The sequence below is a fragment of the Mauremys mutica genome, chromosome 8 (genome assembly GCF_020497125.1).
Source record: "Mauremys mutica isolate MM-2020 ecotype Southern chromosome 8, ASM2049712v1, whole genome shotgun sequence".
NCBI classification, from domain to species: Eukaryota; Metazoa; Chordata; order Testudines; family Geoemydidae; genus Mauremys; species Mauremys mutica.
The window spans coordinates 31,151,551-31,295,729 of NC_059079.1; the positions used below are offsets into that span (position 1 = coordinate 31,151,551).

Below are 144,179 nucleotides of genomic sequence, written 5' to 3' on the forward strand. Positions count from 1 at the left end.
AAACATAGATGAAGAGACAGAGTCCTTGCCACAGACAGTGAACAAAGACAAGCCACAATCTCTCAGCTAATTGGACTCAGGCATAGATCTGTGCCCACACATAGCTTCAACAGCACAGCAACCTATCCCCACACTAACAGCTGCAGGATCAGGGCCAAATTAATGAAAAAATAATAAAAATTGAGATAAGAATGCCTAAGTAGTGTTATTAGCTAAAGGACTGCATTTGAGATGGGACACAACTAGCGGCTGACATGTTTTAAAAAAAGGAACAATAGTAAACCACTAAAAAGCTCTTTGATTTTTCTGTCCCCTCTCATCCCATCCCCTCTCTTCTCATCATGGATATTTCCCTGCTCATGTCTAGTCACAACAAGATCTGGTTGTGCTACATCTCCAAGCATCTTGCATACATGAGCAGTTCAGCTCAACACGTTTTCTTCCCTGATACACATAGTAGAGATTTTTCATTTCAGAACCTAGTGGAATGATATTGTTAAATAATTATTCAATTGTTAAATATGGGTGGTATGCCTATTTTTTATTTTCCATTTCTTATGTTGGCCTTAAAGGTTTTATATTGAAAAAATAGACTAGACCTGTTCAGAATGGAATACTTGGTTACATTACACTAGTCCATTTTCTGGATAAAATATGTTTGTCTTTCTCTCTTTACCCTTTTATCTTAGCTCTGAAGTCCTGGTCTATGTGTGCTACCATCTTCAGACCCATAATGACATGGCACGTTCCTTGGGGAATTCTGTTGCCAATGTCTATCGAATATATTCAAAAAACATCTCCTCTGATTCTCTACCAAAACAAGCATAAAGGTGTATTCAAGTAGGGCTTATAAAAGCCCATCTTAAAATATGATGGATTTTCCCTCATCTTGCTGTAAGTACAAAAATCACAAATCTGTCATACAAGTAACATCACAGCTAAAGAGGACATCCTGACAAAGTGAGAAGGGAGGGCCCTTTATGCTATAAGAAACTGTTTCTGCAACAGAACTGCAGAGCACACAAAAGCAAGATACAAAGGCATGGGTATTCATTTGCAGGGAAAAATCATTTTTTAATCTAGTATGATGTACCTGTGATCCTGTTGCATGTTCTATCTGATAGTCTTTCACTGTAAGGAACTCAACACTATCCTGGCATAGAGATGGACAAAAAGAGTTTTAGTACGAAAGGATTTTCCCTCTCCTTTTTTACATTAGATACAAGAAATGCAAGTCACGCCCTCACATACGCTCCCTGAGAGGTGTAGGAAGTATGTTTGTAGAATTGTTCCTCAGGCTTGACATCTTGTTTAAAAGTATTCCAAAAAACTACAGAGGCCCGTTTATATGGTCTCCTTTCTATCGCTGCATTACATCTGGATGCCCAATATGAGCGAAGTGTGGGAGAAGTTCAGTATACAAAGCTTGATTCTCTGTAGTCCTGCAGCTTGTGTGGTCATTTTCACAAGTGCAACATCAATACAAAGTGGGTGTAAAACATCATCACTTTGATTTGGTTTAGCACTCACTTTACACTGGTGTAAATGGTTACACAAGGTGCAGCATAATAGACAATCAGGCCCACTATCTCAGTTGCATGATCTTTTCCTCCATCCTCTTCACAAACATTAGGCGTAACATTCACGTTCTGCATAAGAAAGTCTATCATGTAAATCTTTCTTGTAGACTAACCCAGGAATCTTTAAGTAAGCTCTACTATATTTTCCTACTAAGGAAGGGAAAGTAAGGGAATAGGGTGAGTCATGAAAGTATATATCCATTTGGACTTGATTTTGGTGCATGATCTGGATTTTTGTTTTGTGGACATTTCATGATCCAGACATTTATTTTTTTTAAACAATATACCTATGAAATGTCCATTATCCACATTAAAAAAATAAATATTTTCAATACAATCTGATTTGTGTCTAAAAGAAATTTTGAACTTCAACATTTTGAAAATTTCAGTTTTGACTCAAAAAATTATTATGACATGAAATGGTCCCATTTCTGAGAGAAATACCAAGGAATTTCACAGGTTTTTCACTAACTCAGTCCATCTTCAAAAACTGAAAGTGACATGCAGACAACCTGTTTTTTATATTTAAACAAAAAAGTCATTTTGAATCTTATACACTTCTAATAGACATTATAACTAATGTCGCTGAGCTGCGCCAGTCATTAAAATAGATGTGAAAATACTTCTGCGTTCTGCAGCTGTGTAACTCCATCTACCTTCAAAACTTGTGCTGCATCCTGATGAGTTTAGCCAATCAGACAGAGCATGACAGACAACTTGGTATTTCAACCCTGAAGCAGCACCTGGAGGGTCAGGGCCTTTCACAGTTTAATAGTGGACAGAGTCATGGTAGTAGTGATCGGGGTCATGTGGTGGGTGAGGCAGCCACTCATACTGAAACAGCAGATGTCACAATGACAGCTGTAATATCAAAGACTTACTTTACTTCAGCTGCAAAAAACACACATTGTGCAGCAGATACAAGGCTGCAGCATGTGACTCCTCTTCCTTTATCTCATGCTATGACTGTGTTAACCCCACACAGTTACAGTGCAAGAGCTGGAGTAACCAATCAGAATATTATGCATACACATGGTTTGTAGGGAATTCAACAGAAAAGTTGTATTTGCCTATTATTGAAATTCCACTCCCATGAATAAACCCCATGGTGATAAAATAACTCAGTTACTAAAGAGTCCAAAGAATGATGAGCAAAACAGCCCTCAATCCACAGCAAGTGTAGGTCACAATACAGAAGTACTCTATTGGTTTTAAACGTAACCTTAAACTAGTTAGTATACACAAAGGCAGCTTGATCAAAACACCACAACAGAGGTTTAAAATCTCAAGTGGGAGGCAAGTTTCAGTCTTCAGGGTAGGGTGACCAGACAGCAAATGTGAAAAATCAGGATGGAGGTGGTGGGTAATAGGAGCCTATATAAGAAAAAGACCCAAAAATCAGGACTGTCCCTATAAAATCGGGACTTCTGGTCACCCTCCTTCAGGGTTCCATTCATAAGGAGCATAACTTTATATGAGTTATCAGAACTGGATGCAGTGTGTCACAGTGTAATATATGAGCTCCTGAAATGTAGCAAAAGATGCATTTTCAGAAAAATAATGATGTGACTAAAAGCAAATTTTAAGTTTTCCAATTTAAAAAAGAATTAGTAGCAACACTTTTTTTTAAACGTGTTCTGCTTCTACCTCCAGCAGCATAGAGGGAATTTAATTTGGGCAGCTCCCATTCATGTTAATGAATGATATTCAGAGAATTTTTATGCAAAGCAAAGAAAGGAACAGACTCCTAAAAATTCAGTCACATGACAACTCTCATGGTGTATCGTGAGGAGACGTAACAGCTAATATCAGGCACTTACGTTTTGGTATGGCATGTACTTTAGGAACTGGCACATGTCTAGCTGAAACACAATGTCACTTTTCTTTATAGCTGACCTGGAATTTCATAATAATGGCTCCAATACAACCATAGTTTAATGAACTACTCAGGATTTATTTCATAACAGGATGTGTGTCCTATAGCTGTATAAAATCTCTGGGAAGAGGTTTAAGCAGGGCCCCAAAAGAGCAAGATCTTTATCTGTTTTCTCCTCAATGTATTCTCAGACACACTGAGAGCTCAGCATAGACCTGCCAGTATTTTATACAGCTTTTTTTAAATCTTCCAGAAAGCATAAAAGAAAAAACCCTGAATAAAAGAATGAGGCAGTGCCAAACATCACAAGAAAGGCTTAATAAATAGAGCTTGAGGTCACAATGTAGCTCATATTTGCACCGAAATATATCACTGAACTTCTATATATTCATATTTGTTTACATTACAAATGTACTAAATGAGCTAATTATAGTGATCATAATTTACAATTAAAAACAAACAATTAGAAATTTCAGAGGCTTTCAATATCTTTTCTTTAATCATTCACCCAGGCTCAAAAATACGCATTTGTAGATTAAAGCATTAAAGTTGCTAATTATATTCTCAGAACTAACAATTATTTCTTTACCCTTTTACTACCTTCTTCTGGCAACAAAAAAATGTCAGCACTGATTTAATTTTTTGTTATTATAGGATTAAAAGAAGTTTCTAAAATGCAATTAAATGTGCCCTATAGCTATAGTAACTTTCCTATCAGCGTCCAAAACCTCTTCGCTAAAACAACAGCATAAAAAAAAATCAGACTTTCTAGATGTGCTTGTTTTCCCTTTATAACACATTCCTTTGGTGATTATCTCCAATGAGAACTCAACCATCTTAATGAGACTCTGTGCACATCTAGATCTTGGTGAAGGTAGTAGATTAATAGGAGGAAATGAAAGTTAAAGAGGCTGTTAAGAATGCAAAACCCTGCACATGTCAAGCACTGGTTCTTCACCTCTGGGAGCCTGGTTCAAGTTCAGCCTGAGGCCCTAAGTGAAAAGTTCAATAGTCTCAAGTACATTCCGACTTGATATATCACAAAATCAATTATTTTATGGTGGTACATTTGGTAACCTATACTCAGACAGAATCAAGTTTTGTTCCCATTGGGGATTCACCAATTATCTACTCAGTGAATTATTCTCCGATAAAACAGAAACACCTGCTGTCAGCTGAAGGAGTTTCTCATTACAGTGCATCTCGCTTTAGTAGCTGATCCTTTTTGGAACATGTTGCTGTGGCATTTAGCCTATGCACCATTAACCTCTATCCTATCACACCATTGCACGACGACAGGACACCAAAGCATGATTCAGTACTAAAAATTAGAGTGCTTAAGAAAAGAAAAATACTCATTGCATGGAACCAAAATTATGTCACAGAAAAATTGCAACAGGGCATTCCATTGTAAATGCAGCAGTTTGCTATAGTTAACTGATTTCAGGTAATTCAATACAATAAGGAAAACAGTTTAATTTGCTTAGCTATGAACACCATTTTCTGAAAACCAGGCCATCAATAGCATGCTTGGCATCCACCAAGAGAGCAGCTAGATAATTCTCAGTCACACCCTCAAATCTTTCTCTGTTAGTTATTGTGATATGCTTGTTACTGAAGTTAATGTATTTATGTTGAGTACTTCAAATTGCCTACAATTTATCAATACAGAGAATTCACAGAAGCCACTATCAAGTTACAAATATAAAGGCAGGTCACCGGATGGCTCAGGTATGAAATATGGAACCTTTTATCTGTTTTATATCAGTTCAAACCCAGCCTAGGACACTATTATCTAAAAGTTGTTACCATCTGATCACTCTTTGCTGGTCTATGTGAAAAGAGTTTGATGGCTGTAGTCCAATTCCCAGTGGTCAAGTACCCACGTTAGAAAACCACTATCACCACAATTAACATTAACTGGTATCCTTTTTGACAGGCTCAGTAGCGGGGCCAAGGCACCTCCACTTCCAGCAGCTCCCATTGTCCCGGAGCAGCGAGCCGCGGCCAGTGGGAGCCGCGATCGGCCGGACCTGCGGATGGGCCAGGTAAACACACTGGCCCAGCCCGCCAGGGGCTTTCCCTACACAAGTGGTGGCCCCTGTTTGAGAAACCCTGCTGTAAGAGGAGAAATTTAAAAGATAAACTGCCTGGGGGGTGGGGGTGGGAAGAAATTAGATGTGATATGATAGAAGTATACAGGATAATGAATGATCTAGAGAGGTAGGTCAGGTGCTCCTATTTAACCTCTCATGTAACCAACAACAAAGGGACAATCAACAAAATTGAAAGGCAACACATTTTAAAATACAAGGAAATGCTTCATTTATCCTGGATTTACTAGGATGATTGGTGTCGTCTCCTTTCTCTATCCGTAAAATGGGGATAATAATATTCTCATGTCCCAGCAAACTTGTGAGGATTAATGAATTTATGTTTTGAGGCACTCAGATAATGTACTACAATGAGGAATATCATAAGAAAGACCATGAAGAAATAAACGAGTCTGTGGTCATTGCAAGATTTGGATAGTGTGCCATTAATAAAGCATAGGTACATTGAGTAATGAGGGTAAAAAGAAGCGTGAACAGCTACCTGACTGTGTGAGTACAATCCATCCTGTGCAGTGAAGGGAGCAGGTGTCCTGTAGAAAAAATATTATGTGATCATGTAATTAAATGCTATAACATAATGTGTATGCACAGAAGAGCTGAATTAAGATCGTATGGGCAATCTTAATTCTTGCATCGTCTAACTTTTGAGTACTTGACCTTGCAACCTAAATAACTTTCTTTTTATATAGGGTTTTTTATGTAATTATAATCAGTTATTATATATACTGAAGAATTGGTTTTATGATGTCCAAAATAAATGTGAAATGTTTTCATTGTTTCTCAAGACACATGCAATAAGGTTTAATTTGTAGCCTTGGGTATTGTGAACATTTAGCCAATTTCTCATGGTAAAAGTGTAACTTTAGGAACATTTCAGTGCTTCTATAAATGCTTCATTCCTGAAGTGAACTCTGGCAACAAGCCCCTCAAAGCTCCTGCTTAGTTTACTGCTGCTTGCCAGGCAGGCTCTTTCTTCATCATGACCAGGAACATGCCATTAGAACTGCAATGAAGAATGATGGGACAATTTAACATTTCACAGGCGCAGGACCTAATGTACCTGTTATAATTTAAGAAGGCCTCTGGATGGCCATTAGGCCAAAATCTTGATAGAAGGAATTTGAAGACTGAATAAATCATCTAAAATAAAACAAAGGAATAAATGTGCCAAAGTTGTATTACAGATTTTATTTAATGTGCAGTACTGAACAAAAAGGACGTACAGCTTGTTACAAAAGCTGATTTTAAGAGTCTTACACAATACACTTGCCTCATAACAATCCAATGGGCATATATACTGCTATGTAGATGTATTAAAACATAAAACCTCAAGATGAAGTTCTGGATGATATCGCTGCATCATGATCTTCCCTGGAACACAATTTATGTTGATAGGTGTGAGGTGAGCCCAGGGATGAACTGATGTGTGTGTCAGAGAGACTGAATCAGTAACAACAGAGGTTGGGCACTGAACACCAGAATAGAGTTCTATTGTTTGTGTTCAGCTATATAGCCCCCAGGCATCACCACTCAATTCCCTGCCACTGGCAGTACTTTTAAATGAAAGCATCTTAAAGAGGATGACGGGGCATTTTCTTGCCTTGTGAGATGTTAGGGTAAAGTAACCAGATTATCATCATGAAAATATATGGAACACTTGTCACATCCTACTCAGTGGGGAACCTGTTCCCTGGGCTCACCCGTTTCTGTTACCTCTTGCCTTGGTGAAGCCATGAGTTTCTGCTCCTGCCAGCCTGCCTAGTGATGGTACAAACCACCAGGCATCGAGGGTGGTGGTCAAATAGTGGGGAGGCTTTGGTATAGCTACCAACCTATGCCTGGAAGTGCTGCTGCAGCTGTTCTCCCCAAACGGCTGAGGAAAATGGCTTTCTAGAGCCCACAGTGGCACACTGAAGTGAGGGGAGCTGCTGAAATAAATACAGGGTACTTATTTGTCCCATTTTAAGGGTCTAAAATACAAGATAGACTGTTGACAAATGGGACTGTTGTGGGAAAAGCCATATATTTAGTCACTTTAAGTTTGAATGAAGAGACTTATGAACTTAAAAGTGAAACAGAATTTATTGTTATTTTCAAGTGATTTCTTCTTGGAGACTTTTTTAAATTAAATTTAGAGAATGGTATGAGATACAAAATTCAGCCTGAGATCTGAACTTCTCCATAGTTCAGGGGTGTTATAATCCAAGGCTTTGGCTTGACTAAAACTGTGATTTCATATCTCAGATCAGTCAGATGAGAACAAAAAAGACATTGAGAAAAACTTTTATAAATCTTTCCTATTTTTAAAGTGTTAGTGCTTAATTCAAGTTGTTGTAGTGATATCCCTAGTCTTCATGGCTAATATTTTTCAAAAATTAAAATGAGAGTCTAAAGCCTGTATGTTGTATAATTTAGTACTTTTGAAAATCTGGCTACATATTTAAGTGACTAAAAATCGATTTAGGAGCCTCATTCCAGGTGTCTAGTTTTTGAAAATTCCAGCCTGGAATCCTTTAGGTTTCTACTTAACAGGAGCATCCTGGAGTGCCTCTGTAAGAGCTTCTCCTCAAGTCCCACCAATACTCCTCCCCACTGCTCTGAAGAGCCCACCTTTGTGAGAGACAAAGCAATATAGTCTTCATAGCCTTTCAAAATTTGGCCTCTCCACCGAGACTACAATGGCACCCTTGCTGGCAATGTGGACAATGGTCCCCATGGAGTCAGACTGAGACCAACACCAGATGGTAAATTAGTATTTACTGAAACTGTTGCTTTGAGTATTCACCATTGTTAATTCACTCTGCAGGCTGAGTTTGGTCACCCAAATAACAGGGTACAAAATTCTTCTCCTTGACTGAATGATACCCAAAAGAGTTAACATGATGCCCATGCAAAAAAAAAATGTGTAATGCATATTCACATAAGTACTCACTTGAAGATGTATATTGGCAACTTTCTGCAAACAAATTTTGTTTTGCCCAGCTGTTGGCAATAAGCAATTAAATGAATTGCAGATACAATCAAAGTGGTCTTGGGATTTCTATTTGAATGAATGACAACAAATACTCTTTGCAGGAATTTCCCAGTTCTTCTGTTTAACGCGCCGTATGTCAGTTGCTTTATTCAGGGTAAAAAAAGGAGGGAAATCCATTACAGAGCAAATCCACAGAATAATTAGGAAACAATCAACACGTTTTTCTTGGTGTCCTAATTTTTCTTCACTTTAAACTGCTTCATTGACTTTAATTAAACATGCCCTAGGCTTTAAGCCTAGCAAACTGCAGAAACATTTTTTAAAATAAAACTAGTTTTCTTGTCAGAAGGATTTCCTCAAGCTTTCGCTACTGAACTTTAGCTTTTGGGGACTTAAACATTACTATAAGATTTCTCCTAATAGTACAATATCATTTTATTTCTTAGTTTTGCTCCTAATTTAAAATGATTTTCTATTGTCAGATTAAGAATCACCAGTATAGTTGGCCAGATCTCCAATGATCCAGAATCATTGCCTAGGGAGGTTGTGGAATCTCCATCTCTGCAGATATTTAAGAGTAGGTTAGATAAATGTCTATCAGGGATGGTCTAGACAGTATTTGGTCCTGCCATGAGGGCTGGGGACTGGACTCGATGACCTCTCGAGGTCCCTTCCAGTCCTAGAATCTATGAATTTATGAATCTTTGAGTTACTCAGGAAGTGCAAAGGGGCCAGATACTGGCCACATCAGGCCAGCTGAGAATTCCCTCAGTGGCGTGGAAGAAGTCCTAGCATAGGCCGCTTTTATACAGTACCAGCCCCATCCTGGACTTGGCATAAGCAGAAGATGAAAGGGGCATACCCAGAACACTGCTGCATTCTGGCAATTTTCAGCTGGGGCCAGAATCGGAGCTGTATAGGGCAAAATGTCAAGGAACCATACCCGGTTCCCTGATGGACCATCTCCTTTTCTAAGCTAATTTTGGCACAGGAAAAAAAATGTGGCCCAAAGTTATTAAGAGGAGCTTGATGGAAGATTTCATGAGGCAGCATCAGAAAGAGAAATAATAGGAGACTAGAACAATCTGAAAGTACAAATGCCTTTTGAAGGTGTAAAGCTGTTTGCCTATTTGGTGAAGGACATTCATTCTGACTTACTTTAAGATTCCAAACCAAACTTGACTTGTGTCAATTGATTATATATTACCATTGGTAGTACATCAACTCATCTCTGTTTATTTGCTAACTCATTGTATGGAGACATACATAAAAGCTACTTGAAATCACTTTTCGTGTAGCTGTACTGGAGAAAGCTACAGTATGTCTAGATTAGATCAGGTAGGGCAAAGATCATTTGGGAGAAGACAAAACAAGCTGAATTGCAAATATTTAGCTCTTATTCTTTCAGTAAACACTGTTTTCTCTTGTCTTCATACTTCATCCAATTGCACTTTGTAATAGCTTGTGTTTCTAGCTTTTCCCCTAATCTCGCCCCTCCTCCCACATCCACTTCAATCCACTTTAGTTTTGTCTTGCTTGTTCCCTCTCTGCATTTGTCTGAATGCATAAAAGTAGGTTTGTGTGCGGCAGGTATAGGAAACAGCGACACTACCAGAAACTCCAGCTGGACAGCAAAGCTATGAATTTTGAGACTACAATGAACACCCTCCAGTTTGGACTCATCTAGCTTTGTTAGAAAGACAATGAGCAATTTTTCCTTGCTGTAATAAACAGTATGTTTATGTTACAGATAGGCCTAAACCACTGGCTTGAGCTTGAAGACCCTGGTGTAGTGGGAAAGTTCAGATTCAGATCTGAGTTTTGCAGCTTGCCTCATCTGTTTTGCATGGTTTAATGAGACACACATTCTTTTCACCCCCCTTACAGGGACTTCTAAGAGACAGAGGAGAGATCAAACTGTTCACTTCTTGAAATATCATGAAAGTAAAATATTTTTTGAGAAATTTGTTTGTTGAGCACGTAGCAGCAATTACTTGCTTCTATATGACATTTTTTCCTAGATAAAGCACCAGCTGGAAGGATGCACTGGTTAATGCACTGGACTGGGACTCAGGAGACCTTGATTCAATTCTTGGGCAAATCAGAGTCTCTATTGTTCATCCATAAAATGGGGACAATAGTTTTTCCCCCACTTCAAATATGCTTGATGAGGCTACATCCAATAAGGTGCAATCCAAAAAATTCCATTTAAATCAACAGAAAGACTGTCATTGAATTCAATCAGGTTTGGATAAGGCCCCTTATATTGATGAGGGCAGCAGGTACTACAGTAAAGTATGACATAGAAAAAGATACAAATGAGACAATAAATATGTACTATTACAATTACTAATCCTTATTTATTGCATATACATAGTGCATTTAATCCTGATGCATCCTGAAGAATTTTACAAACTTTAACTGATAAGCATACTATATGCAGTGATCAATTTATAATGTTCTCTTGTGTGACCTTGTGTATCGTAGGTTTAACAACACAGAAATACTACATCAGAGTGTATGGTCATGCATCACTGAAGTCTTAGGGAGTTTTGACTTCAACAGGCCTGAGAGCAGGAAGTAAACAGTACTGTATCCAGTTGAAACTCATAAGGGGAATTTAGGTAGGTAATTACCCAAGTTGGAATTCTACTAATACAAAAGAAGTTAATATCCCATTTCATGCAAAAGTGTCATGGGACTTTTAATGACCATTGGTAATCAGGAAATTCATTTCACATGTCATCCATAAGATAACATTTAAAGAAGAACAAAACCCCTAACTATCACTCTGGGCATTGGTTTGCTTTGAGTAAAAGGAAAAAGTGCCACTTACTGAATCACCTATGCCACTTTCCCAAGAAAAAAGTTTATTAATAAATAATCACCTTACTCATACCTAGGACAACAGTACAGCGGTCACTGCTTCCCTGCTGATTGTGAAAGAAAGGGAGATTTTAACAATGAGGTCAAGTTTTCACTAAGAAAAGTACATTTTGCTATTTCAAAAAGCTGTGAACATTTCTGGTGAAATGAAAAAAAAAATTCACCAGTTAGAAATGCACAAGTCCACACTGGCTGGGTTTATCCTCAGTCTTCAAAATGTGTGCACACCTCTAGGGAATGATCTCTGTAAGTGTAAAAGCAAGTGCAAAGTATGTTATCATTGTAATATATTAATACAGATGAGTAGGCCTAGAGAAGCATTGAAAAAATAATAACTTCATTTTACATTTTTATAGAACTTTTTATCTCAAAGTACTTTAAAAACTTTTCAAACTACATATTGGAACCACTTCACACTCCCCTGAAATGCATCCCTTTCTGGGGTGGAACATGACAACTTTTTAACAGCATGCAGCAATGCTGCAACAGTTTATGACAGGAAGAATGCCATATCTAATTGATACCGCAGGGGGAATTTATGTCAACAGAATGTAATTATATAAATTGGATTTTGGAAAAGAGACTGTTAATAATCTTATGAAAAATGCCATGGGATGTTTAATAACCCCAGGTGGTTAGGACTTGTTCTTCAAAATTATTATTATCTTAAGACTGATTGCATTTAAAGTATACACTACATTTCGTTCATTTTTCATTTAGCTGTTTAGTTCAAAGCTTCTATGAAGTACAAGTATTTGAGGTGTAATTGGATATCCCAAAACAGACAAAATAAAGTCACCAACTCTCAACCAAAATTGCAGAATAACAGAATATTGAACTAAGTATATGCCAAGTGGCACCCTTTGAAGAGTCACAAGACCAACATCTGTCTCAGTCACTTACTTAAACCACTTCTAACATGTCTCACTGGAGTTCATAATGTTCTATTCATAAGAAAAAAAGAGAAGAGAAGAAAGCAGGAGACAGATTGTGGAAACCACGCTATTTCCTCCCAAAATTCCTCTCCCATATTCACTTTATAATCTATTTCCCATGCATTATCATTCCAATTTTTTCCAGTTAGAGTTATCATTGTTCTCCCCTCTCCCCTAGATTTTACACATTAAACTATGAGTGGTAATTCGGAGTGGGGAGAGGAAAGGAGAACTGTAGAGGAGGTGATCTGTATGATTTCAGGACTTGTTCCATAGTCTATGGAAATTAGTGGAAAAGATTCTGTTTGATTTCCACAGGCTTTGGATCAGACCCTTAGTTTACAGAGTAGAATACATTTTCTCAATGTTTACATCAGTATTTTGAAGGAAGTCTTTCAACTACATGTATCTGAAGTCTTGGTCTGATGTGCAAATACACAGAAAAGAGGAACATAATCCCATTCATTATACCCAACATGTTTTGGAACCTTATAGTCATCCAATTCAACCAGCTTATGCAAGGTTTCTTCATCATGACCTACTGTGTTTTCATTCTATATTTTTCCTTCCTTCTTCTTTATAACTCAAAATCCATTTAACTGTTGTTTTCAGCACTGGATGTAGATTAAAAAAATCATATTCAGTTCACCATTATTAAGGAGAATACATGAAAGAATGAAGTTTGTGCTTTATGGCTATCCAACTGGGCTCAGATCCATTTATACAGTATCCATTTCATTCCTTGGCTTCACAAAAAACTAGTATTTTTGTAACGCTGGAAAAGTTGCTCCACCTAAAGGTTTGGCTAACAATAGTAGTTTCATCCTAGGTTTTGGGTTTCCCATAATGCCATAAAAATGTTTGTTAACAAACCCACGAATTCTTTTAAGAATTATTCCTCAGAAGGTAAAGAGTAACATATTTAATATGTACAGTAAATCAATTTTGGTTCTAATGTCATTCTTATGGCTGTCAGCCTTCTCTGCCACATAATACAGTATGGCAGAGACTATCCTGGAATTAAAATGTTCACTTATTTCACATAACCTCTTTGTTACGTTTAGTTGTCATCTTCAACTCCATAAGGTAAAATACTCACAGATACTTAATATCTTGTGGATTTCAATCTATATTTCAACTTTATCTTATCCACTGATCATACAATATGTTCAGAGACAAACTACATCCTACCCCAGATTATTCTGCATTCAGATATACTTGCAAAACTCTTAGCTAGCTTTCACAGATTTTTTATAATTCCAGGGTCTGAAATAAAAAGAGCTTTGAGAAAGCATGACAATTTATTAGAGCTAACTAACTAAATAATTCATAACAAATCACTTGAGTAACTTTTTCTGTTTGCAGAATATCTATGAGCAGATCGTGATTTCTTCAGATTTATTTAACATTTGTTGTTATTTTTTTAATTCTGTGGTTTGATTGTGAACATTGGTTTTCAAGTGTTCAATATTTGTCATCTAACCTATGTGGCTTAGTTTTGATTGGTCAGATAAATCACATGGTATTATTTCTCTTGTGACAAATATGTCTGGTGGAAATGACGTGTTTGGTTTTTTTAAAAATACTGCTTCACGTGATTTTGAAACTTATTTTTGTTCCCATGAAACTTGATCACTTGATTGTTGTTGACACTGAGGGTTGACACAAAACTCATCACATATTTAGGAGACACAAACAGCCAAAAAGGCCAGCTTTGAGCTTAGTTCTTTCGAGACCAGTAGGTGTGGAATTAATGAGCATCTATTATTGCAAATGACACATCCAGAAACGGGACAAAATAATGGACTTCATTTTCTGGCATCTCCTGTGATGCTCGGGAAACAGAGAGAGGCAATAAATCAAAAGGCAGAAAATAGTTTGGTCATGCCATAGGTACAGGAACTTTACTCTTCCCGGCTGTAACTGCAAGAAGTTAATGATGTCCTAAACTGTTTGTTCTTTCATTAGACAACATTTGGAGCTATAATACTCAGTCAGTCAGTCCTTGAAACGGATTACAGGAAAGTTCCATGTGTTTTTCAGGAGTCTGTCTCCTCTTATGTAAACCTGCAAGATATAATGAACTCTTCTTGTGATAGGAGTACACACAGTTTAACAAAATGAACAGTAATTAGTACAACACTTAATAAAATTCATCTAAACAAGCTACATACTGTATGTGTCAACTCTTGGATTCCTTTTTATATCTGCATTAGCACTGGGCACTCTATGCACAGAGAAGGCCATTAGTTGATTTATTAATGCACGTGTGTGTCAACAGGTGTGATCAAATGCAAAAAGACAAGTGTTGCCAATGCATTTGTGCTCTAACAGAAGAAAGACTTCCTACAGAAGCCTTAAAAGTAAAGTTAAAATTGAAAAGTTGCTGAAACCCTCAATCAGCTGCCACCTTACAAGTATTCAATGTCTGATTTAAGGCTGGCGATCTGCCAAAAACGTTTAAAAAAACGCTAAAAGTGAGTGGGTACTGAAATACCTGCACTTAATTCTGAAACATAGAATCATAGAAATGTAGGACTGGAAGGAAAATCAATAGGTCATCTAGTCCAGTCCCCTGCACTGAGGCAGGACTAAGTATTCTCTGGACTATCCCTGACAGATGTTTGTCTAACCTGTACTTAAAATCCTCCAATGATAGAGATTCCACAACCTCCCTTGGTAATTTGTTCCAGTGCTTAACTATACTTACAGTGAGAGAGTTTTTCCTAATGTCTAACCTAAATCTCCCTTGCTGTAGTTTAAGTCCATTGCTTCTTGTCCTGTCCTCAATGGATAAGGAGAACAATTTATCACCCTCCTCTTCATAAAGTACTTGAAGACTGCTATCATGTGCCCTCTCAGCCTTCTCCAGACTAAATAAACATAGGTTTTTCAATCCTTCCTTGTAGGTAATGTTTTCTAGACTTTTAATCACTTTTGTTGCTCTCCTTTGGACTTTCTCCAATTTGTCCACATCTTTCCCAGAACTGGACATAGTACTATAGATGAGTTCTTCTTATGTCTTGCTTGCAACACTCCTGCTAATACATCCCAGAATGATGTTTGCTTTTTTTTTTTTGCAACGGTGTTACATTGTTGACTCATATTTAGTTTGTGATTCACTATAATCCCAAGATCTTTCTCTGCATTACTTCTTCCCATTTTGTGAATTTGTGTAATTGATTATTCCTTCCTAAGTGTAGTATTGTGAATTTGTCTTTATTGAATTTCACTATTTATTTCAGACCATTTCTAATCCCACCCTCCAAAACATTTGCAACCCCTCCTGTCTTGGTATCATCCACAAACTTTATAAGTGTGCACTTTATGCCATTATCCAAATCATTTATGAGGATAGTGAAGACCCAGGACAGATATCTGCAGGATCCCATTCAATATGCCCTTCCACCTTGACTGTGAACCATTGATAAGTACTTTAAGTATAAGCAGCAAAGAGTCCTGTGGCACCTTATAGACTAACAGACGTATTGGAGCATGAGCTTTCATGGGTGATGTAGATGGGTTGACTCACCCCCGCAGCGCCTCCTGCTGGTGACTCTGGGGAATTAGCTCTTTCCAGCCCTGGAGTGCCCTCTGCAGGCCGGTGATCCACCTGTTTAGTATTGGCCCCCGTGTCCCTCCCAGGACCCCAGTGCCCTTTTACATGGGGTGCTGCCCCTTGGCAGTAACCCCTTTTTCTCTGGGTCTCCCCTCCTCAGGGAACCCTCACCCTACTATCCCCACCTCGCCTCAGTAGTGGCTACTGCCCAGTCTCTATCTAGCCCCCGGTCACTGGGGCAGACTGCAGTATCCAGTACTCATCATCGGCAAAGGGGGTTTGGACTGCTGCCTTGGCCTACCCCTAGGTTGCCCCCTGCAACCCCCAGTACCTTTTGCCCTATACTAGGCCGCAGCCTGGGGTTTTCTAGGCTGGAGCTTCCCCAGCTCCTCAGCCTTTCCCCAGCCCTGCTTCACCCTAGGTACCTTGTCTCAATTCCCTGCAGCCAGGCCCTTCTCTCTCTAGAAACAGAGAGAGACTGACTGGGCTCCTGGCTCACAGCCTTTTATAGGGGCCAGCTGTGGTCTGATTGGGGTGTGGCCCAGCTGCGGCTACTTCCCCAATCAGCCCAGCTTTGACAGCAGCAGCTCTCAAGCCCTGCCAAGCCCCTTTTAAACTCCTTCAAACCAGGAGCAGGGATCCACCCTGCTACAGGTGAATACCCACTTCGTCAGATGCAAGTACCCACTTTGAGTATAGTTTTCTGACTAGGTGTGTATCCACCTTATAGTAGATTCATCTAGGCTATATTTCCCTAGTTTGCTTAGAAAGGCCATGTGAGACAATATCAAAAGCCTTACTAAAGTCAAGATATATCACACATACTGCTTTCTGCCCCATCTGAAGACCTTTTACCCTGTCAAAGAAGGGTATGAGGTTGGTATGACAAGATTTATTCTTGACAAATCCACATTGACTCTTATGTACCACCTTATTATCTTCTAGGTGCTTACAAACTGACTTTTTGAATATTTGCTTCATTATCTTTTTGGGTACCTATATTAAGGTGACTGACATCTAATTCCCTAGGTTCTCTTTTTTTTTTTTCCTTTTTGCAGATAGGTACTATATTTGCCCTTTTCGAGTCCTCTGAGGACTCTCCTGTCCTCCATGAGTTCTCAAAGATAATCACTAATGGCCCAGAGAACATGAACATTTAGACTTGAATATTCCATGAAAATTTCCTTTTTGGGAGAGGCATCTGACCCCATTTCAACCCTCTTGGTGCCCTCTCCAAATTTTCAGTTGTGGAGCACAGTTAGACACAACACTGTCAGATGCCTGTCTATCTTAAATATTTCTATGATGCCCTTCAAAATGGTATCAAAGCAGTGAATGATACAGCAACATTTTTAAAAACTAGACAAAAATCTCTTTATTTGTGAAGCTGTAAATCTATAACTTAATGAGGGAGAACATACAATATGGAGAGTGAAATAAAGAAAAACATAATTTAGAACAGGCCTCTCAAAGCAAGTGTCTGGAATTTTAAAGAAGCAGCAAAGAATCCTGTGGCACCTTATAGACTAACAGACGTTTTGCAGCATGAGCTTTCGTGGGTGAATACCCACTTCTTCGGATGCAAGTAGGTATTCACTTGCATCCGAAGAAGTGGGTATTCACCCACGAAAGCTCATGCTGCAAAACGTCTGTTAGTCTATAAGGTGCCACAGGATTCTTTGCTGCTTCTACAGAACCAGACTAACACGGCTACCCCTCTGATACTGGAATTTTAAAAAAAGGTGCTATTTTTATACTAAAATATTTAACCTGATTAGTTTTTAATTGAAGTAACATATAAAACTTTAAAATACTCATTTCATTTTTTTTCTTTTCCTGAACACTTTTTATTGCTTGTGAAAAGGAGAGGCTGGTAATATTAGCCAGGGGAAAGCACACTGCAGCTTGGCACCATGCAAGTGTTTCCATACAGCGGTGCTCTTTTACTGTACCTCAGGCCTAATCTGCAACATCCCTTTTCTGCTAGTTCTCACCAATTTACAGAAGGATAAAATATTAGGTTGTCTAATCCAGACCCTGGGCACCAGTGTCAGTTAGATCCTTATAGTTGTAGCACATTTTCTAGTGTTTTGTCCACTGTAAATTAAGTCTTTCTAGTTATGAGACTGTGACGTGTTGGATCACAGAAACCCTCTTTGGAGCTGCCACTTCTACCCCTGGTTTCCCTGCCAGCTTGGGACCCCAGCACCTTGTCTTGCTGAGCCAGACACTCCCATCTGCTCCACCAAAGACCCAGGGTCTGAATTACTTGCCCCAAAGCTGTAGGTTTACCTGAAAGCAGCTAACAGAAGTGTGCTTGTCTTTAACACTCAGATGCCCAACTCCCAATGGGGTCTAAACCCAAATAAATCCATTTTACCCTGGTAAACCTTATGCAGGGTAAACTCATAAATTGTTCACCCTCTATAACACTGATAGAGAGATATGCACAGCTGTTTGCTCCGCCAGGTATTAATACATACTCTGAGTTAATTAATAAGTAAAAAGTGATTTTATTAAATATAGAAAGTAGGATTTAAGTGGTTCTAAGTAGTAACAGACAGAACAGAGTAAGTCACCAAGCAAAATAAAATAGAATGCACAAATCTATGTCTAATCAAACTGAATACAGATAAGATCCTCACCAGTTCCAGAATGCTCCCTTTTACAGACTAATCTCCTTTTAGCCTGGGTCCAGCAATCACTCACACCCCTTGCACACTGTCCTTTGTTCCAGTTTCTTTCAAGTATCCTGGAGGGTAGAGAGGTTCTCTCCTTAGCCAGCTGAAGACAAAATGGAGGGGTCTCCCCTGGGCTTAAATAGACTTTCTTTTTGTGGGTGGAGACCCCCTCCCCTCTCCTATGCAAAGTCCAGCTCCAAGGTGGAGTTTTGGAGTCACCTGGGCAAGTCACAAGTCCATGCATGACTGAGTTCCTTCCCAGCCAAGCCACATTCCTGGGAAAGCCCAGATGTGGATTGGTGTCTCCAAGTTCATTGTTGGCTTAAGTGTTTCCGGATTGGGCACTTACCGAGAATAGTCTGTTCTCAGGGAGCTGACCAGCTGCTTCATTACAGCCTACTTATAGATTCAATAGATCATAACATTTACAGAGATATGTTACATGGCATATGTTATAAAAACACATTCTAGTTATGTTATGTACATACATTAATACGCATATTTCCATAAAGCCTTATGGGAGGTACTGTCAGAGAGCCTTCCACCATTTCCCTTAGGAGACGGTTGCACTGTGTAGTAGTCATCTCCTTAGGAAACTTTTCTCCTATTAAGCCTTTTAAAAATACATTCATTTTATTACTCCAGGCGACCTGGTTTTACCAGACCTGGTGGGCAGCGATGGCCAGTTATGTTCAACTGTCTCAAATTATGTGGTAATATTATGATAGAAGCCAGTCAATTGATTTCCATGTGTTCACTATTTCAAATTCAAAAGAAATTCACCAGAGAAGAAAAGCTATTGCATGTGGTAAGCAAGCCAGAGTGGCACTATCTAGGTAATGAAATACGCACAGTTATGATGGAATTCAACTACCAGCTGAAGTTTAGTCACAATGTGTGAAATTCACCCCAGTGCAGAGGGCCAGCACAAAATCTATGCATTACCAGATCCCACTTAATCCCTCACGGAGGGTTTAAGTGCAATTCGAACGATGATGTCTTGTGCTAGCCCTCTTCACAAGGACAAATTTGACCCAAAAAGTCAAGAACAAAAGAATGTCCTGGCTCTTTAAGGCACCTTAACCCAAACCACAGAAGTAAAAGAATTTCCTGAGCGGTTATCCAAACCTAAATGAAAATGTATTTCAACGGAGACAGCACAAACAGGACAACCTGGTTTCCTGCTCTCCCTGAACTCCCTCACTGCTCTGATTTATGGTCATAGCATGCTCTTTGCTGAGCTGGTTTGTGCTCCACTATATAGATCGTGCTGAGTCACTAACTCTCCTTGAAAGAAATGGGACTACTCATTGAATAAGAGCCTATACATGACTGAGGGCATCGGAAGCCAGCCCTGGCTACTGTATGATAATAATCAGCATCTTCTACATCAAACAGGATCATTCAGTCTTTATGATAAAATTAATTACTGGCAATATTTAAACATTGTTTTATTAAAAACTAAAACAAACATCACCTAAAACACACCACTTAACAAAAACCCACACCACTTAATATACATACTCCAGATGGTACACACGACACAATCATCTTACTGTTACCTTGTACGCCCCCGTCTGTTGACTCATCTTCTACTTAGATTGTAAGCTTTTTGGAGAAGGGACCATCTTTTTGTTATGAGTTTGTACAGTGTGAAGCACAATGGGGCTGGGCCCTCTAGGCACTACTGCAATAAAACAAAATATGTAGCTAAAATAATTGCAATTCACAACTAAAATAATCCTTCTTTTTTCCACTTTGCATTGTAGAATTAACCTTTTCAATCTTTTCTTGTCACATGTAAAAAACCAAACCTAGAAGTAGTTTAGATACATTTATTACCCTTAATAGGCTAATATTAAAATTAATAGGCAGCAGATTTAAAACAAACAAAAGGAAGTATTTCTTCACACAATGCACAGTCAACCTGTGAAACTCTTTTTCAGAGGATATTGAAGGCTAAGACTATAACAGGTTCAAAAAAGAACTAGAAAAATTCATGGAAGATAGGTCCATCAAAGGCTATTAACCAGGATGGGCAGGGATGGTGTCTCTAACCTCTGTTTGCCAGAAGCTGGGAATGGGTGACGGGGAGTGGATCACTTGCTGATTACCTGTTCTGTTCATTCCACCTGGGGCACCTGGCATTGGCCACTGTCGGAAGACAGGATACTGGGCTAGATTGACCTTTGGCCGTTCTTATGTTCTTAATAGAGAGAAAAAGTAACAAAGTGCAGATCAGACTTGTTTTAAATAAATTATTTCACTCTTGGAAATGGATATTATTTAAGAGGGAGGATAGCTCAGTGGTTTGAGCATTGGCCTGCTAAACCCAGGGTTGTAACTTTGATCCTTGAGGGGGCCACTTAGGGGTAAAATCGGTACTTGGTCCTGCTAGTGAAGGCAGGGGGCTGGACTCGATGACCTTTCGGGGTCCCTTCCAGTTCTATGAGATAGGTATATCTTGATTTTTTTTTTTTAAGTTTTCAAGCTATTTTGGAGCACGGACCTTGTTCTCTTATTTGTCTCTAAAGTGCCTCATCACTCAGTCTAGGCAACGTACCAATGGTGGGCAACCTGAGGCCTACGGGCTGCACGTGGCCCATCAGGGTAATCCACTGGTGGCCTGCGAGACAGTTTGTTTACATTGACCGTCCACAGGCATGGCCGCTCGCAGCTCCCAATGGCTGTGACTCGCCATTCCCAGCCAATGGGAGCTGCAGAAAGCGGCGCGGGCTGCAGGGATGTGCTGACTGCTGCTTCCCGCAGCTCCCATTGGCTGGGAATGGCTAGCCATGGGCCCTGGGAGCTGCGGGCAGCTGTGCCTGTGGATGGTCAATGTAAACAGTCTCGCAGCCCGCCAGCGGATTACCCTGATGGGCTGCGTGCGGGCCACAGGTCGCCCACCACTGCATTATACACTTTTAATACAATTCATGACCACAAATTACTTTGCAAGTGCCCCGGTTCCTGTAACATGTGGGTCATGCCATTAAGAGTGTAGATAACTGAATTAGGTGTCCCAGGTTAGTAGCTTGTGTCATACATAATTCAAGAGCTAATGCTTCGTTGTGATAGACTTTTGGTGGGGGGGCTAACAAAGTCTCACTGCCACAAATATTCAGTGACAGCACATCACTGGGTTTGCCCCCTTCTTAATATTTATTTAATTCTCAGCAATTTGGGCGTCATCCTCGCGTAACTGAAAGATGACCCCAGGTCTGGTTGCTATGCAAACATCACCACTGCAGCAAAAATGTACAGTAGAAATGAATATTTTGTGCTTGAGAACAGATAAGTGACATGGATTGGAATTATGGTAAATTTAAATTGATGGCCTAATTAGTATTATCTCTTTTTTGTATTCATTGTAAGAAATGTTATCCAGGAGGAACTCGTTTTGCATTAATGTTGATATAAAGTGTAAGTCTGTAGGATTTTCATTGTAATTTGGCATTAATTAATGCATCATTATTTTAAAGTGTTAATTAAATTATTACAGAAAGGGACATCTGCATCAGCTCAGAAAAAAAACCACACTGCATGAACAATTAGGCTTGCAAAGGTCTGTGACACAGTAGATGGGTTCCCAGATCATTGGCAAAGACACAAAAAAGAGTGGGATATAGTTATGATGAGCTTCTTCTCTGACAAGCCACAATACAATGTCAGCTCTTTGCTGCTCATTGATGATGCAACTTGATATCTCAGTCTCAGAGCTAAATAATGGGGTCATTGAAAATCTAAAGAGGTAAATATTAATTATTTCCATATTTAAACACTGTACATCGGACTATCATTAATCAGTCATGATGAACTCAAGGGAAGAAATTATGGATACAATATATTCATAGGTTCTTCAGACTCTCACAAATATTACATTTAAATAAGCAAGGATGCCAGCAATGTTATGGCACTCATGGAATATTAGGGCATTATCAGGATTAATTATAAGCAATTCTAAAATGCTCTTCCTCGGGCATCTATTCCATTCAGCTTCTGATTATGGGGTGAAATCCTGGCTCCATTGGTGTCACTGGCAAAACTCCCTATGACTTCAGTGGGGCCAGGATTTCAACCATTATTGTTGTTGTTGTTATTCGTTGAGTGCAGACTCTGATCAAAACCAGACAGGCATAGGCACAATCCTTTCACCAAGGAAGTTAGTGAGAGGCTTTCCACTGCCCTCAATGAGAGTTGAAGCCCCTAACAACCCGTAAGACTCAAGCTCTGAGCCTGCAAAGAGTGTTGCGCTGGTTGACCTCTGCATCCTCTTGGAGTACCACTGAACCAATGGGGCTATGCACAGTGGTCAACCTCTGCAGTTCTCTTTGGAGAATTGAGATTTACATGAAATATTAAACAAGAATAATGGAAGAAAACATTAGTCCAAAGAACCAAGTCAAATCCTCTGTGATGGGATGCACCTACAAGCAATGTGCTAGAGCTCACAGATAAAGTTGTGTAGGATACTTCCTAGATGTGGCTTCCAGGATATTCAACATTGTCCAGCCTTGCCTCTTCCAACAATTACCACTTTCTTTTATTATGGTTGGGTCTGTATTTAAGGATCTTTAAAATGTAAAAAATGAAGGCTCTTACTAAGAAGTGTTTTGGGTGCTGTATACTAAAAGAAAATGTCAAAGAAGCTCACTAAAACTTTCAGGCTAAGTATTATGGACTGGGATGTAGGCAGACTTGCCTAGTAGTCAGAGCAGGAGCATGGTGGGAACAGGAGCAAAGGCAGAGGTGAGGTAGGAGCCAGGAGCAGGAATAGGGTTGGGTGTAAGAGGCAGGCACAAGCAGGGACTGAGGCAGGCACAACAGGAAATCATCTTGTTGCTAGACAAACTTCCTGTGCCTCCTTCTGACTTACATAGTATTGATAGTGTTGGACCAATCGGTCGAGCTGGGCGATCCTCCAGTCAGGGCTCCTGTGGGTGGTGCATTAGCTGAAGCTATAGTCCTACTAGCTTTTTGGCCCACAAGGTTTAAACTGACCTCTGGTGGAGGTCAGGACATAGCAGCTGTCTGGGGACTTCCAGGCCTACATTTAGGACTTGGGACATACACTAAGATACAAAAATTTAAATAAGAACAAAAGACTGTTGCATTTTTATGCATTAATTGTTCCACTCAGGATGTAAAGTTAAAGCAGTAGCTTTCAATTAAAAGTATATGGTACCTAGTAATATAGTTCATGAAATATTCTAAGGTCCTACAGAATAATTTTTTCTTAGATGTCATGGTAAGGGTGAAGGCCAAATTATAACGTATTTTTGTAAACGCATGTTTACAATAATTGTGGTAACTGAATCCATCCCATCAACATAAAATTGATTGAAGCAATATATTGGAACAAATCAATGTTTGTAACATTTAATAAACTTTCTGTTAACAATGTCTGAAATATCTATAAATGAACTAGCCTTAAGGAGGAGTTTTACATACTGCTTTTTATAGTATATATTGAGTAGATCAGTGGTGCCTTGGGCCAAGTTAGACATACAGAACTGCTATTTACTATCTATAAACAGAACCAAATTTTATGGGGTACAGAGGTATTTCCCTGGAAATTCCAAGCACTGGAACTTTGATTATGCTTTCATATATGTATAAAATTATTTTTACAGGTGCCATATTTGTGGCAAAATTTATGGCCAAAGTATAGAACAAATCTTCTTACTATTATTTTTTTTTACAAGAAGACATACAACTTACCTCTGATCTACCTGACACTGTACACATATCAGTATGTGACTAAATGACATCTATACCAAATCAATCATAATACTTTGCAGTTATATTGTATCTTTTATATGAAAATTTAAAAGCATTTTACAAAAAGGTGAACAAGTATAATGGTAGCTATTGGAATCAATGGGATGGGTCTAACCTTCCTTAATTCTGACCCATGTCAATTGACCAGCCAAAAAATAAAAAGCCATTTCTTACCAGGACCTGCCACGTGTCAAACACTTACAATAAGTACTGTTATCCCCCGTTTTATACAGTAGGTAGAGTGAGTGAGGCACAGAGAGATTAACCCACACATTTTTCAAAACCGCCTGATTTGGATTTTTTCAATTTCCACCTTGGAATAACATTGGCCTGATTTCAGATGTGCTGAGCATCTTTCATTGGTTTTGGTTTGAGTTGTGCATAGTCTCATAGACATAAAGAGCTGGAAGAGACCTTGGGAGGTCATGTAGTCCATCCTGCCCACTCTGAGGCAGGATGAAGTATATCCTGGACCATCCCTGACAGATGTTTGTCCAACCTGTTCTTAAAATCCTCCCTTAGAAGCCAGTTCCAGAGCTTCACTATTGCTAGAAAGTTTTCCTAATATCTACCCTAAATCTCCATTGCTGCAGATTAAGCCCATTGCTTCTTGTCCTACCTTCAGATGACACAGAAAACAATTGATCACCATTCTCCTTATAATGGCCCTTAACATATATGAAGACTGTTCTCAGCAGGGTGACCGGATGTCCCATTTTTAAAGGGACAGTCCCGTTTTTGGGGGACTTTTTCTCATATAGGTGCCTATTACCCCCCACCCCATCCCGTTTTTTCACCATTGCTCTCTGGTAACCCTAGTTCTCAGGTTCCTCCCTCAGTCATCTTTTCTCAAGACTAAACACACCCAGTTTTTAACCTTTCCTTAGAGATCAGGTTTTCTAAACCTGTTATCATATTTGTTGTTCTCCTCTGAACTCGCTGCAATTTCCATACGTTTCTTAAAGTGTGATGTCCAGAACTGGACACAGTACTCTAACTGAGGCCTCAACAGTTCCAAGCAGAGCAAGACACCTATCCCCTGTGTCTTACATACAACACTCCTGTTAACATACTCCAGAATAATAGCAGCCTTTTTTGCAACTGCATCACATTGCTGTCTCATATTCAATTTGTGATCCACTCTGACCCCCCCGGCCCTTTTACCACAGTACTACCACCTAGTCAGGTATTCCCCTTTTGTATGTGTACATTTGATTATTCCTTCTTAAGTGTAGTATTTTGCACTTGTCTTTATTGAATTTCATCATGCTGATTTTGGACCAATTCTCCAGTTTATCAAGGTCATTTTGAATTCTAAACCTGTCTTCAAAGTGCTTGCAATCCCACTCTCCTTAATGTCAACAGCAAATTTTATAAGCATACTCTCCATTAACCAAGTCATTAATGAAAGTAGTGAATAATACCACGTGACTCAGCATTTCTGAAAATCAGGCCCACACTTGTGGACACCTAAAAATTGAGGAAGCCAGGCTTAGAGGCCACTGTTGAAGAATTTGGTCTAAGTGTTTTTCTAGAGTTCCCACCTGCCCTGCTTTTCCCAGGATCATTCCCTTTTTTGGGTAGCTGTCCCAGGAAATCTCCAAGTCATCCTGGGACATTCAAATTCCCAGGTATTGTCAGTTATGCCCCACTTGCTCCCCCAGCTCCTAGCGGCTGCAGCAGAGGGAGCCATGGGGCAGTGGCACCTGCAGAAGGAGGAGCGCTGGCTCTGGAGCGTCTGACACCCACAGGGACAGGGTGAGTCAGGAGCAGTGAGTGGGAATGGGGAAGTTTGGGGCTAGTAGTGCCTAGTCACTGCCACACAGACACTAGCTGTAGGAGTCGCTGCTGGGTGAGAATGGAGTGGATCTGACAGTGCTGTGTCCTGCATGGTGAAGTTGGTGCCTGGGACAACCCATAACAAGATCCCATAGGGGCTGCTGCCCTGTCTCAGGGTTGGAATGGGATGACAGTGCCCTGGAGGAGGGTGGGGGGAAGAAGCAGATCCTAGGTGTGTAGGTGGTGAGGTGTGGAGGGATGTCCCAGTTTTTTGTGCCTCAGAGATGGCAAACTTAGAATTGGCCAAAGGCACATACAAGGAGCCTGTGGCAGACATGAAAACCCTGGGCTTACTGAAAGGGTGAAATCCTGGCCTCACTGAAGTCTAAAATCAAACTTTCATTGACTTCACTGGGGGAAGTGTGTCACACCTCATCTCCCCTTAATCTCATACTCTAAACACTAGACCAGGACTCAGCAACCTTTCAGAAGTGGTGTGCCGAGTCTTCATTTATTCACTCTAATTTAAAGTTCCGCGTGCCAGTAATACATTTTAATGTTTTTAGAAGGTCTCTTTCTATAAGTCTATAATATATAACTAAACTATTGTTGTATGTAAAGTAAATAAGGTTTTTAAAATGTTTAAGAAGCTTCATTTAAAATTAAATTAAAATGCAGATCTCCCCGGACCGGTAGCCAGGACCCGGGCAGTGTGAGTGCCACTGAAAATCAGCTTGTGTGCCGCCTTCGGCACATGTGCCATAGGTTGCCTACCCCTGCACTAGACCAAGGCTACACAAAATGACACGCTAGTGGTGCATGTAATCCCCTCTCATCCCCCTTTACTGACAATCAACATTCTTCCCTCAGGACTTGTAATTAACAGGAAAAGATATTAAATGTATATTATGAAAATGTGTGTGTACATATAAAATACACTATGTGATTTCCAGAGTGGCAGGTAAGAGAATTTTTGTGTGTTGGACAAATACAGAAGATTCAATCATAACTGTGAATTAGAATATACCATTAGCCAAGTTAATGGAAAACAATGTGTCTCACACCAAAAGTTTACTGCTGTCTTAAAGGAAGCTAACTTGCAGCAGCATCATGAAGCCCATCCCCAGATTTTAGTACATTTTTACAGTGAACAGTGGTAAAAATGCATGTTTTATTATATATATAAATTATTGTGCTTGTCAGCTTTCTTGCCAGATGTTAAAATGGCCCACAAAAACCTCCAGAGATGACTAACTTTGATCTACATGTATGCAAAAAATTAATTAAAAAGTAACATATTATAGATTATGTTTATCCTTTAAGAAAGTGACTAGATTTTTTTTCATTATTTGCTGAGTACTTATAATAAATTAAGTTATAATATAATCAATCAATATAATGATCCATTTGACCCAGAAATACTAATAAAATGTATGCAGAATTTCTAATAAAACTACAATCCCAACAGAATTTGAACTCATTACTTTTGAAATATTAGGCAGACAGTTTCCTTCACTAACATGCATTTGAATTTACAGGCAGAAAATGATTGAAGGGGCCCATATAGAGTGTGCACACACACGTGTGCACAGACACACACACAGCAATAGAAATGTATTAAGAATTACCAGTAAAAAAATTAAGTGCTCCAGAGTTCAAAGTCCTTAGGGAGGCAACATGGTCTAGATCTTGGCATGAACTTGGGAACATATTTGTCTGAAATGTATATCCTTTACATTTAATTGATTATTAATACTTCAGCCAAGCTTAAAAGCTCAGCAAGTGTCACACTGCCAGCTCATGAAATGCCTCAGATTCTGTGGCTGGACATTCTCATAGTGGTGGTTTCAATACCATCAGCTATTCGGAGTATGCACGTAGCCACTAAGTGGTGATTACGCCCCCTGTGTGCATGCTGAACACTAGTCAATAAGCTACTGGTACTGTACATTTAAATCTTGCACCCTGGTGTTAACATGGTGACCTAATTTGATTATTGGGGAGGAGTTAGCTGCTGCCATGTTGTCCCTGTTTGGTAATCCACAAAGCCCATCATCAATAATCAGACATCCTAGCCCTAACAACAAAAATAGTCACTGCAGATCAAACCCACGCAGCCCTTGCCCATTAATCTACTTTCTTGCTGAATGCTCACTGTTACGGTTCAGAGATTGTACCTTTTCCCTCTCTTGGTCTCTCTCTGTGGGCACTCTTTCCCAGTGACAGGCCCACAATCTCACTTCTCACATTGGAGTCTTGTGATTCACCCCACTTTTAGACTAGACTGATCAGGCTGCTGCATCCCTGTTACCAACTGTGTTACCTCCAACAAGTCCACCTGGGTTTGGCCCCTGCTAGAAACTTCTCTCTGGGAGCTTTTGACTAGTATGAAATTGCAGTGACCCAGGAGTGGTCACCTGGTTGAAAACATAGTAGGATTTATTTATCCAAAAGAGCATCACAAGCACAAAGAAAAGGGTTAAAAATAACAAATGCCTAAACGCATATTTTCTTACCTAAACTTAGCATTTCCCTCATGCAAGTAGGTAGGCCAAACTTAGCCTTGGTACTCCCATCCTCTTATTCTGGGGACAAAATTTCCACATGCTTCTCTGTGGATTTTCTGTCTCCCTGACTCAGAGATTCAGCATTTTAATTGCTTTCAAGTTTTTTGTTTGTAAGTTCCTGCCTTGAAACCCCAAGACGTCTCAAGCTTGGGTCTTCCCCACTCTTCCCTCATGGGGCGGAGGGATGGAGCCAGTCTCTGATGCCACATTACTGGAGGTAAACCTCCAAGGAATTATTAGCCCCATTGTCCAATTAAGTACTGGCCATTGGGGAGCATCTTTTCTTGATTCCTGCAGCTCCAAGTTAACAAAAGCCAATTTAACTCTTAGTTACCCTTTAGCCAGCAACACAAACTCCAAACCCACAAATATGATATATAGGTATATAAAATTAATACATATAAATCCCACATTCTTTACACTTACCCCAAAGATGGACTTTGCAGTGTTAAATTCAGACTCCGATGGCTCAAGTCTGAGGACCACTCATGCAGTACATTCTGCAGGAAGCCTTCTTCTCTCTCTAACCAAAGTGACTCAAGCATGAGTATTTTTGCCAAATGTAACCACCGCAGTGTTTCATACAGAGATGCTCTCTGAGATAATCAAGTCCCAAGCCATTCTTGACTCTGGGGTATCTTTATTCTACTGTATTGAAAGCAGACCTGGGTTTTTTTCCCCACACTTGTAAGTCTATTTTATTTTACTGCTCATCATCCTAAGGTATCAAGAATGCCCTGGAGTCTAAAACCTGTCCTTTCTGCTCTCCTGTAGAGTCCCTGTTCTGGTGTGAAAGATGTCCTCTTTCTCTTTGAGCATCCCTAGCATTGCCCCACCGGCCAAAGAGTTAAATCCCCAAGTGAAAGGGATGGGACCAAACATGAATATCACCATGAATATTAATAGCCTGGCTGTGGGTACAGGAGCTATTGCAGCTGGGCAGCTGCCAGATGTAAGCATTCAAAATGTGGCTTCTGTACCAGAGAATGAGATTTTCAGAAAACCTGGTGGAATGTAGGTTTTGTTGCTGTTAAAAGAATTTATTTCTGCTGAAACCTATAACTCCTAGGTTAATAAAGTGAACTTTGATGGGAGTAGTGGGAAATATGGGCTTCCCAGGAAAGTTAGGGAAAACGTAGATGCATTTCTAGAACACTGATTTATGGAAGAGATTGAAACTGATAATATCAAAGCCCTAATTAACACTTTCTTTTGCTTCCCTATCAGGTGCTAAATCGAGCTGTAGTGAAGCTGGCCTGCTACCAATATAACTCATGCCATCTGTATGCAAAACATTCCATAAAATCATCTAACTCACTCAGTTTAGTACTTCGAGTAATTTTTCTTTAAACTTTGAGGGCTTTCATGGAACCAATTACTATAGCAGGATTGACTGACCACAGGAAGAGCCAATGGTTTGCCAGGATCTGCTACTACTTCACAAGGCTCATGCAAAACAGCCATGAAGAATCTGAACATCTCTGACCATCTCTATACATCAGAGGCCAATATACTGAAAAGAGCTGGTCCACAGTCAGGTGATGGGCCCAGGCAAGATTAACTGTGCATCCAGCCCTAGAAAAATATGTAAATAGGTATTATTAGAGAGGCATTGTAGTAGCTAAGGATTTGGGTACAGCCAACCAACATTCCCCTATATTTGGAAAGGTTAGATTTTTCTGAGTGGTATCCAAGGTGAGGAGGGAAAAGTCAAACACTATTCAGTATAGGGTATTTGTACAGTACTCAACAACATTCACATGCAGAAATGTATTCTTGATTCTTTTCTATCCAGGTTCTTATACCACCTTCATCACCGTAGTATCTGAGCACCTTCTAGAAGAAATGTACTAAGTGCACTAAGAAATGTAACTAGCATTTGCCAAGTATGGTTCTCAAGTGTAGCAATGGCTAGAGGAATGTAGGACCATCAGAAGCTCTGAACATGTTTAGCACAGTTTCTGGCCATGTTAGAAAATGGATAGCTATTTACATGGTCAAGCTAAACAAGACACAATTAAAACTAACTTGCTCTCCTGGTTCTCCCTCAATTCAGAGCCCTGCCAGGTTTATGAAACCAAGGAGGGAGGCCAAGCTATGTCTTTTATAATTTAACTATTAAAATTGCTAAACCCTTTTCTGACTTGGCTGATTTTTACTAGGTCCTACCCCTTACATAGCTGACTTTTGTACTTGTTTATTTTACATATGAAAATTTTTGAATCAGATCTCATTACTAGTTCACTACCAAGTAGAGAATATTTGTCTCTACTGTTCTTTTAATGCTTGGTCCATTTTGCAGACGGTCTTTCAGATGTTTGAAAGATACGCCACGTTACGGTATATACCTAAACCATTTTAACAGATGAAAAAATAGCTTCACAGGTTCGAATAAATTTAAACTTTGCAAGAATTTTTCTTCTGCCTTATCCCACAGACCAACCTGCTGCACTCATACTTCCAAAATATCCATTGTAAAGACTTCTGCTGCCTTCTCTGGTTTGTTCATCCTGTTCTCAATACAACCCACATATAAGTTATGTATGTACCAATCTCAGGGGGGACATGTTTTAAACTTCCCAATTGACTTACTCCTTTAAGTGAATTCTAAATCCAAACACTGCACTACAGTGTGTAAGTATTATTTTCTGAGAGTTTTGCCAGAAATTTCAACTATCTTGTGGACTGAAAATAGTATTTAATATAGATATGGCATTACTCTATTACAGTTTGCCTCTGAAATCCTTGTTTATGCCAACTTGCAAATATCTCTCAGTAATAGTTGCACAGTTATCTTCAATTAGCTATTAACTTCTTATTGAGTAAAAAATTCCAAAAAATTGGTCATACTTATGTCACAATGGCTTTTCATAGGCAAAAATCTTTTGGCGCCTTCTCTTTATTTAGCCAATTGCCACTTAAGTGTAATACCAAATCATTTTAGTGAATGGAAATGTTATTAATAAATTTTCAGAAGAAAATATATTGAAAAGCTCATGTAGCCATTAGCTCAGCTAACTAGCTTCATAGTGGCCATCACATTATTTGAATGTTTTGCACTGAGTCCTACTGCAGTTCAGGGACAAAACAAGGGATAATACAGTTGTTTTTCAGTGTATTTGGAATAATTTCATTTTAAAAGTGCAGAAATCCAATCACTTTGTTTATAGTGGACTGAGCACCATCCTTTGCTATTGATAATGACTTTTTTAATCAATGCTACCTTCTTGAAGGCACTTAATGGATTCGGCATGCTTGTGCAGTAGTAGGGGTAATGCACATGGAATTGCCTTTATGCACTTGTGCCAATCAAAATATATAGTAGTAACCGAAAAAGACGTTTATTGGGCAGCATCGGTGGTGTCAGCGGATTCACTAATAGTCAGTACATAAAAGTCTACAAGTTTCACTTACCTGATAAGCCTGATTGCTACAACTAATGCCAACAACTCATTCATGCCAAACAAAGGAATCCTTCCAGGTTCTCAGCGCACTGCAGTTTTCATGTCTCCAGTGTGTCATGGCCAGGATCCTTTTTACCACTCCATAGTTGGCAATGGGACTTTGGTGTCAAGTCTATATCCTTGAGATGCACACAAAGGCTACAAACTGCAGACTTCATATAAGCATCTGATTTGATCAGGTATAATAGGAATTCACCAGAACAACTTTATCAGTTCATTCTTGAGGTGGACTGTAAAACAGTCTATTTTGCAGAAAAATTGGTCTGCACCATTTGCTAATGATGTTTTACTCCTAGTAAGAGCAAGTGTTTGTGTGAGTAATCTATTTGGTGAATGCAGCCGAACAAAGTGTGAAAAGGAAAGGCTGTGGGCAATGGCAATTTTAGAATTCTGAATTTACTACATTTTATGTAGTGAATTAAAGCTTTCCCTGACTTCTCCAGAATTTACTATAACCCGCTAATACATAATTTACAAATCATTGCACAGCTTACAATATTAAACACTTATATGGACCTGTCAACATTTGAAAAACTATCACTAATCATGTATTTCAGGTGCAAAATAAGGTCTTAAAATATTTTCTCCATCAACAGTTTTGACCTATGGCTGAAATTCTCTCACTCCCCAATACTGCCACTTTTACCCATAGGCCAGATCTGACCTATTATTGTAGAGTTCTCGCTTATTGGTTGACAGCAGAGAAATCTGCCACAAGCCAACCAATAGTAAGAGCCAACATGAATATTGAGGTCATCCTATCTAAATTAAATGTAAAGAAATTTCCTAAGAAGTAGATTTAAAAAAAAATACACAAAACCATTATGATATTAGAAAATATTACTATTTCAATGGTGCTATTAGTGTGCATGATTCTTTGCAGAAATTCAAGATATAGAAAACAAAGATGCAAAATCAAAATTTTATACCAGGGATTGGCAACCTTTGGCATGCATCCGCATGTTTGGCTGATTGCGGCTCCCACTGGCTGCAGTTCGCCGGTCCAAGCCAATGGTGGCTGCGGGAAGCAGCGCGGGCCAAGGGATGTGATGGCCGCCGCTTCTCACAGCCCCCATTGGCCTGGAGTGGCGAACCGCAGCCAGTGGGAGCCGAGATCGGCCAAACCTGCAGACGCGGCAGGTAAACAAACTGGCCAGGCCTGCCAGGGTGCTTATCCTGGCGAGCTACGTGCCAAAGGTTGCCGATCCCTGTTTTATACTAAAAAAAATAATCAATATCTTATAGATTAATATTTTTACCCAACGCAGATTTTATTAACTGTACTGGAAATTTCAATGATTGACTATGCTGTACCTAAGGTCAACAACACACAGCATTCTATTTTGTAAACCATCCTGTATAAGCAAACATCCTATCTGAGTAAGAACTTATATATTTAGAACTACAATATGCTAGTGATACAGTAAGATCTTGTTTACTGAGATATACAGTAGAACCTGAGGAACTGATATTACAGTGGAAAGAAATCTAAATTACCTTCACAGATTTTCTACTACTTTCAAGTAATAAAAATGTTACATTCTGTACTCTAAATAAAATCTTAGTTGCTATTGACAGTTAGTATGAGATCCAGTCAGAAATACCAAGCTGTGAAAATAAGACCCAACTTTTGTTGTTGTTGTTGATACATCTGGCATCCAATCATGAAAAACAATGTCCATGTCACTAAAGTGGCCTCCAGGCATTCAGTATATCTACATCGGGGTTAAACATCTATGTGAAGATGTGACAGCACACCTTATAAAAGATATTATTGAGTAATATAGACTTTCTGTAATAACCAAACAGTAAAGAATATAGCTTTTTAAAGGTCTCCCCATGGCTGATCTCATGACTGAAAGATGAGACACTGTGCTGCAAGCTAAGTAATAAAATCTGGTGGATACTGTGGGCTAGCTTGTGACAAATCATATCAAAGTATTATTAAAGAAGGAACTTGAGACCCAACACTATTATTGATTCTTGACAGAATTTCTTATAAATAAATGTTGCAATCTGATCCTGTACTTTCCAAGGTCCTGATAGAATTCTACCCAGTATAGGGCAGGTTGCAAAACTATAACATTATATTAGTGAAAGTTGAAAGAAGCATATTCAGTGTCAAACAGGTAGCATGGTCTAAAGGAGGCCAGCAAGAAACTGAATTTCAGAGGCCTAACATGCCTAGAGCTGCAGATTACTATTTAAAATGTGCAAAGCAATTTCTGATTTTATAACTGTGCTGTGAACGTGTTAGTGGAATGAATCTGTGACCCTTTAGCGCACTAAGGACACACCTCCATTAGTGTCCATATTCCTGCACTGAAGAGGCTGATACAGTCAACTGAAATGACAGGGTGATAAATATAAAACCACTATCATCAATAAGACTGGAATGTAAAAGCACTTAGTTTCAGCCTAAGTAACTCACAGAAAGTTTGGTTTCAAGAACCAATGCATCATCCATCAGTACTCTACCTGCTGTTGACAAAGTAATTGTAAGATACCTAGAATGGAGGTTCAATATGAACTGACATTTTTGAAAGGAGGAATTGTGTGCTGCACTTACTCATTAAATGTATTTTCTTCCACTAAAGATGTTTCCTTTTTTAGTTTATGTATGAATAACTTTAGTTAAAGTTCCCTTGACACACTGACTTTGCTTTGAATAGCACCTATGTTCATTAACATAAAACCTGAAAGAAAATAATTTTAATGTAGCTTTTTTAACACTTCAAAAGCCTTTAACAAATGGATAGAGCACAATTATGTATTCTAAAGGGAATTATAAAGAGATCACACAAGGTTGAAAAGTTCTGGTTAATAAAAAACCTAAGTAAAAACAGGCACTCTGTGTGGAACTTTAATGCATACTAGATTAAAGTAATAAAATTATTTTAAAAATCTCAGTTTAATGTGGAAGTGTAATTATTTTGCACATACCACATTAGCCTGATGATAAAATAAAGGGTGAAGAGCAAGATAGTCAGAAATTAACTAGCAGTTAAATTGCAAGAGCACCTTTAAATCAAACTATTGAGTCATGGCAGAACTGGACAAATGTTTAGTATAGAACACATGTATGGGAGCCAACAGTAATACATAGCTACAATAATTTCGGTGTGAGTAGATGTACTAATTATTAATATCCTCGTATTAACTGAAGATATATTAATGATGTTACTTTAAAGGACTACTTGATAGCATGCCCCTCTAAGAACCTTATAGAGCAGTAATGGAAAAACCCAACACTGCTGATAGGATCAGGCAGTAGAGAAAGAGTTGTTACCAAATGGGGAATAGGTTAAAACACAGATCTGAATGTAATATAGGGTTGGACTTCTTTCTGTGAATATGGGCCTGAATTTATATCCCACAAGATAGCATAGACTGTATGGTAAAAGTCTCCTCTACTGTTCCGGTTATTTTTCATTTATGGCCAAGTGTTGTTTGTGTTTTAAACCTACATTTGAGATTGTCCTAACTCCACCTACTTATGGCAAACATTCTGCTCAAATTCACTGCTGTTCATCCACTCAGGATATGAAAATTGTGCCTAAAACCATCAAAAGCTGGTGGCAAGTATAAGCCCTGTGACAAGAGCTCTAGAAGGTAAGGAGCTCTCTGCTCCACCTGTTGCTGAAAAGGAAGAAGAATGTCCACAGACTTGCTCATCTGTATAATTATTATTTGTACTAATGTAGCACCTAGGAGTCCTCGTCATGGACCAGGATCCAATTGTGCTAGGTGCTGGACAAACACACACCAAAAAAGACAGTCCTTGCCCCCAAAAGCTCACAATCTAAGTAAGACAAGAGACAACAGATACAGACACTCAGGGTAGTACAAGAAAATACAGAAGCAATATTGGTTAGTATGCTATCTTATGCTGATTCCACAGCCTATTTACCCAGAAGGACAGAAGCTCCAGGGGGGAGGCACAGCTACAGAGATCTTCATTTGCATAAATTTTCTTCTCACATTTTGAAAGCTACCATAACTGTACCCAAACTCATTTGGTCCGTTAGTAGAACTGAACTGAGAGAAGAGAGGGGTTACTACCTTATTGCATGGACTTTGCTCAAGGGTCCAATGTGCTACTAGCTCCCCTCCAGTGAGGATGAGGAGAGTTGATGCAGACTGAAGATGTCAGGATGGGAGATGATACACAGGTGGTTCCTCGATGAGGTGCAATGCAGAAAGGGGTCTTCATGGAACCTGCAGAGGACAGCAACAGAGCTAAGTGAATTCTGGTGATGGTCTCTCCTTCCCAGCCACCAACTAAAGCTGAAATTGCTATACGTGGGTAAGGTGGCAGAGCCTCAGAGCAGGAGCAGGCAGCACTGCCCAAGGACCTGGAGACTGCCCTGCCTGAGTGCACCTCAGGACTCTGGGACTATACTACCCACTGAAACAAACCACGAGTGGGGTTTAGCAGAGGGGGAAAGGGAAAATGTCATGTGGTAAAGGACATTTGCCTATTGGATGTTCACGTTGAGGGGTAGGGAACCGCGTTAAGAGACTACTACGAAAGTTACTGTAGAGGAGCATATTATTTATCATTCATATATCTATATAGTTCCGTTTTCCCAAGTGGATGCTGTGTTCCCTTCCCCCTAGGAAAGTTCTCTTCATTTCATATACAGACTCATTGCTTGAGGGTGGGGAAGTATTGTCTATTAAGAGCCTCCAGGCAAGGTATTTAGTGATCCCAGAAATTTGGGGTGGAGGCTCACTCCGGTGATGCTTCTTAGTTTTAAGACAAACCCATGGCTATTTGCTATTTGTAGCCTTTGTTGTTACTGACCACATCTGGCAGAAGGGTTATACAAGAAAGATCCTTTGGAAAAATGTAGTTTTTATATGGATTAAGATCAGTGTCATCATTCTGAGTAAGAATTGCATTTTGCTCAGGAAAGGAGAGTCTGGGAACAGACAAGTGAGTGTACCAACAGCAGGAGAGAAGGAGGGAAGGGTGAAAGCATGACACAGGGCCCTTTGAAGAGTGCAATCTTTAAAGCAGCAATGAAAAGCTGAGGCCGCAGGAAAGTGGACACTGCAGCCCCATACCACGTTTAAGTGCTTACTTCTTGTTTCAAAGAGCTTGTCCAAAAGGAACAGAGTAAAGAGAAACTCCTACACCATCACTTAAGTGCCATTCCAGCCTTTCTAGAGCATCAGGTAGATTGAGACGGGAGCTTGGATAGATTGATGCAATGCACACCAAGAAAAACAAAAAAGATAAGCATTTGAATATTTCATAATTTTGCATGTTATTGATTTTAAAAAAGTCCTTACAATATTTCATGTAAATTGCACCAGAATCCATTGCTTCATGTTGATGGGAAAAAGCCTGAAAATGTGACCCATATTTAATTGATGCAAAAACATCTCCTGAGTCAGCAGACAGCCTGAAATAATAGCTCTGAGAAGCATGAATTGCCATATGCATCCCACTGTAAATGGGTGTTGGGAGTGAAACCATGGCATCAGGACAGGGTCACAGATTCCTATTGTACCTAGGGATCTGCTCTCATTTTTACTATTTTGCATTGACTTCAGTGGATTTATACCACTGCAGATAAGAAGGAAATCTCACTCTTCATTTAGAGAGACGAGAATCCAGAAAGTACTGATCTCTGATGAAATATGGCTTTAGATTATTCTGGAGAAAAATCAGGACCTTTGACAACATAACATGAAAAGTATCAATACAGTCTCTCTTTCATATTTTTAATGATAAATGAATTATATCTTTCTAACCTCTGTTGTGTTGCTGGTTCATTTGTGTGTGTCTTTCTGCTCTCTCTCTCTTTTGTCCCAGTTTTACACATCTGGTGTTCTTTACTTTCTTTCTCTGTGTAGGTCTCTCTCTCAGGTCTCCATCTCTTGCTTTTCTCCATGCATTCCAAAGCATTCAGATCTTTTCCTTTTGTTCTGTGCTCATTTTTCCTCCTTTACCATTTCTTCCTTATCTTCTCTCATTTCCTTTCTTTATGCCTAGATCATGCCCACTAGATCCACACTTGGAGGGTGCACTCCAAATGCAGATCTCAGCCCACTGTGCAAGACTGTCCTCCCAATCACTCCTATGCAGTTCCCTCTTCCACCATGACCCTGCAGACACAACTCCAACACAGAATAGGGTTTTCAGTGGGGACTGGGATGGAGACTGGGCCCTCCAGGGAGGTGTACGTTTGCCTCCAGGCCCACAGACATTAGACATACAGCCAGGATTGTATAATCTCTTCCATGGATTCCGTCTCCCTTCCTCTCAAGGTCACCAGGTAAAGTAAGGACCACGGATGATATTAGTATCCTGGTTCCTATGAAGGTCCCCTCCCAGGGAGGTGGATGTGAAGAAGGTGACCTTTGATGGCCTTAACTGGTGTGGAGGCATAGGACCTAGGGTGACCAGAGGACAAGTGTGAAAAATTGGGACGGGGGTGAGGGTAATAGGAGCCTATATAAGAAAAAGCCCCCAAAATTGGGACTGTCTCTATAAAATCAGGACATCTGGTCACCCTATAGGACCTCCAGACAGATAGCCTTGGCTGTCCATGGGTCACTGGGGATCTGCCAATTTAGAGGCAGGCCCTGCAGCCTTTGTTCCATCGCTTGAGGGAAGTGGAACTGGGGGGAGGGGAGAGGAGAGGAGAGAGAGAGAGAATTTGCCCCATAGAAATGTGGGGCAGGTGGGATTTTCCACTCTGTAATCCATGCAGAGATTTCCTCCCCCTGAGAGCCATAGGAGAGGATGATCTGGTCCTTGAGTTAATTTTCTACCTCTTTCAACATTCCCTTGTATTTTGTTGCTTCTGTTGCATACCTTTGTGACCTTTTCTGTTCCTTCCTAACCCAACTACATTTTTTTTTCCTTCTTGCATTTCTCTCTCTTTCTTTGCTTCCTTTCTTCTCACCTAGAAAATGCTTTGCCAGCAATTGGGGATGTGTCAGGGACGTGAGCAGTGGTGCCTCGTGGTCAGAGCAGGAGTCAGGGGCCAGATGCCAGAGCCAAGGGTCAGGGTCAGTCAGGGGTCAGAAATTGGAGCCAAGGGTCAGAATCGGGTTACCTGGAGCGAGGCAATGCAGGGGCAAGGCTGGAACAGGGCAGGAGCAAGGCAAGAACAAATAAGCGTAAGAGCTATTAAAGCCGCAGGCAAATGCTTTGAGCAGCCAGTGGCCTGCTGCTGTGGATCTTAAGAGCGGGTCCATTATTCCCATCAGTCAGGCAGGCATTTGGCCAATCGGGGCCCAGCTGTGCTTGTTAGATTGCCTAGGAGTTAAGGTAGCAGATGAGAAGGCTGGCTGCAGGTCCATACCCCTGATAGGATGTTACAGAAAACTCACTCCCATGTTATTCCAATAAAATTATTAAAACAACTAATACTTAGTTTTGATTTAAAAATCCTAGCAGAATAGGCACGTTTCTAGAATCAGGTTATAGAAAGGTTCAGGAAATTGGTATTGGTCTACAAAGCCTTTTACCTCTGTATTGTTGGTGTTCATGTAGCTCAGTTTTGCGGCAACCAGACATCTTTGTCATTCAGTGGCAGGAGACTATTAGTGGCCTCAGTCCAGTTTTGAGGCTGCACATCTCTCTCTCTCTCACACACACAATGGCTAATTAGCATGCTTTCTTCTTCTTCTTCTTCTTATTCACTCCCTGTGGAGCATAAGGCGCCAACCACTCTCCTCCATTCATTTTGTTCTTGAGCGAGACAGCAGAGTTCATCCCACTTCATTCCCATACCTTTCATTCCTCTTCAATGGTCCTTCGCCACGTCCCCAATGGTCTACCTCTCCTCCTTCTTCCTTGTGGTGTCCATCGTAGGGCAATACGAGGGTGTCTATCAGCATCCATTCTCAACACATGCTCCAGCCACCTCCATCTTCGTTGTTTGGCTTCATCCACTATATTGTTGATGCTTTCACCTAGTATAAAATCTTAAATAATTTATTTTTGCATTTCTTGCATCATCCATGTTTGTTTCTTCCAGAGATCATCAGCCAAGATACCTAGAGCTGAATAAACATGGAAAATGAACTCTCCCACCTGTAAAAGTGGTCTCTCCAAGGCAGACGGGGAGGACATAGAATGGGGTGTATGGGTAAGCCTCCCTACCTCAGGATATGCTCTATCCTTCCTTGGTTAATTAGAAAACGTTAGTTTCTTGTTGTATCAAGCTGACATCCATCATGAACACTAGATTCACTTACTAATTAAAGCATACTACAATATTTAGCTGATATCCAAAGGTCTGGAGATGCACCACTCTCTCACGACACAACCATCTCATTTAACTTTCCCTCTGAAAGTCACCTCCCTATCATCACGTAATTTATAGGAGCACTGAAACCTGTTGTGATTTATTTTGATAAAAATAAGTCTCTCCATATTTTCAGGCAGTAAAGCAGCTGTATTGTCAGTACCTAAATCACACGCAGTATTGAAAATGTAGTCTGAACACATTCTCGTTAGTGGAAAGCTCAAGTAATAAAAGGTTATCCTTGCTAGTGGTAGTCACATCTTTGACTTCCAATGTGAGATAGTGTGTCATCTTTCATCAGCAGATGGCTCAGGCAAACTCTATAGTTGGGATTTCCAAAAGGGTTAGTAGCCCAAACCCAGTGAAACTGAATGGGTTTTAGGCGCCAAACTCCATTAGGATCCTTTGAAAATCCCAGCCCATAGCAACAGATAAAGACTTACATGATTGTCGTCTAGATGCACTGCTTAGGGGGTTCAGGAGCAAGTACAATAATCTATATGTGGGTTTCAGTTACAAAAGAGGCCTGTTGTCGTTCTTCTGAAGCCTAGACTCTGACACTGTGAAGTGGAGGCAGAATAATAATAATGTGAAGTGGGGTAGGAACTACCAAAAGAATCAGCATTAACTCTAGCTTGAATACATCATACTTGATTTTGATCCTTGTTAGGCCAATTGGTAGTTGAAAAGCCATGTCGGAGGGCAACAATGGTGTGACTGCACCTCTCTCATAAACTTCTTATCTTTCTGGGAACTTATTCCAGAGTTTGCCATAGCAGAAAATAAAATAGTTATCTTGATCATTTTTTAAGATCAGTCTCTTAGCAGGTATGGAAGGTGCTCTGATGTGGCATTACAGCTCCTTAAGGCAAATTCCCTGCAGCAGGACTTTTGAAAAAATTTGTGTATCTCTCCCCTCATACTTTTTGTTTCTTGTCTCTTAGGTATAAGTGGGTGAGTAAGAAATTCAGCAAATAATGAGTTAAAAATCTCTTGAATTTAACTGCTTAATTATCTAATGTCAAGATTTAGGCCTCATTTTGGTACGTTGACTGTGATAAAACTTGATGGTAAACAATTGTAGGATAGAATGTAATTAAAGGAACACTCCAGTGATTTTTAAGTGACCAATTGGTTTCAAGTGTATGGTGCATAAATAGATACATATTTAATATTTTTAAATAAAGAATACTTAACTTAAATTCCCAAATATTTTTGAGAAATATATTTGAAGCAATGTCGATATTTGTGTAGCAGCCAATGGGTCAGACTCTACTCCTGAATTAGTGGGACAAAAGGGATATAGTAAGCCTAAGGAGATACACTATTGTGGGAGGAGAAGGATGACATAACCAAGATGTTTCTGAAAAGAACAATTTCCCTGTAGTGACTTACAGGTCCTGCAAACAGAAGAGGATGAGTCTGTGAAGGCCTGTAGGGGAATTTCATGACAATATGTGGTCTGCTGCAGGTCCTGCCTTACAGGAGCCAGAGAAAATCAACTTCTATGGACTTTGGGCTTTGCTCTCTTCAAATTAGACAGGAAAATAAAAAAAGAAACTAGAGCAGCATGGAAGCAGAGGGGCAATGTACTGTGTCCTTCCAGGTACCTTTCTGTACTTCAGGGTTTCCTCTCCTATTCAGCCCACTCCAACCCATCATTATTTACTCATGGGAACACACCACTACCTCTCCCCGGCTAACGTTATTCACCTGTAATAGGTATCCCATTACAGCAACAGTCAGTATACATGCAGCCCTATGACCCTGTGTCCAATTTTTTTCCCCTTGTTGCCATTATTTTGTATGTTCAGTCAGACCAGTCAATGTACATGTATGGCTTTCAGTAGCTCCTAAAGGGCTCAATCTTGCCTCCTCTGATATATGATGCCCCAAATCTTGCTGAAGGTCATTACTGAACGTATTTCCTTTTCTCCCTTCCGGGCCCTTTGTCAGTCTTTTGTCCAGCTCTCTGGGTCATATTACTGCAAACGTCATATCACCTTACGCTTATAAAATCTCAGTTACAAAAACCAGACAACCATGACTATGTAATACAATACCGTATTTTTTTAAATACTCCAACAATTTTATATATATAAAATGTCTGAATGAGCTTTCCTGATTGAGAAGGGTTACCCGAAACTAACCCTCACTTGCTAAGCAGGAGTTAGGGGTGCCGAATCCCAGTGAAGAGGAGAGTGTGTGGGAACAGCGGTTTCTATCTGGTGATGGTATGGACTCTGCCTAAAGAGTCCTAGATGTCATTTGACCTGCCCCTTTCCAGCCAGAGCTGATTAGACTCAATGGAGAGCCCTTGTTTCCAGTTGGTGATTTCTAGAGCTGACATCACTGCTGAGTAGGTCCAGGCGCTAAGCCTTAGACCACTGGTCCCCAACCTTTTCGTCTGGCGGGCGCCAGACGAAGGACCGTGGCGGCAGTGGAGCATCTGCCGAAATACCGCCGAATTTCTGCGGCGTTTTGGGGGTGACACCTCTCAATGACGTCTCTTGTCGGTGGAAAGTGGCATCATTGAGAGGCGTCGGCGCCGAATTTCAGTGGCATTTCGGTGGCAACGCCTCTCGATGACGCCACTTGCTGCCGACAAGTGATGTCATCGAGAGGCATCGCCACCGAAACACCGCAGAAATTCGGCGGATGCTCCACTGGTGGCCAGAATGTGGGCACATTTAGATGCCCCCATGGGTGCCATGGCACCCGCGGGCACCGCGTTGGGGACCCCTGCCTTAGACCTTGTATAGGAACAGTGAAAGACCACACAGAGACTGCACTGGCTGCAAGGTCCCTGCCTGCTAAGATCACTAAGAGCTGGGTTAAGTGGCAGAACCTCAGAACGTGACATTGCAGGAGCAGTGGCAGAGAAGCAGCAAAAGAGTTACATACACAAACACACACACACACCCCGCACACTTTTTAATGGTACTTTGACCAGTTTTATAGGTATTTTCCCCATTTCCATGATTAAAATTAACAACTGTAAAAGGGCTACACCTTTCCTTTTAAAGTACTGCTTTCCTTCTTGACTCATATGTGGAATGTGCCTTCTGACTCGATCTTGTGTAAATAACATGTAAAATAATCTATGCACTATCATGACCTGACAGCTGAAGCCTTTTGAGGAATAGGGCCTTACGTTGGATTATCATATGACATTTCCAAGCTCAATTATAGTTACAAGTCATATACTATAGCATTAAATTCTTCTATCACACTGATAACCTGCTAAGTGTACAAATCCAGTGTTATCCTTCATGGTCAGGTATATACAACAATTTCAAATCAAGGCAAAAAAGCAAAGCATAGCATAACAAGGGGAAGCTACAAATGAAACATCTGCCTCTGTTCTTGTTATTTTACTTATTCATCTGTTTAGCACCAATGATGTACTTGGATTTGTTCAGTGCACAAAAACAAATACAGTCCCTGAATATTTTATAATCTAGAACACAGACACAGCACGTGGGATATGGTGGGAAAGACAGTGGTGGAGATGACACAAGTAACTATACATCAGCCTTTCTGGAAAAGTTATTTTTCAATAAATAAGTGGGTTTTCCCCTTATTAATGAAAGCCAAGGCCTCTTTATCCTCCATGGCATTGTGTTCACTGGGGAAAAGTGTATTCTTGACACAAGTTAGCTACCTCAGGTTAAGAGCACACTTTTCCCCAGTGAAAACAAGGCCTGTCTGTGCAGTCTTAAGGATTTTAGTGGAGATTTGGGGCCATCTGTGTATACTACAGCCATGTGAGATCTATAAAGCCAGTAGACATATTTTCTGTGGCCTAACCTGTGGTCCTACTGTTTTCATCTTAAAGAGCAGGCAGTTTAGCAAGGAGGCAGCAGGTCTCACACAAAGGTAGCCTGAGAATGCTCCTCTGTGCTGCAGCATTCTCCAGGCACAAGAGGAAGCTCTTCAGGCCTGCTCAGTAGTGGCAGGGGAGAAGCGGAATTAGCATGAGTGGGGAAGGAAAGCTGAAGGGGGGGAAGGGGAAGGAGGAGGAGAAGAACAGGGAAGGGAAATAGAAATGAAGAAAGAAAGGAGGGCAAAGGAAAGGGAAGAGATAAAGCAGTGGAACCAGTATAGGCTGCCTTTCAAAGCCATTTCAAGCCAGGCCAGGCTAGCTCTAAGTGGGAAGGAGACAGAACGGATTGAGAAAGTCAGACATAGAAATGAGAAACTCTTACAGAGAGCAGGGGAGCAGCGGGAAGAATGGCAGGATGTAGAGGGAGAAAATTCACTAAACAGCAATCTGGAAACATTTGACTAAAGGCAGAGGGAGGAGAGAAGAAGAAAGAGCTGGTGGTAGAGTTGGGAGGAGAAACACTTGTATAGAAGGGAGCCATGAATGTAGAATTCTGTCTCTTATAGACTCCGTTTCCCACTCCGGACTCGGCTGAACTATCCCTCCTCACAGCTGATTTTTTCCCTTCCTCACAAAGATGCTTTTGAAAAGCAAACTCTTTGCCATTGGAACGCACCAGATTGCACCAAATGGCAGGTATTTAGAAACAAATTTCCTTGGGGGGGAGAAACAAAGTATTCCAGGGCTTTAATCTCGTCTGGAAAAGCTAATCAGTTTAAACACTGGAGCGGAAGAGAAGCAGAAAAGATGGAGAGAGGAATGACAGCACATCCCACATGACAGAGACTAATGCGGGCCCCAACAGTGCCTCCAAGGCCAGAATTTGGTCCCCAGCCAAAAGTTAGCAATTGCCACTGTTACCACCAAAAGTATACTATGCATCATGAATCGCTAGTACAGCACAGGAACACTCTTCAGCTAACAAACTCGCCATGCAAATAACTCCCTCAGCAATTTAAAATCCTTGAGAATATTAACCTCTCCACATGATTTGGCTCCTCCATCCAAAATATCACATACAGCTTCCTAGGTTGAGCAATAGGCATTACCTTCTGTACACTGAAGTGATAGTGTATGCTACTGATGTAGAGAGAAAAAAGATATATTTTTTTAAAAAATCAATAGCTTTATTACTTAACTGTATTCCTTTACCATTTCTCTATCAGAGAACAAAGTCAACAGAGAATAATGGCCACTGATGGAGCCTCATTTCCCACCATAGTCTACTCTCCGATGAAAATAATAGGATTTGTAAAATTATATGGTTTTATCAATATCAGTGCGGGCTATGGCACTTAAGAGGTTAAAACGCTTTCTTCAGCTACTGAAATAACTTAATACTCTAAATTATATCCAGTCTCTTTACACAGTAATAACTGGTAATTTATGAAGTGCTAAATTTCTTTTGAATTAATCCAGATTATTGCAGTTCATTTTGGAACACACTGTTCTTATAATCATCTCTCCTAACCAGGATTTTTGGAGGGGAGAAGAAGGTTTCTGTGCTGCAATAGGCTTTTGGAAGGCAATGTAATAAAAGACACTTCATACACTGTGCAACTGAAGCAAAGAGATTCTCCCATCTGTAATTGTGAACTGCTGCAAATATTTCCAGTTCAAATGAGTATAACTGTGCTTTGGTTTTGTATAGTTCAGTGTTGCAAGTGGTAAGGAAGATGTTTAGATGAACACAGTAACGAAGAGGTTAAATCTGATTGTAATTAGATTGCAGTATGCATGGTCATGTGGTTAATAGTAAATTTTCCTTGATTAACTAGTCCTGTTTGTTAAGAGCTCCTATTAACATTAGCACTCTCTGTGTTGGCTGTGGAGACACACCATGGACCAGTGCAAGATTAATGAAAGCAGGTACGCATGCTGATTAGAATGTGGCAGTTTAATAAACTCCTCTAACATTAAATTATTTAATGCATTCATGCTCATGTAGGCTATTCAATGGTCAGCTTGACCACCTATGTGTTAATATTGGGAATTGAAATGCAGAGGATGGAAGAAATATAGCAGTGTATGAGGTAATTAGCTCTCATGTCTGATAAATGGGGCAATACCTATGTGTATACATGTTTTAGCACACCACATGGTTCTTTCATTAACTGGAATCTTTTGCTGAAAATTTTGTAAACGTTTAGTCTGAATTTGATTCCTTAAACAATTCAGCTAACTACCATGAGCTATTGTCTGTTTAATATTTGAAACAAATTTACCGTCAGCTAGAGAGATAAGACACCTAGTTAAAGTTAATGTAACACAAAAAATTATGTTTGAAGCTATAAAATAATTTGGACACATTTTCAGTGGATACATTGTTTTGAAATAGGGATGTGTTTATAAAATAGTATTTGAAAAGCTAGATTTTATCAACTGATGGTTGCTAGTATTCTAGTGCTCACCTTCCCCTCTATCCTGGGAACACTGGCAAATGTTTCACATTTCATGAAAGTTCCTGAACATCAGGCAGAAAAGTTGCTCTTCAAATCAATACTGACATAATCTGAACATGCACTTGAAATGTGCAGTGAATCACATTCCACCTTGTCATGGGGGCAACACGAGTCCTATGTCAAATACCATGTCAATTCATATTAAAAGGAACATAGCACAAATGTCATGTGCTGATAAAACACAATGTGCACATTATCTGATGCATTTCATCTCATCTTAAATGACATCCAAAACTCCAAAGTGGGTGTACTTCTAACTAAACTGCTGCCTGTTAGCACCCCCTGCCCAACTCTTTGTGTTGGTGTTTGATTTTTTTTCAGATCACTTAGCAAATCTAAATAAATGATACAAACAGCTGATGGGCTTCAATTCAACTCTATGTCCAGCACAAAAATCTTTCACAAAATATAACCTTCCTAAAGCACTTCAGTGAATGAATAGTTCAGTTATTGACTGTGGTCTTTGTCCATTTATTTACAGTAAGATACTCATCTTAAATAGCTTTTATATCATTTTAAAGTAGGGCTGTTGATTAATCGCGGTTAACTCAAGTGATTAACTCAAAAAATTAATTGTGATTAATCGCCCTGTTAAACAATAGAATACCAATTGAAATTTATTAAATATTTTGGATGTTTTTCTACATTTTCAAATATATTGATTTCTATTACAACACAGAATACAAAGTGTACAGTGCACACTTGATATTATTTTTATTACAAATATTTGCACTGTAAAAATGATCAACAAAAGAAATAGTATTTTTCAATTTACCTCATACAAGTACTGTAGTGCAATCTCTTTATCATGAAAGTGTAACTTACAAATGTAGGGTTTTTTTTTGTTACATAACTGCACTAAAAAACGAAACAATTAAAACTTTAGAACTTACAAGTCCACTCAGTCCTACTTCTTGTTCAGCCAATCGCTAAGACAAACAAGCTTGTTTACATTTATGGGAGATGATACTGCATGCTTCTTACTTACAATGTCACCTGAAAGTGAGAACAAGCATTCGCATGGCACTTTTGTAGCCAGTGGTACAAGGTATTTATGTGTCAGATATGCTAAACATTCGTATACCCCTTCATGTTTCGGCCACCATTCCAGAGGACATGTTTCCATGATGCTGATGCTCACTAAAAAAATGTGTTAATTAAATTTGTGACTAAACTCCTTGGGGGAGAATTGTGTGTCTCCTGTTGTTTTACCCGCATTCTGCCATATATTTCATGTTATAGCAGTCTTGGATGATGACCTAGCACATGTTTGTTTTAAGAACACTTTCACAGCAGATTTCATAAAATGCAAATAAGGTACTAATGAGAGATTTCTAAAAATAACTACGGCACTTGACCCAAGGTTTAAGAATCTGATGTGCTGTCCAAAATCTGAGAGGGATGAGGTGTGGAGCATGCTTTCAGAAGTCTTAAAAGAGCAACACTCTGATACAGAAACTACAGAACCTGAACCAGCAAAAAGGAAAATCAACCTTCTGCTGGTGGCATCTGACTCGGATGATGAAAATGAACATGTGTCGGTCCACACTGCTTTGGATTGTTATCAAGCAGAACCCTCATCAGCATGGACGCATGACCTCTGGAATGGTGGTTGAAGCATAAAGGAACACATGAATCTTTAGCACATCTGGCACATAAATGCCTTGCAACACTGGCTATAACAGTGCCATGCGAACACCTGTTCTCACTTTCAGGTGCATTGTGAACAAAAAGCAGGAAGCATTATCTCTCGCAAATATAAACAAACTTGTTTGTCTGAGCGATTGGCTGAACAAGAAATAGGACTGAGTGGACTGGTAGGCTCTAAAGTTTCACATTGCATTACAAAATAAAACAGTTATTTTTTTAACATAATTCTACATTTGTAAGTTCAACTTCCATGATAAAGAGATTGCACTACAGTACTTGTATTAGGTGAATTGAAAAATACTATTTCTTTTGTTTTTACAGTGCAAGTATTTGTAAACAAAAATAAATATAAAGTGAGCACTGTACACTTTGTATTCTGTGTTGTAATTGAAATCAATATATTTGAAAATGTAGAAAACATCCAAAATATTTAAATAAATGGTATTCTATTATTAACAGCGTGATTAATTGCTTGACAGACCTATTTTAAAGATTAAAAAGATGTGAAATTCATAGCTTGTACAGCCAGGTAAATGTACAGAACTAGAACTTAATCTGCCTTAACTGTTGCATCATTGCCAACAATGCTATTATATATCTTTATGAAAACATGCACAGGGGGAGAGAGAATACTTCCAAGGTAGGAACTAAATTACCAGAATTACATTATACTAAATTACAGTTCATAACCAATAAAGAGAAAAACAAATGTTCTTCTTTAATGAAGGGCAAGAACAACAATGAGGGTAATTTTTCTTGCTAGGGTGATTTTGACTATGCCAAAAACCACCATGCCACAGAAAATGTCCACACAACCAGGGTGGGACCACATGCCTCAAACCATAAGAATCAACAATGAAAAAAAAGATTTAGGAGCAGAATTGTAAATAATATTGCACCTTATTGTTTTTCTTCTTTAGGAAAAAGTTTTCTGATTCATTCTGGAAGTGGAAAAGTATTTCTAGAATGAACTTCTATAGGTTCTCAACACAATTAGGGAAGAGTGTCCAAATTGTCAGGAACTTTCAACATGTATTTTTTCAGAACCAATTCCTTCTGGTGTCAGCAGGATCAGCAGTTACATAGGGAGGAAGGATGATACTGGAGTTAAAACACTGCACTGTTACTCAGGAGATGGTGGCTCAAAATCTGGTTCCCCACAGACTTGCTTTGTCAGTTTGGGTAAATCTCAATCCCTCTGCGCGTCAATTCCCCATCTATAAAATGGAAATAACACCACTTTCCTACCTCACAGGGGTGTTGAGAGGATAAATCCATTCAGTAATACACGAGGCACTGAGACAGTATAAAGATGGGGCCCGTATAAATACCTAGATACTGATACATAGATCCAATAGTAATAGTAAGATCACAAAAAGAAAAGGTTACTCACCTTGTGCAGTAACTGTGGTTCTTCAAGATGTGTGTCCCTAAGGATGCTTCACTCCAGGTGGGCATGCATCTCTCAAGCCCTCGATCAGAGATTTTCCGTTAATGTTCATTCAGCCCACACGTGCTCTATACAACCTCATGCCACTCACCAAGAGTTTTTAGGGCTGCGTGGACAAACTGCCCTCAGTTCCTTCTCTATCCAAATGTCCTACAAAGAACAATCCAAAGCAGAGGGGAAGGAGGGCAGATAGTAGAGCACGCATAGGGGACCCATCTCGAAGAACCAGAGTTACTGCACAGGGTGAGTAACCGCTCCTTCTTCTGTGAGATCTGAATCAGATGCCCTAGATGCCAACAAATCCAAATGTGTCCTATGAATTGTATTCTCTGTATAGGGGCTAACATGGATTTTTTTACATTTAGCTGAGACCCAATTCAAATTAAGAGATGGAGCATAAGCAAAGGAGAAAGCTATTTGGGGTCCTAATGAAGACTGCAAAAGGAGACTACAGATCGTAACGACACTAAGTCCTGAAAACAGTTATATATAACAAGTAGTTATTTTATACCAGATATGCACTGTCCCTCTTGTGGAGTCCTGAAGATACCTCAATTTCCCCCATTTGAAACCTACGTTATCCTCAAGATCCCATTAGTGTCATCATCCTCTCAGCTGATGATTGGACATGAATCTCTTTGGAAGCCATCAATGTTTCTTTTTAATCAATCAATCAGAGGGATCACTGCTGAGCTTCATGAGACACTCCTCCTCTCCCTGGGGCTGAATGGCAATCTCCGCTTTTGGCCAGCCTGGATGTTGTGATTAAATTCCTCACATTGTCTTCAGTTTCTGGCTAGCTTCACTGGGTACTATGGTTATACATTATTGTTGTTCTCCTGATTGCTAACTTCTGCAGCTTCTGTTCGGTGACCTTGGTGACTGCCTGCTTTTGATCATGTGCCTGATTTTTGCATGCATGCAAGATGTTTGATCCATTTCCGTGCTAGTTACCTCTTTGATACTGACATCTTGTTGATGGATACCCATCTATCACTATCAAAATCCACACACACCTTACATTTGTATTTATCTTTTATCTCGTCGTTGAGCTACTATTCAACAGGCGCAGAGAAGAAAGAAACAAAATTATGAAAGTGAAAACAATGTCATGCTGAGGCTATAGGCGAATGACTCTGCAACCTCCTTCCAGCTGGGGGTGTGCCTGGGATAGAGCTGTGACTACAAAACCCATCACCCACCAGCTTTGTCAGTTAACCCCATTTCAGATGCAGTCTCATTCAATTATTACTGTTATTAATTTTGATGACTGTAGCACCAATCAGAATCCAGGCCTACACACACAGAATGTAAATGGGCAGTTTTTGCCTTGAAGAGCTTATGGTCAAAATTAAGACAAGATACAACAGTGGGTGTCATATAAAGTAGGAAGGAGCATAGAAGGGAAAAAGTTCTATAAAGAGGAGAGACTCCCAAACTATTCTCCATTTTGTCAAACAACATAGTTCTTATCCTGTCGGGTACTGAAGAGAACATAGGGCAACATTCTGCTTTAGAACCAAACCCATCAGTTTTCATAAAATGAGTATGAGGGTGCACTCTTCATTTACTCTCACTAATTTAAAAACATATTTAAAAAATCAGAAAACAATGGCACTTAGAAAAGCATACATAACCCATGGGTAAAAGTGTGGTGCACATACATTAGGCGCTTTCTCCTCCCTGAATGACAGCATTTCATTACCTGGATCTCATGGGACCATATTGGATTTCATCTGGTTTCACTGATAGAGCCAAGGAGTTCAGTGGAATGGGGAAACCCTCCTATATTATGGGCAGAGAAACCCCAAGAGAATGAGCAGGTTGGAGCAAAAGTAGAAGGCAGTGGACCAAGGAGAAAAACAGATATAAGGAGAGAAGAATGAAAGGAAAGGGAGAAAGAACTGGGACAGCAAAGGATGAAAATACAGGAGGAAGCGAAAGAAACAGGAGATAAAGGAGAGGGACAGGAGGTAAAGACAATAAAACCAGGGAAGAAACTATATTGTGGTATTTGCAATTCGTATTTTTCTTAAGTAAAGTCTGGTAAACAAAAAGTGCTGTTGTATACAAGGTTCACATACCTACAATTAAATTAAAATTCAGCTGCTTTCACTGCTCCAGTTCTTGAGTAACTGGGATTGAACTCATTGCATACATATGTTGGCAAAGAAGCATTCACTGGTTGCAGAAGTCTTTTCAAACTGTGTGGCTTAAAGGGGACCTGCCTCAGAACAGTCTATGGATCCTGAGACTGTGTCACACTTAGGTAAGGATGTTCCAGAGTTTGATCCATTATCTCACTCTGACAGAGCTGAAGGTAGAGAGAGAGAGAATTTAATGTACAGCAGCATTAAGAAGACACACTCAGGTAAACCGCTTACATTTTCCTAGCCTGCTTCCTTCAGCCCATAAAGGTTCCATCAGTGACAGATCACCCCATCATACGCAGATCTGTATAACAGAACGGGAAAGTGTGCAGTGCTGTACTACTCTGACAAGCCTAGGATACTGGTTACTGTCCGAAAGTGAGAACTGCAGCACACAGGTAATTTTCTGAAGTTGTGGTACTCATTCCCGTGCTTGCTTAATCCTCTCTTCTTTCTCTCCTGTAATCTCCTGAGTACTCCTGCAATGCTCCTCCAAATACAGCTCAGTGCTGCCCATCATGTCCTCAGTTTGGCCTGGATTATCACTACATTCCCTTAAGACTTTCAAAGGCTCCACCTGGGTATAAAGTGAGCCGGTAGCTTTAATTATACAGGCCAGCTGATTCCAATTTTTCTCTCCATCTAAAATCTAAATAGTTGGTTTCCAAGACAGCATACTGGCAAGTTTGTATCAGCGGATTCAGAGGAGGCGAAACAACTACATTTAAAGGACTTTAAAAAGCCACCTGAAAAGAGTGCCCTTTTTTAAGTGATTAAAAATATTTGTTCAAAATTCACACTTTTTGATAGATTATTTTTCCCACTAGATGGAGGGACATTATTTGCCAACTGGAAAAAAATGAATCAGCACAGAAATAACATGTATTTCCAAGCATCTAAAATATATTACAGTAGAGAGTTTACTTTAAAATATACTCCAGAGAAGTACTTACAACAAGTATCCCTTTAAGGTTGCCTCAGGACTTTTAATATCAACCTCTGGTGTCAGAGGTATCAAAGGCGATAAGGAGCATGTGGCAGTGTTTTCTCAGTGCATTTGCATTGTTTTTCAGCATTAATGGAGTTACAGAAGAGACTATATCACTTTAGAAACAGACTCAGAGGCATGGATGGATTTCCCACAATCACACACACCCCTTAATAAAAATTGGTCAAAGGAGTGTGTTTTGTTAGAAGAGTGCATTAGAAATGGTTACATATGAAGTTCTGGAGATTTTTCTGTTCACCTCTAACAAAAGCACTGCTGAGTTTTAAAGCATAAAAATTAGCAAACACTTAGGGGTACATTTTCAGCATAATGTTTTGAGGATTAAGCTGTGCAGCTGCCTTCAAATGCTAATGGAGGTCATGTGACTAAATCCCCACACATTACACTGAAAGTGTACCCCTTAGTCTTTAATCTGGGCTAATGCAGTATGGTATTTTTAGTATTAATTTTTTTTAAACAGACAAGTATGTTTAACAAGTAGCTACTGCACATACAAACTAACTGCTCTCATATAATGTTTGAATGAAACATGACTTCATCTCAGTTGAAATCAGTGGTGAAATTCAAACATATCTGGTTTGCCATGGAGTTGCATTAGGAAGATCCAATTCATTTGCAAGTAGAAAACATCCAGATTAATTAGTGCCTAATGGTATGACTCCAGTGTGACGCTATGGTAGAAAACTGCATCTGAACTTTACCTCGTACATCTAAGAACATACAATCTTCTTTACTATAGCTTAATCCAATCACAATACCAATACAACTATAAACCCTTCATTTGTATAAAGACTGTAACTTGAATTGCTTTTTAGACCTTGAGGCTGTCAATTTAGTCACCACCTTGATGGCATTGGTCATGTGAAAGCACTTAACCGGGAGGACCGCATGAAGGTCACTTTTCTCCATGGACTCTAATTCTTCAAACACCATATTCTATCATAATGGGAATCACTGAGTTTACAATCACCAATGTCTATAAGCCACCAAATGTCTCCTGGTCCACCAAATCACAGCTACTTTACAATACAGGTCAGAGATTTCAATAGCCAACATACATCCTGAGATTAAGATGACAATGATGCCACCGGTGAACAACTTCTTGAATGGGCCTCAAATCAAGACAAGCACCTATAGTTTGACCCTAAGAAGGTAGGAACAAGATTTCACAAGATGGAGAAAAGACTATTCACTGACCTTGTGCTTTGTGTCCTGTGACCGGAACATAGGGCCGGTGCAACCATTTAGGTGACCTAGGCGGTTGCCTAGGGCACTAGGATTTGGGGGGGCGCCATTTTCTTCGGCAGCGACCGCGGCGGCCGGATCTTTGGGATTTAGGCAGAGGGAGCTGGGGTAGGGGAGCGCGGGGAGGGCCGCCTGCAGCAAGTAAGGGGGAGGTGGCATGCAGGGGAACTCCCCGGCCCAGCTCACCCCTGCCCCGCCTCCTCCAGGAGGGGAAGTTTCGCCTAGGGCGCGAAACATCCTTGCACCGGCCCTGGAAACACATGGCCCCTAGTGGTGGAGTGGACTGTCCTTGATGATTTTCTACATAGCCAACACCATGCTGTTGTCATACAAATTGGTCTCCAAATCCCCCCTAATTACATCACTACTAAAGCCAGGCTGGAACTTCAGGAAGACCGATTGGAACAACTACATGGTAACCATAGAAAAAGTGGCTCACCGAATACCTAGCAAAGTAGCCAACTATGAAAAGCTCATTGACCTCCTTAAAGTAGCCATGAAAAGGAACAGCTTTTCTGCAGCTTCACTTCCTGTTGGTTGGCAGACAGACAGACAGCGAGGCACTCTTTAAGGATTAATCCTGCTGCTGCAACCGTGCTCCTGGAATCACTGAACTCTGCTAGATGAGAGCAAAGGGCAAAAGATAAGCTGAGCCTAGATTTCACCCACTCAAGCAGAAAAGCCTGGAGCTTCTCTGTAATCTTCGTGGTGCTAACCCTTCCCAAAGCAGAGTGCATTGGCAGTGACAACTATTACCACACAAATGCTCCAGAATTCCAAAGCTCAAACAGATCATCCTCACAAAAGGAAAGTGAAGAAACAGCTTTATCGCCCTGTCTGATAGCCCACCAAGGTTGAAACGGTCAAAGCCATTCACTAGAGAAGAAGCAGACAAGGCCATAACACTCAAGAAACTTAGCAAGGCTACAGGGCCAGAAGGCATCTTCCCAGAATTTCTGAAAAACTTAGGTCAGCATGGCTGTGACTAGCTGACATGTTTCTTTACCAACATGTATGCCTCTGGCCTAACTCCCAACTTATGGCAACAGGCAAAGGTCACCCGCATCCTGAAACTGGTGAAAGCAGCTGTCAATCTGAAAAACTACTGGCTGATGTCATTACTAGATGTAACATACAAGCTCTTGGAAAGGATGCTTCTCCAGAGATTGCACCATGTCATCCTTTGAGGACTACATCTCTGAAGAGCAATCCAGTTTAGAGTAGGATGAAGCACGTATGATCAGGTAATTGCACTGACAACATATATCGAAGCTGGCTATCAACACAGGCTCAAAATAGCAGCAGCCTTTATGGACCTGTCCTTAATATACAATGTGGATTGGTAAGATAGACTGCTTCTGAAAGTATGAAAAATAGTGCACAGCAGAACAACACTGCACCTACTGACAGTTATGGTCACCAACTAACCACAAGTGTCACATACATCTAATGGAACAGAACAGCAGAGCTCGTTTACTGAATAATGGACTCCTACAGGTGTCCACCTTGGCACCATTCCTCTTTAATATTTATATCAGTCAGATGCCATCAAGCCATGGAAATTTGGATACATGGATGATCTCACGCTCACCATCCAGAGGAGTTCTCTCCCAAGCAGAATACATGTTCACAGGAGATTAAAAAAACCTGAAGGAGTACTATTGGTTACAACAACTCCAACAGAACATTCAAAACCATCTGTCTCTGCATTCCACCTGAGTAACCAACATGCAAAACAGCACCTGAATGCCACCTCCTGCAACATCAAACTCAGGCACAAGGATTACCCAAAATATAATGGAGTGGTTCTTGATAGCAGCCTCACATACTGTCAATATCTGACAAAGATTGCTGCCAAGATAAAGGCTCAGAATAATGTAATCCACAAACTAACCAGGACCAGTTGAGGAGCATATGCTCACACCCTGTGAACTGCCACATTGGCCCTCCTCTTCTCAGCAGCTGAATATCATGTGTCAATAAGGGCAGGTAGCGTAGATACAAAACTTGTTGACATGCAATTGAACACTGTTATGAAAATTGTCACATGAGTGCTGAAGTCAATACTGACAGTCCCATCCTTGCACATATCTTACCACCACCCTTCCAAAGAGATGCAGCAATAACACCAGAATATGACCACATAACAAACCCAGACTTGCCCATTTATGAAGATCGTCAATCCCCACTCCATGCCAAGATATCATTGATTTTGGGTGTCAAACTTGAGACATGTTGGGCCTAATTTTCCTGTCTGTAGAGCACTCCTAGATTCCATTGCCCAGCACTTCTGAAAATCAGGTCCACCGTATCTCAACTTGGGCACCAAAAATGAAAGCACCTCAAATCAGAGCCCACTTTTGAAAAGTTTGGCCTTAGTTACTACATGGAGCTCGTATTTTATCCTTTATTTTCATGAAAACATTCCATCACAGTCAGTGAGGGATCCACTGTAGCTTGAAGGTACTATATGGCCCTGATTCTATACCATAGCTTCAGCCCATGGTTAATACTTAGAAGAAAATAGGTCCATTCCACACAATGTTTTTTTGACCTCTGCAGTAACGTATGGAAGGGCAGTGACAGATGGGCTTGAGATGACATTAATTTTATATTTAAAAGACTCCTGATATAAAACGAGAAAGTGTTAGAAACACTCATTGATACAGAAATTTAAAACTGTTCATGAAACCCAAACTTCTCTGCCACATCCTCTAATAAGTATGGAAGCAATATTAGCATTTGAATTTTCCAGACTTTTCCATCCAACACTAAGATATATGAGATATCTGGGTATCTGGATAGTGAAAACCACATTCTTTTGTAAAGTGCAACCCAGGCCTTCAATTTTTATGGCTTTCAATTTCTCAACAGATGAAGAACAAAGTTGTACCCAATTAAGTGAAAGTCTGGTGTTGGAGAGGCACAGTTCCTCAATAGTCACATCCTCTGAAATAAGAGGGATGCAAGCTGGAGAAATAAACAATGGAAAGAAATCCCTCAGCCATTAAAAGATATGTAATTAAACAATTTTGTGAAGACAAAGAAAACAGGAAATGTCTTAAGGACCTTAAGTCAGTACTCAGATAAAAAAGAGCCAATCGCGTAACAGCAAATGAACCAAAATGAGTCAGAGCTCTCTAAAATAAATGGAACCATGGAACTAGATGGCACAGTGGGTTAAATTTAATGGGTTAACTTCCAGCGACCTGGCCAAACCCAGCTCAGGACACAAACAACAACTATAGCGGTCTCACCCTAACCCCAGTTTTTTACTACAAAAAGTTTGGCCATGTCTGCCAAAAAGAGGGTCTGAGCAGGAACAAGAGGAGAGCTGCAGTGCTTTGGCATGGTGAAGCAGGCAGAGGGAATTTGAACAGCACCAGCCTACAGTGTGCCTGGGTCAAGGCAGAGCTATTAGCACCTTCTTTTTGTAAGTACTGCGTTCATTCAAACAGTTAAAAGCTGGACAGAACAAATGGTCAGAACAAATGGATGAAAATAACTCTAAAAGAATCTAAAAGTACCAGTGCCTTTATATCATATGTAAAAGATGCACAGAGGCGAAAAATTAAAAAAAAATAAGCCCAATATGGATAGAATTTTAAAAATTCTGGGAGGATTAGGGGCACATCTACACTTACAGTTAAATTGGCACTACTGCGACTGATTCAGTGGTGTCGATTTAGCAGGTCTGGTGAAGACACGCTAAGTCGATGGGACAACGCTCTCCCGTCGACGTCTGTACTCCACTTCCCTGAGAAGCGTAAGGTAAATTGTGTCTCCCATCGACACAGCGCGGTGTAAGACACCACCATAAGTCGACCTAAATTATGTCTATTTCAGTTATGTAACTTACGTAACTGAAGTAGCGTAACTTTGGTCGACTTACAGCTTTAGTGTAGACCAGCCCTAGGATCCCACTCCCAAGATCTCTTCTACCCTACTATGACATCTGAGAGGGAGCTCCCAGGAATTCCCTCATAGCAACAGGCTGTTCACTTGGGCTTCTCAAATAAACAAGAGATGAATAAAACTAGGGGGGAAATCCTTCTACTTAAATAATAATGTGGGTCTTCCACTGTTTTTTCTTTTTTAGTTTAAACAGAAAGAGTATTTTTTAAAACTTAAAATACACAGTGGACACATTCAACCCAAAGAACCATACCACTTTCAAGGTAGTGCATTATAAATTGCCTAAATGATTTCTACATAATTAGGAGGGAATTAGGGCAACTACCTCAGTTGTTCTTTTTGCAGTAACTTTGACAGACAATAATTGCATGTCATCCTAGGTAGCACAGTGCACATTCATCTAACATAGTTGTCTCAGGCACAGGTGGCAATATATTTATTCCTGCCTGGTTTAATTTTGATGGTCAGACAAGCAAACAGGTATTTATTTCACTGTGGATTCCTTTTAATCAGCATTTCCGGTTATTAGCTCTTTGCAGTCTTACTAGAACTAAGCATTAGTTCAGATTTCACAAATGCCAGCAGCTGGTTCACATACAGTCCAATTTCCTAGGTTTCATTATACTCCATTATACTGATCCATATCACGGCCACATACTGTAGGGATGCACGTGTATTTCCATTTCACCAGGAGATCTTTTATAAAGTACATGATGGGAAAATGTGACAAATCACAATAGATCAGCTTGTGAAACCATCTTAAGGGAAGTTATGTGGAAAATTGGACTGATACTGCAGTTACAGCTAAAATCCACTAAAGCACAAAGAAAAAAAATGACATTCCAGCTGCACATGCATCCCTGTCTAATTATAATTAATCCAGAGTGAAGGAACATCAGTTATTACCCAATGCATCAAGGCACTATTCTCAAATTTTGGACTCTTCCTGCATTAATGTTAGTTTAATATTCAGAATAAAATGAGACCTCTAGTGTTTAAACAAAATGGTTAATATTTACATAGGAAAGTTATGTTTCTGATATTAAATCAGGATTAATGCATGGTGAAAAATGGTTTTCAGTATCTGATATTGGGTTCCGATACTGCTGATGTCACAAAACACGTCACTTTTTAGACCACCTGTGGTAGCCTCTACAATGACAGCTCTAAAAAGTTGGTTTTCTTAGGTGGACTCTACATTTAACCATGACCAGTCAATATAATTTTAAACATGACAGTCATTGCCTCCACTAAGGGCTTGGCTACACTTGTGAGTTAGAGTGCATTAAAGCAGCCCCGGGCGCCCTAACTCATGATGAGTCCACACTGGCAAGGCACGTAGAGCGCCCGGACTCCGCGTAGAGTGCTCCTGGTAATCCACTTGCACGAGAAGCATAATGCTTGCTGCACCCCAGCTGGAGCGCCGCAGCACCAGTGTGGATGCCCTGGTCTATTAATGCGCTCTGATCGGCCTCCAGAAGTGTCCCACAATGCCTGTTCTAGCCACTCTGGTCATCACTTTGAACTCTACTGCCCTGCCTCAGGTGACCAACCATCAGACCCGCCCTTAAAATTCTCTGGGAATTTGCCCTTTAAATGGCCAAAAGCACACTCCACAGTCATTCTGCACTGACTCAGCCTGTTGTTGAACCACTCCTTGCTGCTGTCAAGGCTCCCTGTGTAGGGTTTCATGAGCCACGGCATTAAAGGGTAAGCGCGGTCTCCAAAGATCACAATGAGCATTTCGACTTCCCATACGGTGATCTTCTGGTCTGGGAAGAAAGTCACAGCTTGCAGCTTCCTGAACTGGCCTGTGTTCTGAAAGATGCGTGTGTCATGCACCTTTCCGGACCAGCCTGTGTTAATGGCAATGAAATGCCCATGGTGATCCACAAGCGCCTGGAGAACCATAGAGAAATACCCCTTCCAATTTATGTACTCGGAGGCTAGGTGGGCTGGTGCCAGAATTGGAATATGCATCCCATCTATCGCCGCTCCGCAGTTAGGAAAACCCATTTGTGCAAAGCCAGCCATGTCATGCATGTTACCCAGAGTCATGGTTCTTCTGAGCAGGATGTGATTAATGGCCCTGCAAACTTGCATCAACATGATTCCAACGGTCGACTTTCCCACTCCAAACTGGTTAATGACCAATCGGTAGCTGTCTGGAGTGGCCAGCTTCCAGATTGCAATAGTCGCCCACTTCTCCACTGGCAGAACAGCTCTCAGTCTCATGTCCTTGTGCCACAGGGTGGGGGTGAGCTCAGCACACAGTCCCATGAAAGTGGCTTTTCTCATCCTAAAGTTCTGCAGCCACTGCTCGTCATCCCAGACTTGCATGATGATGTGATTACACCACTCAGTGCTTGTTTCCTGAGCCCAAAAGCGGCGTTCCACTGTCGTGAGCATGTCCATTAATGCCACAAGTAATCTCATGTCGTATGCATTATGCAAGTTGACATCATCGTCGGACTCCTCACACTCAGTTTGTAGCTTAAGGAGCAACTCGACTGCAATTTGTGATGTGCTGGTGAGACCCATCAGCATATTCCTCAGCAGTTTGGGATCCATTCCCGCATAACAAAAGGGAAGACAGAGCGCGCAGTACAAAAAATGTTGAAAGATGGCACCAAATGTGGACGGAAGCACAGGGATTGCTGGGATGCAAAGCGATGCATCATGGGGCATTGGGACAGGACCCAGAATGTCCCGCCCCTCTCCTGCCCCCTTCCCACAAGTGACAGCGCCAGAATGGAAAGAGGTGTTCTGTGGGATAGCTGCCCATAATGCACCCCTCCCAATGCCGTTGCAAGTGCCGCAAATGTGGGCATGTCAGTGCGCTTGCAGCTGACAGTGTGAACACACTGCAGCGCTTTCCCTGATGCCATCTCCGAGGGCTTGTTTAACTCAGAGCTCTCTACATCTGCAAGTGTAGCCATGCCCTAAGGGTGAAATCCTGGCCCCACTGACTTCATTGGGAGTTCTGCTGTAGTGTTTAACAGTGTGTTAGTTAACAAGTGTGATAAAACAATGCATCTTCCCAGTGTAGACATCTTCTATGTATGAATTACCAGCATAGAGCAGAATCTCTTGGGGTCACTCACCAACAAGCCAGTCCCAAGACTATTTTCTCCAGCTGTTGAGTTCCTACCAAACAGCTTCTTGTTCCAGGAGGATGTCTGCCTTCCTGCTCTGCTGGGTGCAGCGGGTTCCTTTGTCTTGCAAATCCATTGACTGTCACAACATCAGTTTCTGTTGCCAATGTAAAAATATCTAGGGTATGTTTGGGAAACAAAAGTGCCTGCTAAAGGGGACATCAGATAAAGGACACATTCAAGGAGGAAAAAAAGACATACAAACTGATAGGATGAAGTGGACTCCTGTGCTGCATGCGTTGGTGGAATGGAATGGTGTGATGAGCAGCAGGGTGTCACGTATTGCTCTCCTTTAGTGCACCAGTACACCTCAGAGTAGCATTAGCAGGACACTTTTTAATAAGTACATAATATTGTTGTGGCGAATTGAACCAGCACGAATAGCTGATTTTTAAGCATGTAACTGAAAAGTCAGGTACGGGGCAGCATTAATTTATTTAAATAGCAGGCTGTGAAAATTAGTGATTTGTAGAGTTTGTGAATCATTTAATATAGCAAGCTTTAAAGGAGCTACATTTTCATTGACTTGACGTGGTAGTTGCATTCAGCTGTGCAGTGGAAGAGTACGAGGTGGAGTGAAAAGATGAGCTCCACTGAGCCAGTCTAAGCCACATCCTATTCCCTATCAGCACTAGATCTCAGAACTGTTCCAGATTTCTGTTTATCTCCATCCCATACAGACCAACTGTTGTGAATTGCTGACAGCCTTTGGAGCGGGGCATGCAATGATGTTGCATGACAAAGCGTAAAAGTACAAGTCACAAGTGAAAGCAGAGAGCATTCTGGGCTTGATCTCAAGTCAACAGAATTTTGCCCACTTCGGTAGAGTCAGGCCTTTTGATAGAGGTTATAAACCTCTATCATTCTTTCCCTGAACACACCAACAACTGGGACAGATTAGGGTTAGGGCACCCTGAAATTCCTACTTTCTGACACACTGAATGGGCCCTTTTGTTGGCAGCACTTTCTTTTTGAGCCATTCATTCAGGGAGAAGTTATGCTTGAGGAAGAGGAGGGTTTACAAAATAAATCAACAAGAAAAGAAACTAATAAAACACACCCTCGTCCCATAGAGGAAAGAAGAGGAAAAAGAAGATAGAACTTAGTGTGCAGGGATCAAAAGGAATGGAATTAAAGGAAAGAGAATTATGATGGAAAAAATGTGGAGAAGAGCTGAAAGAAAAGATGAAGAAAGAATTGTGGTTTGGACTTTATTTATCAAAGGTTCAATCCTGCTACCACCGGAGTTTTTGACATTGACTACAACAGGAGGAGGGTCATGCCACTAGTCCTTGGGAAAACTTAAAAGAATTAGAGGTGGGGTTTTTTGACGTTCCCCTCCACACAAAAAATCAATCCCTCTTTCTGCTGGAACTGGAATATTTAGGGGTTAGAAGGGTTTCACTGGAAAGGAAGAGCTGCATAATACCAGCGAAGCAGAGCAAATGTGGGATGCAGGCTGCTGTCCCCCACACATGCCTATATCTACCTGATGAGAGGAGAAACCCATTCATATACTGTGTGTACAGCATTTAAAAAACCCAGTTGAAAGTTGACCCTGTACTATATCAACTTTATCATACGAGAAAAGCCTATTTTAAAGTGAAATTTGTGTTTGTTTGTTTTCAGTTAAACAATTTCTTGGTAAGAAATGTTTATTCACTAAACTGAATCTGAAAGCAATCCCATGTCATAATTTAACACCTCACATAAAAAGCTCACTACTTTGTCTTACTTACTGTAGAAGCGTACATTAAAATCAATTTAAAAGTATAAACAACGCACTATAGATGAAGAAATATCATACATTGGCATTAGAAATAAATTCTATACTAAAAAAAGACACTTTTACTATAAAATTACATTTTTAGTTTTTTTTTCCTCTCAAATAAATTAATGAAACTTTTGCACTGTGAAAGCTCTCAGGCAAAATTAATGGTTTTGTTTTGCAAATTAATTTAGATATTAAAAAATTATATTTTCAACCAAGATCTCAGTTACTCAGATTAAATATTAACCAAAAGCTGTCTTCTGCTTAAATAGAATTTAGCCTTTGAAGTGTTTTTATTAATCTCTTCTGATGTAGGTGCTTGAAATTCTATGAAAGTGCTGCTGCTACCAGTTCTGTGCATCACTTACTGTAATTTATTTTCAGAACATAATTCTATTTATAAATGAAAATCCTATTAAAAGAAGACAAGAAAAATTAGTCCTAGACTTTGCATTGGTAGAGTAGAAACAAAATGAGCGGCCTAACCTGAAGTGACATTTACAAATTACCTGTTAATTTAAACTGGGTTGAAGGATGACAGAGTTTAGTCAGACTGACAGGAAGTACCGAAGGAATGACAGTTGGGCCTGTAGTGGTCATAAAGCACTGTAGCAAGCACATTTATCTGTGTTCTCAGGGAAAAGCTTCCTATGTAGTAAATAATATATTTGTAAAAATATTTACTTCTTGCCAGCCCAGTAAGTGAAGATTTTATGAAGCTGAAAACTCCCCACCCTTTTTTATTTTTTGTGTAAGGAAAAAAATATGTGCTTTAAAATGGCCTCCTGACTTTAGTCATGTGACTGGTTCATAAGCCCCTAAAGCTAAGCCACATGCATTTTTTCTTAATGTTACTGAGACAAAAAGTGACAAGGCTTGTATCCTTTAGTTGCTTCAGGATACAACTCATGCTCCAAGACCAGTTCCTTTGTTCACTAGACATTCTTTGAACAGACATGATTACATGTCAAGGCCATGCAGTGCCAAACATTTATAAACAGAATAATAGCCCCTCTCACTCTATTGCTTACAAATAGTTCTGAGAAGAATGCAAATCAAATGCTAATATTCTTGTCACTTTATTTTTTCTAGAAATTTTTAGGCAAAATACTGTTTGAAAGAAGGCGCTAAATAAATCTTCTTAAACTTCAAGCTTTTTCTGGGGCTTGAATTTTACATCTTATTTAAAACATGTTGCAAATATTTCATTTATAATTTTAAAGTCTTAAAATAATCTAAATACTGTATATTTAATCAGCATCCAGCATAATGCAGTGGACTAATTTTCCAGGATCTAAAATTGTGCCCATAAAAACATTAGGCATAAACAATTGCATTTGCCTTTCAATGACACTCAGGCTCTTAAGTCACTTTTGACACAATGACTTCAGCGCTTTTGAAAATTTTACTCTGCATAGGTAATTTCAGTATGTGACTTAAAAATCTGTCCCCCTCACTTCAACCAGGAAAGGGGTATATTATGCTGACTATCCCTTATGAATGCGAATGGGAGTGCTACGCATGTAAAGAGAGAAATACACACTGTAATTTTCATATCTCTTCCCATATACAAGATGGTCTTGTGCCTACTTATTCAAAAATGTATTTAATATTTAACATTTAACTGTATTATGTACACGTAAAGTATAAAAAAAATTACATTTTCTTATACTTTACACATTGGTTCGCAGACCAAAGAAAGCATTATGTTGGCTTATTTGTTAGGAGTTAATAGATCTGGGGCAATTGTAGACTCCCCACTCATGCCCAATCCATAGTTCCTTATGGCTGTCCGTGGGAAATACCATAACAAATGTACTAGCATGCATTATGCACACTATTTCTTGGATACATCTGAACCTCCCCTCAATGTAACTATCATGTACAAAGATAATGCAGCTGGGTAGCATTAAGAATGTATCCTCCTTTTTTTAGAAATGTATGAGTATGAATCTGCATGCCACCTTGAAAGTGTATTTCTAGGAATGGGACAAGTAGACTTGGAAAGTATGTCTATGCCCAAGCACAAAGCCCCAGATTTTTAAAGGTATTTAGGCAATGCTACACTCAGCATTGCAACATTGAACTGATTTAGGAGCCTAAGTCTCATTTTCAAAGTGATTTAGGTTTCCAAGTGCCTAAACCCCTTTTGAAAATCAGACTTAGGCATTGCAATGTTGTGTGCAGCAATGCCTCAATACCTTTAAAATATGTGCCAAAGGCAATAAAATTTTCATAATGCATCTCAACAAAATTCAGCAGCCACTATGCTTTTAGTATCAGAGGGGTAGCCGTGTTAGTCTGGATCTGCAAAAGCAGCAAATTCACTACTGTGGGTGAATACCGACGAAGTGGGTATTCACCCACGAAAGCTCACGCTCCAATACGTCTGTTAGTCTATAAGGTGCCACAGGACTCTATGCTTTTAGTGCCATTGCCAAAATACTGCTCTTGAAAATGTTGCTAGACACTAAAGCATCTAACACAGCTGGCCCTGTGATGCCAAGTTTACATTTTACCATTTTGAAGGTGTGTGTGGAAGACTTGCATGTGTGCCCCATCATGTTGCAGTATGTATTTTAAATCTCTGGTTTTTAATCTCAGCAGAAGATATTTGATTTTTTCAAATCAATAATGACTTGACAATAATGTAATGTTACACCTTCAGTACAAAATTCTGAATATCCCATAGGAGGAGGCTTTAATGAAAAGATGGAAACTGAGTCACTACATTCCAATCAATATGTGTATACCCTCAACAACATGGTAAGAAGTTATCATAGGTTCTGAATGGGGATATGACTATTTGTTCACTTAGTGGTTCCACTGTAGTTTTCAGCTGCAAAGAGAAGAGTCAGCTCTTTTCTTTGATACTATTCAGCACAAATGAAAGAGAGAACAAAATGCTCTGTCTTCCTTGGGAGAGTGAGAAAGTGCTTTTTTGTACCCCAGGAAAGTTTTCTTCCATCAGGATTTTGAGGCAGAATTACATGTCTTTGGACAATCAGTTATTTCTACATACATATTAAATGTTCCTTTACTGTAAGAGTGATATCCATGCCCTTATACAGCATATCAAGGACATATGATAATGATAACGATCACTGTTATTTTAACACTGAACAAAGGCCATGATGTCAAGGCCATTTCTTCATTAGACAACAGGACTATTGATTATTAACTAGAGACAGGCCAGAATTGAAATACCTGCTTGTGTCAATAAATTAATAGGCAGATTACCCAACCATCAATTACCTACAAAAGTGTAAGTCAGGTATTTGGGTTCCAAATTAATTACTCAATCATGGTGGTTGAGATGGACCTGTTCATCATTCAGCACTGTTGTTTTGCAGTTAAGGGAAAACGTTTTGCCACCCCTCAGAACATGCACAGAAGAAAGAGGGGAAGTCCAAGGAAATGATCTTTGAAAATCAGAATATTTCTCTGCTGTAGTCTGGACACTAATGGAACTCCAAAAATCATCTTTAATGACACAATGGCCTGAAACACACTGACCTTTATCACTATATTTGTGTCCCAGAAAAACAGATATATTTTATTCCAGTTGTTTCACAAAGAGAAAGAGGTCAACTAATACTCCATTCTAAACAACTATGCTTTCCTCTCAACTCTACATAACCATGACCTTGCTGACAACTGGCTGAGAGATCAGATGCCCATGGGTACCACCACTTTCATGATCTTAAGCTTATTACCCACCATTTATGTTGGTATAACACTTCTATTACTCTATCTTTTAAAGGAGGAGACAGAAATTTGAGGTTCCTTTTATTCCAAGTGGATCTCTCTGGCACAAGAAACAAGTGAAGCCAAAGAGATTATCAGGATTCAGGAAAGATTAGATATTTGTATACATTATGAGAACATGCAGAGTTATCTTAGAAAAGATTTTTTTAAAGGATATATAAATTGTCATGCTTGGGGCCTAAATCAACCTCAAATTGACAGTGATTAAGAACCAACTTTTCCTACGGGCCAACTCTTCCATAAAGCTCTACTATGAGGTTCCTTCCACCTTTCTCTGAAGCATCAGGTAGTGGCCACTTGTACAAACAGGACCACAGGTCTGCTCCCATGCGATTGTTCCTATTTTCCTTCAATACTTTTACTGTTTTCAATGGATTGACAACTATGATGACCTCATTAACAGTTTGGTCTGCTAAACAGTGTGTCAGTGACAGAGAACATGGTATCCTACTACTCAGCAATAATTATAAGAAAACTTACAAGCATACAGGACTTGAAACCTCAATACCAGCTGTGAGGTTCATAGCTCTTTCACCATTTTCCCCTTTAAAAAAAAAGATTTATCTTTGCTCCAGACTAGTAATCAATAGCAGTGGGACAGGAAGATGAGGCTTCAGTAAGATGTAGAACACAAAATAAAATGTGTGACAAATTGCAATGACAAGGTTTTGATGGTAGCTTTTGATGTAGTGAAATTAAATCCCTGACCAGACAATGCAAAAAGTGCTATGCTAATGTGCTAGAGGCACTCTTGTTGAGCTGAGAGAGTGTGTTATAATCAGGAAAGCCCACCAATAGTGGCTCCATACCTGAGCTCCTATACAAAGCTTTTTACTGAAAAATAATACAAACTGAAAGCGGTGTCTGTGTAAGATAAAGAGGGGAAGGGGATAAACCCCGAACCCCTGTGAAATAAATACACTATACTATACTACAAACAAATAAAGTTAACTACAACTATAAACATCTGAACTATATACTTAACGAGAGAAACGATGAGTAGCTAGGGAAGTGGAGGTCAGCTAAGCCGCGCTCCACTGTTCCAACGACCGACACGGGCAGTAAGAAGGAACAGAGGGGCGGATGGGTCGGCAGGGGTATATATCCTGCGCCATAGCGGCGCCACTCCAGGGGGCGCCCAGCCGACCCACCGAGTGTTGCTAGGATAAAAATCTTCTGACGAACGTGCACGCGGCGCACACACACCTAACTGGAATGCATAGGAGCAATCACTCAAAGAACAAATATGAATTTAGAATTATGATAGATATTTAACAGTTAGTAAAATATAAGGCAATTGCCCTGCCCAGAGAATATATAACTATGATATGTCCTACAGCCATCTACCATCGCTGCCAACTCTAATTTTAAGACCTGTAATATTTTTTAAAGCTACCCACGAACTCAGGAACACTGGTAGACACCTCATGAATGTTTTTAAAACCGTATTCAACATGGTTGCTATCTTTCATTTTTCTCAATAGCTTTGAAGCCAGGCTGCTTTCATGGCCACACACTTTTCTATGTGCAGCCCGGGAAGGAAATAGAGAAGGGACTAGAAACTGGCAGTGAGACTAAGGAAGAGAGAAGATAAATTTGAGGGGAAAGGGCAGGGCAGGAAATCAGGGACATACTGTCAGACTAGAGGGGCGAGAGGGAGACTGAGGATCAAGGGAAACTAAAGGGACAGGAAGGCAGACTGGTGGCAAGGGGATGTGGGGTGGGAAGGAAAAGGATGGAATAATGTAGAGGGCAAGGAAAAGTAGGGAGAAAACTGTGGAGGGAGTGTTAAAGAGAGGGGATGGAGAGATAAACCGGGATGTGTAGGCCTAATATGGTAAGTGTTACAGCTACAATTGGGCAGAGATTTTTCTGACAAAACAGAGGAAACTTGCTTGGTTCCCTCCAAGCTCACTTGTGGGCTGCTGGGGATCTCAGGCTTGCAGCTGCCTGGGGCAGCCCTGCCATGTAGATTGGGGCACAGAGCTTCAGGTATGCACATTTGCTCAGCTCTGGAACAGGAGTGAGGAAAGGAGAGGGCAGGCCCCAGGAGCATCAGCCTGTATCTGCAGAACTTTCTCTGCTATTCGTGGGTTTGGGTAGAATGTAAATTCACCCTGATTTGGGGTACGTTAAGTGTCTATCTTCTATTAATGCAGATGTAGCACTTAAGGGGTGCCCAAGAGTCAACATGCTTAACTGTAGCCTTGGGAATGCAGATGTCTTTCACACTGGGTGTTAGGTTAGCTACACATAATTCTTTGTGCCAGGAGTTAGTAATCTGACAAGAACTTTTCATCTATAGACTATCAGTTCAAATCCAGGATAGGTCATTAGTGACTGAATGCCATTAAGGGGCTGTAACAGGGTGGCTTGAACTCTCAGTGTCCAGTACACTGACTTGAGGACTGTAACAGACCCCCCAGAGCCACATAGGTCCTGCTAACACGGCTTGCCCCAGAGGCTGGAGAGGCTGAGGCTAAACCAATCCTGATTACAGGATGAGCCCACCTGAGAGGAGCCAGGTGATTCCTCTATAAAGACCATCTGGATGCCAAAAGGGAAGGCGGGGAAAGGATGGTTGGGAAAATGAGAGACTGCTTCAGTGATCAGGCTTCAGGAGATTCCTGGGATTAGGGACTAAGACTCCAACCAGGAAGGGCTGAAAGTAGCCTGCTAAGGCAGGAGAGACTCTGAGCAAGCAGGAGAAAGAATACAAAAGCTCCCCAGGCAGGGAAACCTGGGAGTAGGGAGATAAATGTTTGTTTGTTGGACTTTGAATAAACCCAGACCACAAGGTGTGTGTGTGTGGGGGGGGTATTTTGACCACAGAAAAAGTGTGCGACACCTGTGTAAGGGGCCCTGAAAAGAGGGAAACAGAGGCAGGGCACTGCACAGTGACCTCTGGCCATGGAGGGGGGTGGACAGGGGGTTCTCAGTAAGCAGCCTGTTACAGTCGCCTTTAGGAAATGAGTTGATGATCTCAGTCTAGGCCAGAGAAAGCCGCCATTGCAACTGTCACATTTGTTGGCAATCTCAGCAAGCTCATAGACTGAGTGGACATGAAGATTAGCTTGAGGATTTCATCCCATAGGACTGTCAATACAGACTCTTTCAAAAGCACATTCACATTTTTTAAAAGAGAAAACATTCCTTATCTATACCTTGTGATTCCCAGACAGGGGGCAGATTCACCAAAAGTAAGTTGTCAAAGCCCTACTTCCTGGCTACTCATAAGTAGGTATATTAGGGAGTGGGGAATTCTGGAGTGTACATACACCTGATGGCATAAAATAGATTACTTATTTATTTTAATAATGTAATTCTGTTTATTTTAGGGAAATAATTACATTTTTCATCCCTGACACCAAAAAGCTGTGCTAACCCAGAGCCTGAGCTGAAAGCCTTTCCATTGCCTCCAGTAGGCTTGGGGTCAGGCCCCTCGTGCATACACACATGCTTTATCTTCAGTACGTGATTCTGAACTGGACATAATGACGCTAAAGCCTAACACACTTGTGGAAACATAAACAGAACCCAACCAGGGAAGAAGACAGTTTTAGAACAATGGTGAAAAGCCATAAATAGGCTTAACACCAATATGAACATAAACAGTTCTGAAAAAAAGTCAGATATTATGTCACAGTGGAATTCTTTGTAGTTAAATAAAATATAAGCAGAATATTTTCCAAAAATGGATGCCTAAAAGTCAGGCTAATAGGCCCCTAAATAAGCTAAAAACAGGGCACTTAGTTAATAAGTGCTGATTACCCGTGAGTTCCTAGTGAAGTCAGTTTGGGTTGAAAACCAGCCCACTTATTTACATCTGTAAATATGGACTAAGAAACCTATATTTTAAGTAGCTATTTTTGAACTTCTTGACCTCTGTGACAGATATGGCAATTTTCTCCAGTATCCTATTGAATGAAGTTAAATCTCACTGTATTAAATTTATATGTCACTGTGGGCCAGGGATTGGATGTAATTCTTTTGGGGTGGGAGGGAAGAGGAACTACAGTCCTCCAGGAACTAAGAGGAATGGGGGGTGATTAGGCAAGTTCATTCAAATTGTAACAGCTCGCGACAGGCACTATCATCTGGACAGACCAGGGGCGGCTCTAGGCATTTTGCCGCCCCAAGCACGGCAGGCAGGCTGCCTTCGGCGGCTTGCCTGCGGGAGGGTCCGAAGCCGTCGGACCAGCGGACCCTCCGCAGGCAAGCCGCCGAAGGCAGCCTGCCTGCCGCCCTCGCGGTGCTGGCAGAGCGTCCCCCGCGGCTTGCCGCCCCAAGCACGCGCTTGGCGTGCTGGGGCCTGGAGCCGCTCCTGGGACAGATTTACCTATACTGGTTCAAACTGGATTCTCTAGAGACCAGCAAACAAAGAACAGTCTTTTGAATAACCTGATCTTAAACTGACTCAGGGCTTTCATTCTGATGCAGCACATGGGCAGGACCTTCTGTCCAAGGTGAGGGCCCCTATCTTTAGGGAAAAGTTGGAAGGACTGGCACTGACTGGAGAGGGTGGGGGGAATAAAGTGATCTCTTGTAAGCTTATTAGCCTGTGTGTAGGTTCTTTTATTGTTTTCAATGTTTTCTCTGTAATGCTTCTACTTAGGAATAAATATGCTTGCTTAGAAAGAACTGTGTGGTAACATAACTGTGCGTAATTACACTGTGTTTAGCCTCTCAGCAGGCCTGCTCTGCTTTTCTCCTCAGGCAGTCTGCCCAAGAGAGGAGACGGTTGCAGAAGCCTAAGAATGGGTTGTCCTTGCTGGACCATGGAGGGAGAATACAGGCACAGTTGCCTTGCACTATGACATCTATTTGCCCCTGAAACCAGAAATCAAGGTACAGTATAAGGAACAAAAACACATAAGCTTTGATAGAATGCAAATAAAGATTGAATCCAACAACACAGAAAACTGGAGGAGAGCAGAATCATGGGCAGATTCATGCCTATTTTGCTCATTGGCAAATATCTATTTGTGTGTGCTATGAAAAAGAAAGATCTTTATCCTTATTTCAGTTTGTGAATGAAACCTGGGTTTTTTGACATTCTCTTCTTACTATAGGGGAAGAAAAAATGTAGACTCTTATCTTTTCCTGAACAAAGTAAAAGGATTAGGGTAGAAAAGGTAAAATAATAAGCTGAACATATTTGCATGTTCTCCTTGAGAAGTTGTGCACAATTATTCCCTTAAAAAATAGCTGTCCTTAAAATGAGAGAACAAAGCCACATTATGTTTCAACCTGTAGGAACTACCACATTTACCATCTGAAACAAGTCCATATGATCCAAGATGTAACTGTGTGGCATCTAACTGACTTGCTAGGATCTACAGCATTTACAGAAAGAGGCGGGGGAGGTAGGTAATTGATTTCAAGTTGCCTTTAAGCACCAGCTGAGATTCCCAGAACAGAGGATTCCTCACCTGGCGTGGGGGCATTTGGGGCAAAATAGGGTCAGAGCATGATGTACTTCAGTAGTCCTTTCTGATGGAGCATGCCCTGTAGGGCCATTATCTGTTGGCACAAGTTGGAGCAGCTCTGAGTATTGGAGGGGAGGGATCAAAAAGGTGGTATAAAACCACGTATATTCCCCCCCCCTTGCCAAGTATGAGTTGTGCTCTGGCACACCAAAGCATCCAGACCATGAACCCATCTGCTTTTCTGCCCAAAGATCTTTCTGTTTTCATCATTCAATGTCTATTGAGTTCTAGAAGAATTAGTTCATATACCCTGGCAGAAAACCAGGATAGGAGCTACGAGACATGCCAATTTTACAGCTGAGATTACCGTTTCAGAAGGTTGTGTCAATATAGGCATGAAATAATTTATTTAGGAAGAATTCTCTGGCCAGCCTTCTGAATTTCCTGGTTCCACTTACTCCAAGGAAAACAGACCAGTAAAAAGGCATTTGGCTTGATAGTGGCTGTAGACTTAAATTTTTCCCTCTTTGATTTCTAAACAGTCAGTTATTGAAGATTTAGCCCTGAAATATGTTCCCAAATGCTGCTACATTTTAGGTCTACTAAAAATATCACTATAAACCAAAGGTAGGCATTTAACTATATTTTCCCCAAAGTCCTTTATTTTCAGACAGCAGACATTATTATCAAGTTTCTTGACTGCAGACATGTCTCTGTCTCACCTCTGTTCTGCTTAACTCATCCAGGACTATGCAGAAATGTGTCAGGAATTGTACTATAAAAGACTGTGAAATCACTCTCTGGATGGCAAGTGGGGTAGAAATCAAGAGGCACCATTTTGGCACATCTATCACCTTTACTAGTACTTTCTGGAGCACTGGACAAACTTATCAAGGAAATTTTAAAATCAAGATTGGATGTTTTCTAAAAGTTCAACCATAACTACTGTACTTGAAGCAGGAATTAATTCAGGGAAGTTCTATGGCCTATGTTATATAGGAGGTCAGGCTAGATAATCACAATGTTTCCTTTTGGCCTTAAAAACTATGGTGGGGACAGGTAGGGAAACTGTAATCCTGTACAATTAAATCTGCATCTCTCCCCACTTCAGCTATGCATGGGATTCTCAGGAAACATTTCGGAGTTTTCTGATTGTGAGGCCTGGCAAACAGAGCCTGCACTTGAGTTTCCTATTGCGAATAGTTTGAGGAATAACACCCTATTCAAGAATGCTACTTCCCTCTAGTCTTAGTTCCTGGAAGAGATGTTGGCTACCATGTTCTTCATCACTGGAACGTATGGAGCATTTAGAGACTGTTTCCAGTTCTGGCAATACTTCCATATGGTTCAGATTGTTCCAGAGTGTTAACTTATGGCCACTCTGATTTGGTTCCTCCTAGTTTGGAGGGAGAGGGCACTGTAGAACAGCTATGTGACAAAACTGGGACTTGATGCCCTAAGTTTTTTGTAAGCAGTTTAGATCTTTCCAGACAGTCATTAAAGTTTATGCTTAGAAGGCCCTTTAACAAATCTTAATATGAACCAACCCAGCCAGACTGAGACACTTATCTCTAGGATCTTTGGAGCAAGCAGGTCTAAAAAAGGAATGGGATTCTAACAGTATTAAGTTTTAGTTCCTCCATATTAGCTCTAACAAGGTCGCTGCTTGTGACAGGCAGCTGTTTGCTCCTTTCCTGCTTTCCCTTTTCTTTTCTTCATTAATCACATTAGAATGCTTCTATAACAGAGAACAGGCACACAAGCAGGAAGCAGTGTTACCAGAGACCCCAACCGCTTTACTCTGTAAGAAAGATGAAGCAAACATCTATTATTGACACTTATTATTTTTGTTTAAAATATGGATTTATTTTTTAAACCAGTGAAAGTTTAAGACTAAAGCCTTGGCATCTACCATTAATCCCAAGATGTCTAAACTGGGAAAAGTGGTTAAAATATAGATTTTTCTGTATTTACTAGAAACCCTATGGCTAGGGCATTTACCAGATGGATTCTGGCCAACATATGCTGGGTTACCTTTGCTGTGATTACGGTACTGTCTAAGTAAATAAGCATTTTCACTGCCATGGGCGTTAGGGGATGAACAACTCGTTTTATACCCATAGTAAAAACCTTTGGGACCACATACTGGCCAAACGCCATTACTCTACAATTTCCTGTAGTTTGAATGAAAATGCTGAGGAAGTCTTTGCTTATATTACATTCATATTTTAAAAGATTCCAAAAAATGCTCTTTTAAAAATAGTGATATCTTTAGGCAGCCATAAAGAGAATTAACTTTGGCTTAAAAGTGGGTGGAGTCCCCTCATGGACTTGGGGATCCTGAAGAAGGAATCTTATGAGAATTTCTCTGGTTGGCACTATCTAGAACATACCTTCTTACCTCCTTTCCGGCTAGCATTATTTCATATGTTAATGTGTGTGTTTGGTTACTTGCTTTGGATGGGAACTGAAATAGAATTTTAGCCCCTCTTAACACCTAAGTAGGCACATTATTAATAAATTAAATAAAGTATATAATAATTTCCCTAAAACTCCCACTTTTAGACTATTTCCCAATATATTTTTAAATGAGAAGTTATATTAGAGTAAATAAGAGAAAAATCACTTTGGGGGACACTTCCAATCCATTCATTCACATTTATCCTCTTGACAGAATTCAGATAGTGTATTTTTATGGCATATTTGGTTGCTATTCCAAACATCTTTTTATCAAATAGCAAAATTATTAGATGAGTAGAATCCTGTATGCATTATAAGAGCACAATTTAAAGCTGTCCCTAGGCTAATTTATGAAGCACTAAATCAATTGGAAAAGTTTTTCTTCTTTCTTAATCAGACACAGGGCTGTTTTTTCAGTGGTTTTGTCTGTTTTCATGGCTTGCACATTGATCATTGCCTGGTACCGTTAGCCAAATGCATATGGGAAAAGAACTATCCAAGGGATGAAACTATATATATATATATATATATATATATATATATACACACACACACACACACAGTGATTTACATTTTTCCCCTAAATGAATTCTCTAGGAATTCCTTATAAGTACTGTAGTGCATAAGTCATTACTGAATGGGGTTCACAGACACTATTCAATTAGTAAGGGAATATAATTAATGCAACTGTTAATGCATAGCAGCTTTGTGAAACAGACATTTGTGCCTGCCCTAGGTCATTGCTAGTAAATCAACCAGTAAAATGTTTTGTAGGCAATATAGAAAGTACAGAACACTGGCATTTCCAACACAATACTGTCATATGGCTTTGCCAAGATTGACTTATAGATTGTAACAATACCAATATGTGAAAATAACAACATCTAGTTCACGTAGCACTTTTCCATGTACATCTCAAAGAGGTTTACAAAGGCAGGGAAACTGAGGCACAGAAGTGCAGTGACTTGCCCAAGGTCATCCAAGAAGCCAGTGACAGAGCTTGGAATAGAACACAGGCCTCCTGACTCAGTTCAGTGCTCTGTCCACAGGATCACGCTGCCTTCCCATTTTGTTGATACTGCAATTATTCTTTATGCTAAAAGATTCTGATTTACTTATAGAGAAATATCTTAAAGTGATATTTGAGTTAGGGAGATTACTGCTAGTCATGGCAACAGCTGGATCCTGTTCGAGTTTGAAGCTGGTGGGCCAGTGTAGTGATAGCCTTGTTAGATATTATAAATATCTTTTGCCCTAATTCCAGGCAGAGGCTTTACCGTGCTACAAAGACCTACCAGATGATTTGGTTTGGTTGGGCTGGAAAGTTAGATACAGACAAGCGTAAAGACTGGCCAACCCCATCCAGGACATGGGGGAAGCCAGTAATTTGTTTATCTTTCAAGGACAGTGTAATATGCATCTCTTCTCAGACCTTTGCTGACACAGTGGCATTTGGTTTGGGAGTGGAGGGCAATGTTTTGTCGCTGGTCTTTTTGTTTTCATTTGAAATCAAAAATGTAATTTGTTGTGTTAGATGATACACCCCTGGGGCCTTTTGTAATCAGTCACATGCCGTGAATTAAAAATAAATTAATAAATGCCTTGTTATTGTTTAAAAAGAAAAACACCAAACACTGTTATAAAGTTGAATTATAAAATGAATAAATGGGCCTGGTTCTTCCCATCAGAGCTGCACTGTGGATTGCTGGAAGTAGGCTGACAATCCCCTGTCCTTTCTCTTTAGGGGATCTCAGCAGCCTTACTGCTTAGCTAAGGGTCTGTTGGTATGTTAGGGTCCTTCAAAAGGGCATGCAATAGCTCCATATCCATGTGCTTTTGACACATAAGGGCTGAGGTCCCAAAAGAAGCCTTGTTTTTAGAGGGGAGGAGGGGACTATACGTGTTTGTATGCCATCATCTGATGTTGGAAGATCCGGGGGTGGGGAGGATATTTTATTCTTAAATTAACGTTGACAATAAGTGGAATAAGTTGAGCTCCATTGTCAATACATAGTTGCCGACTACATGTGATTTTTCACTTCTGTCAGCTAAATCAGAGATCTAAATGCAAAATCCAGTTCTCAGGGATATCATCTGGATATTTAACACTCCAGAGGACTGTAGGTCCATAAAGCAATGAGATATCAATATAGTATTTTCACTTGTGACAGATATAATCTTGCTCCAATATTGTTAGTTAGAAAACTGTACCCATTTTCCCATTTTCCCTAGAATAACCCTGTGGCCCTATCCCATTGGGCTAGTCCACAATATATTTCCCTTGCAATGCTATAGTGCATCCACCTAACAAGCCTGTGTTCTGTTAAAACTATGGTTCTGTGTTTAACGCACACCCCATGCATTGCTTCAGCAGTGCATTGAAGCACCTCTCCCAAAGCTTCCTGCACAAAACTTCTTTCAGGGCTTGTCTACACTACCTTCCTGATCAGCGGGCAGCGATCGATCCAGTGGGGGGTCGATTTATCATGTCTTGTATAGACGTGATAAATTGACTGCTGAGCTCTCTCCCATCGACTCTAGTACTCCACCAGAATGAGAAGAGTAAGCGGAGTCGACGAGAGAGTGTCAGCTGTCGACTTACTGTGGTACGTCAACTTCACCTACGCTATTCACATAGCTGAAGTTGCGTATCTTAAATTGCACCTACTCTGAGGGCTTGTCTACACTACCACGCGGGGTCATTAGCAGCACTATGTGCTAAGTTAATATCTCAGTGCTAGGATATTGTTTTTAATATATAGGAATGCAGCAGTTTACTTGGCCTGGGTGAATGGTCAGGGTCAGAGGAACGTTTTAGAACCTATTAGAGTATTTGGTTTTCAGTGGTTTTGTTTGTCTAACAGAGTGGCAATTGGGATAGTCAGGAAAGAACCACAAGACCCCATGGCACCAACACACTATTCAGATGATACTGAGGGGCTGAGACGTTTACACCATTGGCTGTAATAGTAACTGGCAGGGGAAAATGCTGTCATAGGCCTAGGTTGGAAAAGTTAATTTCACGTTCATAGAGCACAATTACTCCCAAGGGGTGAAAGCCAGTCCTGTGCAGGGTCAGCACATGCCTATGCACCACTTAAGTCTCAATTTAAGCCTACTTTGGGGACATAAGTGGTGAATAAGCCTCATGCTGGTGGGTCCTACTCACAGGGGTTAATGTCACTCAAAGTAGGCTACAAAATTCGGACAGAACTTCTGTGCTTCTAACCGACAAATGAGAGTTACTATGTTTTATTAAAGTTTCATAATTGTGATCTAGCGTGGAACAATCTCATAAGCATTGGCCATACCCTCATGAATACCCATGACAAATGCCATTAGCATAGAACACAAAATGGGATTTGGCATGATGAGAGATTTAAAATTTACACATGCAGTTGCCCCATTTAAAATGTTCTACATAGAATGTATTTTTAAACCATAATTTTCAACCGACCTATTCAATGCCTTATATTTTGAGTTTTAATTCTAATCAAGCTAATTTTAAGTCATCACAAACACATACCTGCCAGTAATGAAGGTTGTTTAATTAGGTCCAGATAAAATAGCTCCAATTCTGTTTCTGATCCACCTGTCAAAGCAAATCAGTCTTTTACATGACTTTAAAAAAAACAAATTAGACTAGCTGATGATTTTTTGAATATTCAAGTAGACACAGTGAAGATAAATCCAAACAGAACTTGTGACTGAACAAAAGCCTGGAACGTGACCTCAAAGATGAAGAGATCTTGTTCTGCCAGAAGGAGATTTCCAAGCTGGGTCCTTCAGGATTATGTCAAGGACAGGATGCTAAAAAGAAGCAATTGAAAGAACAACAGTATCTTCCGCAGCTTAGGGCAAAGTAACAGCTCAATGTTATGTAAAACTAAATACAAACAGCAATGTTAAAGGTCCAGCTTAAAGCCCCAAAGCCAGGTAATTCAAAACAGGGGCTTTTGATATGGAGAAAAATCACAAGCTGTTTGCACTACTTCTAATAAAAACAAACAAGTATATAGACTGAGTCTATCAGGGTTAATAGTGACTGAAAGTTATACATCCCAGATCTGTTTACTGGTTTATGTAATGATTTGGTAGTCTAAGCCCAGTTACTAGTGAGCAAGTATCCACATTAAAAAGACCATCATAACTGGCACTTTTTGGGTATCTCGGAAAGTAGACAATCAGAATGATTCATCTCACCTCCCAGGTAACTATCCCACAAGGATCTGATCCATCATGACTGGACTCAATGGGAGTTCTGCCACTGACTTGTGTAGTTGCAGGTGCAATTAACAACACCAGACACACTGCTGATAGAAGGAAAAACAGTGTTTCTAAAACCAGGACCAGCTCCAGGGTTTTTGCCGCCCCAAGCAGCAAAAAAAACCCCAAAAAACCCGTGATCGTGATCAGCTCTACCGCCGTCGCTTCAGTCTTCAGCGGCAGGTCCTTCCCTCCGACAAGGACTGAGGGACCCACCACTGAATTGCCGCCGAAGACCCAGATGTGCCGCCCCTTTCCGTTGGCCACCCCAAGCACCTGCTTGCTGGGCTGGTGCCTGGAGCCAGCCCTGTCTAAAACCTGCTTCAGGTAAAACTTTGAGCTACACCGGGGTGGGCAAACTTTTTGGCTCGAGGGCCACATCGGGGTTGTGCAACTGTACGGAGGGCCGGGTAGGGAAGGCTGTGCCTCCCCAAACAGCCTGCCCCCAGCCCCCTATCCGCCCCTCCCACTTCCCACCCCTTGACTGCCCCCCTCAGAACCTCCAACCCATCCAACCCCCCCCTGCTTCTTGTCCTCTGACCACCCCCTCCCAGTCCCCTGACTGCCCCAACCCCTATCCACACCTCCACCGCCTGACAGTCCCCCCAGGACTCCCACACCCTATCCAACCGCCCTCTGCTCCTCATCCCCTGACCACCCCCTCCTGGTACCCCCCACCCCTAACTGCCCCCCGGGATCCCACCCCCTGCTTACCCTCCTGACCCCTATCCACATCCTTGCCCCCGACAGGCCCCCCAGGACTCCCACTCCCAATCCTCCCTGTTCCCTGTCCCCTGACTGCCCCGCCCCAGAACCTTTGCCTCATCCAACTGCCCCCTCCTCCCTGACTGCCCCCCAGGACCTCCTGCTCCCTTACTCAACCGGCCCCCCGCTCCCTGCCCCCTTACCAGCAGCAGGAGCTCGCAGCCACGACACCCGGCCAGAGCCAGCTGCACTCCCCACGCTGGAGGAGCGGTGGGCCAGGAAGGATGGTCCCGCTGTGTGTAGTTTGCCCACATCTGAGCTAGACACTTTCTGATATTGCTTTCTCAGCGTAGAGACCGTGGAGTACTAGTTCAACCATCGTATTCAATCTTCTCACCCTGTGTAGGGGCTCCTCCGGAACAGGGCTGTGATAGCAGTGGGGGGCAGCTATCAATGCTACTGCCTGTTTGGGACTACTTCTAGTCCCATCTGTGAATGAAATCCTGGTCTCACTGATGTCAATGCCAAAACTCTCATTGACTTCAGTGTGGCCAGGATTTCACCCAAAGTATTTTTATTGTGTCAATCAGTGCAATACCTAGGTACCATATACAGCAACGTTTGAGTTTGAGCATGATTCTGGTTGGGACTATGCTTTCTACTGCACACTGGGGGCTTGTGCAGTTATAGGTGACAGCGTTTGCAATTTGTGAATCTTGTGTCAGGTCCTGAAAAAAGCAAGATATGATCATCTTCATCTACTGTGGCAAACAGTTACTCTTTGCTGTAAATGCCTTGTGTCCTACTCACACTTTGTTCTGGGTACCATTAGCTGCATTATACCTGTGATGTAGAGGATGAGAAGGCCTTTCCTGTAATTGGGCCCCAGTATTGAACTGGATGCACCAATGAATAGGAGCCATTTCAAGTAGAATATGTTCATGCCTACCTGCTCCACCTAGGAGATGGGACATCGTTAGTCCAAAGCAGATAGCACTGTAGCTGCTCATGCCTGACGTAGCAGAACTGGTGTTGTTGGAACTTTGTGAGGTGCAGGCATAGCTCTTGGCCAATTAGAGGAAGAAAAGGGAATTTCTGGCCACTGTGTTGGTCTGGGTGTCCAAATGTAATGTGGAGTCAAGTAAGATTCCGTGATAGCATCTGTTTGACAATCAATGGACTCATGCTTTTGACAAAGTTGCTGTCATGATTTCTAGAAGATCTTCAAAATCCTGCCCTCTGTCTTTAATAATGCAATGTAAATATGAAATAGGAGTAGAGAAATCACCCTACCTTGTAGGGCTCCACGTTCACCAGTGAATGTTTTCCTTGAGGAGTGGAAGCTGTCACTCATGGCCCTCCTGAGCGAAATGAGCACTCTTCTCTTGACTCCTGCTTACCATATTCCACAGATGAGCTAGCAGTTCCTTGTGGCCAGCTGGGTCACACCATCATGGATGCTTTTGGCTACAAAAGAGATTACCCATCAGTGTGATCCACACTGTCTCCTTGCTGGGTCTGAAACCTGGCTTAGAGTGGTTGAGGATATTGGCAGAAGTCGAATGCTGTTGGAGGCAGGTTGCAACTGTCTTCTCAGTAACACTGAGTAAGATTTGTGAACAAAGTGGGAAGTAAGAATTTTAGGATACGTTGATTAAAAAAAAAAAGTATCAACTGTATTGTTGCCTGCTTCAGGACCTTTTTTGGGCCCTCTGTGATGGGTGTACTGATATCATCACTGAGGAGAGGCCCACATGCTCTATAAGTGCTTTCACCAGACAGAAGGAGCAAGTGTTTGGCTGCCATATATTGGCACAGACTTCCATTGTCAAGTTTAGTGCCTCCCACTGAATGGTTGGTCTAGATTGATAGGTGCTGATGGCAAGCTCCGCCTCCAACCCTTTTTGTTACTGATCTGTTGCCCTAGTGAGGGTATTCTGGATTTGTTTACTTTTTCCAGTGAGATATGAGGGTCTTTGCAGCAGGCATTATTACTCAGGTCCTAATGGTGGATGTAGACAGTCCAGTTTGGTTAGATGTTTTACACCATTTCATGTTGTTATGTATGAAGAATCAGGCCTAATATAAGTAAAAGCAATCAGGAAATTAAACAATTCATACTGTTATCAAGCAAGGAAGTATTGTACCTTTTTTACCAGCTGTGCAAAGACAGGAAGGTGAAGCTCTTGTCTATATAAAATGGCCCATGTATTTTGTGAATCTTGGATTCTGCTATAAACTCAAAAGATTGAATTAAATAGAGAAAGGTTAATGAAAGGTTTCAGTCTTGATTGTAATGACCACAGTGAAGCCAAGGGGCAAGAGAGATGGCAGCTTTAACAATTAAACTCCCTCAACACATTCTTATTTATCCCTATCGCCATAATGAAGTGAAATGCCACAATTAATCATATCACACTCATTACTAAGAAGCTCTCACGTCTCTCTTTTGGAATGTTCCACAAGATACTCATGTTTTTATTCATCTTTATTAAGTCAGAGTATTTTAGATGTTATGCGAATTAATCTTATTTTTAATAAATCGTAGGAACTATTTATACATTCTTGGTAAATTTTGATATTGAAAGATGGCTTTTTAACTACACAAAATATAAACCATTTCTTCCTGCCACCTCCATTTTACTGTCATGATAGCAAACTTGGTCCAACTGGACCCAGCTGTCCTACTGGTACTTTTGATGCAAGCTGGAAGCACTCTGCTTACCTCACCATATGCCAAAGGCATGTCTGGCACACGTCAGAGTCAGTCATGTCCTCTTCCTTCAATAAGACACAAGTGTTTATTTCTATGGCTCTGTTAAGCAAACTTCTTGGGTCAAACCCTGGGAAGTTCTGAGCGCTTGAATCTCCCACTGAACAGTGCGGGAACTCAGCACCTTTTAGGATTTGGCCCCTTCAACATGTTTATAAAATTCAATTACAAAATATTTATAATGCTAGCACATGTCTGATGGAACCAAATGAGGAATAAATTTACATATAAACAGTCTGCTCTTTTCATGGAGTATTCTGATGCCTGATTTAGGATAATAGGAGATGGAAGGAGATTGGGCTTGCTATCTGAGAGGAAGAATGGTCCAGTGCTTAGGGCATTCGTCTAGGCAACCCAAGCTCAAGTATCTGCTCTACCACAAACTTACAAGAATGGGGCCACAGACATACCATTCATAGATATTATTTAGATTGACATAGTGACCTGAGTGCTTAAAAAACAGAGAAAGACATAGGTCATGCCTCCAAAGCATTCAATCTAAAAAGACAAAAACAGATGAAGAATGGGTGAAAGGAATGTACCAAAAAAAGCAAATTTGTCAATCTTTGTTAACATTAGATGTTCCAGCATCAAGTCACTAAATGCCCAGATTATTTGTGTGTTTTGAAAGAATGTCCAATTTCTGGGTTGCCTTTACCCACCAAAGCATGACCAGTTCACAACAGATATCTGCACTACAAACTCATTGTTTTAATATATATCCACAGTACTTCATATTAGTTGCACTTCATATTAGGCTAAGACCACATCGTTTTACAAAGGGTTTTTTTACCCACGAAAGCTTATGCCCAAATAAATCTGTTTGTCTTTAAGGTGCCACCGGACTCCTTGTTGTTTATGTGGATACGGACTAACATGGCTACCCCCTGATACTTGACACATTGTTTTACATCATATCGATATGATGTAAACCAGCATTACATATCATGACGTCAGAAAAAGGAATCATTTTCTGATTGGTTGTACGTAGGTCATTCATGTTACAGAACAATCTAGTATGTGTCTCCCCCCAAATTCATTAAACAAATAAAAGTGGTAACAGCATAAAATGGTATTGAAAACCACAAACCCTTATTTTCCCACTTAAAAAAATGAATGTCTGGTAACTTAGGTATTTCTCTACTTAATAGAGCATTTTTGTGGCTTTTATACTTTTACTGATATTAAAATAAGATTGTAAATTAGAGAAAGGTTAATGAAAGATTTGAGTTATGATTTCAATGGCCACAACCAAACAAATGGCCCAAGGAAATATGAGCTTGCAACTGAAAACAAAAAACAAACACACACCAAACTTTTACCCTCTACCTTGATATAACGCTGTCCTCGGGAGCCAAAAAATCTTACCGCGTTAAAGGTGAAACCGCATTATATTGAACTTGCTTTGATCCATTGGAGTGCGCAGCCCCGTCCTCCCGGAGCATGGCTTTACCGTGTTATATCTGAATTTGTGTTATATCGGGTTGCGTTATATCGAGGTAAAGGTCTATTTATACCTATTGCTACGACACAAGGCAATTCCACCATTGATTATATCTCATTGATTACTGAGTTGTCATCATGTACCCCTCGACGATGCAAGATGGATGTTATGGCAATGAGAATTCCTTATAAGACTTAATTAGTTGTTTATTCAATCTGCTAGCTTCTTTTCATTTCTTTTTTGTGTTTGTTTGCTTTTGTAAAAGTTAACAGGCAGATTTTTAAAAGCACTGGTGGATTTTTGTTATTTATAAAACACTACTAGATATTTTCGCTACCTTTGATGTTTTCAGATATTGAATGCTAACATTTTAAGAGGTTAACAAAGCACAAAACCCTTTATGTCTGTAACAGAAATAAGTTTGAATGTTGTTGCGTACTCTGGGCCAAAATTTTGATCAGATACTGCACAGCAGTGTAAAGCAGGTAAAACACCATTGAAATCAACAAATGAACTGACTCCTAATTTCCACTCTCATAACCAAGAACAGAGGCTGTGTGTGGGGTAAACCCAGAGCCAAACCAGGGCTGCGTGCTCAGATTCCCCTCCAAATAAGATGCAGTGAATCACCATTCGGGCATGCACTGACTTAGCTTTGGTCTGCACTACAGAATTACATTGGTATAACTACATTGTGACCTAAGTGCTGGTGTGTAGACAGCTCGATGTTGGTGGGAGGTCTCCCACCAACATAGCTTCTGCCTCTCACAGAGGTGGATTAACTACCCCAATGTGAGACGCTCTCTCCTGTCAGCTTAAATCATCTTCATTAAAGTGCTGTGGCAGTGCAGCTGCGCCAATGCAGTATTTTAAGTGTAGATCTGCCCATATTCTTCCCACAGAGCCTTCCGTGACTCAGCCTTCAGGCATGCGGCAGCAGCCTATCCTAGAACAGAGTCTGGGTCAGATGACCTCCCAGGCCCAGGTATTTCCCTACTCTCTCCAGAGCTGCAGATTACTGTGTGCAACAGCACTACCCAGGAAGGAATCCTCCTGCAGCCTCAGAGTGTATCAGACTCTCAAGACTCCCAGCCTGCTCTTGATCCTGTCCCTGCCTAGCCTAGCCTGAGCACTGTTCCTGCCATACTCTGACCTTGCTCCAGCCCTGTTACTGACCCGCTCCAGCCTGGCCTCCTTTTCCAGAGCCTCCCCAGGCCCCCAGATTCTGACTACCCGACTTCAGCCTTCTGCCTGGACCTGGATCCTGGCTATGGTAGTGACTTGGCTTGCACCTGGACTCTGACTACATTACTGATTTCAGCTTGTCTACGGACAGTGATCTCTGTTCTGACCCTGGGCTGTCCCCAGATCTTGATTCCAGTGCCACCATTGGCCCAATCCCGACCCTATGTCCGGAGTCAACCTCTGCTCCAACCACTAGGCCTTACTGCCAGGGGGCAGTGCCTGACACACTATCGGTTCACAAAGATGTGCACCTATAAAATAATGTATGTATCATCTGCTGAATATTCTGTACTATTCATGGAGTTAAATTTAACTTCTTGCTTTAATTGCTTATCAGTTTCATAAGCATAATTCCCATGACTTAAGATGCTTTTCTTAGGATCTGCTATCGTTCCATATAGAACTTTATATTTTTCACCAATTTTTTCTGTTTAAAATGTATATGTATGTAAATTATTATTCATCTGAGTCTCACATCAGAGGTTCAGTATAAATACTGAATCAATGTGGAAAACATCGCGTCTGCTTTAACTTGACTTGATTATACCTAAATATAAATTAGCATTTCAATCTATTTTTAGTTGTCTTCATTGTATTATATTGTGCATTTGTTAAAAATGTATAGAATATAAACCAACTATCTTTACATGTCTGTATGCTAATAAAATGAAACCTATCTTAACTGGTCACCCATGGTAATAGAGGGGGAAAAGTTGACTGCCTATTAGACAGCATCTTTAACTAAGGCCTGGTCTACACTGGGGAGTGGGGGTGAGAGGCGGGGTCGATGTAAAATACGCAACTTCAGCTACAAGTATAGCATAGCTGAAGTTGACGTATCTTATTTTGACTTACCTCCCGTCCTCACGGCGCGGGATTGAAGGCCACGGCTCCCCCGTCGACTCCGCTACCGCCACTCGCCCTGGTGGAGTTCCGGAGTTGACGGGGTGCACGTTCGGGGATTGATTTATCCTGTCTAGATGAGACACTATAAATTGATCCCCAATAGATCGATCGCTACCTGCCGATCCAGCAGGTAGTGTGGACGTACCCTAAAGGTCAAATAAAAGTATATAGGAAACCTTGGGATGCATTAATATGTTTTATCTTTTTTAAAACAAGGCTACCTATTGCAGGTAACCAAGTCAGTGCAGCTTTTACTGAACAAGTTTGAGCTATTATAAAGGATCAATTTAATTTATATACTATTTTTGCCCCATATTTTCAATATATTACTGTTAGATTTATTAGCTATATTTTAACCAACAACTTGGTATTCAAAAGGTTTTTAAAATAAACACAGTTGCAAAACACTGAAATTGGTGATGGTGCAAAGTACCATTTTTCTAGTCTACAGATGTGAGCGACATGTGTATGTGACTGAAGAAAAGTTACGACTTTTGAATGACGATGACTTTTAAGTTTCTTTAATAATTTTGTTAAATGCAGAAGAGGAGGACATGAAGACATTAACAAACACACAATTAAACAGGTCAGGCCAACAATGCAGTGCTGGACATTCAGGAACCCTCTGCTAATTTTAATTAGCTGCTTTCCCTGGCTTTCAAATGTAATTAAAGCAGCTTAGTTGTGCTCAGTGATGCAAACCACCTTATTTAATCACTAACATTATTTCCCTGAACTATTAATGATTTTCAAAACGCATGTTTATGCAGAATTAGAACAGTAATTATCCTACCAGTTAATTTTGTACCTTCACATTTCACACCTAGCTCCAACGTCATTCATTTACCACAGGCTTTCTGTCAAAACAAAGAAATGCTTGTTCTAAATGTTCTTCTGACTGCCAAATTGAAAGCCAAGTTTTGTAACACTAATAAAGTAGCTCCCAAGTGAAACAGGTGTAGTAATTTAGACCCTTCCTGTCTCAAACTTGCACGTACATGCTATGTCTTTTCTTTATTAGTTTTAAAATAAGAGCTTGGTGTGCAAAATAAGCTATTTAATTCAGACTTGTGGAGCAGAATATAATCTTTAATTTAAACTAGAGCAGTAAAAAAAGGCCTTTAATTTTAACTGGCATGTGCATGTGAATTTGAATTAATAATCCAGAAAATTGAAACTGTTTTGCTGCTGTTGCTGGATACTGACTGTTCTTCACTTGCCCTTAGTTTCACTCTCTCTATTTCTCTCTCCCAAATTTTGGCTTGTGTTTTATTATTATTATTATGCAGCTATTTTATGCAAGCTAAAGTGTTCTGAAAAGGAAAGTCTCAGTTGACTGAATTTCCCATATAAAAAAATACTATATTAAAGAAATACTTAAATCTGTAGCTAGTTTACAAAAAGAATGTAATTGGTGTATTTGTTATATCTACTTAAGACATAATACGAATGTACACTTGATTGGCTCATCAGATGTTGAGGCTTTCTCCTGCTACTACTTTTAATCTAAGCCTGCTGCATTATCCACCTATCTACTCATATGGTTACCACCAGAATATCAGATAGCCTTATAATCATTGAATGATTTGCCCTTCCAATACTCTTATGACGTAGGGAGGTATTCTTATTCCCATTTTACAGATGAGGAACTCAGCCAGCGAGAGATTAAGTGGCCCAAGGTCACACATGGAATCTATAGCCAAGAGGGAAACTGAACTCAGATCTACCCTTCTAACTAGAGCCCTGTGGCTGGAAGGGGTTATGAATGATCTCTCAGCTAGCTGATTATCCTGAATTGTAGCATGTGCTAGCTGTGAGGTGCATGCTGTTTCTTTGAAAACGGATGCCTCATGAGCAGAGCAGGATGAGCAGCCTGTATAGAAATTTCCTGCTCCCTGCTTATTTGTGCCTACAAGAAGTCAGGTAGGTGAATGTTTCACTACTACTACTTGTGCCTGCAATTCAAGTCAAAATTTCATCAACAAATGAGAGACCAATTGGAGACTCAGCTGTTGATCAGGTCCACTATTTACACATACACAAGTAAATTAACTTATTGTAGGAACTGTTTTAGCAAAAAAATTTAAAACAACTTATAATGCTTCTAATTCTGATATTCATTTGATAACTGTATTTTGGAAGTGATGTAATCTCAGAAAGGATATTAGACCCTTATGTTGCAGCCACTCATGCATGTGATTAACTTTAAACATGTGAGTAGAACCTGTGAAGTCAATGGGACTACTAACAAGCATAATGTTACTCTTGTGAGTAAGTGATTGCAGGAGACTTAAGTGTGCAACATTTTGCGCAAATATTCAAGTGATACTAAAACATTACATTTTAATATTGTAAATATATATATATATATACTAATTTTTAAATGTAGTAAAAATATTCAGAAGACACTGACCACTGTACAATAGAAGCTGATTCAGTATTACAACTTTATATGCAGTTTACCAAACTAGCTATATTTTAATGTATTTAAATATATTAGATTTTTTTAAAGAGATCAGTAAACTTCAAACTGCTAAAATTCTTTTAATATTTTTAGAATGCCCAAGATTCATGGTCTCCTGGCAACTAGCAATCACATGGCTGCATAGGTTTTGGCCTACTGTTACAATGCGGTTATGTGTTTGGTTGATGATTTATTCAAACCCAGTTTTCAAACCTGCTGTTAGCTCTCTCACTGCTTTAATGCAGCTAGTCCACCATTCATAACTGTCAAGAACCAATTCAGCGGGACTTGGACTTATTAGGCCTCCAAACTGTGTACTGTACATATTTAGTTTTGTCACTGTGCATGTGAATATACACACTATTTTCCATTCCTTTAAATTGCTCTCTTAGGTTAACACTGGAATATTTTTTACCCAATTATCAAGCGAACCCACCCAAAACAGATGCCTAAACTTCCTGAATTCTGAAGAATACATTTCTGTACAACATTTTTGTAGTAGGTGGCAGTGATCCTGAATGCAACTAGTCTAAAGAGGGAGGCAAAGAAATGGAGGCAAAGTTTGGTTTTCACATGCTGTAGGTATATTCAGTTATATTTATATAGCACAAGGCTTAAATTTACAGAGATATACAAGATGGAGGGAAGCACAGGGCGGAGGGATAGCTCAGTGGTTTGAGCATTGGCCTGCTAAACCCAGGGTTGTGAGTTCAATCCTGGGGCCACTTAGGGCTCTGGGGCAAAAATTGGTCCTGCTAGTGAAGGCAGGGGCTGGACTCGATGACCTTTCGAGGTCCCTTCCAGTTCTAGGAGATTGGCATATCTCCAATTATTATTACCTTCCACAAACATCACAGCACTCAGAAGAGAAGCTAAAAGGGTCTTCTTCCCTTAAACCAGGACTGGTGCAAGGATGTTTCGCGCCCTAGGTGAAACTTCCACTTTGCGCCATCCCTGAGCCCCCCCCCATGGCAGCTCTCCACCCTGAGGCATCCCCGCCCCAGCTTACCCCTGCTCCGCACACGAGCATGAGCACCCCGGTCGCTGCTTCACTTCTCCCACCTCCTAGGCTTGCGGCACCAATCAGCTTAGGTGCCGCAAGCCTAGTAGGCAAGAGAAGTGAAGCAGCCACGGCATGCTTGGGGAGGAGGCGCGGCAGGGGTGAGCGGGGGCGGGGAGTTCCCCTGCATGCCGCCCCCCGACCCTTACTTGCTGCAGGCGGCCCTCCCCGCTCTCCCGTGCCCCAGCTCCCTCCGCCTAAATGCCGACGGCGACCGGGGCAGCCGAAGATCTGGCCGCCATGGTTGCTGCCGAAGAAAATGGCACCCCTCAAATCCTAGCGCCCTAGACAACCACCTAGGTCGCCTAAATGGTTGCACCAGCCCTGCCTTAAACAGTGACATTACTTTTGTCTATAAAAAGAAAAAGATGGCCATGGAAATTAGAAAAGCAACCACAGCAGATATTTACCCTGCTAAGGATAATGTAACACTTCTCTGGGTCAAACACTGCATCTGTATAAGTAACAGGAAGAGAAAATGGTGTCTGAAAATAAAAGTTACTTGTCTTTACAAGTCTTTGTTTGAATCCAACTAACACTGTCAATTCAATACTTTCAAAAAGGCATATTTGAATATAAGTTCTTTAATAGTTTTACATTTTGAATAATGTGCATGCTAGGTGTACTGAATGGAACAAACCATAAGTAATATTCTAAGATGTGTTGCCACAAGTGTACAGTAGCAGCATGATAAAAAGGATACATAATATGAGTCTGGGAATAAAGTTGGTTTAAGCTTTAAACAATCATACATATACATTTTAAATAGCTATTTTAAGCACTGTACATATTGCTTTAAATTCTAAGATTGCACTGGAGAAAAATGCAACATTCTGGAAAGAAATTTCATTTAAATCAGAAATATTGTAAATTCCAGGCTTTGACCACCTGACAATTAAATAAAACAAAGCATTTTATAGCATGAAAAACTGTTAATAGTCCCCCCAAAAGGAAATTATTGTAAAAAAAAATACCTTATCTATCTAAAGATGCCAACAAGAATAATTGGAAGGTTCAGGAGGTCTTCTCTTGAGTGTTTCCTGATGTTTTGCCCATCTCATCAGGAATTTCGACAGAGGAATAAAATGGCACTCTGTCTTGTAGACAGCTTGGTGTTTGTCTTTGGCTGTCAAGCAAAAAGGGATACAATTCCACTCATCTGGAGAAGATTAGAATAGGAAATAAGAAAATAGAACAATACGATGATGTCCCACGTTTAGGGATATAGTCTCCCCTCAGGACAGGGGACTAACACAGTACTCCCATCAGACCTAATACATTATATGTCAGTTTGCTCATCACGAACAGACTATAACCTCCTTATCAGCTATATCATCAACTTTCACAAATAATGTTTTAGCACAAGAAAATCCCAGCAACCTATCAAAATTATCCATACATCAATCATCTCTATTTAATGAAGGGCCTGGTGCCATTTCCTGTAGTGCTTACTACCATGAGTGACTACAGCAGGACTACTCATGGGATTAAGCATTATAACCCAGTAGTGTTTGCTAGATAAGACCCTAAGAATCTATGGGAGCTTCACAAGACTTAAGGTTACAGTCATAGGGTTTTCAAATAGATGGGTGCTCAGGATCATGAAAATTAATACATTGTACCATACAGTATTTCATATTAGACATAGGTCTTCCCTTAAAATGAATAAACTGAGCCGATTTTCCAGTCTGTTACATTTGTATTATGCTAGAGTAATTTCTGTAGAGCTACACCAATATAGACTGGCATAAGAGCGTGGGCCCATAGCCAAAGTGCATTTAGTACTCAGTCGCTATGTTATAGTTCCCAAGGATTCTGGATTGTCATATTTCTCCAAGAATTATAGGTTGATTTACCTTGTTTTTAAAAATGCCCCATTCAAATTGCATTTCTCAGCATTTTTAGTTTAATACATTGTGTAATGTCCTGTGGTCTATGTATTATATCACAGTATCATGTCCCGCATTCTCCATAAAACTGGCTCAGTGAATTGCCATAACATATCAGGGCTTCCTTTCCCTTTTGTCTTGGTTTCTGATTAGGTACAGCCAAAGGAAATGGCTCCCTGACAAGAGCATGGCGAAGGAAAAGGACACCGAGAAAGTGCTGGTCCAACAACTGTTCCTTTAAGCCTGACTGAAAAATTTCTAAGGAGAAACTAGAAAAATATTCATTTTAAACAGTGTAACAGAGTGTGCATGCAAACACATGCCTGCACACACCCGTGAACACATAAAACACATTCCCCCAGCCTAGACTAACTCTATTCCTATGGGGCTGCTGCATGTGATCAGTAGAATTAGGATCCAGGAGTAGTTTTGCAACAGAACATCTGGGTCATGGCAGAAAAACAAGAATCTGGATGGCTAGGGGCCTGCCTCATAGATGCTTCAAGAAAGAAAATAATAAAACCTATGTACTCACTGAAGTGTGTTTCTGAACTAGGGAACCTCTGTCTTAAAATTATTCGGATGTTGAGCTTAGATCTGTATGAATTTCCATATTTGAGGAATTTGTACATCAGGCTCTACAAATGTGGCCTCTTGGAACAAACACACAGTGGATGTGGTTTAATTTTTAGAAGTAAATCAATCTGGAATTGCCTTACTCTCCCTGAAAGCCTCCTGACCAGGGTAGGACTGCACGGAGTGCAAGTTAAGGTAGAATTCTATATAGTTTACGGTTTTCTATAAGGATCACCCCCACCCCATCTAAGGGTGTGGTACAAAGCCCATTGCTGTCACTGGGGCTTTGGAGCAAGCTCTTGGTGCTTTTTGGCCACGTAAGACAAACCCCTGGGCACCGCAGGCCCTAATTTATTCTTCATAAAGCTATTTTTCAAATTCCTTCTACTGCTTTGCTCCCTTCTCCCAGATCACCAGTTCCACGGAACCGAACCACAGTAAGAGATCCACAAGATGGCAGAAAAGCATCCAGAATGATGGTAGTGGTCCAAAGCAATTGATTCAGCATCCTGATGAAGGGCAGTCTAAACAAACAACAGTTGGAGACAGACACAATAGAGCAAGAGGAAGTGCCACGAGTAGAAGCAGACAAAAAAATTTGGAGGGAAAAAATGGTGAGGGTGGAGAGGAAGAAACATTTTGCACACTTTTTTGGGTGTGAAAAAGATCTGCAAGTTTGAACCAGGTCTCTCCCTGCCCCAATCAGAAAGCAGCTATGAAGAGGCAGCCTATACAGAGTGGAAGTTTAAAGAAATAACTGGAGGCGGCATGCTTTAGTTTAGTAGAGAATCACTCCTTCAGATTACAAGTCTGATTTAGAAATGGAAGGAAAGAGATACACAGGTATGCGTAAAATGGAACTGAGCAGGTAACCAACAGACAGAATTCAAAGAAACATAGTGAACAAATTAGCTTTAGATTAAAAAAAATAATTACAAAGAGTGACCACTAAAGAATTAACATCAATAGTATCATTAAACTGCTATTTAAAAAGATCAGGACAATTGGATGGGGAAAGAGGAAGCAATAAATACAAATTAGTGGGAATACAAGAAAATAAAAGATGCAAGAACAACAGAGAACACCAAGTTATGGTCAAGTCTTGACGTGGTGCTGGTAAGAGCAAGAAGCACAGAGGGAAGTGCTATCATTAATAAAATAACAACAACAACAACAACAACAACTCAGAAGAGACACAGATAGTCACCCTTAGTTCCAGACAAAGTGATACTTATAGCCATATAAGTGCCTTCCAGCATAGTCTCATCATAAATGCAGGCTGCAGATGGAAGCCCAGCCAACAGGGATGCAAAAGCAGAGCAAATGACACTAGGGCAATCCTATCACTCTGAAACACCAGAGACAATGGTTACTGGTAGTAAATAGCTACGTTACTACGGAGAACAAGATCTTTAAGAACATTTTCTTACTTTTTGCCAAAAACGGAATATTACCAAGCCTGAAAAATCAACTTTAACGTTACACTTTAAGAAAACTCAAGATATTAGAAAGTATGAAAAAGCAGTTACCCAAACAACCTCCCATTCCCATCTGCCACTATGCACACTTATTGCATCTTGTATGTAAAATGGAGACATTCTGATGAAAGAGATTTCGGCTCAAGTTAAATTTTGTACCCGTATCTATTAAATGCAGTTCCCCCACCACTTTAAATCTCTGGTAGGTGAAATGACCTCATTTTTGATGCAGCCCTTAAGAGGTTGGTGGCCCCACATACAAAGTGGGTATGGCTGAGATTTTTTAAGCAGTTGCGAAGGATTTAGTCAAACACCTTTCATTAAAAGTAATGGAAGATGTATAGCTAAATCTCCTGCCCCATTTGGAAAATTTCAACTTGTGTTTCCATGCTAAGTCGCACGGTATGACCATGATTTAAGGTTTGTGATCTGCATTCTTTTGGGTAACTGCGTCAAACAATTGCACAGAATGTATGGGCTTTTTGGGGAAGAGGTGTCTTTTTCCAGTGACTGCACTTAAAGAAGCCAGAAGTAATCTTCTGGCTTGTTGTAAAGACTTCAGTTTAAATACTAGATATACAATCTCTCCATCAACAAGAGTAACGTAATAGTAGTAACCTACGGCTCTCACCGAGTGCTTTTCATCAGCTCAATAGATCTGTACGTGTTTTACAAGGGAGGTCAGTATCATTATCCCCATTTTACGCGTGAGAAAACAGACACAGAAGTGAGGTGACTTGCCGAAGGTCACCTCGCAGGCCAGTGGCAAACATGGGAATAGAACCCAGTTCTACAGTGTGGTGAAAGGCAGCAGGGGGGCGGGGTCCTGGCTGCCCAGCCCACACCTAGGGCTCCACTCCTGGCCCTACTGTGTGGAGGGATCGCTGGACAGGGGGCGCTAGGAGTAGGGATCTGTGGGAGGGTTGCAGGGAGGGCATTGTGGTTCTCAACCTGAGGTCCATAATGATAAATAGGTTGAGAACCACTGTCAAAGCTTGCAAGCTGTGTAGGGATGAAGACTGCTCCTTCTTAGGCTGTCTGCCACTAAACATGTGCTTCTTCCTTTGCAGTCCTCAGACTGGACCCCTGCTTCTTGGTCCTGGCCTCTTGTTCTCCCCATGCAGTTTCCTGTGTACTGTTCATCCCCTTGAGCCATCCACACTGGGGCCATGCACACTTTATTTTGTGAGCTCTGGAGATTATGATCAGATCTGCTTTTAATAGATGTTTCCACCGCCATCCTGACCTCCCTCTTAAATAATCAAAAGCAGCAGTCCTTACTAAGACCAACAGATTAACGTTCATTATGAGTTTCTTAACTTTATTATGACATGAAAAAAAAGCAACAAGCTAGAAAATTGTTCAGGAAGCAAGATCATTTCCTTATTCATACCTTTGTTGCATCTTTCCAACATTTTTTCCAATTTACCTCAACATTTCCGGGGGGGGGAGGTAATACAAACACATCCTAGCATAAAATTATGATTCTGAAATTTCAGGTGGATTGATTTAGCATAGGTGAAAACTGTATATATAATAAAAGGCTAACTCCAACCTTAATTATGGACATCTATCTTCTCTCCACAATAATAAAGAGGGAGAAATACATTCAGTCAGATTAACTATTGCATGACAAAAAATCTTTTTACTTAAAAAGAAATTGAGAGGCAGTACTAATGTATGCAAAATATACCCAACTTGTGTGTTCAAATCCCAATGGGATTTAATTAGTCACTGGGGATGCAGATACATTTTATCCATTGTACAGATGTATTAAAACAGCAGAGCTGGACTCATATCTGGTCATGAAAATGATCATTTTATGCATTGGTTCCATGAGTGTTTTTATTAGTGTAACTGAACAAAGAAACTAGAACCATAGCAGGCACTCAGAGATAAAGCACAACTTGGATGGCTACTATGTTCTTCTCACACTTAACAGTGAAATTCATCCCCAAGCAGTGAGCCAGCACATGACCCCTATTTTGGGTGCTTAAGTGGGACTTTCACGGTGCATAGGCCTTGTGCTGATCCCTTTCACAGGGGTCAATTTCACTCATAATGAACTAATTTGTACTTAGTACCTTAAGAAAATGTTGCAGAATTAATTTCCTTTAAAATTGTATGATAAGCAAAGACCCGAACCTTTAAAACGGTCTCTTTTAGCCAACCTAGATAATCAAACTCTTTCCAACAGCGTTCAGAATCTTTGTTAACTTGGATACAGAGTCTAATATTTTGTAACTATTGTATTTTGAAAGTGTCAGCTCTGCCTGACATAATAAGCCGTAAGCACAGAGCCTAAAAAATTCCATTAAAAGTTAAAGTTTCAGTCCAATAAACAAAGGTGCATGAGGTAATGTATCTCTTGCACCTCAATCACAATCTCTTCTATTATGGCCTATTTCAACTAGTGTGATCTATAATGAATGTATTGGTTTTTGTGTTCATTCTGTAGGTGCAGCCAGTGTATCTCTGCCCTTCCTCCTGGTTTGCTTGGTAGTTCTGGAGCCTAAGGGAGGGGTGGATTAAATTGGAAAATATAAATAACAAATCAAAAATTAAAAATTGATTGGATAAACAATTTCCCTTAGTCTGTTTCTTAATAAGTGATTGATTTTTTGATCAATATTCATTATTTCCCAGAACATACCAAACTGTTTATTGAACAAATGAAGGGATAGAACTACAATGACATGAAATCAAAAAGGTGAACCAATTTCTTTAATAACATGGGTTGAACAGTCCCTCTCATCTCACTTGGTTGTTCCACACTGCATCACTTGACAGTGTAGCCTTTTTATTTAAAAAAAACCAACCAAACAAACAAAAACAAAATAAAAAAAAACCTAAACTAAACTACAAATTAGAAATTCAGGAACATGGAGGATGCGATTCATTAAATATTGGCAGTAATTTGCATAAGGAAGCATGTGTGGGTGTGTATGTAGGCATATACCAATGTGCTGATTTGCACTATATTTTTATGTGCAATTTAAGAGTTCCTTCTTTTCGGAAATTGTTTTGTAATCTTTCCCACTAGTCTGTGTTACCCTACAAACACTTCAGATTCTGAAATAATAGTCACTTCAGTAAAACATTCACAAAGTTTTCAAGCCCGTCAAATGTATTTCTCTAATAAAGTTTTCATTCATCAATATCAGATTCAGCAGCACATACAAACTATATACTGCATCCTGACTACATACATCAGGCTATTTCATATCACTTGGTGTAACATAAAATAATCTGCCCTGTTGTGGTAGAGACTTACCGAAATTATTTATTTACTTTGAGGTAAAAGTTGTGTCCTCTCTTTATTTGAATGGTAGAGGAGCTAGATCTTTCAGAGCTAGATCTTTCAGAGCTGTAGTCATGGTTTAATTATATGAGTAACCCCATTGCCTTGAATGGGTTTATCCATAACAGTAAGAGTTTTCAGGATCAGGCACTATGTTAACAACATAGACCCAAATCCCATGAATACTGGATCCCAATGGGAATATTCACCTGGGTTCTAGTTTGCAGGACCAAGACTATATAAAAAACAAGCAAATCTTTTCCATATTGTACAGACAATACAGGAGACAGGAACTATGCCCTTCACAAAACACCAATTTCCACTCACGAGTAAGAACGAGTATCTATCATTTGTGGTCAGTCATAACATACATGACATACATGATTCTACCTGTTCTGAAGAAAAAAAAGTGTGCCTAAAGCAAGAAATATTTCTATATAACTGTAAATATTTGTAATGGTCCCTCGCTCTCCCATGGGGAAGGAGGCCACTGTCTGGCCAGGATCAGAGTCTGCAGGACAGCCAAGAGCCCACAATAGGGCTGGGTGACCAATAGTCACAGTCAAGCTTTAGCCTGGGTTTGGGCATCTCAAGCTGTCAGCCCTTAAACAGAGTCTATAGCTGAGCTGGGGAGCTGGCCTTGAGGAGGCTCAGGAAGCCAGCAACAAAACAGTCTCAGGGCTGGTTTTAACCTGGGTGGAGCTCAGGCAGCCAGCAAAGCAAACAGTCTATAAGGGAGCTGGTAAGGGAGGCTCCTCCTTCAGACCGGGAGCTTCCCTGCACAGTGTAGGGAGTCGGCCACCCCGGGGTGGGGTGGAAGGAGGACATGGACCCACCCTACTCCACTGACATCTGTAGTATGTAAGGTCTTGGAAAAAATTTTGAAGGAGAGGGTAGTTAAGGACATTGAGGTCAATGGTAATTGGGACAAAATACAACATGGTTTCACAAAAGGTAGATCGTGCCAAACCAACCTGATCTCCTTCTTTGAGAAAGTAACAGATTTTTTAGACAAAGGAAATGCAGTGGATCTAATTTACCTCGATTTCAGTAAGGCATTGACACGGTTCCACATGGGGAATTATTGGTTAAATTGGAAAAGATGGGGATAAATATGAAAATTGAAAGGTGGATAAGGAACTGGTTAAAGGGGAGAATACAACGGGTCATACTGAAAGGTGAACTGTCAGGCTGGAAGGAGGTTACTAGTGGAGTTCCTCAGGGATCAGTTTTGGGACCAATTTTATTTAACCTTTTTATTACTGACCTTGGCACAAAAAGCGGGAATGTGCTAATAAAGTTTGCGGATGACACAAAGCTGGGAGGTATTGCTAACACAGAGAAGGACCAGGATATCATACAGGAAGATCTGGATGTCCTTGTAAACTGGAGTAATAGTAATAGAATGAAATTTAATAGTGAAAAGTGCAAGGTCATGCATTTAGGGATTTTAGTTATAAATTGGGGACGCATCAGTTGGAAGTAACAGAGGAGGAGAAGGACCTCGGAGTATTGGTTGATCACAGGATGACTATGAGCCACCAATGTGATATGGCTGTTAGAAAAGCTAATGCGGTCTTGGGATGCATCAGGCGAGGTATTTCCAGCAAAGATAAGGAGGTGTTAGTACTGTTATACAAGGCACTGGTGAGACCTCATCTGGAATATTGTGTGCAGTTCTGGTCTCCCATGTTTAAGAAGGATGAATTCAAACTGGAACAGGTACAGAGACGGGCTACTAGGATGATCCGAGGAATGGAAAACTTGTCTTATGAAAGGAGACTGAAAGAGCTTGACTTGTTTAGCCTAACCAAAAGAAGGTTGAGGGGGGATATGATTGCTCTTTATAAATATATCAGAGGGATTAATATTAGGGAGGGAGAGGAATTATTTAAGCTTAGTAACAATGTGGACACAAGAACAAATGGATATAAACTGGACACTAGGAAGTTTTGACTTGAAATTAGATGAAGGTTTCTAACCATTAGAGGAGTGAAGTTCTGGAACAGCCTTCCAAGGGGAGTAGTGGGGGCAAAAGACATATCTGGCTTTAAGACTAAGCTTGATAAATTTATGGAGGGGATGGTATGATGGGATAGCCTAATTTTGGCAATTAATTGGGCAATTGATCTTTGATTATCAGCAGGTAAGTATGCCCAGTGATCTGTGATGGGATGTTAGATGGGGTGGGATCTGAGTTACTACAGAGAATTCTTTCCTGGGTGCTGGCTGGTGAGTCATGCCCACATGCTCAGGGTTTAACTGATGGCCATATTTGAGGTCTGGACAGGGCCGCCCAGAGGATTCCGGGGGCCCGGGGTCTTCGGCGGCGGGGGGCCCCCGCTTCAGCAGTAATTTGGTGGCGGGGGGCCCTTCCGTTCCGGGACCCGCCGCCGAAGTGCCCCGAAGACCCGCGGCGGGGGGCCCCCGCCGCCGAATTACCGCCGAAGTGGGACCCGCCGCGGGTCTTCGGGGCACTTCGGCGGTGGGTCCCGGAACGGAAGGGCCCCCCGCCGCCGAATTACCGCTGAAGACCCAGCGGCGGGTACCGCTTCGGCGATAATTCACCGGCGGGGAGTCCTTCCGCCCCGGAGCGGAACGACCCCACCTCCGCCGGCGAAGACGGGAGAGGAAGAGTTTTCCGGGCCCCCTGGAGTGAGTGAAGGACCCCACTCCAGGGGCCCCGAAAAACACTCATGGGGGCCCCTGCGGGACCCGGGGCCTGGGGCAAATTGCCCCTCTTGCCCCCCCCCTCTGGGCGGCCCTGGGTCGGGAAGGAATTTTCCTCCAGGGCAGATTGGCAGAGACCCTGGAGGTTTTTCGCCTTCCTCTGCAGCATGGGGCACGGGTCACTTTCTGGAGGATTCTCTGCAGCTTGAGGTCTTCAAACCGCAATTTGGGGACTTCGATAACTCAGACATAGGCTAGGGGTTTGTTATAGAAGTGGATGGGTGGGATTCTGTGGCCTGCATTGTGCAGGAGGTCAGACTAGATTATCATAATGGTCCCTTCTGACCTTAAAGTCTATGAGTCTATGAGTCCCAGCCCAGGGCCCTGGCAGGGGCAGGGATGGCCGCCTGTGTCAGTGGGGATCCAGCCGCAACACGCTGACTGAGCCAGACCTGGCTCTGCAGCCAGCTGCTCTGTGGCTACTCTTGGGCCACTTCCTGCCTCCCTGGGGTTTGGTACCTGTGGCCTCCAGGCCTCTTCCAGCTCCTCAGGGTACACAACGGCCGGCACTCCGGGCCAGTCCTCGTCGGCGTTTGAGGATCGGGAACAGCCAGGCATAGGTTTCCCTATGGGACACTGTAGAACAGGCAGATGATCCTTCTCCTCCACAGGCTCTGCCCCAACTGTGCTGCAGGGCCTGCCTTTTATACTTCCGGCCATGCCCCGATATTTCCAGCAAGGGGGGGTGTGGCGATCTAGGCTCTGCTCTCCAAGGGGAGTGTGATGGTCCTTCACTCTCCTGCTCAGAGGGAGGCCACTCAGCCTCACTACAATATTCCTTGGGGATTTTTCAGATTGCACAGATTTGATATGTGAGTCCCTTACACTTACTTCTGCAAGAATTAACTGCATGGGCATCAAAGACCTTTTTACCATATTATTATTATTATATGCAGCTCTTACATAATTCTTTTCAACAGTAGGTCTCAAAGCACTTAACAAAGGAAGTCAGTATGATTATCCCCATTTTACAGACGGGGAAATTGAGGCACAGAGTGGCCAAGTGACTTGCCCAAGGACACTCAGCAAGTCAGTGCCTCCCAGTAGTTTTACCAGACTCTAAATGCATGCACTAAATAATTAAATGAGCGCAACTCAGTGAAAAGCAACAACTGAGGAAAAGCTTAGTAAACGATCACCAAGTCCTCCAAACTACATCTCTGTGGAGTCCCACCAAAAGCAGTGGCGCTCTGCATGGGCATAACGGTTTTCCTGCTTGTAGGATCAGGGCTTTACACATCATCAATTCCATGTGTATGTATATATGTATGTATATTGAAAACAAATGGTTTTTTTCCTGCAGAGAGATAGGTAATATTGTGCAGATTATCTAACTCAGTCACTATAATGGATTTGATTAATTTTGTGTAACATATTTCAGCAATATCTGGCAATGAACAACCATATCAGGATAATTTTTTTCTAGCACAGTCATATTCTAAAATTGTTAATTCATTAAATGAGCTTTCAGCTTCCATAGTCTCAAAGATCTTACATGTTGAATAGTTATTTTGATACACATCTGCAGTGTAATGTGTTTGTTAAAAGTCCAGTTCCTCCTCACTAACTTGAATAAAACATTTGTTATTTTTCACTAGTAGAATGCTGAATTTCTTTAAGTGGCTGTTAGTACCATCATCTTCCTTCTGGTATAGACAAGAGGCAGCTATCCCTCTTGGAACCGAAAGTGAGGATGTTTACTTTCCATGAACTGGCCAGAAGATGGTGCTGGAGAGCAGTCAGCAAGTGTTGGCCTTCCTCTTTTCTGTTTTGATGACAGAGATAATCTTATCCATAACAAACCCCATGGTCCTCAGGGCACCTAATTACATTGTCAACCAAGGGTCTCCTGCCTAATGCCACCAACATGTTATTTTATATTTTTAAGATAGCACAGCAAGTTCAAAGCATTGTTTTACATCCCGTTCATTAGATTAGTCCCAGGTTGCCTGTGTAAACACATTACACACAGAGCACTTTAACTTCCGGAGAATTATCCACTCTTACATGTCTGCTACAGAAGCAAGTAGCATGACATCAGTTTTGGTAGTGATAAAAATCAAACATTTTCTGGAGCCATTATTGTCTAAAATGTTAATGCAGTTTACTTTTTTAAATGTGATCGATAGCTGGGGGAAAAGTGCCCATAAATTACTAAAGGCAAATACCATTCTATTAGCACTCAGGAGATTTTGCAACATTTGCCAGTCCATGTTTTGCTGGAAAAAAAATTAATTTACTGAAAGCCTCCTTTTTTTTTTTTTTTTTAACCTGCCTTTGTCTCTCTCAGTAAGAGAGATATTTTTATCATGAGTCATTTAGGAGATGTAATTCTAATGTACTACAGCTATAGGTTTCAATTAATGTTCTACCCTTCTGACAGTCTTTACGTTATATGTTTTATGAAATCATTAACTATTGTCATGTTCCTATTATGATACCATTAGGAAATAAAGAGACTTATGTAAATGGAGATGTAAAAGAAATGTATGACAGTTACTAGGAGCAACATCTGTGCACTATCATACATGCTTACACTAATTTTCTAAAGATTGTTCCATTCATTACAGAGCATTGTTCCTTGCTATGGCACAACCCTTATTTCCATGCAGTTAGAGATTGAAGCAAAGAGAGGGTAAATGAGAGCCTAATCAATACCACTTTTCATTTTGCTTCTAATGTGCTGCCTTTCCTTTTCTTTTGCTCATGCACAAATCCAAAAAAGATCCTGACGTTACAGTCATAAAATGTAATTCTTCTGCAGAAACACAGACAATAATGCTTTCTGTATTCAGGCGAATTGCATATTCTAATGGCATTTGGCTAAATTGAGTATGGATTTAACATCAAAGGCTTCATGAATTTTTCAAATGAGATATTAAAGTCAATATTTCAAGTGAAAGATATTTCAATTTAGTTGCATACACAACAATAAAAAACTTCTACAAGCCAGAGGTACTAGTGGTTGTGGCAGTATTAGTTCATTCAGGAAATTATTAGTTTATAAAGAAAATCAAACACAAGGTTGTGATATGGCAATGACACTGAATAAGTTAGATTAACCAATATGCATTAGCTTACTTTATCTCTTGCGGTCTGAAGCAGAACTTGCCACTAGAATGTTCAGTAATCCAAGCAGGGCTTGGTTTGGGGGGCAGTGTTTGTTTTAGGGTATATTTTTGTGTATCTTGAGGTTTGGTTTTTAGGTTTTTGGAACTGAACTGATTAGCATAAAGATTTGTATTCCCTCTTCAGAAATTTGCATATTTTCATTTCTAATGGCATAAACGTAGTGTGTGGAAAAAAAATTACTTTTTACTGTAAATGGATCTTGCGTCAAACTGTCAATACTTTGGATGGCTACACAATGCTGCTGCTTTTATGGTGAGTTATTAGATGTTCAAATTTAGTGCCAATGAAAGGTGTACTGAGCTCTCTGAAAACACTTCTCCCTATGCTAGTGGACAGATCCATAAAGACTTGCAAGCAATGCAAACATATGCCTCTGTGACTCCTTTCCTATCTGTTTTTAGGTGCATCAATGCAGCATAGCGGTGTGTTATTTCAATCAGCATGGTGCTATACTTCCCATGTCTTGACATATCATTGAAGAACACTTATATCACTTAACACAGCATGGAACAGCTCAACATATATATCTTATGGAATCATATAGTGAGGTAGCACTGTGCTATCATAAAATCAAATACATCAGTTGCTCAAACTTTGGGAAAATACTGACTACTATTATCACAGGATCGAGCACATTGTTACTTAACAAGTAATAATTAATAACTAAGGGGCGCACTACACTTGTAGTCATCTGCCAGTGCTACTGTTATTAAACACTATGATTACAGTGGCTAAAAGCCTTCCTGGCCTACATACATGTGCTGGAGAGCACACTTCTTTCATGTAACCCAGCCGTAGGGCCTTAAGTGTGTCCCTTAAATTAGGAAACCAGGGAAAAATCTGAATTTTTTTTTAAATAAAACAGTTAGTCAGGTCATTTTGGCCTGAAACTTAGGTATTGACAGAACAAAAATCCTTCTAGTGACAGAATTTTTAAATTTCCATTTAAACAGTTGTGTGTTTAGATTTAAAATATCCACCTGCAATGTTTGTAACCTAAATATTTCAGCACTGTGTGGGAGCCCAAGATCCAGAAAGTGAATATGGCTATACGCACAGGCAAAACTGCCAGGTCAATTTGCATTGTCCAAGGTATATAGAATGCAAAAAGCAAAGAGCATAAATGTTAACAAGCAAATTAATCTTTTATAATTTTCACTCTTAATAACTTAAGAATCTATTTTCAATAAATATCAGAATATTAGTTTTACGATGTCTAGTTATGGCTTTTAGCCTGAGAGTGTCCCTTTAATATCCAAACAGAAGTGGTAGCTGCCACTATTGAATGTAATAATTTTAGGGACAAATGTAACTCCCAGAAACAAGACTTGCAGAAGCAGTATATCTTGAAGTGATAAGAATAAGATAAGAGTCTTGCCGTTGAAAACATTCACTAGAAACTAGAATAAAATCTGTCAAATTGCCTCTTGATTTAGAGACAAAATTTCCTTTTATTCTTTTGTGAACTGGGCATCCACACCTAGTAGGTGGCTTTGAAAAATCTCAAATATTCGTTGAGTACGCAATAACAAACAGGAATTGGCCAAGTTTATTATGTCAATCAGTCAACAGTTACATCAAAGATGTTCTCATATCCTTTATAGAACTGTTTGAAATTATCCACCTTTTGATTTTTTTTGGTGTCAAAATTTCTAACCGTTCCCATTTCTGACCAGCTCCCATCCTTTACTTCATTCTCACAAGACTTCTTGCTGTTGGGTAAATCATATAGTGGATGAACAGACACTGTTACAGTTAAAGATTCCTCCACAACCCCTGACATGAGCATCTGAATGTAGTAATTCAATATTTTTCCCTTTTGTTACATATGTGTACATAGAAGTTAGAGTTCTTTTCTCACCCGAAAGATGCCAAAATTAGAATTAGAATGATTCTTCAGTTCATTGTTAACTAAAAGGGAATATTTAGAGCTAAGCTCACAATAGTACATTGAGCTATGATATTTGGTACTCTGCTGGGATGACAGAACACCATGCCAATAACAAAACAATTCACATCTCATCCTGTACACAGCTTTCCTTTAAAACATGAGCTTTTATTAAAAACATAAATGTGAGTTTTCCATAGAAATAATTGAAGAAATTGTGCCATCTAAAATGATTTTAAGCCCCTATTAACTGGTGATTATCTGTACTGATCCACATTACAATTCCATTGCAGATGTTGCTGACATTAAGATGTATGATGCAGAAACTATAGGAAGAGCCTATTTAAGACAGGTGAATATTTAGTAACTCAACATGTGCAGTATAAAATGTCTTTCATGGGAGTTCAAGGTTTTTCCTTTTCACTTCCAATTTTATATGAATGTTTATAAATAAAGGGAGAAATGAAAGTCCATTTGGCAGTCATTTGATTTCTCTAGTTTAATAGCCTTTAAAATTTGCCATTTCATCATTTTAAGTTTCTTTCCCACGAGATTTTTTTTTTCCATTTTGCTCATCTTCAGAGAGGAATCACATCGGTATTTAGATTGAATTCATCCAAAAATGGAATGGTCTGTTACTTCTTTTTCAGTATCTAAGATCTTTACAGCTCGAGCAATAATAGCTGGTTGCTGGTCTGCAAGTGTGCAGCCAATGATCATCGTGAGGGTTGGGGTTGATCCTATCAGTTCAATTGTTACATATTCCAACACACAGTGGAGTTGGGAGTTCACCAAATGTCACAATGTGTGAGATTCCACACATTCCTCAAAGAGGAAATGACTGCAGTGGAGTACAGTAGAGAAGCAGCTCAGAGATGGCCATGGGAGAAGGGAAAGTATAGGGGATGAAGGAGGCAGTCAAGAAACTAGGATAGAAAGCTGGAAGGTCCCTGAGTAGTCACAGGAGGATAGAGATCCATGGACAAGACAACTTCACATGAGCCAAGCACCCCTCTGGTCTATACCTTCATGCACCTGCCTAATCACAACGGCCTCTAATTTGAATCTCCTTCTTATGAACACAGGATTCAACATACCAGCTCATTTGTTACATGGATAGTAAAACCATCTGTTTAGTGAGCTTTTATTGTAGATATTTTTCAAATTACAATTTTTTTTAAATTTGAAAACTCAACTTCAGCCCTGATCCTGAAATGTGCAGAGGCCCAGTAAAGCCAATGGGGCTCTGCACAATCACAGCAGTCAGCATGAACATTATATATTGCAGGATTGGGACCTAACTGTGTAACTCAGTTTTAACAGCTATCTTAGAACCAACACCTCACTATTGATTTAAGAGCAATAGCTATTAAAATATCCATCACCTTCTTCAGTTTAACCTAGCATTATCAGATGCTGCTGCCATTTAATGACCACCAGTCTGTAAATGTAGGTGTTGTGCAACATTTGCCAATTTCTTTTAAAAATCCCAAATCTGATTCCAGGCTTCAGAACTTTGTTGTTTTAAGTTTTGCAGTCATTACAAAGAGTAGGGCAATACCATAATTCCAGACCCTGTTTAAAATGTCAAAACTATTGCAGCCAATTTTGTGATGGTGTTCAGTCTTATTGAAATAACTGACAAAAACAATTGTGTGTCATTTCTCTCATTTTCTAGTCAGGTCACAGTAATTCGATTTTTTTTAACACTACCCAGTCCTACTAATCTGTTTCTGCAATGTAAAGCACATCAAAGTTTAAGATCTGCATGTACTTCTGCTGTTGGATTGTTGGGCTTTATTTCTATTTGTTTCTTTTTCTTTTTTCTTTCTTTCTTTCTTTCTTTTTGCGCTATTGATTGAGGAACATGTCCATACACAGACATGCAAAGAAAAACCTTTAGCACATCTTGGGTGAGTCATTATTCCAACATGCTTTATATCAACTCCCACTGCTTTGGACATGTGAACATGAGCAATAGCACATACCATATGTGAAGAATGTGTTACTATTAGACATTACAAAGAGTGATTAGAACTAAGCAAACACAATGCCAAATTATTTATATGGATTTGTGTGAATTCCAATCTGCTAGGGAACATATTTCAGAGTACAAGCTTAATGATAATCTTATGTTTGCCTCTGGCTGGGATGATTTAGTTGGTGTTGGCCCTGCTTTGAGCAGGGGGTTGGACTAGATGACCTCCTGAGGTTTCTTCCAACCCTAATCTTCTATGATTCTTTAACATAACCCGAGATGTTTCCATTTTGCAAGACATTTCATATTTCCGACAGTTCTGTGTAGAGTGTTAGATTTCAGGAGAGATTTATTCCTATTCCAAGATATTGTGGCAAGGGGGAAAGGTGCCAGCACCATCTTGACTGATCAAGGATGCCAGCTGACCTTTACAATGCCCCTGACACTCAATCAATAATTTCGTAAATTTCAAATCACATCAAACTTGCCCGAAGTAGAAACTGTTAGTTGTATCTTTCAGCAACAAACTGCATGTTCAGTGAAATGCCTTTCTGCAATTCAGTATCCTAGGAAAATTGTGGTTTCTCCTTTTCTTTTCATCTCATAGTAGCTTGAGACCCCATGGCATGAACTGTATTATTATTCCTCCATCTAGATGGAGAAAAATTTAGTCCCCAAAGACTTATTACCATGGATATGAGGGCACATGAATTAGGGGGTCTTAAATGGTGCATAGCACCTGTGCTGGCTGTCAGGATTCAGGTGCATTTCATTCTATATGTCCATTTAGTGTGATAAGTAAGGAAAAATACAGAAGGAAATCTAAGATAATCACTATAAAAGAATCCCACCATATATCTACTGACAAGCCTGAGAAACACTTGGAACTAAGTGTTTTACCAAGCCTACTGAGTAATTATATAATAAATACAGCTATGTCTCTCTCTAGATATAGATCACATACACACACACACACACACACCTCCGCCCTCACCACCATAGAGGTGATAAGGTACTATGGACCCAAACCTGCTCCCAAAGAACACAATACCAAAAGTCCAGTAACTAATTTTTTTATATAGTAGCAATGCTAATGTTCTGGTAATTGCAATATTAGTGTCAAAAGGTTACAACTGCACAAAGGAAAACCTTTACAGACACAAACCTAGACTTCTTACCTCTCATACGCCCCTTGGGAACCTGACATTGCTCAGTTTTGGGGCCAAGGCATGGACTAATCATCATCCGCCATCATAACAGAGTATCATCTTTGGTGTTACATGAATAATGTCAATAATTAATATGACAAAAAACCTAAAACAAAAAGCAAGGACCAACCACATCGTTACTAAGAAATAGGGTTTTTTTTTTAATAAAAGGTAAAACCATTCGTTAAAATAGGTCATGGAAAAAATGCTTTCTATTCCATATGACACGACCATGAGACAACATAAAGCCTACACGAAATCTAGAATCTCAGATCCATCAGATTGGTTAATGCATAAATGCTGCAGTGCACGAAGTCCCATAGAATAAGCCTAATTCAGATGCTCAGCCAGTGACTAAATGACAAATGAGTTGAAGCCTCTCTATGAAAGAAAATCAACTAGCTCCTGTCCATAATGGAAGGCCCAAGGAAGCAACAAGACACCAACTGTACAAGGGCAGAAGTTATTTAATCAAATGCAGATTTGTACCAGAAATCTAAGAAGTGCAAATTGGAACATATATCTAAAATCATAAAGTACTCTATGTAATTCCAAGGAAAAATTATTTGAACCATTCAGAAAGTTGTGAGTGTACACAATTCATTACATAAAACATGCTTATTCCTGGTTAAAGTTAGTGCTGAGTTCCTCATGTAAATGAACATTCAATTCATGTACAAATTGAAAATAAATAAGTAAAAAAGATACATGTATGACATCAGTTACTGGCAGCAATCAAACAGCAATTTGTCCCTAGAATTCTGGAGCCACTTCCTACCAACACATCACCAAGTTATGCTCAACAGTCCACTGATTTGTATACAGCATGCATCTTTTGCTGGTCAGAGCAGTTGGCAGCTCCTATCAAAACACTTTGGATTTTATTCAAATGATAATTTTGGTCAACCACAAACTGTTAGCAAATTCACACCAAATTCGCTAAATAGTTTTAATAAAAAAAAAAGTTTTTTTCAGGCTAATTTCTCAAGAGACCGTAAGTGGCATTCAGAAAAACAAGGAAGAGAAGGTGGTGATGCTCCCTTACACTCAATAGCCCAGTGGCTTGGGCACTTGTCTGGAATATAGGAGATCCAGATTCAAATCAGGAGCAAAGATTTGAACTTAGGTCTTCCACATTGCAAGTGGGATGCTCTCAATAGCAGGTATTGGGTATTCTGGAGCGGGTCTCTCTCTGTCTTGCCTTTGAAGCTGCTCAACTTTGTATAAATAATTAAATAGTCATCAAAGCAAGGACTAGAACACAGGTGAATGCCCTAACCACCTGTAACGAGTCATCTTAGAGTCTCATGAGTCATCCCTGAGCCTAACCACCTGAGGGCTTCACATCTCAACCAGGGAAGGGAACTAGGTGTGGTGCCTCATACCCCACATTATCCAGTTATTATGGATGTATACCCATATTTGTTCTGATACTCCAAACATCATAAGGATAATGCCTGCCCCTATTTCAGCTGCGGCATTCTGAGTGTTCATAATTAACGCTAATCATTATTATTAACCATTGATGTCAATTCTGTTTTCAATTATTTCCTAACAATTCCTATGTGTCAACACGACCTACCTACCTACCCTACTGCCTAGTGGCTGAACTGCCAAAATTCCTTTTTCACAAGACGTGTGTGGTGTACCATCCCTTTCGTGGTCTCCTGTTTATCCTCTGTGAATGAAGGTGCAAAAAAATATGACCTTGGGTAATATTCATTTAGGCCTGTACTATTATAACTAAAACCCAGCTCTTAGCATAACTACTTCTAATAAACTTCCTGCTAATACAGCAAATCCTTAATACAGCAAGCCTGATTACCCAATTAGGTATGTTCACCTACTTGTGGCCATGTATATTTCAAACTAATAAGCAACACAGCAAGATAAGTCATACCCCTCTGATAATATCATTGCTCTAATTGAAACAGCAAATGCAGGGGAAGCAAAGAAAGGTCATAGGTCAACAATAGTAATTCTCACTCTCTCTCTGTGGCCCAATAAATAACCTAGTGAGTGCCCTATTGAGTGTCTATTGAGTATTGGGGTTGGGAGAGGTAAGAGTGAAGGACGTGATATAGGGTTGCCAACTTTCTAATTGCACAAAACCAAACACCCTTGCTCCACCCCCTTCCCCAAGGCCCTGCCCCACCCTTCTCAGAGGCTCCACCCCAGCTCACTCCATCGCCATTCCCTCTGTCACTCACTCTCCCCCACCCTCACTCATTCATTTTCACTGGGCAGGAGGTAGGGGAGCAGGAGGGAGTGAGGGCATTGGTTGGGGGTGCAGGCTCTGAGCTGGGACCAGGAATGAAGGGTTTGGGGTGCAGGAGGGGACTCCGAGCTGCGGGTGGGGCCAAGGCGTTTGGAGAGTATGATGGGGCTCTGGGCTGAGGAAGGAGGTTGGGGTTCAGGAGGGGATTTGGGGTGTCAGCTCTGGGAGGGAGTTTGGGTGCAGGAGGGGGTTCCAACCTGGGGCAGGAAGTTCAAGGTGCAGGCTCCAGGAGGAAGCTTGGGTGCGGCGGGGGATTTGGGAGGGATTTCAGCGTGCGGACTCTGGGCAGTGCTCACCTCGGCTGGCTCCCCAGAAGCAGCAACATGTCCCTTGGCTCCTAGGCAGAGGCATGGTCAGGCGGCTCTGCGTGCTTCCTCTGCCCGCAGGCAGTGCCTCCCTGCAGCTCCCATTGGCCGTGGTTCCCAGGCAATGGGAGCTGTGGAGCCAGCACTCGGGGTGGGGTGGGGGCAGCGCATAGAGCCCCCATAGCCGTCCCTCCACTTAGGAGCAGAGGGACATGTCACCACTTCCGGGGAGCTGCACGGAGCCAGGTAGGGAGCCTGCCAGCCCCCCACCAAACTTTTAACAGCCCAGTCAGGGGTGCTGACCTGAGCCGCAAGGGTCCCTGTTTGACCTGTCATTCCAGTCGAAAACTGGACAGCTGGTTATCACCAGAGCTGATATCACCTCTACCACCTCATCCTCCATTTTGTGAATGCCTGCAATCAAACAGTTTTTATTTCAGATTGAAAAATCATTTCAGCTAACCTAAAAAACAAAACAAAAAATTGCTTTTTGTTTTGTTGCGAAAACTGAATGCACATGTGTGTTTCAGATTGATCTGAGATTAGTGTGCCCGGCAGCCTGCCCAAATGCTACAGAAATTCAATGGGGAAAAAGGTTTCTAAGGGCTTGGCTACACTTGCGAGTTACAGCATATTAAAGCAGCCCCGGGCTCCCTAGCTCACTACCCATCCACACTGGCAAGGCACGTAGAGCGCGCCTGGTACTCCACCTCAGCGAGAAGATTAACACTTGGTGTGCATTGGCTGAAACGCCCGGCCGTCAGTGTGAACGAGGTGCTGCATTACTGCGCTCCGATCAGCCTCCGGAAACGTCCCATAATCCCCTTAAGTCAAGTGGCCACTCTTGTCATTGTTTTGGAATCACTGCAGGCATGCCAATATGCCCTTTGAAAGCTCCATTTCTGACATCCGGCATGCTTATCTGCTTCGAGACAAAGCAACCATTACTGTGGAATGCTGTGTGTGTGAGAGAGAGAGAAGCGAGGGGGAGGGGGTCTGTTGCTGTCTGAACTTACAAGACAGCATGCTGACATGCTCTCAGCCCCCCAAAACCCACTCTCTCTCCCCCCACATACACACAACACATTCCCTGTCACACTCCACCCCATCCCCCTCATTTGAAAAGCACGTTGCAGCCACTTGCATGCTGGGATAGCTATGACAATGCACTGCTCTCTGTGGCTGTTGCAAGAGCTGCTAATGTGGCCATGCTAGTGTGCTTGCAGCAGTCAGTGTGGACAGATTGCAGCGCTTTCCATACTGCGCTCTACGAAGGCTGGTTTAACTCAAAGCGCTCTACATCTACAAGTGTAACCATGTCCTTAATCCCTTGAACACACTTGACATTCTAACTCGGCATGCCTGAAAATATAATTATAAATTTGACTTTTAACTCTGACTCCATATTTCCAAACATGCCATACACCTATTATTTCCCTAGTGATGTGAGCATATAACAGGGGTGTCCAAACTGTGGCTCCTGAGCCACATGTGTTTTTTTTACCATGTGGCTTGCAGAGCCCCCCTTCCCAATTCTCCACCTACCAGACTGGGTGGGGCAGCTCAGGACCCCTTCCTTGCAGCAGGGTAGTGTGGTAGGGGCTTCTGCCCACTGTAGAGTGGGTCTTGAGGCTTCATCCCCATGGGACACACCTGCTGGGGCTTAGGGCTTCAGCAGGAGCAGGGCTGAAGCCCCAAACCCCGTCATGTGCCTCCTGTGGGGCTTAAGCCCCGAGTCCCAGCAGGTGCACCCCAGCTCTCGAACTTCTGAAGATTGTCCTATGTGGCTCGGAGGGTCAGGAAGTTTGGCCACGCCTGGTACACAATACATATTTAATAACTAAAATTTCATGGCATAACGTCTAGGAAGGACACACAATGTGTCTCATGCACAGATTCATATCAAAAGGTGAATAAGGCAGGTATTGTGGGCTATGACAGCTACAATATAGTTTGAAAGGTTGATGAGGCAGACTGGTATTTCCAGCTCTTAGTAGAATAGTGGATATCACAGTGTTTTTAAGCGTATATGGAGAATAAGCAAAGGGAGGTCATTGACTCTCACGGTCAGCTGGTCGGGGATTGAAGTGGGTGAGGATTTGAGTGAGTGGCCCACATCTGATGTGTGGAAGTGGACTGTAAATCTATATTTGGAGTATAGTTGGTAAAGATTTGTGTTCTGTACTGGGTATGCAAAAAAGGTATGGCGGTTGGGTGAAAGGATGAATAATGAAAGATAGATATGGAAATGGGGGTCAGCATTAAGAGCATTTAGGGAGGCAGTATGTGCTAGGATATAGAGCTCTGGACTTGGACTTAGGAGACATGAGTTCTATCCCTGGCTCTGCCACTGATTTGCTGGGTGACCTTGGGCACATCACTCTCTATGCCTCAGGTTCACCATGTGTAAAATGGGGATAACAACACTGACTTGATTCATAAAGTGCTTTGAGATCTACTGATGCTAAAGCTAGAGACTATATTATCAGTATGGAAGATGTCAATGTCTAGACTTTCAACTTATTTAAAAATGTAACTAAGAATTTTCTGTCCTTCTAGCTTTTACAATTATATATTACATATTTAAAAAGCTTGAAAGAGTACGTTTGCCCTAATTCGTTGATATAAACTCTTAATAAGCCTTTTTGTTTGGGAATTTCCTTTTTTATTCTTTAAATCACAATGAAAAAAATGCTGGTACCCTTGCTGGTACATGCTAGAGGCTATACGGCACACTAAATTTTGGGAGATGAAACTGGGAACCTGATTTTTCAAATCCTAATATCTCCCAAATACCTCAGACAAGTCAAAAAAAATGGTCAATTAAAAAAATTCTCCTGTTAAAAGGTACCCTTTTCCCATGAGAAAATTTGTTTGGGACATTTCAGGTGGGAAGGTAAAAAAAATCATTCTCAATACTGAAAGCTGCTAATAGATTTATCTACCTGTTCAGGTATTGTTGCCATTCCGTAACAGTCTCGTCGCTAAGGCTCTGATCCCATCTCTTCTCTGAGTCTGATCCCAAGCCCACGGAAGTCAATTGGAGTCTCTTCATTGACTTTAATGGCCTCTGACTCAGGACTTATCTTCCTGCATCACTTTTCACCCTGTTGTACAAGAGACCATGTAAACAAAGCAGCAAAGCCAATAAGCAATAGCAGTGTATATTCTGGTAAAATTTTGTATTCATAGAAACTAGCACTCCATACTGTAAAAATAAAATTGTACTATTGTCTACATGTGTGATGTTTTTCAATGAAAATAGAAGTCTGGTGTTTATCAGCTTTCCAGTTTTAACAAATAGGAATGCCATTTATTTATTATAATTTGAAAGACAAAATACAGTATCTACCCACTTTCTCTTTGATAAACTCAGTCCAATGAATCAAATGCACAATACATATCACAAACAATACATAAAAGATCCAATAAAAGATCAGAGACACTGCATGCATAATTTGGTCTATCGATGCAGCCCTGCTAGCTGTAAGTAAATACAAGAGACTATGTGTGTTGCTATGAAGTCCTACATAGTATAAATTCTTTTATAAAATGGATCATTATTGATACATCACCATAGGGGTTCAGGGCTCCTTACATACAGGATTAGTTATTACCTCTCCAATACTCAGTGTCTACTAGTAACTACATACTGGACACAGTAAGGTACAGGTTTATATTTATAATTTATGTACATATTTACAACGGTTTGCTCTGGAAATGTCATTGTGCTGTGAACTGAATACTGAACTGGGAACCAGAAACTTCTCAGTTCTAATCTGGGCTCTGATACCTGATTCCTCTGTAGCCTTGAGCAAACCATTTGATCTCTGCTTTCACATGTCATTTGTAAAATGGCCATCTGACTGTGTTGTGATGCACCTACAGAGAGGTGTTGTGATGCACCTGACTCTTCTCTCAGTCAAGATAAGTTTTACAAGTTTGTAAAATGTTTTGCAGTTGAGTATTGGTTTTATTACATTGCAATCCCATCTGAAGGGTGGAAAGTAAAATAGTTTCTAAAATTCCAATAGTTGTCAATTATTTTCTATTAACATTGGGTCTGATATGGCAAACACTATCCAGCATAGTGGTTTTTACTGAGTATTGTTCCTTGGACTACTGGCGTTTGTAGGATCACTCCCAAACATATTTTTAGTAGTGAGGGTAATTAACCAAGGGCTCTCTGTGGTGGATTCCCATCACTGGCAGTTTTAAAATCAAGATTGAATTTTTTTCTAAAAGACATACTCTACTTCAAACAGGAATTAGTTCAGAGAAGTTCTGTGACCTGTGTTATGCAGGAGGATCAAACTAGAGATGATCACAATAGTCCCTTCTAGCCTTAGTCTGTGAATCAAGGAACACTGGCCCCAGTGACACCAGTTTCAGTACCTCTTTCATTTCCTTCTCTCACAAACTTCTCTCGCCTTCTTCCTTGGTGTCCCTGTTGCTTAGGGTACGTCCAGACTACCCGCCATATCGGCGGGTAGCAATCAATTTTTCGGGGATCGCTATATCGCGTCTCATCTAGACGCGATATAGCGATCCCCGAACGCGCTCCCGTCAACTCCGGAACTCTACCGCAGCGAGCGGTGGTAGCGGAGTCGACACGGGGAGCCGCGGATGTCGATCCCGCGCCATGAGGACCCAAGGTAAATCGATCTAAGATACTTCAACTTCAGCTACACTATTCACGTAGCTGAAGTTGTGTATCTTAGATCGATACCCCCCCAGTGTAGACCAGCCCTTAGTATACCCTTCACAAATGGTTCCCCTAAGTCATCTCCCATGTCCCATCCACTTAAAAAAACACCACCTCATTTCTGCATGAAGTGAAGATGGAGGAAATGTATTTTAAAATAAAAAAGTATGAATGGAGTCAAAGTGCCTATGTGCCTCAGAGAACTACCATGTGATCTTTGTATTGTCATCTTTGTTTTTGCTTTCTCCTTCCTCACTCCTTTATTGTGGTTTGGTCTGACCCTTATTTGTGTCCTGTCACATTTAGATTCTAAGCTCTCAGGACAGGGACCATGTCTTTATTTGGGCCCCAAACCAGCAAACGCTTATATATGCTTAGCTTTAGTCATGAGAATAGTCAATTCACTTCAGGGAAAATACTCACATGTTTAAAATTAAGCAAGTGAATAAGTGTTTGGTGAAGGGCCTAGCACATAACTGGGCAGCTGAAAATAAAAACATGATTAATTTTCTTCCATTTTTATTGCTTTCCACACTATATAATTGGAGCCACATTAGACATTTTATTTTAAATTATGTTCTTAAAAGAATGTTGTTTTCTGCTGGAGTAAAAATCAAAACTCATTTCTCTTCTATTTTGGTGCAGTTGTAAAAACTACATGTATTATGAATGTGTAATAAGGTGTATTATGAAAGCTGAGCATCATTTTAAAAAAATATTTTACTTATTTACAGAAGTGAAGGAAACATTTGCTTTAGCACTATCCCAACTGAAAAAAATACTGGTTTATAGAACAACAAAAATCTTCTGTAAGATATTAGAATCCTGTGCAATTTCATATTTGACTTTAAAACAAAAAGTTTCCCTTGCCTGTTTTCACCAAATTAAGCTGATGAAGGGGGTGGGGGAAAATCACTTGCATTCATCATGAAATGTACAGGAAAATGGCTGGTACCCCTGAGTGTGTTACTAAAGAAAACACATACTTAGCATCAGCCCTTTTGGTACTGTCATTGTATTCCTCAATACACAGCACATTGACTTTTCATTCTTACTATTCTTTCGATGTAGAGTTTAAGTTTCACTGTGGCTCTAATTCTATGCCACAGGAAGTCAAAAGGAAGTCAAAAGATTTCAGACACTGTTTAAATATCCAATCCTGTAGAAGTCAGAATGATGTGGCCCTATATTTGGGCAATAAGGGCCATGTTATCAGCTGACAAACACAGCAATGGATCTATATAGTTTTACACCAGCTGAGGATGTGTCCCATTGGGTGAAACCCTACCATGGCCTGATGGTTTCTCAGCCCAGAGGGACAGTAGATTGAATTTTGAATCATCCTCTGGATCCCTTTTGCATTTAGGTGTTGCAGATCTGCTGGTCATATAGTCATACTCACTTTACACATAGTCTCTTTTTAATAAGCTACTTCCAGATCTGGGGGTGCACTTATAATATGTGCATCCCAAATGTCTTATTCTAGTTGCCAAAATCAGAAAGGGACCTTTATGTCTATTCCTCTTCCTCACTGAATACACTGACATCGTCATCCTGGGACTATCCCATGCTGAAGTCCAGGTATAATTTGTGTCAAAGTGGCACCAATATAATTTTGCCCCCCACCTCTCTCCATCCCCTCATCCCCCAAAAAATAGTCTCCTGAAAGAGGTGTTGGAGTCAAGGGCCCCAGTTAGCTATCCCTTGGGAAGGCTCTTTCCCTACTGCAGGTGGTGCAACATCACTTTGCCTATAGAAGAATATAGGCGATATGAACAACAGACTTCTTTGTCATGTACCAAATAAATAATCAACAAAACCCAAACACAATCTGCCCATAAAAACCTAGAATTTTTTCACAAACTGCTCTTTCACTGCACAAACATAAAGTGAACAAAACAAAGGAGCTGGAATGAGGTGAGTCATTTACTTCTCCAAGCTGTGGACAGAAGGAAACAAGATTGTTGCACTCCACTTGCTCATATTCCTTATCTGGTTTGATTCTCATGTGCCTATTCTATCTGAGAATAATTTCTAATGGTAAGTGTGTGATACACACTTAATCTTTCTCACTTAGGCCCAGATCCACCTGTCCTCTGATACTTGAGAAAGGGGGCTCTGGAGAGGATCTCTTCAAGGATCCCCTCGTGTCCTCTCTGGAAGATGGCATTGACCTTCCCCCCTTATGGAGTCTTCCTGGGGACCTGGGGATTACAGTGGACAAGAAGCTGGATATGATTCAACAGTGTGTCCTTATTGCCAAGAAGGCTAATGGCATATTGGGCTGAATTAGTAGGAGCATAGCCAACAGATCAAGGGAAGTGATTATTCCTCTCTATTCGGCACTGGTGAGGCCACACCTGGTGTACTGCATCCTGTTTTGGGTCCCATACTATAAAAAGGATGTGGACAAATTGGAGAGAGTCCAGCGGAAGGCAACAAAAAATGATTAGGGGACTGGAGCACATGACTTATGAGGAGAGGCTGAGGGAACTGGGCTTATTTAGTCTGCAGAAAAGAAGAGTGGGGGGGATTGGATAGCAGCCTTCAACTACCTGAAAGGGGGGGGGTCCAAAGAGGATGGAGCTTGGCTGTTCTCAGTGGTGGCAGATGACATAACAAGAAGCAATGGTCTCAAATTGCGGTGTGGGAGGTCTAGGTTGGATATTAGTGAAACACTATTTCACTAGCAGGGTGGTGAAGCACTGGAATGAGTTACCTAGGGAGGTGGTGGAATCTCCATCCTTAGAGGTTTTTCAGGCCCAGCTTGATAAAGTCCTGGCTGGGATGATTTAGTTGGGGTTGGTCCTGCTTTGAGCAGGGAGCTGGACTAGATGACCTCCTGAGGTCTCTTCCAAACCTAATCTTCTATGATTCCCAAAGCTAGCAGATCCCTAGAATCTGCAGGAGGCCAGGGCCACCCAAGACGTCGTATTTGCTGCCGCACCAGCTATGAGCTGTTGAGAGTCTTCATGGGTCCCCACCTCATCAGCACCTGGGGGTCCAGAAGTGGTTCTGCCGTAAGATACAATACACTGCCTATTGTATTATCTGCTCTCCCTAGTCATCTTCCCCAGGCTTAAGGCAGGTCTTCACTACCGGGGAGATCAACGCTGCTGCAATCGATGCAGCGAGTGTCCATTTAGTGGGTCTAGGGAAGACCCGCTAAATCAATGACAGAGTACTCTCCGGTCAACCCCAGTACTCCAGTTCTCCGAGAAGAGTAAGAGAAGTCGACTGGAGAGCATCTCCGTCAACGCAGAGCAGTGAAGACAAAGGAGTAAGTTGATCTAAGCTATGTCGACTCCAGCTACGTTATTCATGTAACTGGAGTAGCATAACTTAGGTCGACTTACCCCAGTAGTGAAGACAAGCTCTTAGTTTCAGCCAGTTGCTTTTGGAACAGCTGGTAGGAGCTACTGCTCAGAAAGTTAGAGGGAGCTGTGCTCCCCCTCCTCTGCAAGCAGCAGAAGAGTGCCCTTCTCTATGGTTTGGGAGAGTCCTGCTCTCCAGAGCTCCCTATTCTCCCTGATTGATGAAATGGTCTCTTTCTTGGCCACACAACTCATTTTTAGGAATTGTACACAGGACTTGGTGTGTGATTTGTTCCATTTGGATCATGGAAGCCTCTAGAGAAGCCCTGAAGTACTGAAATCAGGATCTGTTGCCATTTCTTCAAGAGATACGACAGGAGCTTTTCTCCCAAAGATTAAAGCATGAAAATGCCTTTTCCTGGCATACCCATAAGTGTCCAGAGGTCTACACGGAGGAGTAACAAATGGGAGCTTTTCTTGTAAATGGAAAATGCAAGAGTTTTAAAAGTACAGTTAGACACTTAAACCTCTCATTTTAGCACTTTACAATTCATTCATCTTACAAAACGTTGCCTTTTATAATCTATACCTGGTCTGAGTACCAAGGCCTGCTTATTCCATTTAGTAACATGAACTTTTACATTACAAATACAGATTATGAATAGTCATTTGAGCACAGTTCAGATGCCTCTATAAAGCTAGCAAGAGAAAATTACATTTCCTTCTTTTATAAAATGCAGTTTTCATAACTCCAAACAGCATATAGCCCCTCAATGCAGGCCTACCAGGAGGCCTCAAATCCACAGGCTGTGACCTCTCAGGCTGTTTTCCAATGACTCATTTTTAATTTTAAAGAACCATTGTCTCTAGATAGTAAATTAACAACAGCCTATAGTGCATACACACAGTCATCCATCTGCTTAAGGCTCTTGTCATATGATACCAGTCTTGTATCTATAGACTTCATCTGGTATTCAAAAGCTATCAACCCTGCCTCCAAGATAGCCCACCTTCTGGCTCCAGGCTAGAAAAGTGACTCTCCATTTCCAGTTCTAATGAATGCATAGCTAACAGCAGTTTTTCCATTAAGGATCTGGTGTCCTTAGAAAACATAGATAATGCTGGAATTACTAGGATCCAGAATTCTAAGGGAGGTATGGGATAGAAGTAACTGAATTTCACCTGCAAGACAGTGATCCTAAGGCAGCCTAACCACTTCTACTCACTCCACTCATCAGCTCAAACAACATGAAACACACTTACCTTCTGCTTGTAATGTTTAGACATTATTTTTGATACAACTGCACTCTATTGGATGAAGTATGTTCAGGCTCCTTTAAGTTTTTATTATCAAGTAACATTGATTAAGCTCCTTTCTTACTGAAGGATCCTAGAAGTGGTTTAATAAGATATACACATTATACAAAAATAATTTCATCCAGCACTGAAAGGCAGCCACCTCTGGGATACCACGTAGCAGCTGTTTCATAGTTGCTATGTATTCTATTTAATGCTAATTATTTAATAAGCTAATTTGTATATTAGAAAATTATTTCTATATAATTATACATTTCAACTTTAAACTAATTGTGAGATTTTAACCAGTGTGGTGAATGAAGTCCTCTTGTTTATACAGGGCAGTAGCAGAGCAAGCTTCACACATTCATTGTCCTACCAGAAGTCTCATCTGGGGGGATGGGAACTTTCTCTAGGGATAGTAGAATAGTTAAGTCTTTGGGGTCCATGGAGGTCTTGGCCTCTCTGCTGAGTGTGCCAATAAGTGCAAAACATGGTGGTAGGTTTCTGATGTGGGAGCTGGAGCTCAGACCCACCAAACTCATGTCACATATGAGCTACCAAACATTAATTACATGATTACGGCCCTCAGTTCCCTATTGATCTGGCCCGGATGCTAACTAGTGGCCTACAGTTCCCCAGTAAATGCTTCCCCTCACCCCAACACACACCACACACACACACACACACACACACACACACACACACACTCACACTCCTACATAAGACTGCAAAGTCAAGCACCTATAAAATGGGAAATGCCAGGATTAGTTATTTGTGCAACCTCAATTCAGCCCCCTTGTATCTATGCATTGTGATCTCTCATTACACAATCACATACCGTCCACCCCCCCACCCCCAATTTGGGTAGTCATCAAGATTTGAATCCAGGTGTGACATTCTGCACTCCAGAGCACTCCATATTTACCATGGTGATGTAATTATGATACGTTTTGTACAAAGTATGCCTTGTGAAGTGTCATTCTAAAAGTCTTGATCTGCTAAACACTAATATCTCATTGGATTGTATGTGCTGTCACTGTATATGAAGTTATGAAGTTTTGCTATGTATGTGTTACTGAAAGATGTTGTGGTTTGAAACACACACAACTAGCCTTTCAGGTACAACAATGAAGAAGCTAAACAGTGCTAATAGCCCATCAACAAAGACAATGGACCATGGAAAAGGCCTGTCCTCACCTGGGAATGCTTCAGCCAATCTATGAATAATGGCTGCTATGACTCAGCAAGGAACGAAAGGGCATGTGACCAGCCCACATGACACTGAACTCCATTTTGGTACCTGTACTTTTCCACAACTGGGCTGGGAACCTGGTTTGGAACAAAGGGGTTCCCACCATATAGAAAAACTATATAAGGGGGAAGTGACATAGTGACTAGGACTCACTCCCCTATAAGACAATACCTGGAAACACCGGCGGAACAAAGACTGAACTAGGGAAGGGGGGTCCCAAGTGGGAAAGAAGAAAGCCCTGCCTGTGTAAGGAAGCTAAAACCTGCTTGAATCATCAGTCCGGGTGAGATGTTGCTGATTCAAATCCTATCTAGTGAGACTTAGATTATGATTTTGTTTAATTTCCTTGGTAACCTGCTTTGTTCTGTTTGCTATCACTTATAATCACAAATCTATCTTTCTGTAGTTAATAAACCTCTTTTATATTAACCAGTGTGTCATTGAGTGAAGTGTTAGGGAATCTTAGCTCTGTTAACAAAGGCATGTGCATATCTTCCCCACATCAAGGGGGGAGCGGACTATATAATGAGCTTTCACCATATAGACCCCTGTTCAGTGCAAGACAATATAATTCTGGGTTTATACTCCAGTAGCGGTGCAAGACTGGGGAGCTGGGAAATTGGCTGGTGCCTTTATTGTTGGTCCATGAGTGGCTTAGGTAAATCACTCAGGTGACTCAGTTGGGTGTGTGACGCCACCTGCTGTCAAGTTGGGTGATAACGGGGCCTGGAGAGGCTGGCTGGGTATCATCATCAGAGCAATGTGAGAGAGGCCAACCCAGCTGAATTGTTAGGGGGCACAGCAGTTCCAACAGCTCCCAGACTGCACTCCAAGGGTACAATCCGTAACACCAGGACTTTCCCATTCTCTGCCATTTGAGTTAAAGGTGCAACTGGCAGGTTTAAACTAGCACAATTTCAGCGGGTGGGTGGACAGTGGGAACCTGGGGATTGTTATAGGTGTGGGAGAGCCTTCCCCATTCTTTCCTTCCCCTCATCACTCTTCCTCATTCTGCTCCCATCTTTTTTCAGTCCCAGCCCCTTCTGCCCCCGTTCCTCAGTTCCTGTCAATTGTTGCTGTTGATGCCTTCTCCTGCTCATGGGGCTCCACACTGGCAGGCTGCCACAGTAGCTTCCATCAGCTGATAGGAGGAACCGCAGCTCTTGCCCACAGGTTAGCTGGATGTGTGAGGATTCAGCTAAGCTCTTGGAATGTGGGACAGGGTTGCTATATGAGCGAGTATGACACAAGATGCATGACACTTTGCAGATCTGCTGTTTCACAGCTTACAGCAATGCACTAGTTTAGGACAGAAAGCCTGGGCATCATTATGGGATGGGGGGCGACTCATTCTCCCACCTTTCTCCTGGGAGTAGAATTCAACAGTCTTTGCCTTCCATACCCCAACTTTGGGTACCCAACTCTAGGATACATATCTATTAAAAATCTTCTTTGCAGTGGCGCTGGAAGTAGGGGTGCTGCCACACCGCCAGCTTGAATACAAACAGTTTGGGGTTTGGTCTGCCCTGCTTTTTGATAGTCTGCCATGAGGCTGGCACTCTGGAACATGAGTCACTCCAGACAACATGACAACTCCCATTCCTATGCCCTTGCAACTGGACCATGATGTTCAGAGTAGTTATGAAAGCTACAAAAACTGAATTGAAATGGGAAGCCTGCTACTCCGGTTACACCAATTTTATACTGGTGCAACTCCACTGACATCTGGAGTGTTACTGCTAATTTATACTTATGAGTATGAGAGGAGAATCAGGTATGATATATTTAAGGAGATTTGTAAAAGGTCAAGAAAAAATAAGGGCAAAAGATATACATACAACAAATTAACTAACCTGCATAATATACTGTATCTGAGATCATTTATCAGTCCTGTATGTACAATTTAATGCAGTACTATGTGGCTCTCCGACCCCACAATGGGTGAAACTCATGACGGTGCCTCTAGGCAGATGTACATTATGTGTGTTTAACTATTAGAATTGTTAAGCCTTATATTTAAGACAAAGGCATCACCCCTCAATCAAAAACATGCCTGGCTATTCAAACACAGCAGCAGTATGTGCAAGCACTTTTAGTTTCTAGTTGAAGGGGAAAGGCTGACATTACAAAAAAGTGTTTGGAGGGATTTTTTTTTAAAGGTTCTGTACACCACCACCTGTCTCATCAGCAGGACCACTCTAAGGGATGGGCCTCTAGGCACCTCAGTCCCAGGATTCTCCATGCCTCATTCTTCATCCACGCTACTAGTAATGTACCATCACTGGCACAGTTACACCTGAACACTCTGGTGCTGCCAAACACCTGGCTTGATTTTCCACTGTCCAAATGAAAAATAAGCATAATCTGCTTTTTGAGGATACAGCAAATGAGGGAGTTCATGACAAATTGTGTTGGTTTATGCAGAATAGTGATAATAAGATACAAATGAGAATTTTTTGCTTAATGAATAATACCAATCACGTTTCAACAAATGCTGTGCCCTTCTAATTAAAGAGAATGCATAAAATCAGCTTAATTTATTTGTGACGAGTTATACATAGTTTAAATATTTACTACAGATTTACTCTAACATTTGAGAAGATTTTAAACATTTCTTGCCATAAAAGCAGACCTATTCATGTAGAGCAGGTTGAAATTCTAACTTCTGCACTCCCGTTCGTTATGCAGCATGTGATGCATACCCTTGGTTTTCACGATACAAGAGAAAGGATATTGTTGATTTACATGCTAATTCTCCAACTGTTACTAATTTTCTTGATTCCTGCTTCCAAAGTTGCACTTCCAACATTCATCACTGTAGTACACTAGAGGGGCTGAGCATCTTTCTCAATAAATTACAGGAACTATGACTAATTATAGTGATATTAACTATGCAAAGCAATGTGTAACTTAAAATGGATACGTTTATCATTTCAAATTATGCTTTTGACTCTTGATGGCCTAATCCATGGCTGCTTTTCTTCCCACCCCAAATACAGACTATAAGATGTGCTATATTTTCTAAAATATTGTTTTACAGATTTAGGGACTCCTCAAACTTGATAAATGGAAATAACCCATTTATCTCCCATAAAATGCACAGTGCAATAGAGGGCAGGTCTAGTAAAAGGGCATGAGCACCAAATCCTGATTGCTTTAGTAAAGCAGGGTGGATTTGGCTTCAGTGGGGCTACTTGCATGAGTTTGGCTCATATACTGTACGTCCTTCTGATGTTACGTGGGAAATAATGGGTCTGCCTATCATCTGTGTAGTTCATATTGTCACAATGGAGAACATTCAAAGCAAAGCTTCCAAGGTATATTTTAATAGAATGCAGATTATGTCCATTTCTCCCTTGACAAAGTATCTACTCAAAAGAGCTCCTTACTGGAGTGCAAACAGGCCAGTGCCAGACCCCAGGAAACTTACATTGGCACAGGAGTTGTACTGACCCTCTGCATGGAACCAAACGCCACCCTGTGAAATAACCATTACCAGGGATGCTGTGGAGTTTATTCTGTATTCACCAGAACAAAACCTGAGAATTAGAGAGAGGCTGGTCTTGAGGTGAGGGCATTGGACTGGAGAGCTGGGTTCAATGCTTGGTTCTGCCCCAGACAAGTCAATCTCTCAGGGCCTTGCTTCTCCATCCATAAAAAAAAGAGAGTAACAATGCTTCTTTTCTCTCTCTTGTCTATTTAAGCATGTAAGCTCTTTGAGGACAGAGACAATATCAACCTGTGTCTATCTAGAGTGCCTAACACAATGGAGCAATGATCTTGGCCAGGAAATCAAGGCACTACTGATAAATATTTTCTTTAAGAATTCTTCAAATAAAAATGCTCTTAATTCAGTACACAGGGCTGAGAATACATTATTTTATTTCTGCGTTAAGAAAACAAAGTATGTCAAATGTTTAAAGTCTTCAGAGTCACTTCCGTCCTAGGAGAAACTTCCGAACAGTTTTGCCAGTATTTCCTATTATATCAATAGGAAATCTGTCAAACCAGTTAAACTTTCAAACCAGTAGGACCATTTCTAGTGGGACCAGTGACTGTGAACAAACAAGTTAGAACCATTGTCCATTTTTTTAAGGGTTAGTCATGTTGATTCTTCTGTACTGTAGTGGCATGTGCCATCTTGGTTGCTGCATGCACGTACTAGTAATTCTGCCACACCACTTTTGTGTCAGACACCAACTTTACAATATTCTCACAGCACAGAATTTTATTTTTAAATTGTTGGGAGGAGGTTGGTATACAGAGGAAATTATTATTTTTAAAGGTAAACAATTGTTTCAAGGACATGAGGATTCTTCGGGTTATGGAATTCTCTGCATGATCTGCAGGAACTACCTACCAGAGGGGAAGCACAAAAAAGGATTGAATTGACACCTCTTCGAATATACACTATCTAGGCACAAACAGTCTATGTGTTACTGTGTGCTTATAAAGCTCTGGGGGATGCTCAGCCAATTGCAATGAATATTCCACACTTACAGAAACGTATGCAAGATGACTCACTCAAAGGAAGTAAAACTCTAATAGAGTTGCTACAAGGGGAGAGCAAGTATTAAACCAAAATATCTACATTTAAAAACAAACAAAAAAAAAACCCACCAGAAACCAAACCTACTATTATTTCAGTGAAGCTGTTTTACAATGTGGCAATCTAGCCTTTGCATATATTTATAATTTACTTTTATAGTAACTTGTTCACATTTTGACAAGCAAGGGAAGATTGCCGCTTCAGACTTACACCCACTGGGCAGCAAGTAAATGAGGAACTTATAATACAATTAGATGTTTAAGAACTTAAATAAAGAAATCAATAAAACCCACAAAGTATTGTAAGCCATTACAATTGCCTCACAATTCAGACAGCACCAAGGAATCTGGGGAGAACCACAAATATTTGCAGAAGACAGACAAAGCTAACACAGATTTCTGGAGCAGTGAAAAGGTTTATGCATTGTCAGCACATCAGGAAACCTGGATCTTTCCCAAATGGAAAGAATGGTAGTGTTTGGGCTTAGAATTATTGCACTACTTCCAGTCAGTTTTTGCTGCATTTAGCAGCACTGGACCTCATGCTATTTTGTGACACTTGCTACTCTGCAGTCCTGGTCCTCTGGGCAACTAGCAGCCATTCTGGACTTTGAAGACTGCAGTTTTTAGGGTGAAGCTGGACTTGAGAAGGTGACTACCTCTTGGCCAATGCTAGCTGAGCATAAGCCAGCCCCCCTTGAAATGTTTCTCCTTCCTGGGGCTGGGCTGCTTGTCAGTTCGGTGGGCTAGTTATGTGCTGTAAACAGGAGCGCCGCCAGCTTTTTTGGCGCCCTAGGCAGCGGAAGGTCCGGCCCCCGACATGCTGCCCCCAACAGAGGCAGCAGAAGGTCCCACCCCCGAAATACCGACGACAACCGTGGCAGCTGAAGATCCGGCCGCTGCGGTCACCGCCCCCCAAATGTTAGCACCCTAAGCGACCACCGGCCCTGGCTGTAAACAGTCATTAGAGCTGATTTTGACTCTTAGAAGGTATCTTGGTAACAAGTGAGGGGAAGAAGCTATTTTATAGCCACGCTGCCCCCTCCCCCCCCCACAAAGCCCACACACAACCAATCACTCTTCCTAAAGGTTTATCCCCTTAAGGAAGGGCTGCTCTTCTAAATAAACCCTTTTGAGGTGTTTGCTGGAGGCAGAGCTGCTCCCTGAGCCTCACTTTGGATTGCACCCAAAACTGTTGCCTGCTCCACACAACCCTTCAGTCAGCTTTGGGTCACTGAGGCAAATCTCCCTCAGCAGCCTCGCTTTTTTCCCCAAAGCAACATGTGGACACATGGATCCCCAGCCCCTTCAGGCATCCCACCATTAGGTGGTTCTTCCTCCCAGATAGCTAGCCCTCAGGTCTTACAGCCACATGATGTCACCACACCGAGTACAGCCATTCCTCATTCTACCACCACTTCTCAGGGGTTGCTAGACCAAGCGTCACCAATGATGTACTTCCTTTCTGTAAAAGATATTTCCACCATCACTACTCCCGATCTGAGCATACTTTAAAATGGGGCCAGTGGGGTGACTGTATCTGTCCCTCTAGAAAGATCATTTACAGTATACTTCACCATATCTGAATGCCCCAGTTAATCACTTTGCTAATATACAGCGAGTGACACATGTGCTTAGAACAAGGAAAACTGTTGGTTAAGGGAGGAGGAATGGAAAATTGAGACCTGACAGGTTTCCCAGCTCCAATTACAGTATACAATAGAGTATTTTGATATAGTGGCTCTGATTACCAAGCAAGATATACTGCACAGTTGTTTTGGTGAAAGTACAAGAGGAATCATTTAAAATTTTAAAAACATCTCACAGCTGTTTTTATCAATCTCTTCTGGACAAGTATTCTGAAGTCCTTTACCCCTTCTAATATTTTCTAACTCTCATTGCAAGCAAATTTTCTCTCAGAAAGTCATTAAGTGTTCACAATCTAATTAAATGAAACTGCTGTATTGTAAAGTTCACCACAGATGCGTCATCAAACATCCTCTGTAAACAGAGCTTCTCAAATTTGGAATTTCTCTAATGAAAAACTAATCTACTCTAACAATTCTCCAACTAGCGTATTCCAAAGAGGAATTCATACATTTCTTGTCTTCTTAACAAGTATCTGGAAAGCATGGTTGATCTCTGGAGTTATATGTAACAAATGTAAAATGATAATCCAAAAAATGAAGGTGAGAAGTCTGAAAGTGGACAAATCTTTCCACTACTCAAAAACATTTAACATGTCTGAAGTATATATGTACTCTGCAAATGCATTGAGTTCTCATTCCTGTGCTTTTCAAGAGACCATGAATTTTAAATCTGTAACAAAACTGAACTACTGTCAAAATAAACTTTCATAGCCTTAATCCCATATGCCTGATTTTAAAGTCATTGTAAAAAAAATTCTTGTTGCCATGGTCAGCCAAAGCGCCATCAACCTTCACAGATGTACCATCACCCTATATAGATACATCATTCCTTGCTCCCAGGAAGTGAGTCGCACTTACAGGGCTATTAGACTATTTGGGTCAAGCCAACTAAGCAGGGTTGGGCAGCTTGAAAGAAGCTTTGGCCCACTTGCAGTTGCTTATCTATCCACACACCACAAGATAAGGATAAGGATAAGGATGAGTGAAAATTCCATAGGCTGTCACACTTGCTAATATACATCGAGTTACTGGGGGAAAAAAAGATGGGAATTTGCTTTCAAAATCCAGGCAAAAGTTGAGAGAGGCAGAAAGAACTCCATCATTGCATACTAATACGGAAGAGTATATATGTGTAGTGTTAAAATATTTGCCTGAGAATGGGCAGGAACATGGGCTCAGTTGGGCTGTCACTTGAGGGACTTTGGGGTCAAGCTAGAGGTTATTTGTTCCACCAATGAGTCCCTGAGGCTTCTAAAGGAGATTAGTCATTTGTGGAAGCCAGAGTGGGTAGTAGCTTTGACATGACTTACTGTTCCTATATTCACCACTACCAAATAAAAGTGTGGTTTGCTGCTTTTCCGGTTACTGCACAAACTTCATCCTTCATTTTCTACATTCTCCTGTTTTCATCAAATCTTGGAACTTTTTGGAAATACGAACACTTAGAGACATTTCCTTTTTGAAATCTTGTTTCTCCTTTCCACACTGTTAATTCTTGCGGACTGGCCATCCCATGTAACTGTGTTGTCTGAAAAGCAGTGAATGACTTCAAATTTAGTCATGTTCAGCACTTCCCAATGCTTTAAAACACACACACACACACACACACACACACACACACCAGATTTTGGAAAAATCTTTTCTAGAGAATGTTTAGAACCCAAACCTCCCATGTTGAGAATATCAAGTTTCCATCAAAAGGGCTACCTAACCCTTACTATTTTAGCTTCTGAAAACTAAATCAGAATACTGGTTAACTCTAGCTATTCCTAGGAAAGGAAACTTCTACCAGTTGGGCCCACAGCTTCCTCACTCTGCATAACAGCTCCTCATAAGGAAGATTTTAAATAAGACTTAGGTGCAATTATGGCAATGATCTGTTCTGAGATATGCTCATGTTTCTTTAGCTCCTCTAGACAAGACTTCCTCTATGAGTGTTTCAAAGTAAGGAAAGGCTAATGACTTTCACACAACTGTGTCTCTTCTAGACAACTACAGCACACTTTCTCCTCTACATTTTTGTTGTAGCTGTGTGTTTGGTCTGGCATTCAAATAGACAGCACACGTGACTTGCAAACACTCAAATTGTTGTCTTATTCTTCATTAGCTTACAAAATTCTTCCATTAGACATCAAAGGCTAGAATTTCAGGGGTGCTGAGCACTCACAGCTGCTACTAACTTGAGTAGGAGCTAGGAGTGCTCAACATTTTTTGAAAAATCAGACCACGTCTGTATATAGTCCAACTTCTTCACCAATGGCACGATATGCTGAGACGTGCTAATGGCCCACCATCCAGAGTCTTGAATACAAGACAGTCAGAGACTTCATTAAAATAAATGGGTGTGCTGGAGCATTTTCCATTGTGCCCAACAGCCTGAGCAACTGAGACTCTTTGTGCAAAGCAGCTGGACACAAAGAACGGGGCTGATGCCAGGAGCCAGACTGCAAGCTCATGAGACAAAGTATAGTGCTAACAGGTATTATGAGATTCCAAAGCATGGGAAAGCAGTTAGTTCCATGCTGAGTGAGTCAATAGCATCAGCAGTTGCAGTGTGACCTTCTAAGGAGGAAGACACAGAGATACAACTGTTTCCTGGGCACAGAGATGAAGTGTCTGGTTTGGGATTTCTGCAAGTGCCTGTGTGCTGTATATTCCTATTGCTGTTCAGTGGAAAGGCTGTGTCTCTTTCTGTGAATAAACTGATTACGCCAAGGATTACCCTGACTCTGTCTCCAATTTCTCATCCAGACGGAACCACCCCACAAGACTCCAAAATTCAGCTCTCTGTTCAGCTGAAGGATCTGGTCAAATTTCCTCATCTTTGAATCTCTCCCAGTATTATTAACTGGATAGAAACATCAAAGGAGATTGGGGCTATCGAGGCAATCCAAGTCTGGCATGCCCACCTGAGGCTTGACCTCTCTCCTGAGCACCTAACACTGGATTTCTGAAAAGCATAGATACAGCCTTATATGGATTTATTTTGCACTCCTTCACATTTTACTGATGTCCATGAGAAAGGTGTCCATCAGTACACATCGCAACCCATCTCAAACACTCCACAGATGCTTTGATCTGATCAGAATTTCAAAGCACGGATCCTTAAGCACCAGCTGATCAGAGGAAAACAGACCATCTGATTTTGAATGACATGATTTTGAATAACAGCCTTAATCTTTTGTGAGCTCTGTCCAGTTTCGGTCCCTTTATGAGGCCCTTTTCCCTTTGATCAGGGACCTGAACCATTTCTCCAGTTTGCAACACTGTCTTGTAACCTTGATGAAAGTGAAAGCTCCAACTCTAACAATAGAAATGTTAGGCAGAACAATCCTACTAGTTGCCCAGTATGCACTTTTCTGCTCATGGCTTGATTTTCCAAATTGATTTTCCTTATCTAAGGATACTGAAATTAATAACTCAGGAGGGGTAAAGATGTTTCTCCCCCCCCTGCAATGTTCTTCAAAGGATGTTTCTTACCACTGTATTATCAGAAAAATCCAGAAGTTGTTTTCTTTCCATTCAGATTTACAAATCTTCTGCATTATCCTTGCCCTCTGTGCCTGAAAATAATCCTATGTAATAAAACTATCTATCTAAGAGTTCCCAGATGGCCATCAACACTCATAAATTTCATCTGCTATCAACATCCTTCTCTTCTTGCCAATTGTAGGGGGGACCCCACAGTTGTTTCAAAGAGTGTTTCTGAGAGCAACAGACCAGATCCTCAGCAGGTGTAAACCTTCATAGCCCCACTGATTTCAATGGGGCTTCACCAATTCACACTAACTAACCAGAGTTCCATTCCTGAATGCTTCCCTGGGTCTAATGTAGATTAAAACTTATTGCTAAATACCTAAAAGTAAACAGTGAATCAGAATTATGAGATAAAACAAGATGCTAATGTGCAATCGTACCATGTTCTCCAGTGCACTCAGATCTAGTCACTTATTACTAATGTTGTTTAACATGTCATTCAAACTTTCTTCTAAAATTGCAGGAAGCCAAGACCCTAACTTGTTACCATTCAATTCTGTGCTGTTCAAGCCATTACAGTTCACTGAATGATGATCTCAGACACAGAGATGTTTTCATTACTCTGCTTAATTTGGCAGCTCATGCCTCTGAATTCTGTTTCCATGAGCCATTTCAAACCACACACACATCCACACACGCACACCCACACCCACACACCCACCCCAGAGTGTTCATATTTTTGGCTAAAATCTCTGAGCCCACCATTGGAAAAAGCTGCCTCTCCAATTGCTCCTATTGACAGTGAAACAATTTCCTGACTAAAGCTGCTTGTATTCCAGATTTTTCTGAAGTCAGGCTATCTGTGTTAATTTTGGATCAGTGTTCTTTAATACAAAAGTGCTGCAGTAAATACCAGAAATAAGAGTTTCATGCTTAAGATACTATATATCAGAAAAATGTAACAGTCTATCAGTGTTTCTTACTGCTTTATAGTTACCTGATAAATTTGGGACTTTTACATTCCCCTCCATGTACTGAGCATCCATTACATTTACACATTTTACGTCTCTAATATTTTGGCAATACATTTTCCTGAATCAGCTGATGACATTTAATAGAACGTTTAAGACACAATATAAAACCTTAAATGCTTTTGCTTATTCTGGAAAAAAAAATGTGCACATAGATTGGTTTTCAAATTAAAAACTACGTTGGTAGAAGCATTTTTTGCTCCTGCTATACATATTAAAATATAACTAAATGCCTCTCCTTATGCAATACTGCAGCATAAGTACAAATAGCAGGCGTTTGTACTTTACAAGCAAGCTATATGATTAAGGAGCTATTAATGAACTGAAACAAAACCACAGTGCTAGAATGTAATAGTCCATGAAATTCTTATTGGGAGAAAAGGAATCTGCAGTGAATAAATATTAACCTAAATGCTACAGAAAACATAAACAGAAAAAAATGTATTTTTAAAGCCAAAATGTAGGTAAAAACTGCTGACTACTTACGGAAAGTTGATTTGCATACCGCAGGGCTCCATCTGCTGTGGAAAATATAAGCTGCAAGAATGATTTAATATTTAATAGAAGTAGTGGCCATTGTTAATTATAATTTGCACATTTACAAATCAGCACTGATAGCAATACAAATTATGAAATATAAGGGTGTTATGCTGGATACTGGGAAAAATAAGATGACAGACAAAGTTAATGGAGTATCCCTAACAACAGCTCTGTCAGAACACATCAGAGAACTAATCCAGTTACAAAGAGCCTGCAATGGAAAATCTATTTAAAATATTAAAATGCTGTTTGGTAAAAGCTTTTTCATAGTGCATTTTACTTAAACAGTTGCTTATTGCTCATGGGTCATTAGCTGTACACCGAGATGCATTCTGCAAACTGCTATTTCAAAGAATAGTCAAAATTAAATAAGAAATATATTTCTGCAGCATTTTTACTGAAGGATAGGAGGAACTTACTGCAGACTTTGAGATAGAAACCAATATTGGGTAGCTCCAACATGCATGCTGTATGAAACTAAAATATTTGTCTACAGGCAACCATCACAAATACAGAACTTTTTTATTCAAGGCCCCAGCCCTGCAAGGAGCTCTTTCTAGATATAAAGTCCACATGCATGGAGCTCCTTTCTAAGATCAAGGGTCCCAATACTGTACTTAGATTCCAACACAAACTATAAATTGACACTTATTGAGGACGGACACTGATATTACCATTGATTGTTTTCGTTAATCTTCTATTTCACCTCACTTTTCTCATCATGTAATATGGATCAGATAGATACTGCTAATGCACAACCATTTCAACAGCCATTTTTGTTCACTGAGTCACTCATGCTGCTTCTGATTTTTGTTTTAATATCAATAGGATGACGTGCATTAGCAATAAAAAACCTCTTGTATCATCTAATTCAACAAATAGTTTAGTGCCTACATGAAAACATAGTTTATAATATACAAGAAGAACACATAAATTACTTAGCATAGTATATTTAAGCCAATTATGCTCTTTTCCAACATACCCAAATGATATTCAACTCACCGTAAACCCTGAAGCCACAACTGGCACCTCCATAACAACCTACATACTAGTAACTACCTTATAAACTAGAAGTATCTAGTACTCAGGGGCTTGATCCTGCAAGATGCCTAACAGTCTAACCTAATCCAACAAAACTACTCACATGGTTAGATGCTTTGCTGGATGAGGTCAAAGCACTCAGCATTGAGCCCCAACTTATTTTGTATTTGTGTGCAGGATAATTTTCTACTTACACTCCTATCTGCTTCTAATTAAAATTCACCCCACACTACCCCATCCCAATGCACAAGGTCCTAGCAGAGGAACTGTATGGAAAGTTGTAATGGGAGACACTCACCTCTTGAGCACATCCTGCTGCTGTGTGGGGTACTGTAGACCTTTTCCCACTCCTGGAACTGCCTGCAGGTTGTCAACCTCCCTTGTCCCGTCTTTAGTGGTTCATCCCTCCAGCCGGGTCACACAGTCAAAGTGACCACTTTCCAAGATAAAAAAAATCAAACAAAATTGTCCATCTGCCCTCACCAGGGTTTCAGCCCCAGCTCTGGTCCTTTAAATTCAGCTCTTTGTTTGGGATTCTAAAGAAGCCCTGTCCCCTTCTCGGAGCTGGGGAATCCAGACTAACCGTCTCCTCCAGGTTCCAACCCAAAGACCCTGTACACAGCAGAAACATACCACTCCCTTCAATAATTTGCTGCTTCTTCCATGTGCCTCTTCCCACCTGGCTCCTTTATCTTCATCCCTTACCTCAGAGTTAAAGTTTTCAGGTCCTCTCTCCTCTAGTTTGAACAAATGCAGACAATCAAGCTCCTGTTTCCAAAGAGAAGCACCCTTCCTTGCACCGCTGGTCCCAGCCAGAAACTGACCTGCTAAGGTCCAGCAACTCCTTTTATCTAAGCCTGCTTAGCTCTGATTGGCTGTATCTGTGCAGCCTCACTAAGCAGGCTTGGAGGACCCATGTTTGCTCCTCCTTTCCTGGGGCAGCATGTGGAAGGACCGCAGCGCATCGAAGGCCTGGTACACTCTGTCACAAAAGTACTATGCAGACATGGGGGAATTGAATCTATCCCCAAATCCCAGGCCTGCAGTAGCAGGATAACTGCATCATCTAATCAACAGCTGGGCTGAAATAGGTTTGTACATTCCTTATGTGTAGATTGTTATAGTGGGGTCTCCATAATCCAAATTGTCCTGTGGGGAAGGCACAGAGCAGAGTATAAGCCTTGTGCATGCTCTGCATGGAGACAAACTTTACCCCTCAGAAATGTGGCAATAAGACTTTCACTAGATACAGTGCTGGTAGGGACCCATGAAGACTAAAGCTATTATTATGGTGCCCCTCAACAGACCTTGACAATGCAGTTTTAAATGCCACAGCCACATGCCTGTTGCTACAGCAGACAGAAATCCAATTGTTTCTACAGTATTGGCAGATATAATTTGTTACCTAACCAGAAGAACCTGTAGTGCCTTCTTATCTAAGAGGTAATTGCTACCTACCAATTGCAATTATTGATCCAATAATCTGTGTAAGTAAATTAATTATTATTATTATTTATTTGTATTATGGTAGCCCCAGTCTTGAACCAGACCCTGTTGTGCGAGATGCTGTACAAACACACAACAAAAAAATGAACCTTGGTGTACACACAACTTTGAGGAAATGTCATGAGGGAAATGATCCTGCTACATTTGAAATCAATGACTTTACTTCCATTAACTTCAGTGGCACAGTGCCAGGGCCAAAATGAACCATCTTGTCCTCAAGCAAAGAATGAATAACTGTATTTCCAGGTTAAATAGTTCCTTCTGTTGAACTCCCATCACTTCCTTCTCTTAGTACTTGGTTTGTGAAAAAAACCTCTCCCTCTCTCTCTCTCTCTCTCTCTCACACACACACACACACACACACACACACACACACACACACAAAAAAGGGAAAAATAGATTTTGCTATTTTTGACTCTGAGTCTTTATTTATTATGGTGCAATCAGAAAGGTGATTATAATACTATGAAAATTAACACCAACAATTGCATAATTTACTCAAAGCTGTTTTTACCATCCTACTTACTTATGCTTTGTGGGGCATGGGGGAGAAGGGGGGGAATTGCAAGCACTTTCCACGACACATATGCAACCGGGGCAGTGCTTCAGGGCAAAAGCTACAGCTGTTAAGACCTTTTTTGACCATCTATATCCTGGTAAATATACAGCAGCTGAGGGTAATCTCCGCTTTTTGTTAGGCGACAATTCCACTTCACAAAAAAAGATATTGCAAGGCATAACACTGATTGCTGCAAGTTTCTCTCTTTTGCCGAATACAAAAAATGTCTGATTAGCAAAAGAAATGAAAGGAAGACAAAAAATAAAAATAAATGGTTCAAGCAGAGCAAAGCAATTCTGTTAAAATAATTATGAAAACCCTATAGAAATAACTAAATTGCTTTAAAATATTGTGAAGTCCCCTTTGTGCTATTCTAGCAGTACAAAGAGGATTTAAAGCTATCTTAATGCACAGCTGAGAGAGGAGATTCCCCTGGTGTAACAATCTTCAGCTGGCATAGCTATCCCTACACCATCTCCTCACCCACCCACATACCTCATCATCTGGAAAATTCTGGAAAGACCAGGGCTAGGAAGCGGGTATGGCCAAAGAATAATCATGGTTGGTGGAGCAGCTCTATGGCAGCTGTTACCCACTAGTGCAGTTCAAAAAGCCTGAGGCTATGGCTACACTTAGCGCTTCAAAGCGCTGCCGCGGCAGCGCTTTGAAGCGCTAAGTGTAGTCAAAGCACCAGCGCTGGGAGAGAGCTCTCCCAGCGCTGTCCGTACTCCACCTCCCTGTGGGGAATAACGTACAGCGCTGGGGCTTTGACCACACTGGCGCTTTGCAGCGCCGCAATTTGCAGCGCTGGAGAGGGAGTGTTTTCACACTCTGCTGCAGCGCTGCAAATTTGTAAGTGTAGCCAAGCCCTTGAGGCTGCCTCAATTTGTGTCCCCTGCAAGTCCCTAGATTCAGAAGGCCAGAAAACCACTTAAGCTCCCTCTCTCTCCTCAGTTGTACCAAGTGCTGCTCTGGTGCACCTGGTGATCTGGCCTTTCAATCCTCAGAAAATATAAATGGTTAAATTAATGGTTGGGCAAACCCTCATCCCTTTACAAAGCCCAAACAAAGCTGTGTGTAGGGGCATTCCATGCAGTGAGGGAGGGAGAAAGGGAAGCCTCCCTCTCAGGTTGCAAAGCTGTAGCAGGGTCTGTCTACTGGCTCTACAGCAGACCCTCCTCCCCCATGGCCTTAGTTGCTCCTGCATGTGTTGCGCTCCCCTTCTATGGGGGGCAATGGGCAATATAGCTGGTTAGCTAGAATCCACTGACTTTTACTGGGCCTCGTCCTTCCAACACCCTCCTCAAAGGGCCTGCCTGGAGCAGAGGAAGTGTCAGTCCACCCAGACAATGATCCTGCTGTATTCAGGGTACTCTGCACCTGCCGAAAGGGGACAGGATTTACCCCACAATGCCTTTATGGAGAACAGATTTTAAGAGGTAACATGATTGTGATGGTCTCTAGGGGTGCTGAGCCCACTTCTGTAACTAAGGGTAAAATTGGGCCCTGTCTCTCTTTCCCATCATGCACCTTTTGCTTTTAGGAGTGTACAGCTCCTTGTGATCCTACAATTAAAGCTCAATTAAAAAAAATAATCTAATGTAATCTAAAAACAGTTATGTTCTTAAAAATGAATCCTAATTATTGAATAAACACATTAGTTCCCTAAATAATATTTTGGTTAAGTAATGCTGTAGTGTAAAGTGTCACTGCCACAATGTCTTATCAAAAATCCAGATGAACTCTTACAAGGTAATGCAGCAAATCAAACATCCATGGAGGTGGAGATTTTCAGAGGGGCCAAAAGCATCCAACTCCCAGTTGTACCTTTGAAATTCTTTTCTGTAATGTCATCTTTGGAGTTGTCATATTCTTGGGTCAGTAGGACAATAGAACAGGCTCCCTCCAGAGGTTTTGGAAGCTTCTTCACTGGAGATTTTCAAAAGGAGGTTGGATAGCCATCTGCCTTGGATGGTTTAGACACAACAAATCTCGGCAGGGGGTTAGACTACATGACCCTTGTGGTCTCTTTTAACCCTGTGATTCTATATCTACTTCTCAAATACTTGAGTAACAAATATTTTTCAAAATTGTCTAAACATTTTTACACAATAGTGAGTCTAAAGAAGCTGATGTTATTTACTAGGGACTCTAAAATGTTGCTTACAAAACAAGACAAGAGCCACAACAGCAGCAACTTTCCTATAACATTTCAGCAACGTCTCTCCATGCTGCTCGAAAAGGACCACTTCCAGAAACTGCAAAGGGAATGCATGTTTATGACCTACTCAGTACTTGTCTGATCATAATGATGAGTTTTGTGATGTAAACACTAGAGGTAAGAGTCCCACACCCACTCCAGCACCTTTATGCTAGTTAAAAGAGCCAGAGCTGCATAAAGGGGTCTTAAAAATGCTTTCTGGCTAAGGAAGAATCCTCCTGTCACAGGCATTGATGGAAGACAACCAGAAGGCTGCTTTCCAAGGACCCCTTCGCAAGTGCTGGTGAAGAGAACATGTCATGGGCAGGGCTGTAGCACTACGGAGATTCCAAGCAGTACTACAGCCCATGGGGCAAAAGTGGCTCAGCAACCAGAATCTCATCCTAGGAATTTGACCCTGACAAGAACTCATTCATACATAGGCCCCAGAACAGCTATGGTCAGGACCTGCAGTCACTACTCAGCTCAGGTGGAATATGGACTTGTGACTTGAGGTGAAAAGCTTCAAATCCCATTCTCAGTATCTTAAGCCGTCTAATCCTCTGATAACTATATTCTAATAGCCTCTTACATATTAGATAGCAGACATTTCCATAAAAATAACTGCTTTAAAGTGAAACCATTTAGATCTGATTTTTGCAAAATGCACTAACAAAAAGTCTTAAATATGCTTCAAAGTACCTGACTCAAGAAGGCACTGAACAAAATCAAAAGCTGCATTAAAAGTAATATAACTAGTTTGATTTAAAAACCTCACAGTAGATGTGGATAAGGCTAATAGAAGCATCTTTATCCCATCTTTTGTGCTTACTGGGGGATGCTGTAGGCTAAATGGTCCTCCATTAGGGGAAAACTCAAAACAATGAACAACTCAGGTGTAATATATGATGCAAAACCTCAGCTTCATAGGATACTACCCATGGCAGCCAATATCTTAAATGGTCTTGCTTTTCTGGTGTAAATGGACTTTTTATAAAAACATTCTTATTGGTTTAAAATTACAGCATAGAAACAAGAAGTGCAGTACATGATCAAGCAAAGCAAGCATCTGCCTGGAACAAGCTTAGTGGTGCCACATAAGTCTGTGAATAATCAGCATTCATTAACATCCAGAGAAGTGAAGAAGCAAAAGCAGAGTAAGGTTTGAGTAAATCACCGGGCTTTGTATAGCAGTGGTTACTGACAGTACTTAAACTGAAGTTAATCGAAGGTATTTCTGTAACATCACGCAAGTCATAACATACACCGGCCATTGGAAACTGCATCCACAAGACAACCCCTGAAATGGGATCCCAAATATGAAGTTTGAGGGAAGATCCAAGTCTCCCCCCACTCAAAGCCAAGACTTCATTTCAGCTAAATATTTAAGCATGTGCTCAAATCCCTCCCTATGCTGCAAAGCATTTAAGCACATGCTTAAGTTTAAGCACAGGCTTATATTCCATTGATGTCAATGAGATTTTGCACATTGCTAAAGAGAAATGGGCTGCCGAATTGGAGTCCAAGTGAGATCTCATACCAAAAGGAGCTTGGCTTTCCAGATCAACATCCTGAGATGTAATCAGCCAGTGGTTCTGATTGTGGTATTTATGGTGCAGTCAGCAGACAATGTTATGCTTCCTCGGTCCAGGCCAGGACTTTGGAAGAATCTTGTGCAATGACAAGAGTACCTGAGGCTGTATTAATTAATTTGGGAACCTGAGAGGACTGTAGGGTTCCAGCCAGTACCCAACAGCCTCAATAAGGAATCACCTTTGGATTTAATGCCCTGTAGATTCTCAACCTTGAGCAAACATTACAACATTGACAGAATGGTGATGCCATTACTAGAAAATCCACGTTATAGGGTGGTATTTCTGTGACATAGACCAGGGATCGGCAACCTTTGGCACGGGGCCCGCCAGGATAAGAACCCTGGCGGGCCAGGCCGGTTTGTTTACCTGCCGCATCCGCAGGTTCGGCCGATCGCAGCTCCCACTGGCTGCAGTTCGCCGCTCCAGAACAATGGGGGCTGGGGAGTAAAGAGTTGTATCTTACCCCTGGGAAAATCATCTCCAACTACTCTTCCCTTTCTTTCTAGACAGTAATATTACATATCATGTATGCTACAATGTGACATTTCCCTGAACACCTGAGAGAATCTCTCATTTGATGCTTCTTGGCTGGCATCATATTTACCTACAAAAGCAAATTTAAAAATAAAATACAAAATCAGCCTAGGATCAAATAAACAAGATATGAATTACTGATTTGATTCAGCCTAAAATTGCATTGTACACATGGTACAGTTAAAAAGGTTTCTTCTAACTTTTACCAGTAGTTATTGTAGGATAATACCAGGCACAGGGCCACATGTGTAGGACAATACCACTAAAGAAAATCATCCAATTACCGTAATTAAAATATATATTGAAAATATGATAAGGGCAGCAGAAATAAAAACAATACTGTTGAAAATATTGATTATTTTATGATTGCCAGTTGATTTTTCTGTATACTTATCAACATATATGCCTGAGTACTTACATTACCACTATTCTACACTACCTGTAATATTAATCGGGGGCATTTACAGATGTATACCTTCATTTAATATAAAAATGACCCTCTCTTTTTAAAGGGTCTTTGCTATTAATTGAAAACTATTGAAAAGTTTTTCTGCTCATTTAAAAAATGTAGAAATCTGGACTGTTCAAAAAGTTTGCCCAATCAGAATCAATTAGTAGGGTCGGAGTTTCACTGAATTTACTTACTCCCATTGTAGTCAATGGAACTTTCATGATTAATTTAAATAGGAGCAGTTAGGCCAGTGCTGAGTGCTTTTGAAAATCCCATTTATAATCTCCTTTAAAACTGATGATTAGGACAGTGGAACGAAAAAAGCAAGATAATTCCACAATTATTGCTTATAGATAGCAGCAGTGTGCGTGTACACACACGTGTATGTATGCAATACTATGTGACAGGGTCAGGCCAGATGGCTACGGGAGAGTGTTTGAAGGCAGATATATTAGTCCCAGATGAAGTAGATCCCTTTTCTCTTGGTAAGGTAACAGGGGCAGTTCCAGAACAAACAGGAACTTGCTGGAACCAACTAAGGCAGGCAGGCTAATTAGGACATCTGGAGCCAATTAAGAGGAAACTGCTAGAATCAATTAGGACAGGCTGGCTAATCAGGGCACCTGAGTTAAAAAAGATCTCACTTCAGTTTGTAGTGTGCATGCGAGGAGCTGGGAGTAAGAGGCACTAGGAGCTGAGAGTGAGAAGACATATTGCTGGAAGACTGAGGAGTACAAGCATTATCAGGCACCGGGAGAAAGGTCCTGTGGTGAGGCTAAAGAAGGTGTTGGGAGGAGGCCATGGGGAAGTAGCCCAGGGAATTGTAGCTGTCGCGCAGCTGTACCAGGAGGCAGGGACAGCTTTAAACTGATTCACCCGATTCCCCCCAGAAGTGGGCCCCGTGCCTTTGGTGTCTTTTTAATTTTTTTTAAACACACCCGGCGGCACTTTGGCGGTGGGGGGTCCGCTCCGGTCTTCAGCAGCAATTCGATGGCGGGGGTCCCCCGCCGCCGAATTGCCGCTGAAGGCCCAGCACTTCGGCAGCGGGTCCTGGGGTGGAAGGACCCCACACTGCAGGTCTTTGGGGCACTTCAGCAGCAGGTCCCAGAGTAGAAGGACCCCTCCCCACCAGCCGAATTGCTGCCGAAGACCCGGAGTGGAAGAAGCTCCAGGGGCCTGGACTCCGCAAGAGTTTTCCGGGGCCCCCGGAGCAAGTGAAGGATCCCGCTCCAGGGGCCCCGAAAAACTCTCATGGGGGCCCCTGCGGGGCCTGGGGCCAATTGCCCCATTTGCCCCGCCCCCTCTGGGCGGCCCTGTTCAAATCGGGCCCGGCTGTTCATAAAGCTGGCTATGCCAGGAGGCACTCTAGACAGCTTCAGTCCACAGGGCCCTGCGCTGGAACCCAGAGTAGAGGGCGGGCCCAGGTTCCCCCCAAACCTCCCAGCTTCTGGAGGAATTCTCTTGGACTGTGGCTTCTACCAGAGGGGAAGGTCTCTGGGCTGTTTTCTAACCCACATGGTGAATCTCTGAGGCGAGCAAATCCACCAATAAGCGCAGGACCCACCAAGGTAGAGGAGGAACTTTGTCACAACAGTCTACACGTATATATGAATACACACACAAGCTGAATTTCTTTGCTGAAGACTTTGACAAGTTACAGCTAAATGTGATTTGAAATTTCCAGTGTTACGCCAAATAAATAGGATTTATAATGTAAATGCTAGAAGAACTTCTGTAATAGGGATCCTACAACGCACTGCTATAACAACATATATTTCACTCTGTTCAGTTAGAGATGTTTTTCCTTCTTTTTCTGAACATTTGAGAACAGTAAGTGAAATGTTAATTTTTTTAAAGTCAGTACCATCTAGCTCAACCATCCAAATCATTTTTGTATACAGAGATTTTATTTCTAATCTTTCTCTGCAAGCTGCTTTGTTAAATCCTAATGACAACTTTTATGCATAATGCATAAAATAAACTTCACCAATATTTAACACACTTTTATAAGCATGTAAAACCCTTTTATAAGTGAGATGACACACTGCAGGCCATGCAGTCACAGTACACTAGGAAAACCACACTTCTCGGGTCACAAAGCATTTTGCTTTGCCTCATGCCATTAATTTCCCACCATCCAATACATGTTATCTTAGTATAGTTGTGCATCATATTATCTATTATTTCTTTCACTAATAGACATATACAGTATGAATGCCAGACAAATCCCCATTCTCTTGGCTTGAATCTAGGAATGATACTACTTTTGAGGGGAAAGAAAAAAATATGACTTTACCTAATTTAGATAGCCCCTTAGTTAACCAGAACACTCTCTATTAGCAAATATGCACCTATAAAGATACAGACTAACAAGGAATCAGTCTTAGCATTCATAAACGGATGCTATAAATCTTCCTCATGCATGAGGCAAAGAAATCAGAACAACAACAATGTATCACTAGCCTATGTCACTAGAATGATTTGTTTTACTCGTCTAATCTTTACCATATCTAAACTGACTATAATAAATGAATAATTACTCTGAATACAGTGCAGTTAATTGAAAGTCTGCTTGAAGTATAAAACCAAGAAATCATAACAACAAATACAAGGTTTAGTCAGTGTTTAGGAACTTGTCTTTGTCAATAATTTTTAAGGTTCAGTGTAAATGATACTGTTTACTACTATACATCATCTAACGTTACTCTAGAAAGTCATGAATTATTCCAGACTTCCTATGAATATTAAATAGTCTTTAGAGTCATGATATTTCATCAGCAAGCACCCAGGTAGTAAAGCCTTTTGGGGTTTGACTTTTTAAAATGAAACCAACGTACTCAAGTATGTTTTATTCTTAAGCTCTAATTTCCAAGTGCACTGTGAATGTATGTTAGCCTGAATTTCACAAACATGAGTTCACCTGAACATGAAAGGTGTGTCATCTAACACAGAGACAGGTTGTTTTCCAAAGCTCCCATCTGGACATTCAGTTGCCATAGCGTGTACAAAACAATCTGAATTCTGAGAGGGGCATGCATTAGAATTTGGATAGGCAAAAATCCATTGTTCTTTTTAAAATAGTTTTTCCTTAGAGATCATACATTTGTGACTAAGTCCTGAGGCTGAAAATAAATTTGAAAAAATAATCAGTTGAATGAAGGACACAGCTGAAAGATAATTGTTAATTACCTTGGCCGATGGAAATGGTCTGTTTGATAATCTTTTAAAAATTATAAGCTCCAGAATTTGCAATGAAGCTGTGTGGTATAGATTTTTCTTTCTTGAAAACAAAGACTTAGTAATAAAGACTTGTATGAGCATAAGTGCACTTACCCAATTATTTTTCCATTGAACCTGACCAGCAGATTGCTTTTTTCACCTACACAAGTGGTGCTATAAATTCGACTAGGACTAAGGTTAAAAAGAAACATGGATGCATCCAAGTACTTACTGTACAGAATACACACCACCACCACGGCAAATAATCCATCCTTTTTCCTATACAGTCTTCTGCAACCTGTGCTACTTTATTCCTAGCAAACCGGAAGCCCCAGATTTGAAGTTAGGTTATTTAATTTAGCAGAGAGCTATACTGCTCTCAGGCAGCCACATGTCTCCTTAGCAAACTGTTGTGTATGTACAATCGCTACAGGATGGGGAAAGTCACTAAGCTGGGTGGAAAGAGGTTGTCCAGCATCAATAACACTAGTCATATAAAGAGAAAGTTCACACGTTAAATGCTGCTATTATACCATGTCATCTCACAGAAACTCAGCATTTATACTGCACTGCAAAACAATTTCAATTTATGTTTGCAATAGTGTCTCTAACCATCTCACCATGAAGGCATGGGCAACATTCAATTATCTAAGTAGGGGCTAAAATGCCATGCTGCACAATAGAGCAATGCCAAAAGTCCCTAACTGACTGCTATTATGCGCTATAGGCTGTTGTTCTCTTCCTCCACACTCTCTCCATTCTACTTGTTGTCCATGTTATTCTGTCACCCACAGTAGCCTAGTTTCTAAGAGAATAC

At 40.8% G+C, this 144,179-nt stretch overlaps 2 long non-coding RNA genes across 3 annotated transcripts in view; both read right to left on the bottom strand.

Moving 5' to 3' along the window:
• Positions 1–18,617: 18,617 nt before the first annotated feature.
• Positions 18,618–78,388, bottom strand: LOC123375656. Its single transcript, XR_006581548.1, has 5 exons — positions 78,343–78,388; positions 51,999–52,228; positions 36,259–36,414; positions 20,168–20,292; positions 18,618–18,676 (listed from the first exon to the last, which is right to left on the bottom strand). It is a non-coding gene; the product is annotated as an uncharacterized LOC123375656 (long non-coding RNA).
• A 12,238-nt stretch (positions 78,389–90,626) lies between these two features.
• LOC123376535 overlaps positions 90,627–144,179 on the bottom strand; it is a 57,097-nt gene continuing 3,544 nt past the window's right edge. Inside the window, exons 2-6 of one of the 2 annotated variants that reach the window (XR_006581824.1) lie at positions 133,597–133,734; positions 132,204–132,254; positions 119,725–119,851; positions 113,388–113,549; positions 90,627–90,805 (exon numbers count right to left, since the gene is read on the bottom strand). This is a non-coding gene — a long non-coding RNA (uncharacterized LOC123376535). Of the gene's footprint in view, positions 90,806–110,758; positions 110,857–113,387; positions 113,550–119,724; positions 119,852–132,203; positions 132,255–133,596; positions 133,735–144,179 lie in introns of those variants that run through there. The other variant, XR_006581825.1, reaches the window with a different exon arrangement.